This window comes from Monopterus albus, unplaced genomic scaffold (assembly GCF_001952655.1).
Source record: "Monopterus albus unplaced genomic scaffold, M_albus_1.0 scaffold39.1, whole genome shotgun sequence".
Classification (NCBI taxonomy): domain Eukaryota; kingdom Metazoa; phylum Chordata; class Actinopteri; order Synbranchiformes; family Synbranchidae; genus Monopterus; species Monopterus albus.
The window spans coordinates 1,554,067-1,671,942 of NW_018127919.1; the positions used below are offsets into that span (position 1 = coordinate 1,554,067).

Below are 117,876 nucleotides of genomic sequence, written 5' to 3' on the forward strand. Positions count from 1 at the left end.
GGGGGCGGAGCCAATCCCGGCCGGCAATCGGGCGAAGGCGGGGTACACCCTGGACAGGTCGCCAATCCTCCTGCTAAATTGATGCTACTTAAAATAGCTATGTGTTTGTTAGTGTTGTATGAAATGATATTTTTGCCATGGTATAGGACACATTAGTACAGGTGTGGCCAATCCCGGCCCCCAAGGACCACTGCTCTGCTTATTTTTCAGCTATCCCTGCCCTACCCGCTGCTGATTACCTGGATCAGGTGTGTTCAGTCAGTCAGAAGCTGGAAGATACCAATTCACTTTGTCTTTCCTCACTCCGCCTTCAAGATGGTATGGATAGTTGGAAAACCAGCAGGGCAGTGACCCTCGGGGACCAGGATTGGCCACCCCTGCATTACTACATTAGAACAGTAGTTATTTTGATGACACTTGTGCTAAGGCTTTGGTCTTGGTTTTGCCAAGTCACCCTGGTTGACACCACAGTCTTCATTTAAATTGTCTTATCATCAACCTGCGTTCCTAAATAAATTTGCTGTGAGATCTTGATAATGGTATTTGCAGCCTTCAGTCTATGACAGCCATTCAGATATGGTGCACACCTCAAAGTTTTACTCGTGCCTGCCTGTGTACAGTGAGAAAATGCATCCATTAGCTGTGTGCAGAGAAGAGTTGTGATAGAGCTGCGCTGAGGCAAGCTCGGCATGGAACAAAATAAAAGTGGCAGGACAGAGACACTGGCAAACACTTGTGACTGGGTTAAATGATTTGGTTGGAGTGCAGCAGAGGCGGGCAGACCGGCAGAACACACGCAGTAACAAGATGGCGGCGATCTGCAGCAGAGAGTATTAGTGAGTTTCGTCCAGGGAAGGAAAAGAGAGAAAGCTGTAAGTGTAACCTGCTCAGGGCACCTTGGTGCCAAGTATCACAGTAATTTGGTGCCAGTCCTTTCCTACAGGGTGGGGCAGACAAAGCAGCGACAGCACACACAGGAGCACCAATGGGGGCGCAAGAACAATAGAATGGCTGCCTCCCAGACAGAGCTGCCGTACTGCAGTAATAAGGGAACAGGATGGAGGGGAGGGGGGCACAGGAGGTAGACACACCTGTTTCTGCTGCTGGAGCAACAGCACCTACTGTAACAAGGACCAAACAGAGACAAACTGAGCTGGGTTCAGATGTGAGCACAGCCTCTCCTTCAGTGATCAGAGGGCATCACAGGACTTTGTGAGAGCATGAGCGACATCATAGCAGAGGAAGGGCTGAAAATGACAGACAAAGGAAGACATAAAGCTGACACTCACATATGCTGTACACACATAACGGACGAGGCTATTCATGCACTTAGACATAAAAATAAAGCTAAAAATAAAAATGAAAAAGGTTAGCTCCTATTGTATAAAAAAATAATAATTCACCGATGGTTCCTTTGCATTTCATTTAGTGTATTCAAGTATATTTTAACTCCATATCTTCTGTCATAGTGTTATGTTTTCTGATCAAATTTTGAACAGATTTACAAAACCTCAAACCAGTTTTTAGTAAAATGAACATAATGGCTACAGGTGGCTATATCCTGTGAGCCCACAGCAAGAAAGCACTTTACATACACTGCTTCATACATACGCTGCTTTCCCTTCATCCAGAATGACAGAAGCAATATTGTCTACCTCTAACTGTCAGCCATGCTAGTATTAATATGGCCTTCATTTCCTTCCTTTCAGATAATTTCCACCTGCCTGTACAGCAGAGTATTGTCCAAAAAACATGCATAACAAGCAAACAGTCAGTGAGAGACACAGAGAGACCTGTAGTCCTCTCAGTGGTCAGCCATTTTATAAGTTTGTATAGTTATCCTTGTGAGGACACTCGCTGACAGTGCAGTCCCTAGCCCCTAATGCCTAACCCAATTCTAACCTGAGCTCTAAAACTAAGTCTTAACCCTCAGCCAGTCCTTTGAAGGGGTGTGATAAAGTGAAAACCATACAAAATGTCATCACTTTCATGGTATAAAGTTCAAAGCGGTCCTCGAAATGCTGGCCATACACACACTGTGATGGAAGTACAGTGTGAATGCTTGAACTGCACATATGGAAATTAGCTGCTTTCATTTTCATCACCGTCATTGCTTTTTTTTTTCCAGAGCAGAGGATGACATTTCAAAACCGAACAAAAATCATATTTGCAATCACTCTGCAAATATTCAGTATGTTTCTTCTTCCTTATTGACTAGCTGGCTGTTCTCTCTCTCTCTCTTTCTCTCTTCCTGTTTTTCGCTGAACAAAGCAAACACTGACACCATGACCTACTGCCGCAGACCTGCCGCTCCAAGTAGGAAACCTCCCTGAACACATCACGTTACAGGACTGCATTTACATTTTACCACCAAATGTCTGAATGTGAAAAAGCTAATTTTTTCCACTCGGTATAAAGACAAATTACAGATTTGAAAAGTTTTGATAATGCACATTTACTGAAATGATTTTTTTCACTGACTGTCTTTAAAATGTAAATCTTAAAGGATTTGAAAGACGGCATTACAATAACACATACGGAAACTTCTACAGCTAAAGCATCTCAACGAGCATATTATGACATGGAAATGGATCGGTTGTGACGTATTTTTGACCATGACAATAATAAATTGGGTCCCACACAAAACGTGGATACAAGTGGTGACAGAAATCAGCAGCCACTTTGTACTGTACAAAGTAGTTTTTTCCCTATAGGTAAGCTACATCAGGAGGTTTAGAGATGCTAGTTTGCTATTACAAACATTTTATTGGACCACATGCTGCTGGGGTCATTCTGGGGTAAGTCTCTTACAGCTGCATCCTCACATCGTAAACTGAAACCAGTCTGAGGAGCAAAGCTCCAATCAAATGTGAAGTGCATGGCAGTATGAATGAACTGCAGATTTACAGAAGTCCCTACTCATTAAAAGTGTTTGACCACATACTGTAGTAAAATGCCTATTTATTAGCTCTCTAAATTCTTTAAGCATGTGGGGATGGTACCAAAAATGGCAGCTGTTTCTTCAGTCGTTTATCTGATATAGCTAAAAATGTCTTCAAATCAAAGCTGAAAATAGAATCAGTGCTCAAAGCTATCTGTCCTTCAACCACATAATCGCTGTATTACAACCCATCCAAACTAATGAAAGAATGAGGACAAACCATCAAACAGTATCTTTGTTCAAATGCTGCTGAAGCTCCCTGAAAAACCGAGCGTGACTTCAGAGAGGCTCCAGGAAAAGAAGACAGAAATGTGCAAAGGGAGACATACTGTAGGTGTGGATAAAGGGAGGGGTAGGCTCGAAATGAAGTTGGTACTGTGATCACATATTACCGACCAAACATAGGAACATACATGTGCTTCCAGACACATTTCAACACATTGAACAGTATAGAAGACGTGAGCTCTGACACGACAGCATGATACACTGGGCGTCAGCAGCTGAAGCCCTGAAGTGGCTTTCACAATAGCATCAGGAACCGGTACCGAATACGATGTCGCTCATTCTACCTTCAAAGAACATCCACTAAAACACGGTCTACACTATATCAGCTTTTTACTGTAATTTTGCATCCCACTACAATCCTGCGTTCATCTATACTTTAATGACTTGGCCATGGGAAGGCGGCAGCCTGCTGTACTAGTATCCTACAGTTTCCATACAACATGCACCGAGTCTCCTTATTCATCATCTTCTATTCACATGTGCTGTACAAACAAAGACACACACAGAGATAGCTTCACCGTGTATAGGAAAAGAAAGATGAGAATTTTTATGAGGTCAAACACAAGTGTACTGAGCTTTCAGTATCACGCTCTCACCAGTACTTTGTGCTGCTCTCAAGATTAGGCACGAAGAGCCCGTGGACAGCAGTGAAAATCAGGAGAGTCATTATGGATTTGTGTTTTTTCTCTCACTGTGTTTTTTTTTTTTTTTGGTCAGTGTGCTTCTACAAATGCACTGACTCTGTCTTTTACAGACTGAGTGAGGCCATTGTGTTGTTCTTCTATTTAAGCATGTGTAACATTAGTCACTGTGGGTGTAACCTTAGTCACAAATTCCTCATTCATTCATTGTACCTGCCCAAACAAATGAGGATACTGTAAATGTGACAGCGTTTTACCACATCACCCCACCTCATCTGGACATCCCCCATCCTAGTCACATGCCCTTCATACTCACATTCCTCCATCTCTCTCCCACTCCCTCCCACCCAGCGCCCCACATGCTAAACCCTTTCATATCCTGAAAGGAACCCGATGCTCTTCCTTTCTGCTCTCCTCTATCTCTGACTTTCCCCATGTGGGTGGATTAAATGAACATTCCTTGACACTGTGCCTAGCTAAAAAAGAGAAACCATCCTTTCTTCATTGCACTTAGTGTTTTTCCGCCATGTTTGTTTCTTCTTTTTTTTGTTGTTTTAGGTTAGAGAGATGTGTGAGTGCCCCTCGCAGCTCCCAAGAACCCAACCCGTGCACATCACAGCCAAACGTCACAAGTTAGGGTCTCAGGGAATGAGAGAGGTACAGATTGCTTTTTGTCTGACCTTTCCGATGCAATATACAGTAGATCATCACTTGAGCTCTGCGGCTGAGACTTGAGCAGACAATGGCAGCTTCCTCGCTCCCTGGCTTTATGCTGTGCCGTACCCCAAGTCTCAGGTTTGCAGCTAAGTCCAGTCTGTTCTCAGTTAGCTGAGATTGGCACAACTCCACCATACCTGTGTTAGTTCATCCATAATAGCTTTACACCATATAACACAATAAACATCATAATATTCTGCGCAAGTCAAATACTGATACGCACTGTAAGTCTGAAGCACATCACATAAAGACTAATGCATAGAACTGACCGCATATCATCTTATTGCAAGTGAACACACACATATTGTAGTCACAACTGAATGGCCATACACACCCAGACAGACAGCTTCTTAAGAATGGCTCTGCCTTAATGAATTTTACCCTCCCTGGCACCGATGCAGCTCATCTCAGCTTGTCTCTGGTATGACCACTGATGCTAAAATATAGTTGATTTTTCACTTGAAAATGCCAAAATCCTGCACTGGGCACATGCGCAGCAATAATAGGCAGACGACAAGGACAGCAGCACAGACTGAAAATAGGCTGCCAGTGTCTCACTCAGAAAAATAAATTGCTCCTCATCACTAAAAAAAAACCAAAGCTTCTTACCATTTACATTCTCCCTAAGAGATATCCCATCTCTAGACATGCTGGGCTTGTCAGTCCTCTGAGACTGCACCTGTCAGTCATGTTCCTCTGACTTTATGGAGCAAAAGCTCATTCGTCAGGTAGACAGAGTGAGAGTCTGACTTTCCATAAGATGAAGAGGAGGAGGAGGAAGAGAGAGGGTTGGGAGGGTGATGAGACAAGATGCGTGTAAGAAGAGAAGGAGAAGGACAACTCACCCAGCTGATCATGGTGGCCGAGGCTGCCGCAGTCTTCTCTGTATGTCTGTGCCGGTCAGCCTAGCACAGACAGAGGGGGAGAGGATGTGGCCAGACAAAATGAAAACAGAGAAATCTGAGGAAAAAGACAACTGGAGAGATAAATCAAGGAAAAGAATTAATGCTTCTAGCTCAGGCTGTGTTGAATGGATCATTCGAACCTTCACATGAGGCTGCTGTAGCAGATTGCTGCTGTCTAGCCGTCTGCTGCTCAGACATGCAAGACTGTACCATGTGCAGCCAGAGAGAGAGAGGGAGATACAGTGAGAGGGGGAGACAACAGGGAGGGCAGGTGTGAGGTTAAAGGGTTAATGTAGGTGAACAAGAAATATAGAAGTGATGGGTTTAAATAGAGTAGTAAGCAGTAAGAATAACTGGCACCATAGTCAATTTGGAAACTATTAAGTACAGAAAAATTAAACAGAAACTGAAAATCTAGACAATAAAATCAATAAAATTTTTACAGAATGCAACAGGATCTAAAATCAGTAAAACAAATGTTGTATGGATGATAAAAGGGGAGCTCAGTGTGCCTGCACTGCTCCATGCACGCTTAGTAATGCAGGAGTGCCAGGACAAATGATAGAGAGACAATAAAGAAAAAGACAGTAAGGACAGAGGAGAAGAAAATCAATGTTAGGGTAAGCTAAGGTTAGTTAAGATATGTAACAGATTACCTAAATGAAAGAAAAGCCATTTCAGTGCATCACACTAACACACATGCATCCAATGTACAATCCAATAAGGTAACACATGTACCCAGATTTTCAGCACTACCTAATGTTTTCCATATAAACCTTGGCTTTATATCAGACCTTAAAAACAAACAAATAGACGTTCTTACTATCAGACCTTTGCAGACATGGTTGAAACCTATGAGACAGAGCACCACAACAGCCACAGGAGTGAATAATAGGAAAAACCGTGTAACGCCTGTTGCTGTATCCCTCTGCCTGCTGCTACTCACCCTTCTTTCTGCATGTGACACTACTACCCACCTTTTTCTTCTCTGTGTGTCTCCTAGCTCCATCTGTCTCACATTTTCTTTCTGCTCCTGCTCGGCGCTTTAGTCTCGCTATATCACACCTCTCTGTCTGTGCCTCTGTATTCTCTTGCCCTCCTATGCCTTGCATACTTCATAGATTGCAGGCTCAAGTCCCCAGGGCAGAAAAAAAAGATTGCCCCTCTACCTGTTACATACAGCACTGAAACAGCAGTCGCAATGCGGGGAAAGAGAAATAAATAACATCCATTCATTTCCTCCCACAGCTGAAATCACTTAGACTCTAAAGGCCTGCTATAAGCAGAGGAAAGATAAGAAAAAGTAGAGGGAAAAGGAGAAAGTGGTAAAGAGAGCGAGAGCATACAGTAGCAGAGGTGAGAAAGAAAGAAGGCAAGACCAGCAATCACATTTTCATCTTACAATGCCTCTTTTCAAGCTCCTTTTGATTTAAGAAAAAAAAAATCCTTCTCCAGGCAGCAAGTCCAGTATTCTGTTCCTGTCTCTCTCTCCCTCTGTGTCTGTGAGAGTGACTGGGTATTACAGCGTGCATTTCATGGAGAAAAGGAGGGTGGGAACAAGAGAAGATTGAAAGAGAAAAGGAGGGAGCAAGGGCGAGAAAATGCACCAGTTCAGGGAGTGGTAAAGGAAATGTAACCGGAAGCCTGTTGGTGTGGTAGTCTTATATTTAATCAGTATTAGTCAGTATTAGCCACTGTATGCAGTAGAAAGGGGCTGCGAAAACCATAGGGGACAAGATGGTAGGAAAGCGAGACATATGGGGAGAAGAGGGAATTACCAGAATAGGCTTCCTCTGACAGAAAACGCACAATAGGCTGAAATCGGTGACAGCAGAAAATAGCCTGTGTGGTCTCAGAATATCTCCCTCTCTGCTCATTTACACTGATTTATATGAACATGTCTTGTTTACAGTTTCTACAGGTATTCTAAAAATCATAAACATTATCATTTCTGACTTGAAAATCATTAGAGACTTGTCCTTTTGTTGACTCTATTCCAGTCCCCGTTTTTAAAGGAAATACATCTCTGCGGGTCACAGACATCACATGCTGTGTTGTCTCAACACATCACATGCACTTCAAGGCAGTGGAGGGTCTGTCCATGTAATCTGTTTTACAAAATGCCCTTCTTTACTTCCACTTCCTTTCCAGCACCACTGACACTTTAAGTTGGCCACACACAAAACTAACATTAGAACAGTTAAACAGGACTATTTATAGAACTTTTCAATGAACACAAAAAAACCTAAACTTAGGCTCCACAAAGACGCTGGGGTGTGCGTGCTGGGGGGAGGGTTACTAGTGAGAGCTCCTGGATGCCTCCTGCTGTATACTGTAACACACTACCTCATGGCCATAAAAACAGACAGGGGTACAATTAAAAAAATACTTTTCTGCAGCAGGAACAAAATAGTATAAGGAGGGTAATTATGCACTACATTTTAAAAAACAGCAGTAGATTTATATTTTATCTACTGTAAGTGACTGCCCGTTCTCACATACTGTCGGAGCTGCCCTGTACGAAGGGCCCCTAATTCATTCTAACCCACAGAGCTCCTTACCCCCACCTCCATCAAACCCGGCAGCCTTGGGACAGAGAGCAAAGCGTTTAAGTGGAAACAGTCTTTCATCATTATACCACTCCCTGGTTTACACATCTGCACACAGCAGCACATCGCACCACAGGGATACCATATATCCCTAAGTGAACTGCATCCACTATCTCATTTTATTTATAAGATTACTTCTGACTACAACCTGCATAAGGAACATACTTATATGGCAGTACAAATAAAGATGAAGCTGCAAAAATTTATTTTCACAACTGTGTTAGTGGAAATTAGGAGCAAATACCACAACTCTGGTTTAATGTACAGCAAACTGATCACAATTATCCACATTACAGGACAACTTCTACAAAAATAATACAATCCATTAAATATCAGCTATGTTTTCTTGACACTGATTTCATTTGTGTGCCACAATCAAAGTGCCAAGGTGGGAGTTTAGAAAATGCAGTCACCAGCAGAGATCAGAGCAATGCAGCTAAAATACGTCTCACATGGTTTATGAGAAAGCTAGGACATTCTATTATATATGTCTGAAATGAAGCCACACTTTACATTGCTGTTGAGAACCAAAATGATTTCAGGGCTCTGCTGTTGTCTTGGTTTGAAGCAGTGAAATTTGTCACTAGTTGTTTTGATCACAGCAGTGTCTTTACCGCACGGCTGCACAGAGGAAATATATCGTTTTGGTTAAGTGAAACTGAACTTTGTACAAAATTGGCTGCCAAGATCCTGTTCTTCCCTCTGCGGCTGTGTGGCTTTCTTTCATTAGAGCGGCCCACAAACCTCGCTGCAGCAGCATGTTGGTGCTGGCATCTGAAGCATGTTCCCCCTCATTGTCCTCTACTCTGTGATCGTTTTAATTTAAGTGACAAATAATGTTATACTGTATGAGAGACAGAGGCATTTTTGCCATGTTCATGCCATTATGTGCAACACATTTTTTCCTGTCTTATAAAGAGAAAAAGCGAGACACTATGAAACAAAAACTGAAAATTTAAAGTCAGTAATGTAGGGTCTGGGACATAAGCAACAGATATCGAGACACTGTATTTACAATCAACTGATAAGCCCTGAGCCCAAAAATCAGTGTGGGAAAATAATCCACTAGTGTCCAGAGTGTGTGGAGTGTCCTCAGGGAAAGCTAGGAGGCTGTACAGTTATCTCCTTTGGTGTCACTCTGAACTATACAACCTACTACCTCAACCTGCGGAGCACAGGAGGAAACTGCAGAAAGGCCGATTAGCAGAGGTGGGTGCAGACGGCTCAGTGCCACCATAACAAACTTTTACAGTGTAAGTTATATCAGGATACAATCTTCTACTATATCTGGGAATATTACAGAATATTTAAGAAACATGTATAGCATCTATAGTTAAAGATGGGAACATCCACTTCATGCTAATCCAGCGAATTACATACCTAACAAATCAATTTTACACAAACATCTCATAAATTCAGTATTGCAATAAAGCCGTCTGATTCATAGATTTGCGGCACTGACCCAGTGACCTAATTAAGTCACATCGTGATATACTGTTGCCCAACGCTAGTACTTTATAGTAGACAGGGTCACTGCGTAAAGATGTGGCACATATTGTAGGCTAAGCATGGCAGAGGATATCCTGTCTCCCAGGTTTCAGGGGTAGACAGCATCAGGGCTGTCTCAGCACAAAGAAAGAGAGTTTGGTGTTGTAAATGATTTCATGGTATAACAAAACTGTGATGAAGTCTGATCCATCCCATCTTTAGGACTATGCAGTCAAAACCTGCAACACTGAGCTTTTTTTTTCTTACAGGCATAAGGCAGGTGCCGCATTTACCAGGAAGACACATACCTATAGATACGAGCTTGTGCAGCCAGTCACCACAAGTTCGGATCTACGGGTTTGTGGCAGCTGGCGTTACCCCATCAAGAGCAAATAAGGAAGACGTGCCCCAGAAAACATGGAAACAAGCGAGTCACTGCTGCCTGAACCTGTCAGGTCCATTCCTTCAGTAGACCACTCCTCTGAGGGGGCGTTCAGGCAAATGTGCCACACTAAACACCATAGTAAACTAAACACAGTATTTATCAAGAGCCAGAAGTGTTGCTAACTTTGTGTATCTACATCATACAGCATATCTGTTATTAAGTGTTTGTGGATTGAGAAATTCAGTCAATTTTAACCTTACGAAATTCTTATACGAGAGAACAGTGACAGACTAATAAAATACTGTTCCTCTCATCTATTTTTAAAAATGTTCTACAATAAATGAAACCGTTTCACTGTGGCTGTGAAACATGTTTCTTGTTTGTCTGTCTTATAGAGAAGTGCCCTGACATTAGACCTTAGTACACTGAACAGGCCAAAGCACATGAGGTGGGTATGATGTTTGTGTAACCTACTGATCACATTCTTTTGAGGTCATCATTTATTTCTGAAATGTCAGACAGAATAACATACTGTATGCAGCTTAATATCAGGACATAAAAACAAAAAAGACAGTTACAAAGGAATGATTTGAATAGAGAAAATAAATTGCTGCTGTGTGAAGCCCCATTTTAGGCTGCCTGCTTTTTTTTTTCTCAAACAAAATATCCCATTATAAATAAGACATCCCGAGACCAATCGAGAACATTTCTATTCTTAGCAAAAAGACCACGTACGACCACAATCGCCAAACAGTAATTCTACAACCAAACCAATATCTATAGGTAAACCAAACTAAGACTGAAAGAAACCGTGAAATTGCACCTGTGCAAAATACTAAATATTATGTTAGCTTAAATTTTTGAAAACGAAACCGGTAGTTTATAAATACAACCTCTGTGCAATTATCTGATAAATTATGCATTTCCATAATATCACTGTTTCTCTTCACCTTACTACTTGACATAAACTCAAAAAATATACAGTATGAACACAAAAAAAGCATGCGTTGTGAAAAAAATATGTATGTATCTAATGGTGTGGATTAGAAATTACACTGCACCAAGCTAACAGAGAGAAACTGTAAGAATTATAAATCACAAACATACCAGTAGGGCAACACGCTGGACCTGCTGGTCAGACGTCCTCTGGAATCAGATGGAGTGAGACTGGAGTCGTAAAGGCCAGTGCCTCAGCATAAATCAGGAAACCTGTAAAACGAGATAAACAAACCATCACAAACTGATTGAAGAGAACAGAGACTCTAATGTTCACAGATAAGATACCCATGTGCACACATTCCTAAAACAAACGTGGTAATCCAAACACATCCTTAAAACACATCAAATACTAAAAATTAAAAGCACGACAACAACAATTTAGTTTTTATAAAAGTAACAGTAAAAAACTGCTGAATAACAAGTAAAAGTAAAAAGATAACATCCCCTCGTTCTCTCCCCGTTACGCCCTCCTAACCCGTTGTCCAGTCCCCATTTTCCAGGGTACAAAAACCTCAAATCAAATTAAAAAAAAAAAAAAAAAAAAAAAAAAAAAAAAAAAAAAAAAAAAAAAAAAAAAAAAAAAAGGTACGGCGAGAGAGAAATGGCAAAAGGTTGAATGTGGGAAGGAAAGGGGGGTGTTTTTTTTTTTTTTTTTTTTTTTTTTTTTTTTTTTTTTTGGTGCTTCATTCGGCTTGGCTTTTCTGGATCCCAGCAGGATCCCTGGCTGCAGCTCTGTCTCTTCTTAATGCTGCCAAAATTTGGACATGTCCCTTTTTCTTAAACTTTGTTGCATAAAATCAAATCGAGAGATTTGAAAAGAGATATAACATAAAAGAGACAAGGGGAAAGGAGCAGCGAAACAAAACTAAAATGCAAGAGAAACAAAAATTCGTTAAAAAAGTCAAAATGGAAGACAGTTGTTTCTTGTCACAGTTTTTTCTCTGCAAACATATTATGTCCCAAATGCGAGCTGCAAAATGTGTCTTCTCTGCTGCTACAACACAGCAGCCGAAGCCTTTCCAAAGCTATGCCACGTAGTGAGAGAGGGAGAGAGAAAGCAGCTACTTTTTCATCTCTCCAAAATGGCTGAGGGCCGGGGGAAAGAAGCTATAAGCAGAGAGTGAGAGTGGTGCTCCCCGTCCTGCTCAGAGGAGGGCTGGGGAATTCAGCGAGCATCTCTCCCTCGTTTCCCTCTCCTCACTCATTGCCCTTCGTCCCATTGGCCGTCTTTCAGACCAGACGAATGGCGTACAGCTGTGTTGTCAGACCATAAGAAACTCTACTTGGCTCACCATACAGAGGAAGGCTACGACTGTAAACGAGTAAGGCTGATATGGCTCACTGTGTGCATCCACATGGCCACATCCTGATGCTCTGCCACTGTTGTCTGTGCTAATGTGTCGTCCTCTTGATGCTCTGTGCTATATCTATTTTTTTTGTGTGTGTCCTGAATGCTTTACAGGACAATTGACTCGTTGATCACAGGATATTTTGTAGCTGCGCATTTAAAAATATTGTATTGACCTGTCTATTATTGTGGAATTATTTTATTTATGGGTGGCTGTGGCTGTTATTTTCAGTATGACACACCAACTTTAAAATTTCTATTTACCACTTTTTCTCAGTGTGTGCCTTGATTTTTCAGCAGAAACATCCTGTTTTCTTTTACATAGTTGTATAGTCCTGAACTAAAATATACACTGACCAGCCACTTTATTAGGTACACCTGACCTGTACAAGGTCAAAGTTAAAGGTGGTGTTGTACTGGACTACATTATATTTAGAGGTGTTCCTAATATTTTGACACTCTCATAAATGTAGCTGGGGAAAAAATATAGAGACACCTCTGAATATATGTAGTCCAGTACAACACCACCTTTTACTGTGACCTAAATAGTAAACATATAATTGAATTTATACATTTATGACAATGCAGTGAAGTGCATACAATTGTACAGGTGTACCCAATAAAGCGACCATATATAGTGATTGTATATGCTGTATATATAAGCTTCCCTATCAAAATCGTGGTAAAATGTTTATCTTGAATGCTGATTTTCTTGAATGGCCTTCTCTCACAAGTGTCTTTCTTGCCGTACTTAACTTCAGCACCACTTGTGACATCACAACAGCATAGGACATAGTTCAATAGCCAGACTACTGCAGTCAATAGTACTACATCCTCATCTAGTGGAGTATCTCAAGGTTCTATCCAGGGGCCAATTCTGTTCATTGTCTCTTGAAAAGCTCAGCAGTTTCAAGATAAGACTGCATATAACCACAACATTCAAGCACATAAAAACTAGATGTCAGAACATGTACCACCGATAAGCTGACACATCACTAATTGTCAGGACTGCGTACTAATCTACATGCTATAAGATTAATTTAACAACAAAACGCAACAATAGGATAAAAGACAACTGGCAACATTCAAAAGGCTCAGGGACTTTTTTAACCTCCTCATTTAGGAAGTGATGCAACTGGATAAGATTATTTTATGTGTCATCCTGGTTTTTCCCATTTAAAAAAACCCAAGGGTGGGGAAAATTCACACCCATACACTTGATTCCATTGTTCTGTATTTACAGCAATAATCTTTCTGTTTTATAGAGTGCTGTACTTATATGACATGGGTCTCCACAAAACACTTCTCGCTTGCGGAATATTTCCATTAGAGGAATGACCCTACCAGCGAGGTAACCTACACTGAGGTATCTTTTCAGATTTTGAAGTAGGTGTTCAAACACTCTAAGTTTGTATGCGATTTAGAAAAGCTATTTGAAATTACACAAGAATCCACAGTATGTGCTATATTTTAAAAACAAGCTCCTCCATTCATACATAGAGTCATACATGTATAGTGTATATCAGCTTGTTAACAATCTGAAAAAGGACAAATGCTATGCTCAGTTATTAAGAGGCCTGGATACTAGTTTAGCCACAGCATGCCAATGGGCTGCTGTCTGCTCCATGGTCACCATTTGAATCTAAATGAACCGATTTGACTTTCAGGCTATTGCCAAGAACCCTGTCACAGTGTGGACACAGAGAAGGGCCTCTCCAAAAACAGAAGGTTGAAGAAAACAGTGACCGACATGGGCATAACCCCAAACCTCTAACAAGGTAACCCCTTAAAGCCACTCTCAGAGCCTGGGAAAGCAAAGAAGAGCAAGTGGGCTGCCAACAATGGGCAACAGTCGTTACCACATATTTTTGTACGACGACATCATGTCAATGCAGAAAATGCAGTGACAACAAAGCAAAAGATTCAGGCCCCAGTAACATAGGTTATCATTGTATGTTAATGTTATAGTTATATTTGTTTACTAGCTTCTTACACTATGTGTCCTCATTACTGTCCATGTTGCAGCCATGGTCCTATGGTAGCTGTACCCTCCTCCTTTCCCCTCTCTCAAAAGGTTTCATTCTAAATTCCTATTGAAATGACATTAGCTAATAATTTACTTAGTGATGTAATACTGTTCACATTAAATATTTATTAATGCAGTGTGACAGGTGCTACTGGCAAAGGAATGAAATCTTTACTCCCTCCATCAGTGTGGTGGCCTAAATGTTGCATCTCATGCTGCAGTATTTCTTGACATTAAACAGTCTTAAAACATTGTCATTGAGGTGTCACTGCAGCATGGATATGACGTCTTGCACAAAATTTCAGCTTGCTTGTAATTCTGTAAGGCACTCCCTACTTTCTAGTTTTATAACAACGTGTTATAAGGATGTGTGGTGTCCTTTAGACAGACACTTAAACTGTGGGAGTGTAATCTCATCATCAGACTACTGTAACATAAATAAACCCATCTAAAATTCCTTCACATTGTTGTATTATATGGTGCATTTATGACCCACATCTTTTATAGTAGTCCAGATATTTGTAGCATTCTTGAAACAGTACTACTACAACTAGCTTTGAATCTTCATAAAAATGGATGTTATTTCTATGTGAACAATAATCTATTTAGTTTAATTTTAGTATCTATTTTGATACATTTAAGCAATCAGAGTTCCTCAACAAACAATTGCAGGTTTTAGGATTCACTACTACAGCACTCTAGTCTTTAAGGCTGTGATCCCCGGTTGAGAATTGAAGGACACTGCAACAAAAATCTTCAAGATTTGTCTATCAAGGCCAGTCTCTGCTACTGAGCCACTGCTGGGCAACTAGTGCTTCCCAAAGTACAAGCATGTCCAGTTATGTTACTGTTTCAGAAATGGTTCTTGTCTACTGTTGTTCTCAGGAAGATCACTACTGTGCCCATATCTGTATGTACAAGCAAACCTTAGCACCAGGTGCTGCAGATGTCTGATTTGAACTGTTTAGATGCAGCAGTCAAAACATGAGACAGCCGCCCACAGTCCAGCCCGTCTGTTGTATTGTCTGAGGAACTTGCACAAGCAACTTAAATCAACAGTAACAATGCACCAGTGCTCAGAGCTCAAAATCAAAAAGGCTGGATGTAGGTAAAAGAAAAAAATTGTGCTAATATTCAAATAACTCTAATAATGGGGTTATAATATAGTACTCGGTTTAAATGATATTAAATCATTATTCATGATCATTAATGTATTATGATCAAAGTACTGATGTGTATGAAAAGCCATTGGAGCGTTTTGGCTGCCAAAATATTGCTGCTCACAACCAAAAGCTGATATGAGGACATTAGATGTAACCATGTGTCTGCCAGAGATCTGCTGGAAGAACAAAAAGAAAAGAAGAGCGTATTTCATCAGATGAAAGCGGACTGTGTGATTGGTACAGGTGTGCCTACAGTACGTCTCACAGGCACTGAAAATAGTCATGTAGAGTAAGGAAAATTAGCTGTAAGTGAATTTCAATGTACTCACAGTGTATCTGCATTGTATGCGCTCTCCCTGGTTGTGTCTCCTGCATGTGTTGTCTTTAGAGACATGATTAACTGAACTTGATTGAGGTGTATATTTCAGCTGTCTGTGAAGAAGGCCTTCATGTAGATTTGATCCCATTTTCAGCCCACTGCAGCAGAATGAACATGTAAAGCCTACACTGTGGAGTGCAATCAGAGAACAGGATAAAGCACCAGTGGGAGACATGAGTCAGCAGCAGTATTTATTACTGTACATTTTCATTCATGCTCATACATCTTTGCTTCTAGATGTTTCGGACCATTTTTATCTCTTTTCCCCCTTTCATCTCGCCCATCTCTTGCTGTTGCCTGTCCCTGACTGTTCCCTCCTCTCACTTCCCCATCAAATATTCTGCTCACGCACAACTGCGGCACCCTTTCTCCAGTCCTCCCCATTAATCCACACCACAGACATCTTGGCCCACTGTCTCGTCTCCCCCTCGACATGCACTCAAAACTCTCAAAGTCTGGGCCATTTCAGTAAGGAGTGCCTGAGCATTTTTCACAAGCCATGAGGCCCACTGCTGAACATGCTTTTCACTGTACAGACAGGCTAGCAGTATATCACACTCTCCCTTCCACTAAATATCACTGATCACACAACGGCATCCTAGTAAAAGCAAAGGTCATATCAGGATAAGCGTCACTCTAATCCTAACTCACCTCATACAATACACACAAAGATTCAATTTCACCACCATACCACAAGAAAAGCATCACAAACACACCGAGAGCTGCTGGCTCGGCTAAGCATGTGATATGTGTAGAAATAAGCTTTGCAAGAAAAAAACAGGGCCTACTGGCTTTAATGCAAAAAGAAAGTTTTGTTTTATATGTTTTGATCTGATTCATATTTCTAGGTGGACCACATTACACTGTGAAGCATGCAAAAGAACCACAGCTATCAACAAGTAGCATTATCCATCTCTATTGTTGTTACTCTAAATAAGCCTTACACACTAAATGTATGTAAATTAATGATATACTCAAATCATAAACTTTGCATTTTCTTAGACATCATTAGAATTTTAATACAAGCTCCTGATAGAGCATTACTAATCACGGTTGCACTGTACTGCAGTGTTTGACAACATACAGTACCATTAGGTCAGAGAGACAGTACAAAGTAAAACTATCCATCATGGGTGGCACACTGCCTCTTAGAGATGCTGGGCATATGAAGTTGAGAAAGGAGTGAGCACAATAACATAGCAGGGGTAAGACTGTAGGAAGGAGAAAAGGATCTAATTACTGTATTAATTACTTAATTTCTTTTCATCTATTGGATCCACTGGCTTGTACTAATCGCTGTAAGAATGCAGCCAAATGCTCAATATTAACATATCTTCCATGACAGGAGGAAGAGTGCGGTTGTAGGAGGGGGAGGAAGAAATGCAGAGGTTTACAGGGAAATTAAAGCAATGAATGCCATCAGACTTGCAAAGGAAGCAGCTCAGTGTGAACATCAAGGAAGAAAACTCAAGGAGTCTGCATTTTTTTCTTTCTTTGTGAAGAGCACTTGTTCTTTCCTTGATGCCTCCTTTTATCTGGTAGTGCACAGAAGCAAACTGCAGATGGAGAGAAACTGTATTTCCAGAGTATAAAAACCCTGGGTGGCTCTTGAGTTTACTTCTGCCATCTTCCTTCTCTGAAATAAGGGCTCAAGTAAAATTTTGCAGCAGTGCTTAGCCTACAGTGCCTCATCAGCCACCCTCCTCTTCTCTTACCATTTCTTTCTTTCTTTCACCCTGCACTCCTGCCATTTCAGACCCTTATTCCCCCTCCCACCTCTCTCTCTCTCTCTCATTCATTCAGTTTAATTTTGAACTCTGCACTAGTAGACAGGCAAAGAGGGTAGCTCCATGGTTACCTGGCACCAGGCCATCTCATTACACTGCCAATTGATTCTGGCTTGCCGCCATGTCCGCTGCCTACCTCCCCCACACCCCACACGATCCACCGTCTCTGCACCCCAGACTGTTTGCAGCAAAAGATTTCAGAACACACAGGAAGGAAAGAGGCAAACAGCTTTACCTACAGTACATACATTAAACTTATCCCTTATTTACCGCTGCACACAATAAAAACACAAATAAATTCGACGCTCACTCACATAAATAGTGCACAGAAAGCTTTGTTCAAGAGCAAAAACCTGCACTATATAACTACTCTTATTACCCTAGCCCCCATATGGTTCACAAGTCAATGTAGCTACAACAACAGAACTGTACAAAAAAGTTTAAAGTAAACAAACAACGTGCAAAACTTTCCAATAATAATCATTTCTACATTTCTCATCCATTTATCAAATCCATGTGAATCCAACTGAACTGAACTGTTTTTCATGGATAAAGAAATGTAGAAACCACCAGTGGCAAGACCAATTATGACAAGATGCTGTAAAAAAACATCATAAAACATAAAAATAAAAAGTATGCAAGAGAATGTGTGAAGAAACTGAAGGTACTTAAGGTTTACTCTATGTATTTCCTACGATGTATGTTAAACTGCACCTTTGTCTTTACATGTCCTTATGTCTGACATTTTATCTGATGTTAAAAAGGAAAGAGGTGGAAGACATCTTCTAGTATTACTAACATAAATTAACTATGCATGTCTGTGCATTGGGAAATGCAAGGTATCTGATTTGTCTTGTGTTTGGTATTTTGTTTTTATTTTCTCCAAAGTACCGGTGGTTATTTAATTTCAGTTGTTATTGGGTATTTACTGGCATTTTATTAGTAGAAATTAATATATTTTACCCCAGTTTCCCCACAGTGGACCTCAGTTTACTGGTTTAATAGAGGACAATATACATAACTTATCTATATGATGGGAGTCGTGTGATGGTCACTATAACCTTAGTACAGCAGCTGGAAACACTGCTCAGCTTGAACGCATTCTAGGGATGCACAAATACCGTCGCATTCATTTCATCAGCCCAGGAAATCAAGCTATTTCCTACAGAGTTCATTACATGTTCATGTTACGTGTTCATTAACACAACTGCCACAGTGAGCACAGAGAGCCACACTTGTTCTGGATGGCCAGAAGGTGCAAAAAACACATCTGGACTCAAAAGCACCTGCACCAGTATAAGCACAATGGCGTGTTAACAGGCCAAGTGACCCTGTTCCCTTAAGGTAGTTGGACACCTTCACTGGTTTAAGTTCTCACAGAAATCAACAAATTATGTTGCTTCCAACTTTTACTGTAAATGGTATCCCTTATTATACAACAGATGGGTGACAGATTAAAGTGTTTTGGTAAGGTGCTGGAACCTTAGCCTGAACAGCTTCAGTGCACCTTGGCATTGAATCTACAAGTCTCTGAACTCTACTGGAGGGATGATCACCGATCTTCCAAAAGATGTTCCCTCATGTGATACTTTAATGATCATTCAAGGTCCAACATCAACACATTGGTCCAACATCTCTAGGTTGAAATCTGGTGACTGTGGAGGCCACAGCATGTGATTCACCTTGTCTTCATACTCAAATCATCCAAGGACCCTTTGTGTCCTATGGATGGGGGCACTGTCATCCTAGAAGAGACCGCTCCTATCAGGATAAAAGTGTTTCATCACAGGATAAAGGTGATCACTCAAAACAACTTTGTATTGATTTATAGTGACCTTTCCCTCTAAAGGGGACAAGTGGAGCCAGTCCGTGTCAGCATCTGCATTCATTTTGTTTCTCAACTCCTTTGTTCGAGTTGTTCCTTTAATTTGTCACCCAAATTTTCATACTTCACACTGAGATGCACATTTCATAGGCATTTTAAGAACAAACAAGATCCTATAGGGTGTTCCTCCTGTAATATCTTAAGTGCCTGCTAAAAATAATCTTGTCTAGCTCAGAGTCTATGACGTTCAGGTATAATACCAGACTTCTTAGGCTCTGAACTACACAAGATTATCATTACACATAAAGTGTAATGCTCGTCCTGTCCTATGAGACTTTCAGTGAGCATAGGGGCAGGTTCACTGCTGAGACTTTGTTTTAGAGAGCATCTGTCTACGTGTGACTCAGCTATAGTTTGTCTCTCTTTCTGCTACTGCTGGCAGATGTTAAGGTCATGGTCACTGGGGATTTGAGGGGATCAGGAGTCAAAGGGATCATAGAGCCATTTGACAGTGTGCCTACTGGGCCATCATTATCCCCATATTCAACAGCCAGTCATTTATGTTCCAGTTAAAAGCACGCTGTTTTTGTATTTGTTTTTGTATTACTAGGAAGACATTATTCTTAAGACCTACAAAAGTTCATCTGCAGTTGAGAGAACTGTCCAACAGTGATGGATGAGTGATCTGTAATCACTCACCCATGTATTAGCTGAGGCTTTCCCAATGAAGCATCTTTAAATATGGACAACAGCATCGCTAAGCAGTACAGATTCTTATATTACTCACCGCAACATGTACGTATCCATCACATCCTCTGCTCATTCACATTACCACCAGTACTGCTGTAGCATGACCTCAGCCTCCAAGTTCTCTCCCTCTCTCACTCCCAAATCCCCATTTTGCTTTGCTAGAACAGATTTACAATGGTTTTCCTACAGCAGGAAAACTACGCAGGCACTGTGCATATCTACCTATAGATTAAGAGAATGTTGACCACATTTACTGCTCCTTTCCAAGGACTAAGTGTAGAACAATCTAATGATAGAGCAGCCATTGCAGTGTCTTCGTAGAAACTGAAATCTACAAAGCCATCAGACTGGCAAAAATTCATCATTTAGCTGCTGCCCTTGTATCACTTTGTACTGTTAACTGTACGTTGTTTTCTTTCTCAGATAACCGTTGCATGATTTCCCCCCTCAAAAGCAACGTGAACACAGATTCTCCAGTGCACTGTTGTAAAAAAAAAAAAAAAAAAAGCAGCCAAATTAGCCATACATAACAGTGTGAACATACTGTTGTATTGGTGGAGCCACAGTAGTGAGAACAGCAGGAGCAGCTGCAATGTGCACCTAATGTACTTTGTACTAGTGAGGTGACCTTGGTGAAATGGTTCCTTTTTTTCTCCCTTCAACAGTTTGGTAATTTCATGGCTCAAGGAGACATTACGTTTGTAGAAATGGATGGTGGAACTCCACTAGATAGGAATTTTAACAAATCGGGCACACTTCACTGTATTTCAGTATAAAATATGAGGCCTGTGCCTCCACTGATTTAGACCAGGTCTTATTACAAGCAAGCACATTATCCTCTACCTTCACGGTCTTAGTTGGCAAAAACTCAAACAAACCCTTCTCAAGTCACATGAATTCCTGAAGTGGTACCTTTTCTGCTTTACACTAATTCTTAATCACTGGCAAATGGCACACTATTTGATTTATATAGACAATGAACAAACATTTTAGCAAACATGGAGCCATATATGCAGTTACTGTATGAATCAAACAGGACATCATCTATCTTCTGTTCATTTTGTGGCTGCTCATGCCCCTTCAGGGGAAAGCAATTGACTTAATCTTAGTAGGTAACACCCTTCCATACATCCATCTGTCCACATACCCATTCATCTCAAAGCAGGCAGGTGCCCTGCGTTAGGGGGCACGTTATCTATAGACAGGGGGACGGGACACCCAAATTCTACTGCACTATTTGGTTTAGTGCATGTCTCAAAAACATTAGAAATATTTCTAAAATGCAGAATTTAAAAGAAATAAATCATTTCCTCTGTTCATTGTTTTTATACAAAAATTATCTTTATAATCCCATTTGACTGCCAAACCTGTTAAAGGTACAAAACTCAATACAAAAACCAACACATTTAAGAATATTTTGGCCTTTTTTCTATGTACAACCTTAAGATTTACAAAGTATCACAAATGGTTTTTAGGATTTCAGAATTTCACCACATTCACTTAAACTGTGCAAAAGGGAAAAAATTCTGACACATTGCCTTCACCAAGATCCACTAGTATCCAGGAAGAACTATTTCAGTAGCTCCTGAATAACTACTAAAGGTACTAAATCGACAGGAGGTTGTCTCTTCTGTGAGGTGGTGCTACTGTTCAAACATTAAGGAATTATAGTCCCAGCATAGCTGACAGTGTCTGTCAGTGTATGAAGACACATACAGTGCAAGATAAGATTATTATAAATATTGCAAAAGTCATCCAAGCTTTGCATCCACATATCCTAAATAATGTGATGGTTCCTGTATATTGTTGTACACATGCTATAACAAATAGGCCTAATGCATGCTTTATGCATATTCTATATATGCACATACATTTTTCTACATGCATTTAATAGATAGCAATGTTGCTAATAATCACTAAGCAATTATGACACCCTGAGGTTCATAAATAAAGAAAGTCAGATCAGAGTTTTGCCAGTGCAGGTCTCTTTCTTTGAAAACCAAAGGATGGAGATGGGCTTCCCCACTTTGGGGCCCCTTTCCTGTACATGCACACAGGTTGTTTAAGGACACAGTGAACCGGGCTACCCGATCTAGGGAAGGGGCCAGGCAGGGGGAACAGTGATGGGCTGGCCAAGTGGAAGAAACTCTCATGGAATCCTAAGAGCTCAAGCTGCTGGCCTATAATGCTAGAGGGAGGAGAGATTGAGGGAAGAGGGAGATAGGATTGGCTGAAGTTAACAGGGAGGGAGGAGCATATTCCCTAGGAGGAGAGGATAGATTCATGTATTCTGCTAGCAGTAGGGAGAAAAAGAAGAAAGATGGTGGAGGGTGGGGGATGTACAAGTGTCTTCAAATATGTTCTTATAGCAAAGTTCCATTAGAGATGAAACGCACAAAGCATCTCTGCTAGAACCCACATGTCTGGAATTTGGGACATAATATTCAAAGAAGACCAGATCTCACTCTTATCTTTTCAAACAAAGCTCCACATTCTGGATCAAAGCCAAAGCAGGTTTGGGTTGGTCCAGTTACACATGACAGCCCATTACACCTGCATTCTTGGAAGAATGGGAGCTGCCACACAGACCTTCTCCCAATGCCCTCTCCCGCCCCTTCTCCATTTTCTCTCCCCCTTTTTACCTTGTCTCCCTCTCTCCTGCATCCCTCTCCTTGTGTGAGTGTGTCTGGGTCCTGCTGGAGAGGCTTTGTCTGTGAACACTGGAGCCCGGACCAGCCCATGGGGGCCAGATCCATGAATACCCACACTGTGAGAGCCGCCCTTTTACTTCACACCACTTTCTCTACTGGAATGCCTGAGCAATGAGGTAAGAAACGCGCACACGCCATCACACACACACAGGAGGACACAGTACACGGGACAAGTGCACACACATTTTCTCACTTTCTCTGCTTTACACACATACACATAGATTCACACATACACCACACTTCACACACAAACGGAGTGAGTCATGCAGTGATGAAAAGCCAGTGTTTTGTATGTGAACCCTCTCACCCTGGACTCACATCCTGAGAGCCTTTCTCTTCCATCAGCCCCTGCCAAGCTCCCCCTCTAATTAAAGACCGCTTGGTCCAACAGCTCTGGCCCAGCCTCCCCTAGACCATACCCTATCTCACACTCATAGAAGTCCTGAGCAGAGTAGAGTCTATGTGGAATGTAAATGACTGTGGTGATTAACAGCTCCTCAGGGTTTCTAATTCCCCAACTAACGGTGTGCTTGGCCACAAAACTCATGGCAACTTTACAGCGAGGTCGGCCTAACAGACAGACTTCAGCTGACAAGAAATACTCTAAGAAAAAATCTCAAAGGACATTTGTTTGATCTGTGTGTGGTAAATACAAGTAACAATCACAGCATAGAATAATCAAATCTTACAGCACAGACCCATAAATATAATCAAAATGTAACATTTTTACATGACTTTTCTATTGATTAGACCAAAATCACATCATTTTGATGACATTGATTAGACCAAAATCACATCATTTTAATTAGTATGGGTTAACAACAACAGAAATCTAATAATAATGACACAGGGGGACGGGCTCTGCAGGTAACATGCGATGTCCTGTTGCACAGTGCTATGCACTGTCAAATTTGTCAGTTATGGAAAGATATTTTGGCAAGGTGCGAGTCATTCAGTTTGCTCCATTTGGCTGTGCGTATTGCTGCAGGACCTCAGAGGGCAAACCAGCCAACAAACCAAGCATGAGAGAAAGACATGGCAAACGATAAATGGTCTTACACTTGTATAACACTTTTCTATGCATTGCAGTACACTCAAAGCGCTTTCACATGATTTGGCCATTCACCCATTCACACTCCCAAGCACTCACACACCGGTGGCATCACCGGGAGCAACTGGGGGTTCAGTGTCTTACTCAAGGACACTCAGACATGTGGACTGGAGAAGAATGGAATCGATCAACCAACTTTTCGGTTAGGAGACGACCCGCTCTGCCTCCTGAACCACAGCCACCCCAGAAAAGGCCAAATACCGATACTGGGGCATATTTATGACACAGGATGACTTGCATAAAAGTTGCAGCAAATCATTGAGAAAACTTGTGCAACTGAGCAGCAAAAATAAAGAGCAATCCAGACAACTGTTAAAAAATAATAATAAAACAAAGCAACGCAAAACAAAAACTAACAAAAAAGTCAGATATAAAATATTTACAATCAACACCAAAATGATTCTACTGTAGCTTCTATTAGGATGTTACATCCAAGTTTTATGTGACGTCAAATGAAATGATAGTTATTACACAAAAGACAAAACCAGATGCAAAACTCAAGGAGGAACCAAATGTTCTAACCTGCAAATCCAGTGAACAGAGGATGTATGAATCCAAATCATCCCTCCACAGCTGAACCACAGGACCTTTATCCACAAATACATTGTAAATAAACACTATCCAATATATTACAGGACCCCATCAAAGGAAAGGTGTGATGCAGGTTTTACCTTCTTAATGCATAGCTGTCACACAGTGCTTCTCTAATGTCAAAGACTGTACTGAAGACTAAAATATATATATAGTATACACACTGTATATATAATTTAATACCTCCTGGACTTTGTATCAGCAGATACTCAGTATAAAAAGACTCGTATTGAGACTAGGGATTTTTTAAAAAGACCAGGACAGCCCTAGTTTAAGACAGTCTTTGTTTGACTGACAGGCCTTTGAGCCTTTCATGGTAAGTTTCAGTAGTTGCCACAGGAAGCTGCCTGCCCATGCCCATATTTGGACCGGCAAACCCAAACCAAACCAAAATCCTGGTTTGAAAACCCTTCTTCAGAAACCTGTGGGTGATGTCAGAGACACTGCATCCTTGTAGCGTCTACAGCTTGTGGTCACCTTTCACCTCTAACAAGTTACTCTTTCATTTTGGACATCAGTCAATAAAAGCAGCATCACTGAGTCATTTTAATAAACAACTAGCACAGCACTCTGGTCTGGAAAATATCAAACATAACACAGACATTACCAGACTGTTACACATGTCTGCTGTGGAGGAGAAATGGGACAGCCAATGATCTGAACCTATGACACGACAGTAATTCATCTAAAAGACTCAGACTCAACAAACAAGTGGCTATTAAGTTTTGCACCAAGCCTTACTCAAGCAAAAAGAGCAGAATTCAAGCAAGGATGTCACTTGAGCTACCGTTCCTGCATCATGAGGAATTAAATTATACAATCAGTCTTTTAGATTAATGGGAAAAGGGACTGCAACTCAACAGCTCCCTTATGTTTTGTACACTTGAACTACTATAAGTTATGTTATGATGACTGTGGTTATATTTTGTTGTGTGTTACATGTAAGGCCTATTTTATCCATCAATATAAATGAATAGGTAGACACAAGTGTGTATGTGTGTGTGTGTGTGTGTGTGTGTGTGTGTGTGAACCTATATGCAAAGTGGCCTGCTATGCTGAGGGGAATAGTTAATTTGATGGCAGCTCCTGCAGGTGATTTCCAGCTAAATAGGGAGCCAGGAAGGCATCTGTTCCAAAACGTATCTTCTGTCTCCACCCAGACACACTTGTTCATGTTGCACCTGTGATTTCTAACGTCCACTCTCTTGTGCACTGATGGTTTTGTCTTTCTGGAGTCTGTAACGGTGTGCCGCCAACATTTTCTGTTTTATTTTAAGGTGTTGATGACTGATGTACTATGTAATGTTTACTTTTGTTGTTGTTGTTGTCTTCTTGAGGATAATTGTTACCTTTCCAGTTTAATCTGTTTTGTTCGTTGTATTGGCCTTGACTACTTTTAAACCAATGCCAGCTCCATCTTATTTTGTAAATTACATTACACACAAATACCAAAGTCCTTTTATTTAGCAATTTGTCTCTGGGGCTACTTGGGATTTGGGGAATGGGCCTATTACATATTGCTGCTCAGCCACCTCAGACAGGTATGAGTACATGTGCCCAAGGTTGGATGAGCATTCAAATTGGAGCTCAGTGTTCATGTTAAATGAGTAACATGAGCTAGAGTTAACTTTATATCTTTTTATTTTGATTTGTGGTAAGTTTAGTGGTTTTTTATTTCCGGATAGAATTTTTTCTTTGGTGTGTGGGGAAATCATGGAGTTTTGTCTGAGTCATAATGTTTTTCAGTGGTTCCTTTGCTTTTGTCACAAACACTGGATACGGACATTTAAAATTTACATAACTCAACTATGGGGACAGGCCCGATTGGTTCCAAGTAGACTAATGGTCCACAAGTACACAGTGTACTGCTTCTGTTTTTGATTACAAAAATGCAAATGTAAAACCTAACATCTATTATCTGGGGTTAGATTGCAGGGGCAACATTTTCTAGCTTCTCCTTGGGGACCCCATGACATTCCCAGGCTAGATGAGGTAAATAATCTGGCATGATCTGGGTCTACCCTGGGGCCTCTTACTAGTTGATCGTGCCCAAACCACCTCAACTGGCTCCTTGACCCTGCGTCTCTACTTTGAGGTCCCCCCCAGATGTCTGAACTCCGCACACAATGGCTGAATCCAGCCACTCATTTCGACCGCTTGTATTCACAACCTCATTCTTTTGGTCACTACCCACAGCTTGTGAACACAGGTGAGAGTTGGAACACAGATTAATTAAGTGGTAAAAAAAAAAAAAGGCAGCAACACAAACTGACTTGGTGGGAAAAGTTTGCGCTATATTCAACTGATTTTCAGCAAATGTTTTCTTTTTATAAAAACATGGACTTTTACAGAATGAGTAATATGATACAGTCTGTATTTCCAGCAATTATTCAATGATGACTAGATGTTCAGTCTCTGAAAGACACTGCAATTCCATCACTAAAATGATAAAACAAATGTCCACAACAAAATGTTATAATCACAAAACAGTCACAGAATAAAGCCACAAACATAAAAGTATAAATAAATGTTACACCAGTGATATGTTTAAATCCTCATTCATACATTTCAGATACAAGCTTCTTGTTATAAACCTTGACATTAATATCATTGCTGCTTCATCTCAGATTGACCCTCTAATACCAAAATATAGATGAAAATGTTTGTCAGCTGGTTGTTTATAGGTTCATTAGTTTTTTTTTATTTTAGTTTGTAACTCAAACTACAAATTCATCTTATTCTACTAGAATATTTTCCTCTGCACTATAAAAGGAGCACAGTCAGTGTCACCATATGCTTCTTCAACTGTAGAGTAGATTAGTAATTCAAATGGATGACTTAACACTGTCCAGGTCTGTCTGTTTAACTAAAGCTTTTGTTCCAAGGCTATAATTTGGGTTGGGCGTGTTGTTCCAATACCATCTGAGACATGATTCGTAATAGTGGAAAGCCATCGTAGGAAGGCAAAAATCTTAAAGGAATTCAAGTATGTGTATTCTTACGGCACTAGGGTGTGTGGACACCACTGTGGTTTCCTGTACTATTGTGTCTGTGCCTGATGACTCAGTTGCACTTTCATTTGGGGACACAAAACACACTGGTCACTCCACCACAAAAGCCCAGACTGAATCACATCCTCAATCACACACATGTTGTGTTTCCATCACATCAGGGGACACTACACTGACTTACATTAATTTCCTGGAGACTTAATCTTAACCATAACCTCTACTTGCCTAACCCTAACACGTACCCTTAAACCAGCATTTTGTCCCCACAGTGTGAGTGTTTACTAGAATATTTTCCTCTGTGTCTAGCCCTGCGATGGATTGGCGACCTGTCCAGGGTGTACCCCACCTTCGCCCGATTGCCGGCTGGGATTGGCTCCAGCCCCCCCGTGACCCCGTTCAGGGACTAAGCGGTAGAAAATGAATGAATGAATGAAGTGTGAGTGTGTAAACCATAGACTGTATATAAAAATGGATGCAGTGTCACCACTTCCTGCCACTATTTGTTGTGTAACAATCCATCAATATGGATCGATAAAGCAAATGCCGGCAATCTGATGTCATCGTCAATGCATAACGTAAACATTGACAGATGTACCTTTATTCTGACACTCAACTAGCCACGTCCATACGCAGCTCAGTTGAAGCATTATTTCTTCAATCTGCACAACAAACACCAGGCGGTGCAGTTAGGATTCTGAGACTGGGAATTCACACTAAAAGTAGGACCACGTGTTGCACATAAGCTACTGAAGTGTCTGATCCCTTCATTTCTCACCGACAGAAAAATTACCACTTGTACACAAATCAGCGCGATAAGATTTCTGTCATTTTAGGCAGATTTTATCTTAGAAGAATTTATTTTATTTGTGCTTTAGATTTTTAGTTTAGCTCCTGTCCCGTCCACTAACATGCAACAAGCCACCAGGGGTGATCGACTTGTGGTGGCTTCACTTCTGGGGATCCTTTCTATACTGTCTATGGCATAAACAGATGTAGTCTTATACAGTGTTGAGAGCATGAAGTAACAATCCACCCAAGTCTACATCGTACCGCATCCTCATCAGCCTTTCCAGCGCACAAAGACACACACACATGCACGAGCACACCCAAACAGCAAACACACACACTACTTTGTGAGTCAGACTGGGAGGGAGGAACAGACAGTGGGTAGACAACAGCATATCTCCTCAAATCAGCTTCAGCAGAAGCTGCACCTACCAATCACAGTCCTAAAATCCTCATGACTCACTGACCCACACAGTGATGCTGTCATCAGACTCAGCCTTACCCAGGCAGCGTTTAAGATAATGCATCAAAAATCATTCGAATCATTATTAAAATTACCACATGAATCGATGTAATAAAATGACTCCTTTTGAAAATAGCCATGCACTTTAATTCACCATTTAAAGCCTGAAAAAAATTAAATTTAAGATATATAACTCATTTCAACTCAGAATAATATAAGATTAATGAATGACAACCTAATATATTAAATAGTGAAGTGAAATGTAATGGCAGTTCAGTCTGATTATTATACCACTTTTACCACTGAGGGTTTAGTTGAACTTTTTTGAAATATGTTGCTAGTTGTCTCCTTTGTCTTTTTCACATCCCCATGAGCCGAGTTGCAGAGAAATTCTTGTTAAGTCCAGTAAAACATAGTAAGAATTTCATATGTGTGGGTGCAATCACAGAAACAGCTTGAACAGAGAAAAAATGAAATAACATAATATTATTGAATCAAACCCATTTGCAAAGTACAGCACTTTTCAAAAACTGAAGGTTATTATAACCAACAAATTTGTAAAACAAGCAGAATGGCATTACTGCAAAGTGAGAGTACAGAACATTTTTATTAATTATGCATACACTGCGCCTCAATAAATTTTAAGACATTATGGAGGAAAGGCTCCATTGTAAATTCTTATACTTCAACTCATGCAGAATGCCCAAAGAACTGTGAAATATGAAGCCAATACTTTGGAAACAGTTAAACATGACAAATCTCTTCCTTTCCTTAATAAATCCAGTGCTGTACAAGCCTCTAAGATCGCTTCCATTCAACCTAAACCAAAAATTTGTTCACCTGGGTTGCAACCAACCAGCACACTGAACAGATTGTTGAGAAGTTAAGGAAATTTATCATTTAGTGTATAAGTGGCTTGTTTTGTTCTGAACAGAAAAAGGAAATGAAAACATGATTCAGCTCTGAAACAAACATTCCAATGAATGTGACATCCAACAGCCTGAGATATTGTTTTTTTAAATAGAATATAAGGCACTTAAGCTGTGAACCATAACCATCATTTTATATTAAAACCTTCAAAGCTTTCAGAGGGAACACATCTCCGCCACATCTGTGTGAAACTATTGTTTTACACCAGTAAAATGAAATGTTATACAATGTTAAATCTGCATATTGTTGAGGATCTGAATTGAAATAACAACTATGCCATATATGTGCAATACGTGTGCCAGGAGGCAACAGGGAATTTTTATAAAAGACATGTTTCTCAAAGTTAAAAAAATCCATTAAATACTTCTGTGATCTGCATCCACATCAAAAACTAATTACTGTTTGCTTGTTTTGACCAACAATGAACTTCCCACAAAGGTTATAGGACATCTGTTTACAAGTTTTGGAATATCAGTAGGTCCTAAAATATATCTTTTTAAATGATAACTTAAAACACTGAATAGCTTTAGTAATTCTTTATTTCCTGATTAATGTGCATATTTCTCAGGCAGTCACAAAAGCTCCAGCATCATTTGCATTGTCTATAAAATAAAGTATTTTCTGTGTATTGTTGATGAGTTATTACATTTATGAGCTTGTCTGCCCACAGACAGAAAGACAGATGCTGAATCCAGAATGTAATATCATGCATCACATTAATGAAACAAACTTTTATCCATCTGTTTTTTGTTATTTTTTTGTTATTGTTTGACACTATTACCAACCAGTATGAAGCAAAGACAAATTGCTCACAGACAACCAACAACTACACCACAAGGTAAAACCTAGAGACATCCACCACCCACTTAAACCCAGGGAGAGGGCTGTCCCCTCATTCACTCATTTCAGGAATAACGGCACTGAGGAAACAATGACATGCACAGTAACAAGCTCTTCTGCAGGCTGGTCACTGCTGTCCAGCATGTATCTGTAGCTGTTAGTGCTGCCACGCTGTGTCACGTAAGATAACAACGTTATTTCCACTGTGACTGACTTGACAGACACAGAGTGACAAATTGCATCCCGAGTTGATTCTTTAGGAAACGACAGAGTTTGGACTGCACTACAGTATACAACTAAGCACTATGTGAAGTAGTGAGTGTGTTTCTAATGAAATACATGGAGGTTTGTATAGCAGGAAGTCAGCAAAACTCTACTCATCCTGTCCTCGGTAAAAGGCACTGATAGCTGTTACGCTGCTCTAGAATGAATGAATAGCTGCTATCCATATTTATTATGCCTGACAACTGTATGGTTTTGTTTCAGATCAAGGTGCATTAAGGGGCAATCCAAAGATGAAAATCAAAAGAGACAGAAATTAGAAAGTGAATGATAAAAGGTCTGGTATTCAGAAAGAGACTAAAAGTCCCCTCTTCTTTAACAGTGAACAGAAGAATACATGATTTTAAGGCAATGGCGTCAGCCATCCCATTAGCCTATTGTTGTCAGGAGTAATGGTGCGATCAGGAGATGGTGGGTTAGATGCTGCCCATTATAAGGCTAATATGTTGTATAGAAGCCACAATGGAACATCTGTGGGTACCAAATTCAAAATGTGCAATTCACCATGAATACCGTTATCACATCTAATAAGTAGAAATCATATAGCTAATAACAGCTGTTAATCACAGCTTTACATGGTCTCCATTATGTGCTGTTAGTATTATTAGATTGTAATCTCCTCATATACAAAACACTGAGTTGTGAAATGTGCAGAAGCACAGCAAAGAAGACCCCTTTAAATTAATATTCACTGTATGTACTGTTACTATTTTTTTTACTACTGCTCCTTTCTTTGCTGCAGTACTCTGTGATTGGCTGATTGAAAGTGTTAAATCACGTCAATACTGTGTGGATAAGGAGCGTTATTGGCTGGTGCATCAACCCCACTCCACCCATGCCAACCACCCAGCTCCCTAAGCTGTGGCGCAGATGAATGAGCAAGCAGGTTTGTGCATCAGGCGGCGCTGTACTGCTGAAGATGAGGGGGAGGAAGCACTGGAGGCCACCTCAGGTAACATAGTACCAGCAGGGGGACAGTGGAGTAACCGGGTGCTCTTCACTACCCTTTCTATATTTCCAGTGACAGGGGGGTGAGTGTAGAGGTGTAGGAAAGGACTAATCCACCTGTGTTTTGATTTTGCTGTTTTAACCCAGAGTGAACACACTTATCAAGTTAAATCGAGTTGTGAGTAGCAACAAAATGGTAAAACTAGGTCATATGAGGATAAAGTATTATACGGAAAAAATATCAAAAGCTGTTCATTTGGGCTTACATGAAAACCTATTTGCCTTATGATGATCATCAACTAGAGGTCATACCACTCCTTAACAGGACAAGCAATGTGTTAATTTTAAACTATAATCCACATTTTGAGATCAGTCAAAGCCACAGTCTCTCTTAGCACTTCCTGATGATCCTGACAGCTCCGAGCTCACTTCAGGCAGCACATCAAAGCTCAACAGTATTAGTAAAGCTGGCTCACATTGCACACAGGACTCACAATGACACTGTGGTAAAAAAAAAAAAAAAAAATCAGGTCACACAGTGCTGTGAGTCACTACTTGAGCTCTTCTGCCATGCAGTGACATATATAGCACCAGCATCACACAGACAAAGCAAAAATGCACAGACACACACACAGACTCTCACATTGTGTCGTACTAAGGTGTGGTGCCCATCAACAGTCTGTCAATTTGTCACATCACACCAAACCTGGCAGACAGTGAAACAGAGAGTGAAGATTTTGATGTTGGTGCTCATATTGTACTGTGCAGCGGGTGTGACGTCAACCAACCCCAGTAAGTGAGGCCCAGTAAAGACGCAACTTACCAGTGGGAACGTGATTGGTGATTTCCATCCAGACCAGCAGTTCATACACCCACCTAAGGAAAAGAACAAGAACGATGAATAGATCTTATGTAGAGCAAGTAGCTGTCCAGGTCATCAAAGTTTGGCTAACACTAATGCTATAACATCTGACCTGCTATACTTGAGCACTGATATGGTGACTAACATTCTGATCGGAGCAGGAGTAGCTGTTTGGCAGATTGAGGTCAGGATTTGGCTTGGAGTGTTATGTAACCTGGTATATAGGCCAGAATTATAGCATTGTATATGAGATTTCAGTTTAAATGGGAGTCATGGTGGTGAAAGGCAGGCTGATGCAGACTGCGGCAGCGTGTGCTCATAACAGACAGACATGCCCTAGAGAGTAGTCTCTAAGTGGGTTTTTTTTCCCTTCTTTCATTTCTCTTCATCCCCATCAGCTTGTTCTCCCCTTTTCTCGCCCACGCTCTTGTATTGTTTCTTACATTTTGTTTTCTCAATTTCCCTGATGTTGCCATTGCAACATTTTGATGCTTTTACTTCCTCGTTTAGTCTCACTATGACAAACTGGCAGACAACTCGTCAGACAAACAGAAAGGCCAAGCTGACAGACACACAGACAGACAGATAAACAGTCGCTGTTCATCTCTGTATAAAGGATCTCATTAGGGTCTTGTCAATCTGTCATTGCCACTTCAGTTTTTTTTTCTTTTGCTCTAGAAGGGTGGGATATCCGCATTGGTTGCTATGGCACCAGACAGCTCCTCGTTTCCTCAGACAACGGCTAACTGTGATTGTGTGTCTGTGTGCGTGCGTGCATGCGTGTGTGTGTGTGCATCCACATATCTAATTGTGTGCACAAGCAACGCACATATGTACAATGCCCCTTGTGTTTAATGTGATGAGGTGAAGCAAAGTGATAATCACCAGTGTCTGGTTTACTGTGCCTTCACTGCAATCAATGATAAAATCCACTTAAGATTCATAATCCATGACAGGTAAGCAGCTGCAACTTAGCACCATGCTATGTTTTAAATAGGTCTTCCACTTGATGATTTACTTGATTTATTCATGAGATGTGAATGAGGTTACAGCTGGTATGCAGCTATTTGAGAAGACTGAATTTCTATTCGCCCTAGACTTCCATGTCTCTGCCTCGCCTCTGCTCTTTTTGTCTATACTTTGTAAAACGTAACTTGCAAAACCACACCTTAGGGAATCACCCTTGCTGACCTGCCCTTTCTCCTGTGTATGCGCTCCAGCAGAGGGCAGTGTCTGCTTGACAGAAGGCTTCAAACACTGACAGCTTAATGTCTCAGAAAACACTCTGACCTTGCCTCTGATTAAAAATCCATGCATTGTTATTTTCCACCCATAGTCAATCTCAACATCAGCACATCAACACATTAGCAAATGCTGCATATTGACTAACCAGAGAAACTAATGAGTAAGAGTAGAAGGGACTCCTGGTGCCAGAGACAAGTCTATTAAAGATGGCTGAAATTCTGAAGTTCACAAAATAGTATCTTCACCTACAAAAAAATGAAATGATTCAGCAAGAGCCAACATTACACTGACTTGTTAGAAGCTTTCAAACAAAGATTGGCTTGAAACTGTCAAAACTGCAAGACCTTGCCGCTCTGACAGCTGGGGTGGGAAAGAAAGGAAGCACTTGAGTACTTGTCTGTGTGTCTGTCTGTTCATGTTTGCGTGTGTGTGTAATATGTGAGGAGGCCATGGTGCTGGTTGAAAGAGGTGTGTTTTTTTTTTCCACCCTAAGGGGCCTCATGCTGGGGTAGGGCTAGGCGGAGCTTCAGGGAGGCACAGTGCGGGGCAGGCTGTTTCAGCTGAACTCAGTGCACTTGTAACAGCACTTGGGGCGGGAGGTCACTGAGTCCAGCATTCCTCTAGATCGCTGTCTGTTTACACGACTGCCGCTGGGCCAGGGGGAGGTAGCAGCTCTGCATAACTACACCATCAGATAACAGTTATTGCTTGCCTATGTTCATTATCTACAAGGGAGATAAGAATCTTTTATTCAGTGTTTCAAATGTTGAAAACTGTTCAGGCTTTTTTACTTCACTTAACCCCTTCATTCTTACTGTACATTATCCTAACATAACTAAAGAAACAGGATTTTTGCCTCCATATATATCCAATCAACCTTTTGTTTATCAAATAAATGGGCATAGTGACATACTGTAACTGATCAGCACCTTTGTTTTATATGCACAAAGATGCTGAAGAAAAACATAGCAGACAGTATCTTTAATGCACAATTTGTATGGTATGTATGTCTTTCTGGTATTGTGCTTATTTTTCTAAAGATGAAAATGTATCGATATTCTAAGTTGCTGCTCAAATATCATTTATTATATTGACATACTAACATATAAATCCATAATCCACCTTTGTCATAGTGATATAATTCAGATATTAAACTATGCATATTATCTCTGCATGAGCTTATGTGTGTGTTCTGCACCATTACAGCCTTCGCAGAGCAGCCAAAGTCAAAAGCATCCCTTAGCAGGACCCAGGGGGCCAGGCCAGTGCTGGAATTACCCAGGGTGAGATGGAATAAACTGATAAATGGTCTTATACTTGTATAGCGCCTTTCTATGCTTTTACAGCACACTCAAAATGCTTTCACACATTATTCGGCCATTCACCCATTCGCACTCCCAAGCACTCACACACCGGTGACATCACCGGGAGCAACTGGGGGTTCAGTGTCTTGCTCAAGGACACCTCGACATGTTGACTGGACAAGCCGGGAATCGAACCGCTAATCCTCCGGTTAGGAAACGACCCGCTCTAGCTCCTGAGCCACAGCCGCCCCCAAGCTTATAAATAACTTATCGGGTTATTTACAAATGCCTGAACATCTTGGACTTGGCTGGCCTGCAATGCTGCTGGCCCCTCTGCTGGGCTAATCTAGGATGAACTTTGACTGTACCTCCTCTGTGCTGCTGCTTTCACATCCCAGAGCCTAGAAGCCAGCTGCTCAGCTCCAGGGTAGCACAACAGAGATGGGGAGTGACACCCAAGCCCCGGAGAGACAGTGCTCTCACTGTACTGTGGACAAGGGAGGGGGTTATGGCTGTCAAAGGCTCCACTGTTTGACAGGCCAGCATGGTTTCACATGCAGCACATGATTCTCTCTGCAGGTTTGAACTATAGCCCAGCCTGACCTAAACTGTCTGGGAGGATGTAGCTGTGGGCTCCCTGTGCAGGTTAAAGTGTAACCATGTCCGTGTTTTCTCAGGACAGCGTGTTTATCTAGAGGACCAACACGGAGGCCCTTTTGTTTAACTAAGTAGCAGGGCTCGCCCTAAAAGTAAAGCTCTCTGAAACACACAGGAACCAGGTGGCCCTCCTCTGTTCCATTCACTGCTAGTTATTTACAGCGTACATGAGCATGCGTGTGCTCGAGTGTTTGTTTACACATGTGGGGAAAAGCAGATACTGTCAGTTTACTATGGATGCTAGAGTAGCAGTAGTAAACAGAGGATTTGTCTACATTATTGTATTCTCAGGGAAATCAAGGAAAGTGACTATTATTAGGACAATTGTTGTGAAACGGTTCACCCTCTAGCTTCATGCCTACCTGATTCACTTATCAGTGAAAGATGTCTATGACATTTATATATATTATATAAATATATAATATAAATGCTACAGTACACATTAAAGATCATGTTGTTAAATAGTGGCATAAAGCAGTTGGAAAATGACTTCCTGTGCCTTGCACTGTATAGATATAAATTAAAGTATACAGTAGTGGATAACTGGATCAATTAGTCATAGACTTGGTGACAAGGCTAGTAACAGTCAAAAATCTACCTGATGCCTATACCCAATAACCCATATGTGTGGGATTTTTTTTAAAAACCCTCAAATATCAAAATCAGCATCGGCTTTAAAAGAATTGTTTTTGTTGGCCTCTGCCAAAAATATCACTGCTGACAAAACCTGTCAATGGCTTGTTAGCTACAGTTCCCAGTACAAGTGGGTGCACTTTATCTGTTCATTCCCCTGCCAGGTATCAGCATGATAACAGCTGTCAAACACACACAGCACACCACTCTAGAGGCAGAGGGGAGGAGCAGCAGTTCTGCTATTCCCTAAAGTGCTTCTCATCCTTTTAATTATAAAAACAATACATTCAAAAATAGTATGATTTTTGACTGCAAAGGGTGATAGCAAAATAGGATTTCAGCAGGTTATTGTAAAGGTATGATGATTATGGCTTTTGCTGTATAAAAAAACAACCTGTTTCCTCTTTTGCGCAATTTCTCTGCTTACAATAACAAGTAAATCCATCTTACCCTAGCTAAAGCTACATGAATCATTTTTTGGCTGCATTGCTAAATGTGCTCACTGCATTATCAGCCCTCCACCAACACTTTATGATGAAATTTCAAAGATGGGTGTTGGTTGCTCAACTAAGTGCCTCGTAGCAACTGGACACCTTTATTCACCAATATTCAGTCATGCATAAGAACCCTAGAGCAATGGTTAGGTCTACTTCTAAAGGCCTTACTGATTCACGTGGTAACCAAAGACGCTATAGAAATACCCCTTTTATACCAACGCATGTCCCTAGAAAATGCTTTTGTTTGCCATTGGTGTAATGACGTTAACAGTGGTTACCTGAACTCTCTCTGTCACCCTGCAGTTGACCTTGGTTTCATGCAGGTCTGACATTTCTCAGCTTCTTTATGCTTGAGTGGACGCAGGTTACTATAGCCACTTTTCCACTACAGGAATTTAATGAGCCGTAACCTGCAGCTTTCCATAACATGAACCTGTAGGGCAAAGGCGGTCAGGTCTGTTGGGCTTTTCCACTGTATTTTACAAACAGGGAAGGAAGGGGTACATACATTTTCATTTTTAGCTGTTCATATTTTTATAATGACTTGTACAATTTTTGTGTTATTTATGTAAATAATGTGTCTTTGCCGAGAGCTGCCGGAAGAAATTTCGTTGTGCTATGCATAATGACAATAAAGATTCTTGACTTGACTTGACTGCATGTCAATGAAAAGGCGACAGCAGGACAGAGTCACTTTTATGCATGTGTGTGGGATTTCTCTGTCTTCACTCATTTTAAATGTCACTACAGCCAGTTTGATAGCACTGACATGTACCCTATTCAGGAATAAATGGTATAGATAAGCATGGATGGATGTTTATTAATCGTTTTCAGCCATTAAAAAAAAGCTCTGTTAAGTTACTTCTAATACAGAACAAGCCTTTTACTGTTGTGGCTTCTTCATACTAAAAGCTTCCTACTACAAACCAGTAGAATGCGTTTGTTGTGAAGACGCTGCAGGGCATACAAAGTGTCTGTCACAAAGTTAGCCCAGTTTTATTAGCAGTACAGGTAAACTACTTCACCTTGCTGTGCAGCATTGAAAAAAAAAAAATACTCCCACCAAGCCAATGCAGCTCTAGTGATGACAGCCATTCACGGCATGGCTCAATGCTGGCCAGGCCACCCCAGGACAATTGCAGAGATTGGAGTTTCTGCTGGTAGTGATAACCAGAAATTAAGTTGATGCAAGTCTCAAGACCCGTGTTGAGTAAACCTGCATCACACACACTGACTACTGTATCTATGTGATGTTCCCATATACTTTTTGGACAGAGAGAACCATCATAACAATACTATAACTATTCTCTTATGCAGTTTACTCCAATTCATATTGAGCTTCATTTGAAGACCAACCATCTTTTTTTTTAAACAAATTAGTAATTTGAGAGCAAACAAGGTAATATACTGTACATGGGGGTTCTTCAAGGTTAAGAGAAACTTCAGAAATGTGCACTTTTTTTGCCTTCACAGAAAACGCACACTCAGCAAGGATGTTACACATACTGGAAGTAGAAATGATGCCTTTTCTTAGGCCCAAGGGTCTGTATTTGCACTCGTGGTGCTGATTCAGCCCACAATGCAGAGGCTTGCTAAGAGGAATGATTAGCAGGATAGAAATGAGGATGTAGGACACTGCTGGCAGTAAAATAGAAGAACTGCAGCATTGAATTAAGTAATTGATGTGGCTACTTTAAGCCACCCAGTCCCACAGTAATGAAACTGTTTTGACATCAAAGATTGTACAGTTTTATGGATAAATTCTGCACTTAGTTCCCCAAATATTCAAATGCAGTTATGTAAACCACTTATTGTAGTAAGAATTTTATTCAACAAGTCCAAAACAAACATATCCTGAGCTTTGTTGTCCCAAGCGTGGTTGCACAAAGACATCATATCTCATCCTTTTAAGACAGACACACGCCACCATCACCACATCATAACAAATACCAATATGTGGTTTGGCCCAGCCACTGTCACACAACTCAGCTCATCATTAATGTGCAGACTGCAAACATCTTTTGATCTATACAAGCAAACTTTATTGGCAAATGTAATAATCCACCAGAGCCAGTAATGGATGAGCAGAAAGTCAGTGGAGTTGTTGTTTGAATGTAAATCAGATGATGCATGATGTGTCTGTTGGTGCTGGACAGTCTCACTTATTGATTACTTCAAACAGTGTAATGAGCCTCATTGCCTTTGTCTTCCAGTGATTAATTGTAATTTACTGTAATTACAGTGCAGGCAAATGTCTAATTCTGGCATGTAAATATCATACATTCTGTTATCTTTACTTTTACCTTAATTAAGGGACTCTGTTTCAGTTACCACAACAGGTAAGGTTAGTGTTATTCCCAAAACTAGTGAAAAGCAAAAGAAAAAGTGAAATTACAATACAAAAATATGAATGATCACAGTATGTCCACCAGAGTAGAATGACCAACAATATGTCATGTTCAGTAGATATCTTGCTCATTATCGCTGTCAGCATCTGGCTCTGAAAATCTGGCATTAGTAGAGCTTTATATCAGGATATGCCTTCAGAACACCAAAATCATCAAAAACCATTCATCTCTGCTGTTGCTGCTGTTTTTTTTAAACCTACAATAAGATTTTTCATAGGAAAAATGTAACAAACGACTCCCTGTAGTGGGGGAAAGTTAGTATTACTGATCACACTGTCAATCAAAAGCCAGATCTAAAGCTCACTGCTTTGTGTTAGTAACTTCCATCTAGCCTGTGTAGTCTCAACCTCCAAAACAGACACATAGCTACAGTAGTTAAAAGAATTCCACATGTATCAAGCTGAAGAGACTTGCTCCCACCCAGAAGGGGGCAGAAAAACAAAGCTAAAATGTCAGTGAATCTTAGAATTGCATTCAACACCAGCAAGAATGAGGACAAATGAGATGTCCATGTTGCTGTGTTGTTGGCAGTTGTTTGCTACTACAGAAAAAGCAATGATTTAAATGATTAAAAATAGTGAAGGCTTCTCTGTTTAATCCACATAAATTAGAATCTTTAGCTGCATTTTGAATGCACAAGAACAACTAAAAATGTTTCTTAACCAAACCTTTTTACTGACCGATGAATTATTGCTGAGACAGTTCACTTACGAAGCATGTTTTCTAAAACTGCATGATTACTTTGCCAAGATTAGTACAGCCATACTCTAACCGTAATTCTGAACCCTAACATTAACTAATTATAACCTGAACCTACACATAATCAACTAATTGGCTGAGCTACACCACAGGATGTCAGAGAATGTTGTGAGGGTTAAGCTGCTTCTCATGTCTCTGTCTCCAACTGCCTGTCCCAGTAAGAGTAAACCTATCTGCTGTATCTATGTCTAGCTCCTATTTCACTCTCTATGTAAATGTAACTTTACAGGCTTTCCTTTCATTTTTATACCAGTGACTGACCAACTCGCTGATCCAAGTACAACTAGCTCTTGAAATAAATACACATTTTTGAACAGGCATCGTGAATATGTACAGTATATATCAAAACAGTACTGGACAAAATATTGGCATAACTTAATATTTGGCTGCAACCTAAATTTTATGTATCGCATGTCAGTCTGGTTGTATACTGGCTTTACATAAATGGAAGTTCGTCCCAGACACAGGCCCCGGCTCCCTACTGTGAGACTCACACCTTGCTGGAGTTCAGGATGGCAAAGGTTCAGGTTGCTGTATATAAGAGACTCTTGCCACTCAACAGCTTCATCATGTACGTTACCTGAGGAGGATCCAAAAGCCAACATGTCAATATGTTCTGAGGGCTATAATTTTAGAAGCCCTCTAGCACTCTTTAATCCCCTCATGGTATGTTGTTTATTTTGGTCTGGTTTTCTGGTCAATATCCAGATTTCTTAGAAGCAACCACTAAGTTACTGGCTTTGACACAGTGAGGGCCTACAAAGAGGAAAAGGATCTGGCTGGTGTGGCGCAACAGGTTAGTATAGCAGCCATATAAGCAGGTAAAAGCCACTCACTAGGCATATCTGCCAAGGCAATCTAGGTCTGCTTTCTCTACATAATGGCCTGCCATTTTCTCTGTGAGAAGCTGTTTTGTTTGCATTCCTGGAAAGGCAGCTAAACACAGTACAAAATCACAACAACACCCACCCCCCTTTTTATTTTTGGGATCCAAATGTCAACGTGACCGTCAGAAAAACAAAATTTGTCCGCACTTTATGTCCAAGTAGTGAGAACAGAAAAGGGCACTAGTTTTCTCTGACAAAGGGCAGAGATGGAGGTCACCAAAGATCATTCTAAGAAGACCAAAATAAAGATTTCATTACACTTCACACAGGCTTCAAAACTGTCCTCTGACTGATTTCATCAGTCAGCTATTAAGTGGAGGAGTTTTGACTTTCTTACACACTTGGAGAGTTATTTACTACCTTGATGACAGAATATACTGATCATATTAAACACATAATTAGAAACATTACTGCCAGGACATCATCATATATTAGGCTACTTATTCACTGTATCAAATTACTAGGTTATATTTTGTTCAGGACTCAGCAAGGACTTCGACTGATCTCAGCTCTCATATAGACTCAGCATTTATAAGTTCATATGTGGGCTCATGTGGGCTAAGGCACTTACTACACTTTCCTCTACTCAACCTATGGCAGTTAACAGTAACAACTACTGTACATGCTGAAATATGACAAGGGGAGGAGAGTGAAACATCAGAGCCACAAGTTGTTGACAGTGGCAAAGAGAAACAGAACAGACAGAAAAGGAAAAACAGGAAAAGATAAATGAGATACAGATAAAAGAACAGGTGAGAAGAGTTGAAAGGGCACAGAGAAAGGAGACAAAGAGGCAAGCAGCATGGTCATATTTTACAGCAGACAGCAAGGGTGTGGACTGGCAGGTACACTGGGAGCTAGTTTATTAGGGTCGTCCATGTTTCCCCAAAGGTCCGTCTGACCTAAATAAAAAAATAAGCAGGTTCAGGCCAGTTATCTCCATCAATGAGACTCAAAGACATGGCCCATATGTAACCAAAGACTGTGTGACACCTGCAAAGTGCCATGTTTCAGGAATATGCAAATACAAAAATCACCGCACAATGAACAAGGAGTGTTCCTCTGAAGTACTGAATCTATGACTTCTCTTCAGCTGTTTATTTATAGCTAGAATTTTCTTAAGATATTTGAGGTACACGTATTTCACACAGTGATTTTTTTATTTTATTTTTCACAATTGAGAAAAATCATGGCTCAGTAAAATCATATAAAATGTACGGGTAACAACTTTAAGAAGATTTGATCGGGCTGGTAGCATACAGTCAGCCTGTCTACCTGCCGGACATTTCCTGCACTTCTGTAACGGACTGTCAGAGCCGCTGGGATTCAAACATGCAGATCAGGGAATGAGATGAAAGCAGCTATGAGCATCATAACAAAGCTGTTGCTCAGTATAGTTTTCGATGTTGCCTAACAGCATGACAGCAACGTGAACACAAACATGCTCTGTTAAGGAAGAAGGTCATTTTTATTTAGTTATTTCTGGTATATTCAATCAGCCAAGCTGAGCTTTTCACTGCTGTTTTCACTCACTAATGCTTTGCTCTTGCTCTAAACCATTTAGTGAAATGGTGCACGCTCAGTGCCATGATACTGTTTTTTCAGCCTCATGTCAGTTACTACAGGGAAAATGTTTTTCTGTCACATCCTTGCACCCACTGTTTAGCTTTGGCCTATGTCTGTGACTTCAGTCCTTTCATTTTCCAAGTAAAATGAATTTGGCCTGATTTCCTGACTGCAATAATCCAACCTCACTCAAAAATTTTAATATTTCTGTAATGAAAACCTTGTTCATCCTTAGAAATACATTTATCCCTTTTGAGCAGAATATACACCGCACCAATAAACAGTTATTCCTTTAATAACAACCAAAAAACAAGAACTAGTCTTAATGAAACTGTAATAGTCCACAATACAAACATACATTAGAGATGAATACTGAAAATGGATGCATGTATCTCAAACACTTCTGGTCTTAAGAGTGTAAAGCTGAGTGACATGGAAAAAAATAACTTTACAAATACTGTAAGTCTCTAGATATTTATTTCTCTAGATATTTATCCTGAGTGTGTTTTTCCATCAATGTGGAACATTTCTCCTCAAAGAATATATAATTATTACCAAATAGAACAGCACTAGACTTACAACCATCAAATTTGGTACTAATAATGAATCAGCCTCAGCCTCTGCAATGAGACCTTCAAGCGAGGCTGTTGTCATTTTCCAGAGGTCAGCAGCTAAGAATGTGAAGCATGCAGAGCCTGAAACATGCCTTTCTTCCCAACAACCCCCAGCACTTCTTTGTGATTAATTTTTACTTCTATTTCTCTACAGTAACTCCATTTTTGTTTGATGGCCCAAGTTTTACTCTTTGAGTCAGGTGTAGGGATCAATGCTGATATGACTTGTGGCCAAAAAGATTTTGTTGAATGGCACCATTTTCATATCGGTGCTTACATTGTTACCACAAAAATACAGTTCAATACCATGATATATAATTTTGATCTATATGATGTGTTTTTAACTAATTGTGACCCAGGGACCACCATTCTGACCAAGTAGTAACTTGAGGACTGCTGTTGTGGGGTGGATAGACCGGCTGGGCACCATTTTAATCCTGAAAGTCACCTGGGCTTTTCTAAATTTTATATATTTGCATGGATTTGATTATTTACAAACAAGTAGCAATATAAGACTAAATCAGAACGGGACGGTAAGTAAAGTCAAAATTAAAACTGCAAATACCAATTTGTAAATCATCTGCCCTGTTTCACACTGAAGCCAAACCAGTAGCATATTATTTTTGATGCGATACCTCATCAATTTTATTCTTTGTTCCAAATAAACACTCACTTCAATTCTGATGCCTGCAACAGATTCCAGAAAAAGTTGGGACAGTAAAGTGTTTAGTACAATGTGATGTTGCCGTTCCTTTTCACTACACTTAAAAGATGTGTAGGGACTGAGGACACCAAGTGAGTAAAGTGTGCCAGGTGTCATTTTGTCTTAATTCTTCCTGCAAACAAGTCTTAAGGTGCACGACAGTCCTGGGTCTTTGTTCACACAATTTGCGTTTCAAAATGTGCCACACATTCTCTAATGGGGACAGGTCGGGGCTGCAGCCAGGCCCATCCAGCACTCTCACCCTCTTCCTCCACAGCCAGGCCTTGGTAATGTGCACTATGAGGTCATGCATTGTCTTGGTGAAATATGCATGGGCGTCCCTGGAAAAGATGTCATAATGAAGGCAGCACATGTCGCTCCTAAATCTCTGTGTATGTTTCAGCATTAATGGCGCCATCACAGAAGTGTAAGTTACCTTTGACAAGGGCACTGACACGACCCCAGACCAAGACAGAGCCTGGCTTCGGAACTTGTTACTGGTAACAGTCTGGATGGTCGCCTTTGGTCTTGAGCACACGGCGTCCATTCCTTCCAAGAAAGACCTGAAATACTGGTTTGTGTGACCACAGTACAAGTTTCCACTGTGTGATGGTCCATCCCAGATGCCTCTGAGCCCAGAGCAGTCAACTGAGCTTCTGGACACTGTTGACATAGAGCCTCCTTTTGGCACAGTACGGTTTACAGCAGCATTTATGGATGTAACTACATATTGTAGTGCCTGACACAGGTGAGCCAAAGTCATCCTGAGCCCCAGTGACGATTCTTGATGCAGTGCCGTCTGAGGGATCGGAGAGCACAGTCATCCAGCTTAGGTTTGCGTCTTTGCCCTTTACTCACTGAAACCCCTCCAGATTCCTTGAATCTTTTAATTACGTTACGCACCATAAAGGATGACATATTCAAATCCCTTCCTACCTTTCTCTGAGGAACATTGTTTTCAAACATTTCAATGATGTACCAAATCATGATGCATTCACCTGTTGACATCATCTGTTTCAAATGGAATCATCATTTCATTGTTTTACCTCATTACTATCCCTGTTGTGTGTTGTGAAAAGGAATGGCAACCTCACATCGTAGTAAACACTTTACTGTCCTAACGTTTTTTGGAATGTGTTGCAGCATCAGAATTGAAATGAGTGTTTATTTTGAACCAAAAATAAAGGTGATGAGGTACCACATCAAATAATGTGCTGCTGTGTTGTTTTCATTGTGATACAGGACACAGATGATTCACAAATCATTATTTTCAGTTTTAGTTTTACATAAAACCCACCTTTTTCAGATTTGGGGTTGTATGCAGCAGTTAACTACTTAGTATTTGCCTGCTGCAAAACCCCAAATATTAAGTTAGCTAAAGACCCAGATATTTTCCCCTCAGAGGTTTGTGAAGATAACACATCAACCAAAAAAAGAGCAACACTCAGCATGACACATCTCCAAATAAATGCTGCTGTTGCTCCATGTCTGCCAGATGTGTAACCAGGCTACCGTTGGCTTATATGTTCCCCATTTAAGGTGAATAAAATATCAGGGTTGCATCTCTGTCACCTTGTTTTGGGTTCTTCTGTCCACTAGTGGCTAAACATAGATTAATGCAACTTTATTTTACTTACTCTTCAACTTATTCCTGGGTGACTAATGCAATCCATATGATAAATAGAAGGCTATTATGGCTGGTGGCTCCTAATTCCGAGGTATTGGACACTTTGAATGTTGTCTAGCTGTAATGTACAGTCAGATGACAGGTTATTAGGAACACCTAGCTAAAACATTCCTGAAAATTGAACTATTTCAGAAAGGTGTTGATTCAACTGTTATGATTATTTTGGAGTCTGTAGTTTGTGCTGTTGGTGAACTGCACTACAGGTGTTTCATATTTTGCCTAGCCACAAAACAGCACTGAAACGAACATACCAGAAATATGAACTATGGTATTTTTGCTGCAAATACAGAACATGTTTACAAACTGCATCACTCTCTGCCTCTGCAGAAAGAGAGTTAATCTACCATCGACACTCCAGGCTGAATGGGTTGTTTACAGTATAATGCTATTATAACTAGACTAAGGGTATTGTAGAATATCACTTTACAGGTAGCCTGCTATTATTTTCACCTGCAGGAGTAAATAAATGTCTGCTCAGGAGTGAAGACATCACAGTGTCCTATTGTTTCCTGTGTGTGGAAGTGTGCATGTTTTTATTTCTGGACCTGTGATGGCTCTGAACAAATGAACAAGGCATAACCCCGAGAGAATCAGAGCAGCTGAGTTTAACCCAAAGATGAACCACAGACCAGATAACACATCTTGAAATTCAACAAAACAACACATGCTGCAACATGCGCGCGTATGCACATGCAAAGGTATAAAAAAAAATGTAAAACTGTATTAGTGCTACAGTACTGCATAGTTTACTGAAGCATACAAAAGTAGTACAAGGTAAAAACTTTCATCCTGCTTGAAATCACCCAACTTTGAGTAACTTCAGTTGTTTGTGAGTAACTCACCCTTTTCCATAGAAGTCTGCTTGTTGTCAGTACTTCATTCCAGCTAGGCAAGTTTGCTCCTTGGATATTTTTCTTCTCAAGATGGAGGCAGAAACTCTCGAAACAATTCCTTTCCTCTGAGTTTTTGTTATTTGAGCCTACCAGGTCCACTTCTGCTTCTCTTCTGCTGATTGCTGCATGAGTTGCTAACATGACAGCACTGATAAACAGACTAGTGAGAGCTGAAACGTACAGGTGCACACTGACTCCTAGCAAACACAAAGAGAGAGAGAGACATAGACAGCTCAGAGGAGCACAGTATAAAGCGGCTCCTTTGCCTGTGGTTCCCCTTGTTCGGGACTCCAAACTTACTCCTCCTCCTCCCTGCACCACCCCTCCTCTCTCCAAGACAGAAAAAAAAGACAACTCCGAAGTGCTGCTTCTTGAACTTCTTCCTGAGAACAGTTGGAAGCACAGTACAGAAGCTTTATCTTTGCATAATTTACGAATGTTAAGCGTAGCACAAGTGCAAATAGTTTTTATATCCACAGAAAGATGAATGTCACATTCTGAACCAATTTGAAAATGACTAAAGCATTTCTGTTACGTTAATATGAAGAAATAAGCAACTCAGAACAAGACCTCACAAAATTCCTTACAAAAAGGTAACATCTGAGAGTGTTGTTTTGCATGTCTATCTTTAGAATATGCAACAGTAAAGATGTTTCCTCATTGCACAAAATCTTGTTTGCCAGTTCTTGTTTATGATCCTAACCTACATCTCTGAATTATCACAGAGATGTAATGAAATGCTAAATTTACAGTACTTTTATGCAAATAAAGCATGTCATAGCTGTCACATAAGATGCCCTGATACACAGGGGCCACATTATAAAGGATATCTATTATTTCAACTGATCCTCATTAAAAATTTGCATTGATAACTTGTGTTATGTCAAAGCAGGCAAGAATGAGGAAGGGGTGCTGATGGAGGCTTTTGGAAGCATTGCTCTGTGGTTCCCTTATGCTGTTTGAAGTCAGCTTTTGCCCATGCTACATCTCACTTGGATAATTTATGAAATGCCAAGTACTGTTACAAGGGCAAAAGCACAACTAAAATGTTTTCCAATGTTTAAAAAGTCAGTCCTTTATACCACTTCTATAGCTGATTTTTTTTAAAGTCCAGCCAGAGTCAAACAGTTGAGCCCTGAACAGTTTTATTAGGTACAGACCAACTTAGGAGATGCATCTGTCCATGTTCTTGTACTCTGAAGTTTAGTCCATCTTGAGATTTAGCTTCACTAACTTGTGACTGCTGTGTCAAACCCCATCAATCATCAGGATGACTCTGCTGTTCAAATTAAATTCATTTGAACCATTTTCAGATGCATCTTTTGATGATTTATTAAGTAGAACTGTCACCTTTTACCAAAAAAAGTTAAATGACTTAAGATCTTTTCACATATGAACTCTGGACACTGTCTGCACAATCAGGTCTGGACATCAGCCAGAGTTACCCTGTCCCCTCAGATGTTTGTATTCTTCCAGTTTCGCACCAGTCACATGATCGAATGTCATCAACAGAGACAACACAATCCTTTTGCTTACACACAGTGAAAGAAATAACAAAATGACAAAATGGGTAACCTACAGGCAACTAATTCAACCATCCACCTCCGCCTGCTATTACTGAATTGAAGACCTGTCAATAGGGTAGACCTGATTTTAGATAAATATTATCTTGACTCCACTGATCTACTAGCAAGGCAGATATAACTTTAACAAAAATGAACTGACTGTACTCAACCTTAGCTTCCTACATAAAGTGCAACATTCACACAAATTCACGAGAACGTTGATATAAACTGTCACATGGCTAAATCTCCTTGAAGAAAGCACACCAAAGTCACATCCTGCAGCAGTCTCCTGATCCTGAGTTATTACCATACACAGAAAGAATCTTGTCTGTCAGCTTGGTTTTGACATTAACTAGTTTTATGCCAAGCAAGGGCAGACCTCTGACTTACAAAGGTAACCGAGGTGTATAGAATGAAAACGCAGATTTTTTTTCAAGCTCAGATCAAACCCCAGGTAGTGTACACTGTAGGTAAGCCATGTGGATGATCTGGTCTGATAGCTACAAGTGCAAAGGCACCTTAAAAAGTATGTCTAATTTTTTGTGAGGTCCATCCAGTTAACCCATATAAATCACAGTGATAAGTTCTTATTCCAACATTTAAAATATAACATAAGTAGGCATAGCAGACAGGGTCAAGTCTACAGAGTAATGGGTCTGATGTATGCATGTGTCATGTCTCATCATAGTTTATTAAATCGATTGAACAAGATTGTTTCTTGCTGAAAAGGGGAAAGATTTTTAAAATTTGGCTTTTTTTTTCTTCCAAGATTAATGTCTGTATAGTGTAAAGAGATTCTTTGTCATTCAGCCAGATTCCAAGATCTTCATTCTCATTGACTCTCCATTTCAATTTGTTCAAGTATTGCGACCCAAGCTGTCTTGTACTGTACATATTTTCTTAGATATGGTTTTTACTGGTAAAAGGATAACTGAAGCTTAAGAAATGCAGTTTGAAGGTCTGCAGTAGCTTGGTTTAATGAATGGGCAAATGTATACATAACTGTTTCATCTGTTTACAAATGTATTTTTGCTGGCTACAAGTTGACTCCAACATTATTTATAAAAATAGAAAACAACACAGGTGCCAAACTGGAAGCCCAGCAGACTTGTTTGACAACCACTTGAAATACCTCTTACTGGCATGACTGCTGCGCCATGTGTCTGAAGACCTTCAGCAGGTCCAATGAGGGGACTCGAGCCAAAATTGTTTTCATCTGGGACAGGAAGAATAATGGTTCAACATCTTAATTTCAGACGTTCTCCAAAGTTGATACTATGGGTTTAAACTGTCATTTCAAAGCCATTAAATAAGAGATAACAATGCTGACAATGATGACTGGCCAAAAGATTATGCTTGTGTCCTCATTAACAAATTGCAGCTACCTAAATATGGCATGGTAAAACACTGATATCATTTTATTGACTTAAGGAAGCTAGTTAAACAAAAATTAGATGAACATTTAATACCCATTTGTGTAACTAGACTTTTTTTAAAGAGATTTTACTCTAACAGATCAAATTAATACATGTGTAATGTGACAGAGCAAGAAGACTGAATGTTAACTGGTTCGTATCACAATTACCCTTATGAGAGAATAGGTCAGTATTATGTTTAAAGCTCACTGCATAGCCCACAAGTGGCCAAAATATAATAAAAGATAAATGCAGGTTTAATTAATAATGCCAAACATGTGCTTGGTCCCATGCCAGAACACAGAAAAAGTTGCTGTACTGTCTATATCATACTGCACAGAAGCTGCATGGCTAGGAGATCCATGCTCCTCTACTAGCTTTTTTCTGCAACCAAAGATCAAAAACTGACAAACAAGCTAGAATTAGAAAAATAAAATAAATCATACATGTGGGGTTTTATCTGAAGTAGTAATATGGGTGGTAAATACAGCTCTTGGTTGATCTCTGACACAAAGCTCAATTCACACTATATTTTGAGCTTTCAAACATCACACTGTTGCTGCAAGACTCAGAAGGTAGAAAAAAGTGCACAAGTGGAAACGAGAAAGACCTTTTATCCTAGCTCACAACACTGAAAATGATGCCTTACAAACAACAGCTTCAATTACTTGTCACAGAGTTGGTTATTTAGTTACTGCCACCAAGGCTGAGGCAATGTTATCACTGGCCTTTGTTTGTTGGTTCACAGTGAAGCTCACAAGTAATAAATAGATTCTGATTAAATGCTTAGGAGAGGTAGTGTACAGCCCACAGAACAATCCATTAGATTCTGGTGCTGATCTATACCACGATCTATACCATAATCTGGACATTTTCTTAAAGGATTCTTCGCCATTGTGAGATGGGACCAATTTCAATATGTTTGCTTCAAACTCCATACACAGTACCTAGAATATCTGGACAAAAATTGCACAATAACATTCACATAAGATCTACCACACACTAAAATCTGATCTGGATCCAAGTCATATTCCTCAGGACTCACAGAAAACACACTCGACTGAGAAAACAAACATTGCTACAGACCAACAACTAAGATCAAACTGTAGCTGAAACTCGGACTTAGCTTAAATCTGTAAACACCATATTATCTTCAAAAGTTACTGAGCTAAATCCTAAACAAAACCATTACACCATTACTGAAATATTGTTTTTCTTGAGTAGCTTTCAAACAAATATTATCAGTGTGATTCCAAATGCTAGGGGTAGTTTTTCGTAGTCGAGGAATCACATGAGAGTCAAACTATCATGGGAATACTGCTTTGGTTTACACACTGAGTGCTGCAAACTTTTAAGTGTGACAGAGTGGCTGCATTTCATAAAAATGTGGATAAAAGGCAAACAGTAAACAATAGGCTGCAGTACTGCAGAAGACAGATTAGTAAAGTGATTTTTGAAGCAAATATTTTTAAATGTAAAGTTTCTTATGGTCAAGCTAAAATATTAAAAACAACTGAACTACTCAAAGAGACATTTCTGATTACCATTTATTCCATTTCTAGTCATACTAGATAAATGGATCCTGCTGACCACTGCCACTTGTCAACAAGGTGTTGCATGTAATCATATTTTCAAAAAACAGAATTAGAGACAAGAACCAATCTCAACCAAAGTGTTCAATTATGTGCAATTCACTGAACACCTGGCTGCCGGGATGCTTTGAAGTCACTGCCCTCGGACTCCTGCATGAATGAACTGTAAATTAGCGTAACCAGTAGGTACCAAGCAAACTTACTGCATCACCTACGTGGTTCTTTATGGAACGTATATACATATTTTGCAAGACATGTTTCTGTATCTGCTGTTTCAGTGAGATTATACAAAGGAAACCATGTTGGAGGATTGACCTCTTCGCTTTGAATTTATTTTTAAGCAACATAATTATTAGAATAATCACTTTGATGCTTTTGTTTTTACAGATACACTGCACCTACCACATGGTTCGTTTTCACACCAAGCAAAAGAATCCTACTACACTACATCCTCGGAGAAGTCTCAGACATCGCCCCTTATCAGGTTGGATGAGGGAGCACACATCTTCAATGCAATACAAACACTCCATTCTATCAAAACATCAATTTAAAGTCAAATCACTACTGGTCTCATCAGATAAAGAACCACAAGTAAAGAAGAACCACATGAACCGAGCAACAGATAACCCACATTTTAAAAAGTTACAAAACCACTGGCCCAGTCCAGATGTGCCTGGCTGTAGCTTACTATGAAGGACTACTGGTATTGGTCATCAAACAGCACCATCTAGTGTTTGTCTCACATCTGTGTGCAGCTAGTGCGAGTGTGTTTTGTATGTAGGTGTAAGACATCTTGCTCCAGAGGCACTCGGTCCCAAGAGGCCTAAAGGTGATAGGGGAACATTTATTCTTTCATTTATAGTAAATATAAGGCCTAAAATATGTGGCAATGACTTCCACTGCAGACCTATCCAAGGACCCTGCTCAACAAATGACCAGTTTTAATAACTTGTAGCATAAAAGACACCACCATTTCCTAGAATAGTGGAGGACCATGTTAGATTGAGTAGATAAATCTGGTGGATCACATATTAATGTTTTAGTTATTGCCGTTTTCGATATCGCTGTCTTGCAACATTTCGGTTCACATAAAGTCCCTTTATAGTAATCTCTGAATGTATTATTGCATGATTTCTGATTGCATTTTGTCTTTTTAAATCAAGCAACTAACAGGAGTATAAGAGATTCAGCTTGTTGCAAGACAAGGTGTGGTGATTTGTTGCTATTATTCTGAAAAGCACACCAACTGTAAATTCAAAATAGGAATATTATAATCACAGTAAAACATGATCAAATTATTATAACATAATGAATGTAGCTGTATTCACAGCATCATTTCTTTTTAAGGTTTAAATCCACATTTGTACAATATAAGTGGTCATCAGCTGTATGGGAATATTCAGAGCATTAAGATAATTGCCTATATACATAGATGAGCCACTACTAAAAATCTATTATTTATTAGTAGGAGTATCAAAAGCATCGTTAGCTTTAAATTATCTTACTTCACGTTGTCTTGAACTAAATTTGAGCATTTTGGATAAGAAGGAAACATGATTCTTGACCATTAAACCTATGAACCCTAAGGATGCTCTCAAAAATTCAAAGTAGCCTTTGTGTCAAATTGTTAAACATTTGTCCGCTCACTATACTGAAACTAAAGGACACAGTCAGCAGTATTAGCAAAGATACTTCTAATAACGTGCTGTATGAAACTGATGTTAGCTTGGCATATGCCATTTCAGTCTCAATATGTAAACAAAACAATACAAAAGTCTCACCTGAGTTAGGGGCAGAAGGTACGGCTGGGCAGACAACTTCTAGCGGGACTGGGTGAGCTCAAATCTGTTGTTTGTCCCTTTATCACAAAGGTTTACTTTTCTTATTGCCTAATATTCATATCCCATCTCTATATTCCAAAGAAGGTTTTTTTTTTAAGCAGCAGTGATGCCACCTTCTGAGTCAAAGGTGCTTAGAGGTTATTAAAAAAAAAAGTAAACAAGTTCTATGACAGAAAGGCCAAATTCACAGGAAAAAAACAAGAAATTAAACCAGTCAAACTTCTAACACTCAGACCTACACAAATAAAAAAGAGAATTGTTTGCTGCTGAACTAACAGACCTTTACCAGGTCACACGTTTTCACTTTGCAGCAGAAAAAGCACAGGTGTATCTAATAACGTTAATTCAAGCTGCCTCTCTCTTAGTTGAGGGCCTGGTAAATGAGCCATCATTAATGCAAGTCACTGTGCTGTGCAATACATCTGTCGTTTATCGTCTATTGTCCCTGATTCTTCTTCCCACTATACATGGTACAGGCTCATAGTTTTAGACCACAATCTTACTTTATTAAGTTTTGAGAGAATCAATAGATTTTCTGAGTCATACAACAAATAATTGGCATAGGCAGTTAAGGGCTTAAATCATTTGACATTAACAAAACAAATATTTAAAAAAATAAAATAAAAAATTAAATGCACCAGGTGAAAAGCATTGTGGCTATCAGGCTTACAGAGTGTGAGGCTCATGATAAAAAAGCAAACATTTAAGTCCCAGACAAAATCAACAACAGTCAATATTTCATTCTATTAATTTCACTCTTTCATCATATTAACTTGGTCAGCCCTGTGACAGACTGTCGACCCCTCCTCTCGCCCAATGTGAGCTGGGATTGGCTCCAGCCCCCCCATGACCCTGTTCAGGATGAGCAGTATAGATAATGGATGGATGGATGTTTCCTTGGTTGTTCCTTCGGTGATAATCAAAATTGCACTGCCTCCATGTAATAACTGTGGACCATGGCCTTACAGGAAGATTAAATGATTCATGTGGGCACAAGACCTGGAAGAATCGCTTTATGATATGACATTTACAGGAATAAAACAGGTATAATAAACCACCCACCTCAGCACCAGAAACAATGAAGATCAGTTCTCCTCTGTCTGATTGTCAACATTTCTTTTGTGCTTTTTAAGGAGGGTCAAAGCTACAAGTTAAATAATTTCTGACAAAAATAATTCTGTGATACGAGTCTTTCTCATCTAACTCTTGTCACAGTGTGTGAGAAGGCAGCAGAACACATTCTTCACTGCCCTGTCTGAGGAGGAGCCGTAGACAGAGCTTACTGACACACTTTCACATGGCATAAAACCTCATTCATCATCAAGAAGTACCCAGCTTTCTCCTTAGTGCCTCCACATTTGAGACTAGAAAGTGGAATGCTGAGGGAAAAGCGACAAACTGGCACCCAATCTATAGCTCAGTTTTGCTGTGATCTCCACCCAGACTGTGTATTCGCATTCCTGAGCAGTGTGTCTGAATACATTTGCGTCAATGAATTTTTATTTATTTATTGCGAGATGTCTTTTACAGGAGACATTTATAGCAGTGTGTGGATTAAAAATAAATATTTTTTCAGCTGTTTGGGGCCAACAAAGGATAAGAGAGTCGAACAGCACATCCTTCAGTCTTGCATTAGCATTTCCCTCCAGTTGAAGCTGTGATTAGGTCCATGTGTCAGAGGCAAGATGGGTGGGTCAACCAGCTGCCACACCCCGGTCTCTCCCAGTTCTTCACAAGCACAGAAACCCAAGTAAGGAATCTGCACAGAGGAGACAGATGTGCATGTTAGCACAGACAAAAAGAGATGAGGACAGGAGAGGATAGAAATGTAACTTAAAACCAAACTAACTAAAGCAACAAATTGACCTTTCGGACAACTTGGACAAAGTCCTTGGAGTTTTGGGGCCTGAGACCTTGTATCTGGCGAGTGCAGGCCTCCAGGGAGGAAGCATGGGCCACAATCAGGACCGTGTTTCCTGTGTGAAGGAGGTAGACAGAAAACCACATTCCAGAGCTACCATTAGCTTACCGTGCTGTTTTTGGACAGTGTAGTTGATAATACGCAGCTTGAAGTGTTCTGGTTTTTTGACACATTTACAGCATACAAACACTGGGTCAACATCCAAATTAAAACATTTTGATTCAGAAGATTATTAAGACAAGAGCTTAATTAAAACAACATTTTCTATATAACTGTGTCACCCTATTCAAGGTTTTCTGGTATGAGGGGTAGAATCACATATATTTTCTTAGTGTAGGTCGAGAAAAACAGCACCGTGTATGTTTAGTTTTGATTTTATTGACTTATGCTCAGTGTACAGTAGCCACCAGAGATTATATTTCAAACTGTTAATAAGAAGCATAAATGTAATCATCTGGAAAACAGAGTAGCCATTGTAGCCAGTCATTTTTTGGTAATTAAGAAAGCTGGATTTTAATTGGAAAGCCTGGATACATGTTTCACTTTACCCAAGTTGTTGCACTCAGCCAGGATCTCTCGGGTCACCTGGAAGCTCCTGCTGATGTAGGTGTCATAAGACTCTGACACCGCCAGCTTACTTATGGGAATATGAGGTCTAGGGATAAAACAATAGGTAGAGAAGCTTAGAGTAAACTGCGGGAGATAAAAGCAGGTAGATTCTGTAGTGTTGCTGTGTACCTGTATGTTGTGTCTACACTCAGGTTAGCAGCAGCAAGCTCAGCTGGGGGGATCCAGGTGGGCAAACACGTGCCTGAAACCCACTTGGTCCACTCAAACAATCCAGGCTCCACGCGGATTTTTGTCTTTCCATCCTGCTGGAGACCTGACACAGAATGAATCACAGAAAGCTGTCAGAGAGGAAGCTACTGTACATGTACTCTGTCATGCTATTTTTGCTTGCTCTGTTTCATCTTTTATAGAAAACCTATAAATACATTTTTACATGAAATGTTAGATGTGCAATAAAAGCAATAAGAGTAATTGTGTTGGCCCCATGCACCACAACTCAGTGAGCAGCCTTGGAAGTTTAAAGGACTTGACAAAGAAAATCAAAAAGAAATTTAACCTCCTAATGTCTCTAGGTGCCACAGACATTTTGTTGTAATGTCTTAAAGCTTTAAATAACAAGAGAAATCCAGTTGAAATGTGAGCCAAACTGAAAGTTTCAGATCTAAAAACCAATACCAAAAATGCAACATTATCAGGCAGGAGTAACTATTTAAATCTACATATTGTGCACTTAACTTGTCTGTGATTGGTCACAGTATTGACGAGGCAACGAAGATGACATCCTACCTTGCAGAATGTGCTGAGCAGTCTGGATGCAGCGAAGAGAAGGAGAGCAGTAAACGAAGTCTATTGTTGCAAAACTTTCCAACAGGGCTTCGCCTAAGATGGGGCATATAAACACACAGAGCCATTCTATTGTCAGGCAATTTCATTGTTCTATACAGTAAAATATATTATGTTGGGAAACACAGTCTCTACTGACATCTTTGACACATACCTACAAGACGAGCCTGGGTGGAGCCAAACACAGTAATTGGACAATCTTTATCATAGTCCCGGTGACCTCCACTTCTAGCTGGCAGGCTGGATGGCATGTTGAGGTTAGAGCGAACGTATCGGCCTATGAAAAGACCAATGAGAACCTTACAGAAGCAGGAAACACTAAAGACAAAAGTGCTTTATGTAAGCCCACAGTATGAAAATGGGTCATTTATAGTCTCCCCTTCATGCTAACCTTTGGAGTCAAAACACTGAGTGGTCCAGTTTTTCCCAAACACAACATCCATCCTCTCCCCATGGCGACACACAAAAAGTCTCATCTTAGACAGGGAGGACTGACCAGTTGGCCTTGACACCTGAGATAAAGACGCATTAAATTGTGAAACTTTAAAGCCACGTAGCAAACAGCGCTAGTCTCGAGCTCCGCTTGTGCTGGAAGCCTACACAGTAATGACTGTTATTAACACACTCATGTTGGGAAGCACAACATTAATGCTAGACAACAGTGAGGTTCATGATGTTCTCTTTACCCCAGCATTCGGTTTTTATGCAAGCCAAGTAATACAAGAATACTGTACCTGCATAGGAGGACAGAGGCCAGTGAGGCTGGAAGGATCCATGAGAGTGTCAAGTAGAGTGTTATTCAGCTGTCCGTCAAATAATAACCCACCCACTGTGCTGCCAGAGTTAGATGGAGAGGCACAGTTGTGGATGGAGTGAGACCTGAGGATCAGACAAACACAGAGAGCTTATTCATAGACCACTTTAAGTGCGATACAGTTTATCCACAGGGCTTACAGTGCAGAAAAAGAAACAAACAGGGGGCTCAAGTTAAAGAATCAATCAGCTCCTACAGACAGACAGTATATACAGTGGCATATAACATATGACCTAGCAGATAAACAGGAAAAGCAAAAACGGAGCACAGTTAAGTGAATGAAAAGTGTGTTTTACAAGTCTTGAAAACATCAACAGAATAAGAAGAATGAATGGAAGGAGGAAGGCATTTCTATAGTTTTGCACCACCTACTGACAAAGCGCTATGACAGTGAAACATAACTTGTTCAAGCAGCTGTGTGTGGCAATGTGGGCGACGGAGCCCAGTCAGTCAGTAAGCACGCCAAGAAGATGATTCATTTTTCTTTTCTTTCTCTTTAATCTTTCCTTTCAGCCAAGAAACCTCCCATTATTTGTCTATATTTGTGCTGACCTGCTAAAAACTGCAGCCTGGAGGGATTTGTGAATTGTTACACCCAGTGATAGTTTTATGAAGTAGTTGCAAAGACGGCCTTGGTGGCTTTGACAGGACAAGCAGTCATAATCTGTCTGACATGTATGTGTAATTAATCAAATCCAATCCCAGTATGGCTCCTTATGTGTCATGGAATCTGATGGATTTCTGAGTTTGCACTACTAACCCATGGACAACCCAGGTGTCAGACTCATCAGCCTGGCTGACGTAGTTCTCAGGCAGCAGGCGCGACAGCCCCGTGCCCAGCGAGGTGCCATACACCCAGCCCTCACTGGCACTGCTCTGTTCCACCGGAGACATGAAGATAAAGTCTCCTGTCACCAGCTCAAGCTCATCGTCATTCCGAGGCATATACGGGTACATGACTTGCAGTGTCTACAGGGGGTAGATGGTTACAACCATTACACAGTGGTAATTAGAATTATACTTGATTTTTTTCACTTGATGTTAAAAAATGCTAAGTGGCACAGTTATCATAAAGAAAGGGGAACAGACTTGTTAAGAGGAGGTACTAATTTTGAAGAAAGCAGATCTACCTCATGATTTGCAAACCGAATATCCCGGGAGTAGAGCACAGCCAGCCAGTCACAGCCCAAAGACACATCTATGTTTCTGGCTAACTTCTCCAAAACCGGAAGGTGACTGGTTTGGAAGTGGTACGCCAAAGTGACATGAAGCTGTTTCTTATGGGGCTCGACATGAACATCTGGAAAAAGAAGAGGAAATGTTTAAACTAGATGTACAGTATATACTCTATATGTATAGTCATGACAATGACTGCAAAGCTGTACACTGATAATGCAGCATCTGCTCAGCAGTTAGTCCACAAATCAGTTCACTCAAACCTGCTTTAGCTGCTGCTTCGCTGGCAAAATCTGAGGCGAAACTCTTCAGCACCTCCGCCACCTCCTCCTCCACAAAGAGGCCAATAAAGGTTGAGGAGGTGTAGAGCTCCAATGGCAGGGGCGCAGGTATGCGACCCTTCCACTTGGTCACGGTGCTCTGGAGAGCGTCGGTCAGAGCCTCCACCTTCTCATCAGCACACTGAGCACAGTGGAGACAGCAAGAGAAAAGACTTAGCATTATTAGATATCACACATATAATTACATTTGTATACCACACTTATACTGCATAAACACTCAGTGGACACTTTATTAGGTGCATCTGTAAAATCTAACATAAAATACAACACCGCCACTAACTACAACCTCAGTGATGAACATGTAGTTAAATTAATAGCTGCTCGTCACGACCACCATGAGACAACTAGAATAACAGTAGACCAAAAGTTAAGGGATCCCCAGTGTTATTAGGATTCATTAAATGTAAACTATAAATATCTGAACACATTTTTGTGCCAATTCATCAAATTGGTGTTGAAATAGTTCAGTGGATCATCTTCTCTCTCTTCACTCTTCTTCTGGGAACCATGACTGCTTTTACAAAGATTTGTTGGGATATTTCATTCTGGATCACAGCAGTGGACTGACCGAGTGACCAAAGCTGCCATGCTTAGAGGCACTAAAAATAAAACAAAAACTGAAAAAAAAAACATTTAATCATGTAACAGGAAGCATGTTCAAAACGTATGACAACAGATACCAAACACAGACAAAGCACACCAACAAACAGGAACTTGGGTCACAAGTTGGAACTAACCGAATCTGAAAGGACAAGGAATTTGAGGGACATAAAGAGACAGTGTTAGGTTAACAAATCCTTGCAAACCAAATACTGGGATTGCAAAGCTTTCTTTTCTTAAAGAAACAGGCTCCTAAACTTGGGAGAACTAACAACAAATGAATACTATATTATTCACTGCATTATGAAGATCTTAACTAAGATGAGATGAAATGTACGGTGCATAGACTAATAACAGCACTGACAATATAAGCACACGCACAGAAAAAGGCTGACACTGACCATGAAAAACTGACAGAGGGTGATGTGAGGGAAGATGTTGTGTGCCTTATTCTTGCCACAGGACAGGCGGGACTGCTGCCAGAAGTGCGAGAGCTGCTGGAGCAGAGGTCCGCTGGGTCGCAGATATAACACATACTCTCTGGGTAGAGGGTCATCGAGGAAAGGGTCATCCACATGGGAGAAGAGCCTGCAGCCAAGAAGGTACAAGGTGATGTGTGATGAAAAGTCGGAGAAAAGCAGGAGAGAAAATGTCCAGCAGGGGGCAGTACTGCTGTAGTAACAGCACAGTGACTCAACAATAAGGAGTTAGGTCCGTAGATGTTTGATTTACCAGTTTCTGTTTGCATTCCAGCTGTGCACTGATAAGTGTAAAAGAGTATGTGAGGAAATGTGTTGCTCTCACCAGTCACACGCTGCCTGGACGTTTTTGCCTCCTGTCGAAACCAGAGCTTTCAGGCTGCGAAGAGAAAGAGAAAGGGAGATCAAAGCACAGTCGCAAAATCAATAGTTTCTCTTCCGGACCGGGTTTATTAGGAGACTGCTGCACTTCCACGTGACAATGAACAAAGGCCAAACATCCCAAGGGAGCAGTAAACTGACAGCGAGCACACAATAATTCACGGCAGGAGTTCATTATTCAAACCAGAGGCTCATGAAACCACATCAATACTTATTGGAAACGGCCATATTCATTCATATTCATTAAGCAATTTGGATCTATAATCAGTAAAGTGTGTTCACACGCTCAGCAGATGCAAACACATTAAAATGAAACAAGGCAGTATCTATGTCCCCGGACATGATGTATCTGTGTCATTTCAAAGACTCCAACTTCTTAAGACATTCTGAAACAAGAGAGAGCTGATTACATGATGGCTCTCAAGTGCTCAAAATCTAATTAGTGTCTTTTTATAAAACCTCTGGCATTGCAGGCCGCCTCTGAAGGGATTCACTGATTCGAGGAGCTTTCTTTGGCTTTAGAGGACTGACACAGCATCTTGATGTGAGTGTAACACCATCTCCAACCTTCATTTAGTCAATCAACACATTAGTGACGTGCTTATCGACCGCACTGTCTGGCATGCTTAGCACAAACTGTCCACTTAATATTCTGAGTGTACTGTGGATATAACAGAACCTACTTTATGGGTGTAACTCGGGTTTATTCATCTTAAATTTTCTCTGTGGTATAACCCAGTCATTACAGGAACACCTTGGCATGTGTTGCCTCTGTGGTCACAAGTTTCATCTTTTGATATATCTTATCGTGGTGTAAACAATTTGGTCCCTAATGAATAATGTGAGAGCTGAGATGTCTTGGTTACATGGTTAGTTTCACTGTTAAACAACAGGACATGTAGATAAAGTAACAGCAATATTTAACCTTTAAAACTTATTAACAAGCCCCACAGTCACCCTCTCTATCAGTTCTTTGTGTATGTGAAATAAAGCACAGCTCAAAGTCACATTCACGCCATCAGAGAACCAAAAACAAAACCTTCACACTGCTGCCTTTATCTAAAAGCGTAGCTGTGCTGTCCCCCAAAGACAGCACTGCCTGTCCCTGCTCTGAATGATCATTCTAATGAACAGAAAATAACAATCTACAACTGATGCTTGAAGTAAAATGAACAAGCAGGATGTGGTTTCCTGTGCTATCATAGAGCCAGAGTCTAACTTAATTTACAGCACGATAAAGACGTGTTGTTGCGTCCCTGTGTTGCGCTGACTGTGTTCTTCTTGTGTTCAGATTCAATGAGCTATTTTTAAACGTGTCCCACTGAAAGGGCCCTAAAACGCCCCCAAGCCCTGGGGCTGAGTGCCGAACAGGGTGGGACCGCCAGAGCAACAGCATCATAACAGATGGCTTACACAGATCTATACAAAACACGCACACAAATATATGCAGGCCAGACTTAAGCTTAATATCAGCTTCAAGTCTCTTATTCATTCAAATGGACTACAACTGTTAGATGACATTTACCCTTACTCAAAGATTCCACGTGGTGCTGTGTGGAGGAGGAAAAGAAGGGGATTTTCCCGCAGAAGGCATGATGAGATTACATGTAGATGTGACTGAGACATCACAAAACACAATCCAGGCTTGAACACCAGATTGCTTCTTTCTTATCTCAGTGTATTTATGAGATTGAATCCTTGTGACATGAAATTTAATCTCTTTAGGTGGCTGAAAAGACTAAAATCCCTGCTTCCAGTATAATTCCTAATACAGCAGGAGATACAGCATGGTTGTAAGATTACAAAATGAAACAACAACAATGTGGCCAACTCTGAAATCCATGATGAAGGATAACGATGGCTACAGTATACCGACTGTAAGGAGTTCTGTGTTGTTTCTCACTACTTGTTCCATTAATTCAGCACACAGCTATAAAATTTTGATAAGTCAACAGAGTTTATTTTGGCTAACAGGAAACATATTCTTCCTGCTAACCTCCACAGAAAGTAGACAGGTCGACACATGATGAACCAGGAGAAAGTCCTACTGTGCTTTCACTCTTTCACTAAGTACTGTGTGCGTCATCTGGCTTGTACAGCGTTGACACTGAAGGTATGCTCATTTGAAAATTTGGACCCTTTGCATAATGCAGCCCCAGCGGGCCCCTTCTCTGCTTCTACAACCTGTTCTCAAGTGTTCTCGCATGTACAAATGAGTGAATACAGCTAAGCGCATGAAAATAATGGCTATTCCAGATGATAAAAAGCCTCTTCATACAATATTTAAACCTGATCAGAATATCTGTGGTCTTGCATGTGTTTCATTCTGCACTGTCTGAAACCCTGAAACATGTCATCCCTTCTCAACACTTTTACAGTTTGACACTTTCACTTGTGATTCTAGTGACAGACCTGCTGCTGGACCACTCTCTGTTTCCGACACTGAAGACAATACTGCAACTAAAAATCATTTTTACATTGTTCAGTGCTCTGTTGAATATTTTCCCAGTTAACCCATGTATAATGTGGTGGTTAAATGTCAGAAAATAGAGAAAATACCAATCATACCTATTTCTCAAACCCCAAAGTGACACCGATAATTTGCTTCTTTTGTCTGACCCACAATCCAAACTCAAGTATATTCAATTTAACATCAAGAAAACCAGGAGGCGGCCGACATCAGTACTGCTGTAGACACTGAAATCAATCTGTCACCCTGTGTGTTCTGCCAACAATAACGATGTTCTAACAATGTAAATACTATAAAAATATTTTAAACAAAGAGTAACTTTTCATTCCAGGCTTCTCGAGGACCCCTTCTGGGTGAGGCCCTGTGTATTTAGTTCTGCTACTTTTCCTCACTGAATATAAATAATCATGCATTCAGATTACAAAGTTCTGATTCGTTTGTATTTCTCTAGGCAAAAGAATGCAAGACAGAGAACAGGAGAGGCACGGCAGGAAGATGCCGAGGGAGCGGGTCACGAGGCCAGGCAACAGGAGAGGGAGTGGCGCCAAGCAGAGCCAGCACAGACGGCATGGTTTCAAAGGCGCGTTCTCTCTCTCTTATGGGCCAGCTGGTCCATGTTTTGACCAGAAAGACAGCATGGCCCTCACCATAGCCCTGTGCATCACATCTGCTCTTTGGTCCTTTTGTATGATTGCATCTAACCCAAAGGCCTCTCCTTTGCTCTTAGTAACAACTGAGCAAGTTATTTATAAACTGCACTTCCTGTTCACAGTTAGATGAAGATAAAAAGATTAGAGTGCATGGGAGAGAACTCACTCTGGATTAGGTATGGCTTCAAACAAGCTTGCATAAAAGACATTGACCATTATTATAAGATGAGAGCTTTTACTTTATTTGTACCAGCAACTCTGCTGCAGGCGATATTGGAAACAGCCTTTCATTTCACCCACATGTGTTCAGTTCCTGTTTCGACATTTAACCCTACTACAGATAAAACGTTCTGGCTGCCTGCTGTTTAAACAGCAGAGTTTTGGGCTTTTCAGACATGTAAACATTCTTAGAACTGTGTATTTTAGCGAACCTTTTCGCTAAACCTGGAAATCTTCCAAGCTACTAGGAAAAGTTATGGAGTTTTATCAAGCAATCTGCAACTTTTTCTAAGTACCCCATAAGTTAGAACACTTCAGATTCCTAAAAACAATGTTATTTTATAAAAAAAACTATGTTATTGTCATATCAACTGTTTTACATGCTTGAAAGAATAAATCAAATCAAATCAAACCTACCCACATAAATGTCACATATTAGCCAAGAAATCAAAAGAAATCATAAATTAAAGCCAAACACAACAGGCATCAAGAACTGAACTTGAACCTGCCTTAACACACACACACAGATGTCCACACATGCCCCAACACTCCCAGCTACAAGCTCCCAAGGGCGAATCAACATTTCCTGTTTACAAGCTGATGGCGAGCACACATCACTAACCACTTATTGCACTAACAGTGCTGAGAGCACTACGCTGCCCAACACCAGACTGCACCCTAAGGAGAGCTCCGTCAGCAGGGGAAATGTGATTTCCTGTGTCCAGTCTAGCTAGCTATGCTCAGAACTGGTGTGCCCATGCTGAGCCACACACCAGACATTATGGCCTCTTCATCAACCTTATCACCAGATGACCCAGTAGATGACCCAGTATGGGTGAATTATATCAGAAAAAGACAGCTTGAATCCAGACTTTCATTGTGGTTTACAACAGATCTGTTCAGTTTGTATTACGCACTGGTCTGCAATTTTTAAAAGAAGGTTTTTTGATTCCAAATTGAAATGTGCTAATTTATATGTGATTTGAGATGCTGAATTCAAATATGACCTTTAAAACAATCTGATCAACTGTAGCTTTAAGATATTTAGCCATTTACCTTCTTAATTAAAACAAATGACAACAAAGGGCTTGATGTTTTGAATTATGCTAAATTTCAGTACCCATTTCAGTACCCCTCAGGAGGTAGCACTAAAATCAATCTCCTGGTGCTCAAGGGGGAGGGCGTGGGTGCTTGCAAGGCTGTCGCCCATGATTGGTTACATGTCAGCATCATCATGGTACAACTGCTGGGATTATAAGCATGGTGTGTGAACATAAGCCCCATTTCCTGGTACAGGCTCAACTCGAATCAACTTGTCTTATTTTTGTTCCCATCAGTCAAAGGCTGGGGATGGTACCTGGTACCTGGCACTATTTTTGGTATCACCCTACTACAGGAACTCATCTCCGAAGCAGGCTGAGGTCAGTGGAAACCAAAAGCGGAGCTTGTAACGAGTGGTATACATTCTGTTACAGGTTGGTAAGTCCCTACAATGGAAAAGGCCTAAAAATGAGTGACTGGCGGTAACTGTTTGAGTGTTTTGGGGCCACAACAATATTTTTACGGTCAGCAAAGTCACGAACAAGGCCAGGTCTTAGTGTGGTATTGTCAAAGCTTTTCTTTCAAGCTGACAAGGCGACACTGGTCCATGCATAGTCCAGGCTGGACTACTGTAACTCCTTACTATCAGGATGTCCCAATAATTCCCTAAAAAGCCTCCAGTTAATCCAAAATGCTGCAGCCAGAGTACTGACAGGAACTAGCAAGAGAGATCATATCTTTCCCATATTAGCTTCTCTCCACTGGCTCCCTGTAAAATTCAGAATAGAATTTAAAATCCTTCTCCTAACATACAAAGCCCTTAATGACAAGGCTCCATCGTATCTTAAAGACCTCGTAGAGCCTTATCATCCTAACAGAGCACTTCACTCTCAGAGTGCAGGTTTACTTGTGGTTCCTAGAGTACACAGAAGCAGAATGGGCGGCAGAGCCTTTAGCTATCAAGCTCCTCTCCTATGGAACCAACTCCCAGTCTCAGTTCGGGAGGCGGACACCCTCTCTACCTTTAAGATTAGACTTAAGACGTTCCTTTTTGATAAAGCTTATAGTTAGGGCTGGATCAGGTGACCCTGAGCCTTCCCTTAGTTATGCTGCTATAGGCCTAGGCTGCTGGGGGGCCCCATGATGCTCTGAGTTTCTTTCCCCTCCCCTCCCCTCCTCCTCTCCTCCCCTCCCCTCCCCTCCCCTCCCCTCTCCCTATGCTTCTATATGCCACCATTACACATTACTAACTTTGTGTCTCCTCTCTCCCGTAGTGTGTCCTCTCTCTCTCCCTGTACCTTTCTGCAGGTTGCCCTGGCCCTGGAGCTCTATGTCTCTGACGAGCAGTCACCAGTCACATCGACCTGACCAGTGTTTGATTGTTGTGTCTTGTTGCTTTTCTTCTTGTGTCTCCCCTCTATCCACTCACCCCAACCGGTCGAGGCAGAAGGCCGCGCACCAAGAGCCGGGGTCTGTCGGAGGTTTCTTCCGTTAACGGGAGTTTTTCCTCCCCACTGTCGCCAAGTGCTTGCTCAAGGGGGATTTGTTGGGTTTTCCCTATGTAATAATATTGATAACAGTAAGGTCTAGACCTTACTTTGTAAAGTGTCCTGAGATGACTTTTGTTGTGATTTGGCGCTATACAAATAAAATTTGATTTGACATTTCACTAGAACATCTGTAATAAAGCCAGCTGTGTACAGCCCGTGTCTGGAACTGCTTCTTTTCCTCTCACTTCATTTCTAAACAGAGATGAGAAGTACACGAGATCAGACAGAGCAAGCCAGAGAATGACACCAGGAAATAAACTATGTGCGCCTTTTTGCGAGTAAAGGACGTAAATGTTCTTCATTGGGTTTTTGTGTCCATCAAGTAAATCAGTTCGGACAAATGACAAACTTAAAGTGAAGCACAATGTTTTAACATGAGCGTTATTTTTAGATTTGCCCGACATCAGCAAAACAAATCAGTGTGCGCAAAGCAAATGTTTGAGGCACAGCACCACAATTATGATGCAAAGCACTCCTCAAACATATCAGACAAACCCAACCACCCTAAGGTCATGAGTTACAACCACAGTTGTCACTAGGCATGCTGATGACTTACGCACCCAAATCAAGACCCTCTCATTTTACTTAAACCCGGGAATTTGATTTCTAGGTCACACACATTGAATGAAAAGTGATCTGTCTAAAAAGTGCAAATCTCCAGCATAAAGTGTGTAAGCTTTCATACTTAATCAGCATACCAAACGTATTCCTATCTGCAAGAGGCATGTAAATGCTCTGCTTAAGACGCCCTCAAACCACCGTCTCGACAACACAGAGCTCAGTAAAGGTCACAAGCCACTTCCGGAAATGGGCAACTTCCTCTCGGTCGACTTGAATGCAAGCTCTGAGTTTGTTCTTAAAAGCTGCATGCGCACGCACCAAAATGTCACATGTATGCATACTTTATGCATTGTAACTTCCAGTGTTATGTGGAGCCCCTCACATACGGAAAGCTACAGTGGTTTCTCAGAATGCCTGTCCGCATGTTAGATAACAATAAGATTTAATATGTACAGTAGATTCTATGGTTAGGACTTATGAAACTACTGTGCGTAGGAGAACATACAGTCAGCCTGCACACCGATTTCCTCTTTAACACACAAAAGGCTTCACAGAGCGACAGGGTGAAAAAAGTTTGAACTTGCTGTTTATGGTGTCATCTCAGCTAGAGGTGTTACAGCTCAATAACCACAGTGGCTTCGGTGCCTTGATTCAAGAAGCACAATGGAACCCATCCAATAAAAACACACAAAGGTATAAAGACAATTTCATATTATTAAATGAGCACCCTAAATACAAAACTAAAGCTACTCTTCAGATTTTGTCACACTTTATTCCACAGTGAACAACAGAGTCAGTGTGCAACATACTGTGCTTTTAGTTTTCTAAAAATGTCTCAATAAAAAAAATCCACAATGACAGTTGCAGCTGAAATGTCATTGCTTTAGCCAGTGAAGCTTTGCACACATGGTTGTGTTGTCCAGTGTCGTTATGCTGAGTCTGTCCCACAGGACGTCAACACAGGGTCAGTCTAGAGCTGAAATGATTTGTCAGTTAATCCATTACTTGAAATTTTAATCTGCCAAACATTTGCTTGATGCAGCTTCTGAAATGTGGGGATTGACTGCTTTTCTCCATTTAATGCCACTGTTGAACTGTCGGTTGGACAAGACAATCAATTTTAAGGTGTCCCCTAGGTTACCTGGAAACTGTAATGGGCATTTCTACTATTTATTGACATTGTATAGATTTAAAGGTTAATCAAATAATTGAAAATAATCATTAATTGTGGTTTTAGATGGGACATTGTGATGGACTCCTTTTACCTGTACTAATCAGTCAAACATCACTCATGTGTCTGCATGCTTCCCCCATTAACTGTTGACTGTTTTTAACACTTCAAATGCCACTCCAGGATAAGTCACTTCTCTGTGCCACCACTCTACAAAAAAATATACAAATCAACTGGCAATGACTGCAGGTACAAGTAGGGGCCATAATCTTGTTATAAAAACAAGCTTTCATATTCTTTAAAAAAAAAAAAAAGCAGGATTGCTGGAAAATAATAAGGCACCAGATGCGCTTCAGGCTCCAAATCTGGCACAGGTTCCTTCACCAAAGTATGAGAGCTGAATTTTCCATGTAGCAGCGTCACTGTGAGAACATCTGTGACTGGTCTACAGTATCACAGGACACTTATGAGAAACTTTTCTTTTGGTTTAATGTATCTGTTTTTGTTTTGTTAGAAAAAAAAGACTTTAAAATCTTTAAGGTTCCTTGTCTGTCACTGCATTTGTTGTTCTGGTACATTTTGGTTATTAACTTCCTGTTTCCCTTGCTCACAAATGCCACATTATTCCTCACTAAACAAAACTGGTAACACACAAATCTGCGTCATGCATCAGATTCAAATGTTTTTATAATTCAGCCAGGTTTTATTTACGCAGGTGCTCTGGGGTAGGTGTGTCCTGCAAGCATGGCTGACACAAAACAGCCGCAGACACGCAGTCTGCTTATTTTAGTGCAATTTAGGTTCTCGTAATTCTTATAACCTCTTCGCAGCTCATTTGTCTAAAATCTGGTGGTTAATTTCTGCCATCTGCTTCCTTAAAAGTGATCAGTCAACCAGCACAGGGTGATCCATGTTGTTTCCAAGTTTCAAATGTGTGATTCAAGTATGCCCAGTTACTCTGGCCACAAACCTGACATTTAAACTGCACACACATCACTGTGTGTGTCCTCTATGGGCCAGTACTGATATACTTCACACAAGGAAACAAGAACTGTTTAGGGGCTTTCCTCTTATTATGCAGCAGAAAAGGACAGAATGGGAATTATTCAGAAAGGTAATGTACAACAAAAAGTAAATATTTAAGCATCATCACAATGATACAAGGAAGCACGACATGAGTATTCTTCAAGAAACATCAGAGAATGTATGACTCATAGTCTGAAGGAAAAAGATTATGAGTCAGTAAATAGATATGGTTGCAAACAAACCGAAACAAAAGATAAACAATGCTTTACTCTAGAAGTCTTTAATTCCCAAATAACTTCCCGGGATGCTTATTGGAAGGCACCATGTCATTTGGTACTAATTTTACAGAAAACTGAGAGATAACTGATAAAATTGTTACTTTAGTTATATTTTGTTTAGTTTGCGTTTTTAAGAGGATACATTAAACTACAACTAGCAATTACTGCTATTATCGAATCATCTCTCAATTAATTACTCAATCTTTTTTTTTCTATTAAACTGTAAATAAAACTTACAGAAAAGACTTTCTGTTTGGACTTGGGCTGTGGGTGTTGGTGGGGACACTGACTCATGGACTAGGTGTTTCTAAACTCCTGGCTACAGCACTGGTTAGACCAGGTCATGACGCAGGGAGGAAGTTGAGTTTCCAGGGACACTCAAAATGCAATAAGTATTGAATAACAAATGACATGATACTTCTTTCATCAGAATCTAGTTGCTACTTTCCTTTCATAAGCTGTTAACTGCCCTCCGCCCTATTAAATGTTATAAGAAGCCAACCAAAACTGATCTAACTCTGCATTTGTCCCATCCCTGCACTCTACCGCTACCAAAACCATAGTGAAAGACTGCTTCAAAGTGAAGAGCTGCAAACGAGAGCGATAAGATGATGAAACTTTGTGTCTTTCTCGCATTCTCAGCCGGATCAGTTTCCAAATCTGCTTCTTACCATCGGATACAATCAGCACAAAGACAAAGTCCATGTCCGTCCAGCTCCTATCTGATTACAGTCGATTCCTGAATGAATCAGCAGAAAATCCCCCCCAATTAAAATAGTGAGGCTGCTTCAGTGTGTGTGTGTGTGTGTGTGCATGCTCCCCATTGACTGAAAAAGGACCCTCAAGCACAATGAAGCCCTTGTTCCCTCATGTTATGAATGATAACTGAATTTCCTTCATCCTCACCCACCAACATCTAGGGAGAGGCCTGATTTTGATATCTTCCTGCAGTGTGTCTGGGTATCTTAAGAGTAAAATGTGACAGTCTGCACAGGCAGAGATGTTGATGATCACAGCCCAAAAGTGACAAGTCAAAAGCGTTGGAGTATTGTAACTGTTTAGCAAAACTGACTTTGAATAGTTTGTTGTTTGCCAACTGCCATAAAGCACCAAGACAAAGAACACGAATAAGAACACATGGCTGCAATGTTAAAAAAAACAAACACTGGATGTCACAATTTTACAGTCGTTATTGTGACATTACTACATTTTACTCGGTGGACCAACGTAACTATCTTCATGTGAGACTGGGCTGCACAACTGGACTAACTACTGTGCAATAAACTCAGAAAGCATTCACACCAACTAAGGTAACAAAGTAAAACACTCAGGGTGATGTCTATAAACATCATGCACCCTCACCTGTGTTGGGTCCATTCGTAGGTATAAATGTTATATTACATAGCTATCTGTGTTCTAACTCAGACCAGACAGGCTTGAAGGTAATGATGCAAAATGATTCTACCACATTATAATTTTATAGCTTCGCCTAAATTGACTTGTATTAGTCTATCATCCATAATAGATGTGAGTCTGCAAACATAACCAAAGCCAGTCACTCATTTTGTCTGTAGTAGTTCATTAGGCAGGAAGAAAGAGCTGCAGTCTGATGAAAGCCTGGATGACCTTTGCCAGTTCTGCAGAGGATACAAAGGCTTAATTTTGGAGATACTGTATCTGTCTGGTTAAAAGAAAAGTGCCTGTTCGACACTTTTGGACACTCAGAAAACTGTCAAACCTCGCTGTTAAATTTTAGCCCCTTGTTTTACATGGGGAGACAGTTTTATATCCTACAACTCAAATACTAAAACAAGTAAAAGACCTGGAAGCTAATCACAGTGCTCTGAGATTACTGCCGCTGCTGACAAACATGAACTTTTTCAGAGCTCTTCTATTACGTGGGACACAATCTTGAAGCCTGCTGCACATACGGAAAGGCTTTTGTGTGAGATGAGGCTGTTCAAATTATCAGGCTTAATATATACTGTGGCAATCACTGACAACACAAACAATAAAAAGGGCCATTATGATTATAGATTATGTGATTAGATAGAGCGTGTGCAGTGAAGAGGCTGAGATGTAAAAACTGAGCCATGCAGAACTTAAATGAAAATTTGATCTTGATTCAGTATCTATGGAGACACAAACCTTATCAAAGGCTTATCAGGTATAAAAGGTTTCAAGCTGGTGTTATAAAATAACTCATTACTACAGTGTTTTGACTCAAAAGATAAGGCACTATTTACATTGTCATGTCCATGAAGTTACTCACCCATTCACTCACAGTGTAGCACTTCTGTATCTAACCTTTTTTATAATGATATCTGGTTTAAACAAAGAAATAATTCAATAACTAACTGTTAAATTGAGACGTTATGTTTAAGCCCTGGAACAGTACTGTAGGTATAGTGAGACAATGGCATCGACACATTGTTATTATTTTAATGCAGCAGCATCATCCACAATACTGCTTGTTTCCTGGCAACTTCTCAACTATAGGATAAACAAGAGGAAAGAGCTAAGAGCACACAGGTATGGTGAAAAGATCGGGTTTTCAGTGAAAACCGGGGAGCTTACTTAGACAAAAGCGAACACCAAATACACGTTAGAACGAATTAGTTAACTGATTAGCTGATTCACATAAAATGACCTTAAAACTATTTTGGTTATTAAATATTTCTTTAAGCTAGGAAGGTAGCTGAATACGTTCTCATTTTGGACTGTTGGTCAGACAAAGGCATTTGGAGGTGCCACTTTTGGAAATTGAAGCATGCATTTTTCACTGTTTTCTGACATTTCCTGGGCCAAATGTCTAATTGTAAAAATAATCAGCAGGTTAAATTGTAACAAAAATAGCGGTTAGTTGCAGCCCTAGTGCACAAACAAGTACTGTACATACACATTTCAAGTACTTGTGTTTGGTTTGAGTACTTCCAGAGGACAATTTGGGAGTTTTCCACCTACGCTGCCTTTACTAACAGTCACTGTTACTAGTAACACTGCAAGATTAACATTTTAAAAATATATTACATATGCTATACTGTAGGTTTAACAATACAACTATAAAAAGCAGACAAAATTAGCTCAGAATGATGTTCAATAATACATCACTGATAGGGGCTATTCTGGATGCATAAGGAGGACACAGCTTTGTTAGAATTAAGGATCTTCATCCACCAATTTAGTGTTACATAAGAAAACTGGCCCATGTAACAGCTAAATGTTCACAGCATACAAACTAACATTCATTTAATTTCATTTCTAGACAATGGCACAAAAACAAACTACATGCAATATGGCTGTGGATTCAAGACCAAACTACACTTTAAAAGGGGTCCTTTGACATGACCTCATAAACTGTCTATAGCATGCACAGCAGAGCAGAAATTAACCGTCTCCTTTGAGCTGCTGAGATGCTTGAGATCAGCTGCCCATGTTGTTACTGAAACAGACAGATAAAAGAAACTTTGGCAATGAGTGTGAATTTAGCGTATGCTGCCGGAAATCCTGATTAGTTATGACAGTGTGTGAGCAGTGGTGGAAGAATGTACTCAGATGTTTTACTTAAGTAGCAACACAACAGTGTAACAATACTCACTTACAAGTAAAAGTCCTACATTCACAATGTTACTTAAGTAAAAGTACAAAAATATTAGCATCAAAATATACTTCAAGTATTACAAGTAAGAATACTCATTATGGCACATTTTACATTCAAACTATTGTATTATTGTTACTGATGCACAATTTTGTTTATCACATTTAATGTTGCAGCTGGTGGGGGGGGGGCTGGTTTTAACTGGCCTATATGCATTTAATTTAATGACTGCTGGGTATAGATCAATGAAGTATTATAATTATACAGTATTTTTTGTATTAATCTGGTTCTGAAAAGTAACTGAAGGTACAAAATAAATGTAATGTTAGTAAAGTAAAAAGTGCAATATTTGCCTCTAAAATGTAGTGAAGTAAAGTGCAGATACCTCAAAACCGTACTTAAGAACAGTACTTGAGTAAATGTACTTGGCTACTTCCCAGCACAGTGTATGAGTGTGCACGTCTTGGGACAGCACAGCTGTGTACTCACGCCCTGGTCCTTGGGAAGCCCATGGAGAGCAGCACATCCAGAGCAGACCCGTGTTTGACGGTGCCTAGCCGGTTCTGGCGCTGCCTCCGCGGGGTCACTTTGGCATACAGGTCCTCTTTGGCTGCCATAACTCACTGCTCCATCGGTATGTCAGGTCCTCGGCTCCTCTGGTGTATGTTCATTTACTTATAACAATGTAATGGAAAGAAGTATGAAAGCAGCAGACTATTCAAGCCAGGAAGACTTGTGTTAAGCGGAAGCGCACAGAAAACACCAAACTCTACGAGAAGGCGAGCATTTTTTGAGGCTTAAAAACGTTCTGAGCTGGATCAAGCTGCCTCCTGACGGCTCGTACATTAAGTCAAAACCATCGGCAAGGGGGTCAGCCATGGGAAGTCACTTCTGCTCTCTCAGCCGTGCCCCCGATTCACAGTTCCCGACAGAGGTGATCATGTCTGGTTCCTGTTCGCCCCTCGCATCCGGTTCGCTGAATGAAAAATCAGATGCGACGATGCGAGCTTCCTACGCGATGTCTTATTTGTGAATGGATCCTGAGTGAGCGGAGGTCCAGCCTGTAAAATGTTAAAAACTCCAACAACGCGACCCCTTTAGTTAAAGGGACAGTGCACCGTTTATAAGGGCAGGAAACCAGCGTGGTTTGCGTCTCATATAAGGAAACTGTCTGCTTGTACTATGGACATTACTCTGACTGTTGCACTCTTATGTTACTCTTATGTAAACCCATAGCTTAAATAATAAAAATGTTAGTCCTTATGCTTATGAATAGTCAATCAACAGCCAGTCCTAAGCCATGCTTAGGATGACAATTCATTTGGACTCTTAAAAGGTTGCAAATGCATGTGTGTATTTAAAACGTGATTGTTAGAACTTCCAAAACTAAAATTCAATGTTATCAACAGTGGTTCTCAACTTTAAACTTCCAGAATTAAAACTAACATGAATGTGTGTTTATGGTTAGCTTCACAGTGCAGTAGATGTAGTTAACATGTAAGATGATTTAATGCATATAAGTGTTGTGTTACATTCCTTTTTAAGTAGTCTGTAAGTTACACTGTGTGGCCACAAAGGGATGTTAGGAACATACAGCATGTGACAAGTGGCTTCATTGAAAATCTACGATACATTTGTCTTTTATTTACACCCAAGGTGCTGCTGCAGACAGTATGTGCATATCCATAAGCTTCACTGATTTTAACAGATTATTAGTGTAGGAATGGCTTATTAACAAATTTGTGCACTTGCATTTTAATGACATCAGGAGTATAGTGCTCAGAACAGAGGCATAAGGAGGCTATTCACTGGAGTACTCAACTCAAGTGTCCAAAAATACATAAATGTGTGACAAAGTAAAGCAAAAACCTGGATAAATGAGTGGTCTTTTTCAGCATGGCAATGTCCCCATCCACAGGGCTTGAGGGGTCACTGAATGGTTTTGATGAGTATAAACATGATGTGAATAACATGCTGTAGCCTTCACAGTCACCAGATCTCAAATCTGTTGTACACCTATTAGAGATTTTGGACTCTGTTAGACAGTGCTCTCCACCAGTATCATCAAAACATTAAATGAGGTAATATCTTTTGGAACAATGGTGTTCATCCCTCCAGTAAAGGCTCGATGCCGAGGAGCATTGAAGCTAGTCTGGTGGTACATGGTGGCCCAACACCTTACTAAGACTGTTGATGTTGGTTTTTCCTTTCATTTGTCACCCGTCTGTGGGCTACTTTCGGTTTGTTGTTGGATTTTGACACCTTCAAAAAACAAACATAAGTAGCACAAATAAAACATTTCACTGTTTATCCAAAGCTTAAAGATAGGGTTGGTGATCCTGGAAAACCCAGTAAGAGGAAGCTTGATTTTGAAAGTAGACAGCCATAGAAATCCCACTCTTTCATTCCAACTTCTCTCCAAAACACAACACACACTGCCTGACTACTACTGATTTCAGAAAAATCACAAATGCCTCTCAAACAAAACTGATAATTACCTGGCCAGCAGAGACACGGCCACCATGATCTCACTTTTCAGCCCCTTTTGTTCTCTCTGTTGTTGCTATCGCTCAAAAGACACCCCAAACCATAGTTTGGGGCCTCTGGTTCATGGCTAAACTGCTTTAGCCCTGGCTTGTAGCCGGTAACAAGCCTTAGAAGGGAGAAATGGAGAGGTAGGTCAGCTAATGCCATTCAAAACGGGCTTTCTTCTGTCTCAGTAACATGAACACTGCATATGGCCTTTGATGCCCAGTTAACTGTACTACAATCCTATCTATACACTTAGGCCTGACTACTGTCTGGCAGCATGTAAAAGCAAGTCTTTTCTGTGAGGCGGTCTTCTCGCTCTCATACTGCGCACACAGGTAGTAACGTCTGGCACCAATATCATCATTTCCTATAAGGCTATACATTATAAAGGGGAAGGCCTGGCCTGTAACAATAGTCTTTGTTTGCAAATGACAGCTCTTTGCTCGTGCACCGAGCGCATGGGCAGAGAGTGCACAAACTAGGAAGTATGTTGACAAGCAGGTAGGCCATCCACTGGTTGTACTTGGTATGATTACAATTACTAATAAGATGTTTTTCAGCCCTGCTGCTCCCACAGATGACTGATTTTCTTTATCATTAGTGCATTTGATGTATCCATTGCCATCGGGATGAAAAGACAAATTCAAGAAATGTAACAAAAAATACTTATGGAAGGAATCACCAACCCTACCTTTAATATTAACTTGCAATGAAAAGAGGCCAAGTTCTCACTGCGTCACATTTACAGCAAATCCAGAAAGCTTAAAGGTGCTCTTGAAGATTAAAAAGGTTTTTTTTAAACATCATGATAAATACAAAACAACATATTCAGGAACTCAAAGGCAGAGCAAGGAGTAAAAATGTTTTAAAAGCCTTTATAAAGTCACACATACAGTTCAAAAGCCAACTGGTTTTGACCTCAGCAGGTGTTGATTCAGCAATTTCTTGTCAGAATTGACACCTAACACTAAACACAATTTAACAGCACAATCTTTATTAACCAGTATACAAAGCTACAATCTTTAGCTGATTGCTTGCTCCAATTTAGAGCTGATTAATGTAGAAAACTTAGGGAAACCCTATTTACTGTAAGTATTGTACTTGATAGATTACATAATCACATATGCATTCGTGTCTGATCTTATCAAATCGCTTACACAAACAAATGACCTGAGAACTTATGTCAAGGATAAAGATGAAACAAAATAAACAAATGTCATTTCAGCATCTGGAGTTAGAGGGCAGAACTAATAGTAGGACCATCATGTCAGCACATGGGACATGGGTAAAATTAATAAGGCTACACATAATTCTTTAAATAATTACCTCCATGTTTGTAAACACAAAAGCATTAACTGTTTGCTTCAGCTACAAACTAGATTCATCATTAACTGTCAGCTTACACTCTTGAAGATCAATGCATTCATTAAAAACCTATATAGTGCAGAGGTTTTAATGTCTCAGACAACACAGCCTAAAAATGCACAATTAGTTCAACAATATTTTTATCAATGTACAAAATGTTAGGGTCAAACAGTCCACACACAATAGCAATGCACAAAGTTACTGTGGAATTTCTAGTCTAAATACAAGGAAGCCCAGTGATAACTGTGATTAACTGATTGTTAAAAAGCTGTAAATGTTTTTATTTACAAGAATCAAAAACCTTAATAAACAACAGAAAAAAAATCTGAATTACAACAGTATATTGTTTGTTTAAAAAAAAAAAAAAAAAAAAATCATAGTGTGTATGTGATTTATGTGTATCTAAGCAAGCAGCTATCGATGTAGATACACAGATACTGTAGGAAATTCCATCTGTTTTACTGGGAGTATCTGTGCGGCCTTTGACTTGATGTGTTAACATTCAGATGAATTATTTGAATAATAATTAAAAAAAAAACTGTTCTGTTATTAGCAGACACAGCCACTGGGTAGCACACAAACACTCCAAAGAGGTGGAAAAACTGAGTAGTCACAGCACATTTAATAAACACATAAAAGTGTGAATCTATCTGCAGTAAAATATCAGAAAGAGATCGCTAAAATCTTCAGAAACAAGCTGAATTTTTAAACCACAGGTATACTGACTTCTGCTTGCACACTACACCACAAATGACGACTTCTGTTTGAATTCCCCCTGAAAAGCAAACATAACTTTTTTACACCAGTTTTAAAAACTTTTTTAAAGAAAAAACTGTTCTTAAAATAATCATATCAATCACCACCTGCTATTTAAACCTTTTAGAATAGCAACCATACTTTAAGTTGAAGCAGACAGGTCCATACTTACATCATCAAGATCACGATGCAATGTTGGGGGCTGGTAGACTACATTAGGCTTTGACTTGCTGCAGGGAGATTTGGGAAGAAGAAAAAAAAACAAAACAATATAGTTTCAGACGTGTCTATGCATGTCATCTGAATAAAACGTGCACATCACAATGTTTAGAGTAGAATACCAGTTTATGGATTATCTGATAAACTCCTTAGAAAGTACAAAAAAAAAACACCCCCTCTTACCTTTGACCTCTCGCTGTAAAGGGAAGAAAGGAAACAATGTCAGTACTATATGACACATATCAACATATCAGTATGCCACAAGAACCTTATACTTTAGCCTGCTGTTTCCGTTTTACCTGGATTAGTATTGAGAACATGCTTTATGTTTGCTGGGTGTAGTTTATGGTAGGGACGGTCTGGACATAACCCTACCACTTTTCTGATTACCTAAAATTGTCCCCACCCCTATTTTGATATTAATAGCATGTCTGTACAATTTCCAATCGGCTCTACAAAGACTTAACTTGCTTTGTCTACATATGCAGCAACATGGCTGCTGGAGTGCATTTCAAATGAAAACAGTGCAGTGCTCAGTCAGAGGAGAGAGCTCATTGGAGCAGCTGTCTGTTGCAGATGCTGTGATCATAACATTATGGTAGCACTATCAAATATATCACACAGATTGTTCAGTGACATGAAAGACCTGTTCAGTTGTCCTGGGCATAGTCTACACACCAGTCCTACTAACATTAATACTACACAAACAAAAATAGGCATTAGCATTATAGTGGGTGTACTTAAAAGTAACTTAGCTAACATTAATAGATAGCTTTAGCTAACAAACAAAATGTGGTGACAGGATGTGCTTTAGGGTGATTCTGATATGTTACTCATGAAAGTCACTTCCCGTTTAGGGGTCGCCACAGCGAATCGTCACACTGATGACTCATATGTTGACATTTGGCATGTGTTTTACGTTGGATGCCCTTCCTGACGCAACCCTGACTCAAACCCGGGGCGCAGTGGCGAGAGTGCTGCGCCTTAACCACTCGTCTACCAGGGACGGCTTACTGATATGTTACTCATGACTTGGGTAATATTAACTGATTTGGTTTGTTTTATGTTGGCATTATACCTGCTACCCAAACAAGAGCGAGCAATAGACAGGAAGAGAGCTACGTTTTGATTCCAAGGGAAATTCAGGTATCCAGTAGCAACAGCAATAACTGCCAAAATCACAGCACACCAAAATAAAGAAATGTATAAACGCCTAAGACCAAAATACAAAAAAAATCATAAAAAAATATGACAAGCCTAGTTTCTCCCATTCCATGAATAGGTGTATCACTTAGTAGTTGTCAGTACAGGTATCAGGGAGAGACACGTGAGCTTTAATGTGACCTCACTGAGTATATCCTCCTGATGCAATTGTTAAAAATCACACATTTTTAAATGTGCGAGACCAAAACTAGTCAGATATTGTTGTCAGAGCTAAATATACTATTCAATATTAAAATACATACTTGATATTTCCTTAGAAATTTTGTTTTGAATGCATCTGCCATTAGCAGAGCCCTGAAATAATAAAATTTCTGTTTTGTTTTTAGTTAGCTAATTATGGAAACTTTGTTTTATTTATACACATACTCGCGTGCTGGCTGTATAATTTAAATAGTTTGCTAATTTGAACTTTTATTGAAAAATTTGTTATATTCTGTCATTATTCGGTATTTTCCATTTTTGGTACACTAAAGAGTGTCAACATTTTTTGACTGGTTATTAAAGGACTTTTTTTTTTTTATCCAATAAACTCTGTGTGGATAATCTGTAAGCGACAACATCTACGTCCTTTGATTACCTCCTTTAAAGGGGGAAAAAAATCCTAGTTTGCTACTGACTTATGTTGCAAGCAGCCTCTCTAGCTATCTGTTTCTTTACTCTTGCTTGTGTCTTGACTATGTGCTGCTTAAGATGAAACCAATTTTTTTTCAGTTCAATTTGAACTAGTCTGACCAACAAGCTGACTATTTAGAAGTCCAAGGTTTCTGGAAATGCCAACACTGGACATTATAATATTGATGACCACAGTAAATACCTATGATATTATTACAATGTGAAAGAAAAAAAGAGAAGCACGGTGGCGCCTGTTGCCTCACAGCAAGAAGGTTCCGGGTTCGGGCCCCACCCGGGACCTTTCTGTGCGGAGTTTCTTGCGTGGGTTCTTTCCGGCTTCCTCCCACAGTCCAAAGACATGCAGCTTAGGTTGATTGGTGTCTCTAAAATTGCCCATAGGAGTGCGTGTGTGTGTGTGTGTGTGTGTGTGTGTGTGTGTGTGTGTGTGTGGGACCCTGCCTGTGAAATCGTGTGAAGACACCAGCTACTGCATGTCTCCCCTTCACACCAAAATGCATATTGTTGGCAGATGTGCATCCCTCAGCTCAATCATGTTGCCCATAATGGCTGGTGAGTGAGAGGAAGGTGTTAGAAAAAAAAACTCACGGGAAATGTATCCTTTCTTGCAGAGATACCAAATGACAAATCCCAGTACAGCCAATAGCAGCAGAAGCAGTATTACCCCAATAACAATTCCTGCAATGTTTAAGTCACCTTGAAAGAAAAAACAATCAATCAATTACATTCTGAACTTCATTAGTTAACTTTCTGGTGTAGTCAAGCTGAAGATTTTTACACTAAAACAGTTCGAGCACCCATATGATTAAAAGATAACTGAAAATGAAGGTTTAATCTTTATGATGAACTCTGGTGGTATACTCCTTTGATGCAGCCAAAGCGGTTTGTTGCCCTTTAAGTTTTGGAATGCCAGCCACTATAAATTGGTTGAAAGATTACCACCTCTTGAATATGTAACCTTATCTGGCATACATTGGAAATTAAAAATAAAGAGCACTTACGAACTTCCATTTGCATGGGTTTACAGCTCTGAGCAGGACCAGCATCATTGACAGCTGAGCAGTAGTACTGACCCGAGTCACCCTTGGCTACACTGGGAAACTCCTGAAGAGACAGACAGCACATCCATTTAATTTTAAAGGCTACAGGGACTGTAGCAGTCATAGCATTTAAGTATGACAGTAGAAGTAAGATGGAGCAAAGTATTCAGATGTAGCTGACCAGGTTGCCATTTTGTGGATTTAGCTTGTAGGTGGCATTCTTGAAGCCAGAAACCTTGCTGGGATCAGAGGGCAGAAGGACGCCATCTTTGTACCAGCTATAGGTGGGAGGAGGTGAGCCATCAGGATCATTGCAGGACAGGAGGACGTACGTGCCCGTAGTCACTGTGCTGGGGACTTTACACGCGGGTGGAGATGGAGCCACTGTGGGGTATAATGTAAAATTTTCAGCCAATCGGCTCATGTACAATACAACACAGCTGCTAGTACAGCACATAAACTGACGACTAGCTTTACATCAGATTTTCTGTACATTTATGGTAGTAGTATCAATCTAGTTGGATTATAAATCAAAAGATGCATTTTCAGAATGTGATTTAAAAGGGTCCTTACCCAGAACAGTCACCTTCACAGTGGCTTCCCCAAACTTGCCATTTCCAGACACCTCACAGCTATACAATCCATTGTCTTGACGGGTAATTTTGGACATCCTCAGATTACTCTCATACATTGTCACTCGGCCAGCATATGATGCTGTGGAAGTGTTGTAGCATTACATAACTTAGCAAAAGCATTCACAGAGCAGGCACATAATTGTTCTTAGATATTTCAATGTTTGCAAACTCTCTGAATCTGCATCAAAAAACAATGACAGGCAATCGTGTGACCCTCAAGCAACTTTCTGACATTTAAAATTTGTTACTGCATCACCTTTTGCAGGATCACATGTAGCTGATATGCACGTCAACTAAATTTACAGTACAGTCTTTTACAGTAGTTTGAGATATTCTGATAAGTAACAGCAAGGAATACAGATAAGAAGATTAAGAACAAAACTTCTGTGGTAGAGATAAAAAAAAAAAAAAAAGAAATAGCTGGCATTTGTTAACATGATACAACCAAGAAAGTCTTTCAACTTACTTGTTGGTGTCCCATCAAAAACCACATATGTCTGGGAACCTTTTATGTCGTGAAATTTCCACTCAAGTCTGGCAGAGGCACCAAAGTCGGGTGAATAACTGCATTTCAGGTCAGTCCCTGAAACAACAAATAATAAAGTTCATAATAAATCCAAAAATAACACACCATCTCACAGTGTAGGTTTTCACTTTGTTATTGTCACACTTGAAGAGTAAGAAACAAGAATTGATGAATAATACCACTTTAAGAGTGTGCGAATAATCCTTCTTGAATTCTCTTAGCCCATCACAGATTAAAAATAAATAAATTCACAGATATAGTTTGCTCCTGTGATAAAACGTCAAGTATGAAATGTACAAAAAATAAATAATACAACATAATAAAATCAACTGCTGCTGAGCCTATTTACATGTTTTTTGCATCCCTCTAATCCTTAACTGGTTTAAGGATTCGAGCTGCTCCGATCAATCAGCGGACATAGGAAGTGGCTGGTTTTCAGCATGTTCAGCCTTGACCAGCAACCGGCCGATTCCTAATTTTGTATCACCCAGATTTAGAGGCACAACAGTCCACATTGCAAATGCGATGGCACAGACCAAAAACATAGTGTGTGCAGCGAATAGCATCATGCATGCACCTCGAGCGAGGCTCACGCTCATGTCTGCACCAGGCACGCGTTCACTCATACATTGGAAGCACTTGGTGTACAAACAGCACACAGAGGAGGCTACAGAAACATCTTGGAAAAGGGAAACTATGTCCAAATCTCCGTCAAACAGCACACAGTGAGGGAATTACTGGCTACACATGAAATGCCTGTGTATGTACTGTGTATCTAACCCGTGGTGAAACACAGCAAATACAAACTACACACACTTCGAAAAAGTGTGCGCTCAGTTATAACAGATATTCTTCTGTTTCAGCTACTTGTTGCACCTGTTTATATTTGGAGAAGTACAAATTCTGCTCTTCCTTTTTAGTTAAAGGTTTGTTAAAAAAAGAGTGAGGGGAAAGGTGGAAAATGTAAAACTTTAATACAATGTTTTATTTTTAATAAAAAAATTGAATTGTTACAGAAAGTTACAAAAAAAATTCTGTGTATGCTGTCAATTACAGTTCGAAACTGGCCCAGAAACTTGCAATCAGTCACCTCTATTTAAGATGCTCCATATAAATTCTATATTTAAATTAATATATATTTTCAGGACTCACCCTCGTTCTCCTTCACCCGCACATCTGGAGTGGAGGTGGTGACATCAAAGCCACTCACACCTAGACACAGACAGTAAAATAAAACATAATTACACTTATAACCTCTAGAGTCCTGAGCTTTGGAAACCCAAGCTGTGCGGTCCTCATATGAGGACGCAGGGACTCTAGAGGTTAATACATCCATGATTAAAATACGGATCTTACTAGTCTGTATAATGCACATAGCACACAACCATAACCCATCACAATTTTAATAGCGCTGCAGCTAAATTTTCACTTCCATTAAATACAGCTATTACTTTAAGTCTTGATGAATGTGATTAAGTCAGTTGCTGCCTAGTCTTGTCTCTAGGTGCAGCATCAGTACCCATCCAAGTAGCTAGAACAGTCATGTTGTAGTTATAGGGTTAGAAGGCTGTATTTTTAATCTCCTTCACTTGAGGATAAGACTGGGTTAGAGACAAGATGAAAGTATGAAAGTACTCTGTGTTGTAATATTTAAAAGGTTGAACACAAAAAGCTGCAGTAGACATGAAGACTGGTAGAACTGAGGCTGGGATGCTTCAGTTTGGATGGAGATTAGCGCCAGTTCTACAATTTTTTCATCAAAGAATAACATATAAGGTCAGTGCTCTGACTGGTCTGTGTGCAAAGGTTATGTATGTTATTCAGCTATATGGAAGATGATTGATAGGAGAAAGAGAAAGTACTCAGCCATCAAAATGCCAAACAGTGATCCAGTGTCTGACTATTTTCAGTATTGTGTCCGTTTATAAAACAGGTCTGAGGCAATCAGTTGATTAATGAGTTAATAAAATAATCAGTGGTTAATAAATGTTTTGACCAAGCAATTAATTTTTATGCAAAAATTCACTGGCTCCAGGTCCTAAGTGAATATTTATTGGACTGCTTCATCTTCTGTTATAATAAAGGGAATATTTCAGTATTGTTCTGTTGGTTGGAGAAAACTGCCAAGTCAATTTGGCCTTTGAGAAAGTTTTTATTACATTCTGAAATTGTAAGGACTAAATGGTTAAACGAGAAAATAAGGGACAGATGAACAATAATAAAATCATTAGTTGCAGCCCTTCAAGCGACATCTTATAACACAATCTAAGTGTAAGGGGCTTCATTAGTGTTAAAAGACCAGCACCTCTATGACCAGTATGACCAAAGGTCATCATCCCTACCACAGTAGCTCACAAAATCAAATCCTGATAAAGATCATTGAAATAGCACTTCAGACTTAAGGACACACCTGTTTTCAAATACTGAGAGTACACTCATACGCCTACAGGGTGTGGACAATATACAACAAGTGGCTCATTCCTGTCTGCTGAGCCAGAAAACTTCCGGTGAAACTATCAACAGTCTGGATGAAATTCCAAGCAAAGCAGTGCTACTACCACAGAAACATAGGTAATGAAATCATTAATGCATGTAGTTCCAAGTCTCAGTCAATACCATATATGAACCTACTGAACCACTTTACATCACATTACATCACAAGTGTTGGGAGTTTAACTACCACCATGTTGTATGACATGACAAAGAGAGGCTCAACTGTGGGGAACAGCATCAGGAGTAAAATCATCATCAACTATCATTGATAGTAGACATTACTCGGGTTACTACAAAATGAAAACAAAAAATATGGCAAGGTATTAAATTTATGTGCATACCAATATAATGCTTAAGTTGATCACTTAAAATTACAATGTATATTATTGTACATACTTTAATGACTAAAGCCTTCCGTGAGCCTTGCTGGTGTTTCTCAGCTCTAGTTCTGATTTTGCAGGAAGACAGGCCTCCAGTGTAAAATGATACCAGAGCACTACACGACTTTCTCGTTTGAATAATTTGCAGGTTTCAGGGTTGGGAAGATGACTGTCCTTTTACTGAAATTACATGAGGAACTCTACACAAAGCCAAATTTGTCTGTTCAGTGCGAAATGTTAGAAGAGGCCTGCCAATAAGATGGATGGCCCAGGGACCCATTCATACAGTAGGCCGTGCTGCAGAAGCACTGATGAGCCAAACAGTAACCATCCTGTATAACACAGTCAGCTTACACCTTACTATAATATTCCTACGTATATGTGACGAGAACTGTGGAAGTACTGATACATGTTGTATTAGTGGAATATCCTTCTAACAATAATGGTTAAATTATAAGGGTTATAAACAGTATTTATCTTATTTTTTTGTAAATGAGGACAAACTAATAAACTCTTTTTGGCATACACACAATAAATATTTGCGGTTCTTTGTTTGCGCCTCCCCTTAGGGTTTAAGGTCGCAAATATCTGCTTTATCTTAATCACCAACCTCCTGAAGTCGCACAAGCTAAACAGAAACAGAACAGGGGAATGTTTTAGGTTTCCAGGACCAGGCCCTAGTTCATTTTAGAGACAATTGCCGTAACAGTAAATCATCTGAGGTACAAAATATGCCCAACTACTATTTTTGTTGAAGATTTATCCGTTAATCGTCGTCAGCGGTAGCCTAATGTCAAAATCACTCACCTGTCGAAGTGAAAATGAACAAAGCCACCGAAACCACCAAAGTAACAAACATGTCGGCTAGTTTGGTCCTTGTTTGGTACACGACGGTGTCGGTCTTCAACAATACCCCTGGAAAAATGATAAGAAACGCACAATTTATTTCCCTCGTGTCGAATAAACAGTCAGTCTTATATTTTCCAACTCTTACTTATCTGTATCGACGTTACCACCAGTAACAAAAAGCGACGCCTCTCACCTGAGAAGTCGGCGCAGGTAACAACAAACTGGGTAACTTCCGGTTACAGGATCCCTTGTCAGGTACGCGTGTGACGACAGAGTGGAAAAACCTGTTTGACTACAACGAATTTACAAGAAAAGTACATTTACACGAGGACAAACCTTCTGTGAGCGGTGACTGCTAGTGTAATCATCCGGGATACATAGCTATTTACTCTGGCCTTTGTATTGCTCTCACTTTTATCAGCACTTTCAGCAAAATATTTGCTAAGGCGAGTCAGATTTGAATTTTGGTAACCTCATGTACGCATGCGCAAAAGGCCATTGGGAGGTGGGCTCTAACTGTGAGGGTCGGTCAGTTTTCCCCTCAAACGTCTTTTACATTAGACTATGGGGAGCAAATGGAATGACAATGGAGTCAGGCTGTCTTTTTTATGCAGGCTTTAGTCCCCCCTTACACTGCACAACCTCTGAGAGCCGCCTCTTGTTGAACACCTACTATGGGTAACTGCACCAGTCCTCACCCTCTGGTCGTGTAACTGCTCATATGTGATATGTCCGTTATGTATACAGTCACAGCAATCCCCCTGGCTGCCCCAGCACGCCACAATACATTATACATATAGGCCTATTCAACAGGCCATGTGAGCTACAGCAACAGATATTTACACTTCTGCTGTAAAACTATTATACAGCAACCAGAAGTCAAAATTGTGGCATTCTTGTGTTAAGAGTTTCAAGTTCAAATTCCTTATACAAGACTGGGGGGAAAGCAGAATCTTACAATAATAAATGTACTTGAAACAGCAATACACAAATACACTGTAGTACATTTCATATCAGAGTCCAATAAACTTGGTTTGAATGGATTTGCAATCTGTTACATGCCTGTGAGACAAACATGTTGCTGCACAGTCTGTCTACTGCACGAGTAGGTCAGCTGTGTTACATCACCTCCTCGTGTCCTTTCACCATCTGTGAGGTCCTCGCTTCAATAGTACTTCTCAATTTATAAGTTATGTCTTTGTACACAAACAGTACAATTGTCTGCATGAAATGTAACTGGTGAATGAAGTAAATCTGATGCATTTTGGGTGTTCAGTATTTAAGTGTATTTTAATATGATCACAAAGTAATCAACATACAATGAAATGTGTATAGATATATGTATTTAAATATATTCTACACCTATTTTCTGTGCATGTATATTGCAAATATTGTCATAATACAACCTTTATAGTAAAAACATTATCACCTAACTATGATAATACAAGATAACACACAGGTACTGATTGTCTCAAAATGAAGAAGTAATACATTATTGCATGTGTTACAAAGGTGCTCCTGAATGCAGAATGGATAGACATGATTAAGCAACATGATGACTCACGTATGTGAGAACTTGTTCAACTTGTATGTGGAATTAGCCACAAGGGACTTTAACCTGACACCTTGTGCACATTTATAGTAATTATTCTTCTCACTGTTCATCAAGACAAAATTGTATCATCCATCTTTTATGGTGTAAAATGACATTATATGGCCAAAGATATGTGGACACTCAGAGATATACTTTTGGGCACTTTTTTCAACTGTGTGATTTGGCATAGGACCATTTTTTTACTTAAGTGAACCGTTAATGTTACAATACATGATGCTATCTTGGGCAACAGACTAAACCTAACTTTGTGGAAGCAGTTTTTAGAAAGGCCTTTTCCCCTATTAATATGATAAGGACCTGTAGCCCATACAGAAATGGGTTCCCCACTTTGGTGAACAATGTAATTGGCCAGCACAGAACTCTGAATCCAAATACCTTAGATAAACTGAACACTGAGTAGTCAGGCCTAATCACCACTTCAGGATTTGACTATTGCTCTTATGGCTGAATGGAAGCAAATGTCTGCAGCTTCCCAAAGGATCTGAGGCTGCTGCAGCAACATATTAATGCCCAAGGTTTTGATGCAATATTCAGGCATTCATGTATTTACATCCACACACTTTTGGCAGTAGGATTGGAATTATGGGTGCCAGTAATATTGCCAAAATACACTGACATGGATTTGAAATAAAAATACCTTAACAGGAAGCACACTCTTTAACCACTCATGATCAGTTTTGGTTACATTACAAGTTATTCCAAAAACAAGAGCATGTGTCAGGACCTCCATGAGACAGTTAGTGAGCCAAACATTTGCTCTGCACACAGTCGTATTGTATTAATTAGTTTTTCAGGACAGTTCTCAATAATGAGGTCAGTGATCCAGTATTGTATGAACGCGCATACATGTTTTAGCGAGGGTGTGCAGTTAAATGAAGGTTTAGAAGCTCCCTGCTGTTCATCCATGATCTCCCCCCTCAAATAAGATTTGCACGTCTTTAAACCTTTGTACCACTTCATGGCTGTAATCCCTGAAATCATTCCCTTCTTCTTGTAGTAGACCCTGACTTGACCCAGTGCTGCCCTCTACAGGAGATCAACAGCACCTTCAGTATAATAGTAATACATGCATGCTGGACATCATGCTGAAACATATTGGGTTTATAGTTATATGATCTGGCATTTTCATTTGACAGTTTTGTCCAAAGCAACACATGCAGACCAACTGTAGAGAAGTCATCAAGAAAAAGTGCCATAACACCTCAGTTTCATGTTGGTTGACGCCTTTAGGTTTCAGTTTATTGTCATTATACAGTACAGACTGAAGTACATCAGTGCTTTTCAGTGCATTTAAATGATTGTGCTTTGGCTACACACCACCTATTTAACTGTACACATGTGTAAAAATCCTTTACATTATTACAGAAAACACTGCACCAAAAACACATATTCAGTGTAAATCTATAAACAGGACCATAAATGTGGAACTGACTTATTGTAGCCCTCAGAGAAGTTCGAGAGAGTATAACACTGCCCCACCTGTTAAACTAAGGTGTGAAGACAAGATTCATGACCTTGTCCCCCACTCCCACTCCCACCCAACACCCAGTTTTTCTGGAGTATAATTTTTTTTACTGGGGCAATTAGAAGGCCACCTGCATGTCATAGTCTTCTTTCTCTTTGGAATAGGACCATGCAACATCCCCCAAACTAGGTTTGACAGAAGGTCAGCCTTTCCAGGGTCAAGGGTTAGTGGCAGGGTTTAGTTTCAAGGAAGTTTACCAAAAAATTATTTTTGATGCGTGTAACACTTTAAAGATTGATGGATTCAAGCAATAAAAACAAATTAAAGTTAGAATAAAAATAAATACTAATTCAATAAATAGGGTAATTCTAATTTGGGAAACATGGCTGTTTCACCCCACATATAAGGAAGTTCAACCTAATAGTTTCATTATTGGTAAGGCTTAAAACAGAATTAATATAACATTTGGAATAAAAGCAGGTGTTTCTCCCCATAGATAAGATTTAGGAATGTTTAGCCAACAGTTTTTCAGTGCATGTAACTCTCTAAATTTTGATAGGTGTACAGATTAAACCAGAATGAATTTATTCTTTTTTCTGAATTTCTGTAATTAAACAAATTAGATACTTTAGAAACCGTCTTTTTAACTAACATAATTTAAATCATACTACATCCTTTTTCTCTTCAGAAACAGCGCATTAACATACATTCAGACTTTAACTTAGTGTCACATCCCCAAAGTAGTGAGATTAAAGCCATCGGATAATGTAAAATATATTCCACAAAAACCATCAAGGCTGCAGGCTCATTCTCCCCAACTTCCCTCACATCTCACATGCGGCATACGGTCACAAAACATTCAAAATAGCAAAAGTAATTCAAGTAGGCAGCATAAGATCAGTAAATCCTCCAGTGGTCCCCCCTTCCCACACAGGAGTGTTACAAAAGACTGCCACACAGCCCTATACGCTGTCCTTCAGCGGTGGTTGTTGGGTAAAGCTGCCATTTGGAGAATAGGAGCACCTGAGATCCTAGCTATCTTTTGTCAGCGTATTTTAATCCATAAACCCAATGCCATGCCCCAGTTCTTTGTAGTGGGGAGAGGACAAAAGTTGAGAAAAACACAGGGTGTGAGGCTCCCATTGTCTCGGGTATGTCCCTGCATGATGGCACAGCACGTGAAAAGGAGGACCAGGGCATGGCACTGGCCTTATGGAGAAAAATATGCTGACAAAATGCAGCCAGGATATCAGGTGCTCCTATTCTCCAAATGGCAGCTTTACCCAACAACCACCGCTGAAGGACAGTGTATAAGTGTGCATGGAAGTCTTTTGTATCTTGCTTCTGTGTGGGAAGAGGGGACCACTGGAGGATTCACCAATCTTACACTGCCTACTGGAAATACTCTCACTGGTTGTGACTGCATACCACATGTGTGATGTGAGGGAGGCTGGAAAGGGACAACGGTGATTAGATTTGTTGGACCTACATGTTATATTGGATTTAACCTGTTTTCACTACCTACCAGACAATGTGGCAAGTCTTTTGTTAAAAACACTGCATGCCTGTTAATGCACTGTTTCTGAAGAGAAAAAGCATGTGATAGGATTTAAACTATGTTAGTTAAAAAGAGGGTTTCTAAAATATCCAATTTGTTTAATTACAGAAATTCAGAAAAAAGAATAAATTCATTCTGGTTTAATCTGTACACCTATCAATTTAGAGAGTTACATGCACCGAAAAACTGTTGGCTAAACATTCCTAAATCTTATCTATGGGGAGAAACACCTGCTTTTATTCTAAATTTTAGGTTAATTCTGTTTTAAGTCTTACCAATAATAAAACTTCCTTATATGTGGGGTGGAAGAGCTCTATTTCCCTGTACTTAAGATACTTATTTATTTGATTACAACAATTCTGAAAATAGAATTAATTAATTCAGTTTTAACCCAGACAGCTATGAAAAATCGATTAGCTAAACTTCCTTGAAACTAACCCTTAAACTCTGCAAAGGCTGACCCTCTGACAAACCTAGTCTGGGGGATGTTGCACGGTCCTACTCAGGATAGAAAGACGACTTAATAACATGCAGGTGACCTTCTAATTTCCCCAGTAAAACAACAAAACTAAGAAAAAACTGGGTGTTTGGGGTGGTGGGGGGAAGGGGGCAAGATGGGTGGGGGGGCGATGTCATAAATCTTGTCTTCACACCCTAGTTTGACAAGTGGGGAAATGTTATACTCATTCGATATATTATGACAACAATCCTCAGCTGAACATAGATCAGGCACAAGTGAAAGGCAAAATAAAAGCTGAATTTGTGTTTTGGGTTTCCTTGTCACCATCATCAAGGGACTTTATACATCCCCTCCTTAGAAAAGAATACAATGGAGACGTTATTGGTCATGCATACATACAGAGTGTAACATTGCATCACTGTTCATCTGGGACATTTTTAATTGCGAGATTATACCAAAAGCAGCTTTCATCTCTTTTTAAAGGCTGTCCTCTTTGCTGTCCTCAGTGATAGTTTTTCCTGTCTTGTTATTAAGACTGGAGGCTAAAGCTCAATATCTTTCATTACAATGATTACAATCAGTAAACGTATTGGATATTAGGATATTAAATATTATGGAATATAGTTTCCATTTTAGGACTAGTTCACATTCATGCTTTTTAGTCATCACCCTAAAACAAATTAATCTCTTGTACTGTACATTTCAACAACGTATTATATGTGAGAGTACAGCAGAGTATAAATTGTATACAGTAGTACGTGTGCTTGGTATTGAGTGCATGATGCAGAGTATGCAGCCCTGTGATGTACAAAATATTCTGTAAAGGTACGTACATTGATTTCAACTTATTGCACTTTATGCATACACATAACTTGTCCAGTATCAGTAACCAGGTGATTGCAGAGTGGACGAGTGCAGCAGTTTTGGGCACCTTGTTCACGGTCAGTGAATTTCCAGCAGCATGGGAAGTGTCATCAAGGTCAGCAGTAGGCCACTGCAGTTTTGTAATAGGACACTCCATGCTGAGCAGGGGAGGAGGAGCCCTGCAATAAGAAAATATAATCCATGTTTAGAAGGAGGAGCATTTTGTTTGGCAGTGCTTTTTTGTTTAAGTGTAAAATAACAGGATGTGTTTAGCTGTGGTAAACAAGCAGCTCACTTTTCTCAACCAATGAGGTCTTGGACGCTGAGCCGTCCTGTTTGATGTTGCAGGTGAAGTTAAACTTGCCACTGGGCAGATTTTTATACAGCAGGCGACAGATGTTGCCTGGAAAGATGCGAACCTTGGCGCGGTTCTTGAAGGGAGCGTGCTGCTCCTCGTCTGGGTTGGTGGTATCAAGCAGTCTTTCTCTTTGCGTGTACTTGCAAAATACTTCTGGTGACTCAGCAGGGACAGCATATTTGCAATCCATTCTGAGATGATGTTCATCAATAGAGCAGTAGGTCAACTGAATCACTTTCTGGGTTGATGCAAAGCCTGTGGAAAGTTAAACACACAGGGGTGATCAAATAATTAACAAATCCATTGAAGACACAAATTTATAAACGTTCAGTGTAGTCATTGGTGCAAGAAACCCACTCAGATGAGAAAAACATTCACAATGGGGGATTTTCCCCAATAATGCCACGTTATTATTGGGCTAATATTAAAATCTGTCACCTATTAAAATTATGTAAATCATACATGATCTTACCAAAGAGTAAAATTGTGGTAAAGAAGAACATTCTCACAACTTTCCTGGGAAAAAAAAAACAAAACAAAAACTGAGTCAGATCAAAGTCACACCAGGTAATTACTGAACACCAAAACTAAATGCTTTCATAGTTTTACATTATAGAAGTTCCAAACAAACAAAGTTGACTGAAAAGAGCAGTGTCAGACTTCAGTGAGAGCGTTTATTCAATCCCACAGAGGTTACTCTAGAAAAGACACTGTATTACAGTACTGAACAACTAAGTACAATGTCCTGTAGCCTCACTGTTTACACTGCAAAGAGATGAACTGCAGACTTCACTGGTCAGCTGCCAACACTCATGCAATTTTGTGCTTTAACCTGTCTAGAGAACATACATTTGCCTACTTGTACTCAATATATTAAGAAAATACATAAAGCTGTTCAGCTATACTTTGCCTCCTTGATGCAAACCTGTCCTTGCCTTCATTCAGATATTTGCTTTAGTGCTGACTCCAATGTTGAACCAAACGTTTCACTCAGAATACAAGGGAGAACAAAGACCATTCATTATAGCACAGTTCAATATTTCACCTCGTCTCAGATTCTTCATATAACAGTATAAGATTCATTCTCACCTTGTCTGATGCAGTTTGGGCTTCCCTCAGTGCTCTGCAGTGTGATACCAGGGGTAGATACAGTAGAGGTCGCTTATAGAAGGAACAGAGGAGAGAGGGAGGGAGTGGGACAGAGTGAGAGGAAGGGGGAGACAGGAGGTGGGACAAAATGCTGCTCCAGTGGGCTTTGGGGACATTTCTCAAAAATACATAAGGTATTTTCCCCTTCAGATTTTTACCCTATGTTTCACCAAAGAACAGAAGACTACATGTCATTGCACAGATCTCTGGCCTCATATTGTAAGACTGAGTTCAGGCTGAAAGAGAAGGGGATTGATTAGCTGGGACACCACAGCAGCTGTTTTACCTTATACAGTGTTTAAGTACTTTACGTGTCAGCAGTTTATCAGCTACATTCATTAATATACATTTGTCATTATCACTAAATCTGGTGATGTTTTTTTTTTTTTTTTTTTTTACTAATCACTTGATCTATAAAATTTCAGAAAATACTGGAAAATGTGCAAAGGGATGTTGTCTTCAGGTGTCTTGTTTTGTCTGACCAACAGGGCAAAGTATAAAGATTCTCATCTTAAAATTATCAATAAATAAATAAGCAAAACTATCTTAGTGTAGAAGCGCTGAAATCAGAGAATATGTCAGTCTGAGAAATTACTGAAACAATTTGTCATCAAAGTAGTTGCCATTTAATTCTTTGTTGACTGACTAAATAGTTAACTGGAATAAATGACTAATCATTGCAGCTCTAAACCAAAGCTCTGGATACACTGAAACTTGTTGGAAGGAGACATGAGACAAATTTCATGGTACATTCCATAGTTGAGATATTTACAGTAACTCAGTACCACAAATGTCAGCCTCATGGTGGTTCTAGATGAAAAAACATTTTAAAAATTCTGCTGTAGCACCATCATTTGGTAACTTACAAAAACAAGATTTTTTTTTTATTGATATGATGCAACACACCAGCACAATTCAGTTTCAATACCAGAGAAATTCCATCACACCCTCAGCAGTACCACACACACATGTACGGTATTACTCATTTCTTTAAAGAGAACTAGTGGCCAGCCTAGAAATGCCAGTGATGAGCAAAAGAAGTTACCAGCTAGTGGGTTACAAGGTTTAGGCCTATGATTGATTAGATCTATCAATAGTTTCAGTAAGGATGTTGACAACCACCAGAATCCTGGTAGTCAGTTTCAAAGTTGTATATAATGTAACATAAAATGTTAATCTAAATATGAATGTCTATGTGAAATGATATAACATTGGCTTATGTCACATCAAAACATTAAGAACAACTTGAATTTCATCTTGTTGAATCAACTAGCGTTTGATCCTTTTCACACTGCTCATTCATTTTGTGAAGGTCCTTCCTAGACAGTTTCTGAACAAGTGCCATACTGAAGCAGTCTCCCAGGACACTGACAGGAGTGTTGCAGAGGTCTCGGAAAGACATAAACCACAGCAAACAATAAAGGAAGAGAATATTTATACTTTATATGTACTTTATGCCATATAAAGACTACACATTTTCACAGATTTGTCTCTTTTCCCTTTTGACTATGAAAAACAGAAGAAGCAGGTGCAGTGATCCCCCCTGTTCCTCAGCAGGATGCTGCTGCTGCTGCTGCTGCTGCTGATACACTGCAGATGAAACACAGAGCCATCACCTATTCTTCTTCATTGACATACTGTATACCATGGGTACTATGCTATTGTACTAACATTATATTATGAAACTATACTGATGAAGTCACTACCTTTTAAATCCCTGGACTTCTAGTACTTTCCCTTAAGGTCCATCTAAAACTGTTCTATATAAGAAAGAAATCTTAATCTGTGTCTATGTGTTTATGTTTTACAGCAGTATCCCCTCTACCCTTTGTGAATCTCAACATATAATGTGGTGTGTTCTGTCACCTGTACCCTTAGACACCATATAGGCTACATTCGTATGTTGAGATTTGTTATATTTACATCCTAAAATTCTGAAAACAATAGACAGGTCCACAGCATGTGACAAAATTGGAATTTTTAAATTTAAACGGAAAAAAGAAAAAATTAAAAAACATGTACGGCCCAGAAAGCTTAGTCATGACTCTGGTCGAGTATCTTAACATGCTGGATTTTTGCTTGTATTGTTTTAGCCATAGTTTAACACATACAGTACACTGCAACTGCTCTATTTTTCCATGTATATCTGCTCATTATTTCACTACAGTGCATTCATTTACAGTGACTAGGAACACTGGTAAAGCATCAATAAATTACTGTTTACATGATAGGTAACATAATGTTTTCCTATTTCTTCATATTCATTAACAGACTTAAAATCAACTGCAGGGAAAACCTGTAATTATGTAATAGTAGAAAGGTTTTTACTTACATGTTGAACTCACCTCTAATCGGTCATAACAATACCAAATATGTAGCCTACTGTGTTCCTACGTGCACCGCATTGGAAACGTTTATATTGAATAGTGGTGCACGAGCTGTATGAATGAACGTATGTAAAAAATTGATTTTTACCTTATATTTTATTTGTCCCACTGACCCAAAACACACTGTGAAGACACTGTTTACCTGATACGACAGATACAACAATTAAATCAATTAAACCCCAAATTCTAAGAAATCATAAATTATAAATTGTTAAAAATCTAATTGTTTATTTTGTGTAAAAACAAGACACATAGTGCTATCTTTAGCTAACTTTGGCTGCGCTCCTTATTTATTTCCAGCTGGGGACATTGCCACTGCATAATGGTTCCCCCCCCATGAGGCAAATCATGCCAAGTACTCCACAACAACACAGTTGGAGAAATGAATGCAAATATCATGTTGCATGACTGATATTAAATAAAACTAATTTAATCAATATCAATTATAAAGTGCCAGGAAAATGTTAGTTGTATTATGGCAACAATTTGTCATTGTTTTTCATTTTTCATTCATTAATACTGACAAGCATCACATTTTGACTCTGGTAAGGTGGTACCAGGGGTGGCCATTCAGATTTTTGGGGTGGCCTATGCCAACCCTGACCATTCCTTGGATTCACCCATGCTTAAGGCTCTTTAGGCCTGAGAGGAAATTCTGAATTAAGTGATAATTTTCTGTAGGTTGTTATAGTATAGTCATTTGATTCATTGGATAAAAAACAAAGATTATTACAGCTAGTGTGATTCAGTTCTTTTTATTGGCCCTGTACTTACTAAAATTTAGCAGGGATGCAACTAAACTGCTTCTTCCTGTCTGTGTAAAGTTCAAGTCAGCGCAATGGGTTTTGTGATTGGTGATGCCACTTTCTGTGTCTTATGAGTCACTGAACCCTGTTTGTGTTGTCAAAACCAGCAGTTGCTATGACTGAAGTGCGCATTTTCTGCCAAATTTGTGGTAATCGCAGGGCTGAGAAGAGCTGAGCTCAGCGCTACTTTCTCTGTTACATTAAACAGCTTTTCACAGTACAGTAACGAAACATTCACGGAAGAACGATTAAGAATTTGAAACTGGTGCACAGGCGTTTCGTTACATATCCTTGCCTAACCGGTCTTTTTTAACATAAGGATTTCAAAATAAAAGATGTATAGTGTTTAAGTTTAATATGATTGCCGTAAAGCTGATATTAGCTGCGCAGGTCAAATATCGTGAGGGCTGGTTTGACCACGCAAACGCGAATGACTGCTGGATTGACCGCAGTGCTCCAGGAGCCTTGCTCAGGATAAGGACAAAATATCAGGTCAGACCGCCTGTTTCATCTTCAGAATTGAAAAATAAAGCTTAACCTAGCTGTGCATAGAAAATTCACATTTTTAAATGTGCTCTGCATATGTCAGACAGATATCTGCATGGCCGTCCGGCTGTTTCACCTGCAATACTGACATTATGTGCGCATATAGTGAAGGGAACTAGGTATTCTGCTGCAGTGACAGGACACTGCATTGGGCGTAGTCGCTGCAGACAGAGCAGTACATTCTTGGTTGCTATTAATTCGCTAGTATATACATCTACCAAACAAAGGCTATTGTGTAGTTTGTGTTTATAGCTTGTTAACGTTGTGTCTCTATGGATTATAAGTGTCCCGTGCTTTTCTGCTGTAATCACTGATGGTTTTCTGGGGATGGATGATTTTTCACGATGTCCCATGTTGAACATTGCCAGGCAATAACGTGGTGTGAAGGTTGTTGAACTGACCGGACTGATACCAGTATCCATGGAGCTGCAGCTGTTCGCCACGGCCTGTCTTCTCTTCTGCAGGATAGTGTTAACACATCAGACTCACAGTAGGCTATGTGTTGTTTTCTTTTTCTTTTTCTGTGTTCTTGTCAATGTTATAATGATGGCAAAAAAGAGCTGTGATTTGTGGTTATATATTTACAAAGAGTGAATATCATTATAAAACATAAGGTTTAACACAAGAAGCAAAAGAAAAAATAGATCTGTTTGAGATATGTTCAGATTGTCCAGTCATCCCAAACTGCCAAATATTTAATAATGCTGCAGCAGTGGCACCACAGAGATCAGTAGAGTTTCATAAGTGTTATGTAACGGAAATGTAGGTAGTTTTACAAGTAAAGTTACTCACGTTATTATGCCTCCACTTTATTAGGCTAAATTATACCTACTGTACCTGTAGCCTATACTGAACTCAGTGGGAGATGGGAAGGGGTTGAAACCATTGGTTAAAATTAAGGAAATAAAAGCAAAGGCCTAAAATAATAATATGCTGTATATAAAATAAAAACCATTTTAGTTCTATCTTTAATTTTTTTTAATAATGAAACACTTTATTCCCAAATGCCCCATATTTATTTCATAATAGCATTTTCCCAAATTGCACATTGTATTTCAGAATAAAATTAAAATCAAAACATCGTGTAAATATGACCTTTCCTATTATCTGTTCATGACGGTGGTGTCACTGCATCTGTTTCAGTGAATTCATTGTCATCGTATCTGTTTACCCCACGTGGGCCTCAGATGTTTCCATGTCTAACTTACCTGGAACGAAATGTCAGGGTGGACTGTGAGTTCCCACCCACCTATGAGGTCCCCGGCCCTTACTGTGAGTATCGGCAGGACAGCCGGCTGGTGGGCAGCACCTACCCCAACGCTGTCATTTACGTATCCATTGAGGACCGCAGGAGGAGCAACGTCAGCCTGGTCACTCCCACTCTGTGCCGCCTCACCTGGGCCCCAATGGCCGATGAGAAGCCTTACACCTACACCTGCAGGGTGTACCAGGGCAGCATGTGGAAGGAGAACAGCATGGCCGTGCATCACAGTCAGTAGAGTTTACTGTTCTTCAGCTTCCTATTTGTATCCCCCAAACACTACTAAAACCTCACCTAAACTCACCTCTTCCTTTGTTGCAGGGATCCTGCCAATCTGCTGTGCGGTTAGTGTGATGTTCAAATCTGTGCCCTGGCTTTTGTCGCTGGTGATATCACTTCCTGTGGCTGTGGGTCTTTTGAGTCCATGAACTCCCACTTTCAAAGGGTAACAATTGAGTGGACAATTGTATATGATTTGTGTGGTTGGTGGCTGACTCAGTTTTATTTTTATTACTTTTTTTTACCAGCAAGTACAGTAGAAGCCAAAAGAACTCACTAAACAAATAAGACTGAATAAAATGAATATCACATGGAGCATTGGATTACTGCTTAAAAATGTACCTTTGAGATATGAAAGACTATGTAATAGACCTCATTGTCACCACAGTACTTTGAACGCCACTGTCTGACTGTGATTTTAAAAGGGGGAAGAAATAATGATGATATCAAATGAAAGATGGTGCAAACAAATGTAGTATTCATTTTCTAAGATAAAGTCAATTTTAGAAAATAGCACATTACAGGCAGTTTTTAAAGAACTGTCCAGATCAGGTCTCCGTTGTAAATAAGATTCACAGGGACCTATCATTTCTTTAATGGCCAAATCAAAAGAGAAAGAAATTAGAAACATGCATGCTTCTTATCGATTTAGATCACATCTTACTGCTGTTCTGAATACAAAGAAAATCCAGTGAAAAAGAGCCCTTTCACTGGATTGACTGTGTTACGGATTCATTAAAGAGTGAAAACATTGCAGATGTTTGTGTTTCAGTTCCCCCATATTTTAGTTTGGATTTCATGACAGCCTCACCTGTTTGCTCAATATAGTACTGTATATAACCTAGACTCGTATTCAGGTGGATGATATTGTTTTTTAATAATAGTAAAGAATAGCTGCTCGAACATTATCTTTCCTGCCAGCAATACTAATCTCCGACACCCTCAGTATGTTTAAATAAATGTATCTGTACACTGGATCTCCCATGTGAGGTTCATCTGGTCATAAAAGAAATAAATATCACAGTGCAGTATCAGAGCTTTCCCCCTTGCACATCAATAAGACAAATATTTAACATGACTGGGATGATTATTCTTTATGTGAAGACATTTGGGAAAAACTCTGTCAGTACACCATGGTTCACTCAGTGCTTTGCTAGTCTGCACACTACAGCCTAAAACAACTTGTAAACGTGTGTTTTTGCAGCGGGGAAGTGTTTGCAAAGTCTTTTTAATGATGTGGATAAGGTAGAGGTTATAGCTCAGTAGCTTGCAGCTGAATGAATAACTACTACATAATAACTGATGGCCACGCAATGCCAAGATACTATATGGCAACAATAAGAGATGGTGGAAGTGTAATGTTGTGCACACAGCAAATATTCAATAGTGCAGTGTAAAAATGAGCCATTGTTCTCTTAGTGTACAAGTATGTTTGGGTTAATGTACACAGTATGTGTGTTGTGTGAAAGTTTTTTCAGAGCTGCTTTCATTTAGCCTTAGTATAGATTCTCTTTATGCTGCTTACTGAATTAGACATTTGTGCTATTTTTATTTACTTCGATGTCACATTTTGAACACATTTTGCAGTCCAGTTTCCTTTTATGTTGCCATCTTTTTGATGCTTGGCTGCTCAGTATTATTTATGAAGCTGTATTTTTAAAAAAGATGTTTTTATATTTTTCAAACAGACAAGTCAGTTCATTTAATTTAATCTACTCCAAAAGGTGTACTAAATGCTATATTAAAATTATAGTCACTAATAAAGGGTATGTACAATGAAAGTTTCCTGTTTTCTCTGTATACTGTACATCATTATTTCTATAAAATACATTCACGATGCTGTTTGAACTCCACCCCCCCCCTCCTTCCTTTCCACACAAAGTGTACCACTAGATGTCACCAAAGCTTGCTGTGTTTGCCAGGTTTGTGGCGGTGCTTCTAGTTTTTGTCCTGCAGAGGGAGCTCTTGCTTTGCACTAACATTTGACAGCTTTCTAAAAACATACAATATAGTCACAATAAAATCTCATCACGATTTACTGGGGCATTTAAGCTGATCACAGCCATCAGTAATGTTATAGTTACACCTGAGCAGTGATAGTAAGTAACTAAGTACATACATGTACTTTTTTGACTATTTACATTTTCTGTTACCACATTTGGTAAAATTTAAACAATCGAGTAGCTTCCAAATGTAAAATTTAAATTTTTTTATTTAATAACTGTATTTGTTACTAGGTTGTTGTGGAAAAAATCTTGTTTGACGTGCTAAAATGAGCAAAGTAAAGAGGTTTAGGACAGAGCTGTCTTTTGTATTATTTATTTGTGCAGAAAGGAGCAGTCTACATTCAGAGTGGTCTGGTCATATATATACATGGCTCTCACATGCAAATTTCAGAGAGGATTAGATAAAAAGTACCTATTCTGATTACACACACACACACACACACACACACACACACACACATTGAAAGAAGTCCTTGTCCTGAGATAGTACTCAGAATTAAGGAGTGCATACTTTTTTCAAGGACAGATTGTGCTATCGTTTTGCTGAGCAGACAGTTCAGATATTCTGTTTAAGGCATATATGAGCAAAACAAAAATTTCCATTACACTTACTTTATAAAAAGGTCAACCTATCAAATGGGGTGTATTGTCACTGGTTACTTAATATTTTAAAAATGTTAAATTAGCTCCACATTGACTTACACATTAATGCATTTGTAATAATTTTGATGATTATAAATGGTAAGGGTAACATTTTGAAAAAGCAGTGAAAATATTTGTGTGTGAAAATCACATAGGCTCTTGGTACAAACAAATATTTTTGATTTTAAGTCTTTCCTTCCAGCCCTTATAAATAACCTCTAAGTATATTTTATGGCCGTGTACACCAACCAAAAACTCTTCCAAGACAGACTGCATGCCTTTTCTGCAGTTTGTTAATGAACGGAACATTAGTTGTAAAGTGCATTAGGTATAAATTATAGTAACACAGACTAGTTCTTATTTTATACACTTTAAAGGCATGTTTCACTAGTTTCCTTGTACATTGTTCATTGTTAAACAAAAAAGGAGTTACAGAAATGGTGCATTAGATTTAACCTGGCGTGTGCATGTCTCATGAAAATATTTGGCTGGATTATATAAAGTACTTTTAGAGTTTGAACCAAAAAGAACTAAAGGTCTGGATATCTTGGAATTCACCAAGCACCAGTGGGCTGTTAATTGCTAATTACCCATACTAAAACTAGTTTTTTGTGGCCTAATATTAAACACAACAAGGTTAAGTTTTACCTTAAAACTGTTGCAGAAGTGCACTGTCTCAAGTTTTGCAAAACTACTTGTCTATTATATTTAACATTGCAAATAATACACATTAGCAATCAGAAACACATAGTAACATAGAATAAGTTTAAAAAAAGAGGGTAGCACAATGGTACAGTGGTTAGCGTTGTTGCCTCACAACAAGAAGATTTTGGGTTTGAGCCTTTCTGTACAGTTTGCATGTTCTCCCTGTGCCTGTGTGGATTCTCTCCAGGTACTCCTCCTTCCTCCCACAGTCCAGACATGAAGCTTAGGTTGACTGGTGACTCTAAATTGCCCATAGGAGTAAGTGTGGGTGTGTGTGGTTGTTTGTCTACATGTCAGCCCTGTGATAGACTGGCGCCCTGTCGAGGGTGGACCCCGCCTTTCGCTCAGTGTCAGCTGGGATTGACTCCAGCCCCCGCATAAGCCTGCACAGGAATAAGTGGTATAGATAATGGAAGTTTAAAAAGACTATACCATAATCATATCGAACAACCAGAGTAATATCTTAGAAAGCATTAACCCAGTTATTTAAATTGGTGTCTTATGAGCTCCCAAACTTTATGCAGGTGTAGTATTAAACTGCCCTCTTATCAACCATCTTCTTTATCTTAGAAGCTACTTCACTGCTTGTGGCTAAGAACCAAATTAAACATATTTATGAGCATTTCTGGAGCAGTTTATTAAAGGGAAAGCACCCAAATATGTCATGATTCTATCACCTTGGCCTGAGATGAGCTCTAACCCTGAGTCACAGGTAACCAGAATTACTTGCAACCATATGACCAACCTGATTTCTTCTGTTTCCTGTTCAAGCATCATGTGAGCCCTGACCAGCAGGCTGCTGTGAGGTTAATCTCATCACTGAATTAATCTTCATTCTGGTCTCCCTCTGAGAGATGTAGAAATGCAATGCAGCTCCGATGCTGGGTGTGCATGTGCATATTGTGTTTTATATTAGCAAAGCTCTAGTGGCTCAAACTACCTAATTTCCTGGCTTTGTGCCTGGGCCACACAGATAAATTAGACCAGCCCCAGGGGTGCAGCCCCTCCTGGCCACCGCCCTGCTGTGTTGACTTAGGTCCACCTCATTTATACAAGCATGGCAGGAATAATTGCCATCAGCTCTGAGGTGCATTAAACAAACACTCATCATTCACTCATGTAGGTGTTCAGAAGTTCAACTGCTTTATCTGTGAGTGAATAGGAGCATCAACCAGGAGCAGAGTGAGAAACCTTTAATCCAAAACTGTGTCAGGTAATGTTTGTGGAACAAATCATAAACTCTCTATAAGATAAATGTTTGTAATTTGTTGAATGAGCAAACCGTGACACATTTGTGATCAATTACAGCCATACAGCCACAAACTAAAATCACTGTACCAAACGTTTCAGCGTTTTACCCTGGAGTAGGCACGGGGTTGATCATGTCATTCAGAGTAATATAAAATCACCAATTTTACAAGCATACAGCTATCACTTTATGCAATGCACAACACTAAACAAACAGCAGATGTAATGCATTTATGAATATGTTATGTTCACTAAAATAAATACAATTCTGGAAGCATAAGCATTATCAAGTATTATCAGAAATAAATGGAACTTGACTCCAGCCCAGTGGCCCCCTGATGTGCACAGTGATATAAAATCAGAATAAAACCAAAATCACACGTAAAAAAAAACAGAAGACAAAAATGTTCACAAATATATACAAGTTAAAAGAGCTACTAAATGTACATCATTATGTTTTTGCACAGTTGTGTTTACTGCATCCTGTGATAGCCTTAAACATAGACTAACTGTATACAGGTGTGATTGACCAAGGGAAGAAACTGTCTCTGTGTCTAGATGTTTTGGTGTACAGTGACCTGTATTGCCGTCTAGAGGGGGAGATGTTCAAACTGACTATGTCCAGGATGTGAGGGGACTGCAGAAATCTTCTCTGCACTCCTTTTGACCTGAGAAGTGTACAAGTACCTCATGGAGACCAGGCTGGCACTGATGATTTTTTTCTGCAGACTTAACTGTCCGCTGGAGTCTGTACCTGTCCCGTTTGGTTGCTGAGCCAAACCAGACAGTGATGGAAGTGCAGAGAATCGACTGGCTGATGGTATGTTACTGTTAGAAACAAGTGATGGTTGGAGAAAAAGAGTGCAATGCATTTTTCCTTATGACATGAAAACCTTTGAGATGTGCTGCTGTGTGAACTGAAACTAGAAAAGATTTTTCCTTGACAAAAAACAAAATAACTGACATGAATACCAATGGTGTGTTATTATCTGAAAGCGTATGACGTTCTTATTGAGTCGGCTATTAAACTGATTAACAAAGTTGGAGATACTGTACATGAGATTGCTTCTGTAGCTGCTTCTGTGATGTGGCCTGTTTTCACACAGGAAATGAACCTGCACTCACTGACAGCATGTTTGTCACTTCTGACAGAACCCAAAGTGTGAACAAATGTTGACACTGAAATAACCCACTTTTTGCATCCTGATATTTGTTTTTTATTAAGACATACTTGAACACTTCCTATACTCTAGACCAATGAAGTAAGCTTTAGGCTTAAAGGAATATGTTTACATTTTATGCCTTGAAAATCCTATCAGTTTTTTGGAATTAATTTTGAACCTGTAGGTTGTTATGGGGTGCATCCTGTTCATGTTCTAAATGCTCAACCTAGTCAACAGCAACATTTTATAGTGTAGATGTTCTGTGATTTTAGCCTTGAACATTTTAAGATGCCTTAAATGTCTCATTATTTTCTGCTTTAGGGCTTTGTTTAGGAGGGCTGTGTAACCTTCTCAAGTTGCATCATTAGCGTTAAGTGTGATGGTTTAGTACTTTTTGGTTGCAACACCAGAGACAATGCAACTTTGGTGAAGTGAAAGCAGATTTTTAATGGAAGAACTGCAGAAAAGCAACTTAAACAGGAGGACTTCTCTGGTAACTAAGTAGATAGAGATGAGTATTTTACAGAAGAGAGCACCAATCGCTATCAGGGAAGCTGATATTAGCAGGTGATGCCGAGGACACAGGTGAGTAATCAATCTCAAGTAAGTTAGCATTAGTTAATGTTAGCAGAAAAATCAGGGGACAAGTGTAACAGGGGATGACAATAGCAGGTCATATATATACCGTATATATATATATATATATATATATATATATATATATATATATATATATATATATATATATATATACTAAATTAAAGACTCATACAAAAAGTCTTTCATTTCAAACAAACTTTTATTTAAAATTATTTACTGTGCTGTTACATGGTATTTACTATAAACTAATGTCTGTAATCCCCAAGCAAAACAAACATGAGAAATGGAAGGACAGACGATGCATCTCTCTAAACAGGCCCAACTAAAACTGGCTTTAACAATAATCAAATACAAAAAGGAAAATATGTACAAAACCATGTATTTAAAAAAATGAAGACATTTTGATAAATTACTCACTGAGAAAAATGGCAGGAAAAATCCCTTCAACACTTCAGATGTAAAATATTGTGAGGTATATATGAGTGTTCAAATATTTATTGATATAGTTTGGAATGAGAATGTGTAAACAACAATTTATAACAATAATACATAAAGTATCATATTTCAGTACAATCCTTACAAGACATTTAAAACTTTAATATGTACAAATAATCTGCGAGATCATGTAGGCACAGTGAATTGGTTCTTTGAAATGTGTTAAGGAGAGTAGACAACTCTTTGGTGCATAAACACTGTAGCTGCTGGGAACCAGATGTCTAAAAGTCAGCCTCTCCGTCTGCACCTGCTCGCCCTGCATCACAAAGCTTCAGTCGTATGAAAGTCACCAAATTCTGCAAAAAAAAATCCCTTTTCTGAAAATGATAAAAGCTGCTTAGATTTCATCATGATCACCATGTTTTTCCAAGTTATGCAAAGAGGTTTTGAAAGGTGTGTAGAATTTCCTGAAGCCACAGAGGTTTGAGCGACTGTATAGTTGCTGGTGGCAAATTCAGAGGTTTGGAGGAGTTGCCAAACACTCGCATTTTCCAAATTACTCTTAATTATTGCATGAAAACAACTAATGGTACAGTCAGCATTCACAAAGCAGGCTTCTCTACATTAACTGACAGTGATATGGGCTTTCAGTGGACTGGTTTTAGAAGGCAACATTTTAAATATATGTGTAGCTTTATTATTTGATATTAGTTTAATGTAAAAATAAAAACAATAATAATATAATGCAACTCAAATACAGTATATACAGAGCATTGCAAACACCACAGGCACACTTATTTAAGCATATAAAGCAAGAATCCAACAGACACAATCAAAAGAAAAGCATAAATAAATATTTTCAAACAGTATCTAATTGATGAGTTAATTCCAGTAAAGGTTGCAGCTCCTCTCTAAATCTAATTGTGAGTAATCTAAATCTAACATTTGTGTCTACAAATGTTTAAGTTGTGTAATCATTTGCTGTTAGGAGCTAGATGCTAAAAGATCTTATTGAATGTATTCCTTAAAAGCTAAAACTTGTCACTAACTAGACCATACAGAACACTGTGTTTGGCAGACTTTGTTTTTGGTCCAGGAGAATATAGCATTGATACATATATACATATATACATATATACATATATATATATATATATAGTATTCCTTCAAAGATATCAGTGCCGTTTTCAAACCATACGATACAATTTTAACCCTATAAAACCATTTGTATCATATTTGATACGTGAGGTTTCTGTACAAAAAAAAAAAAAAAAAAAAAATTGCCAAAAATGCCTAATGTATCAAATGTGATACAAAAATAAATAAATAAATATGGCACATTTAGTACTTGGCCAAAAAACACAGCCTAATGTGCTAACATTTCTACACGCTCACCACATGTTCCAGCACTGGCTCTTTTACTTATTTTATCAGGCACTCTGATCTTCTGCTCTGTCGTATGTAATGTGCTGTACTATATACTGCAATATGCAACGAATCAGCAAAAATACACAAATATATACATATTTTAAATTTTTTGACAGGCAGGCTAGTTCACAAGTGTAGACTTGTCTCTCATTCAGTTTGTCTGATTGATCTGTCCTTCAACTGTTTACTCTTGGAATGTAAAGTAACAACATGCACTGTTAGACATGGACTTCAACTCAAGACAAATAACTTTGCATTGAGTGTTTTCTGGACAGTGATGGCAGTGGCCTCTTTGGAGTGACATTTTCCAGTCTCTGCATGAAGGTAAGCAGTGATGTGATGCTGAGAAAGCCTGTGAGTAAGAATGGAAAAATCATTCTGAGGACATTTTATTAGACATCTCTTAATAAATGTACATATACTGCCAGACTGATTGTCAGTCTCACCTGTTTGTGATCACCAGTGCATCCTAGCCTGACACCCAGCTGTGTGTGTTGGTCTTCACTCTCTGAGAAAACCCATGAGGCCCAGCTGTGGGGTCAAAGTTAAAGTCCAGTGCCCCGCCATCCATGAGGGTGTCATGGAGGACAGACTCCATGTCACATTCAAGCCTTTCAATGGACATGTTGTCCAGGTCACTGGGCAGCCGCTCCTGATGACGACCATGTGGGTGCACCAAGTTAAGTTCCCTGTAGCCGTTGCTGCTGCTGTAGCTTGCCAAGATGTCATTAGTGTGTGCTGGGTGTCCCCGGGGCAGCTGCGTGCGTGTCCTGAGGTTAGTCATCTGACGAGTGGCCCCTGAAAGGCTAGTCATACCACTTAGTGGGATCATATTACAGCTATTCAAGTCTTTTGAGGTTGAAGGACCCTGGTTATGTGCAGCTTGTGGAGTTACATGAGGAATTGGATGTCTCTGAGGAGAATTCATCATTTTCATTCCATTATGACCTCCAACATGGCTCTGACTGCTATAAATGGGCATTAGGCAACCTCCCCTCCCAACCTGAGTCACGAGTGTATCCCTAGAGGGCATCATGTCCCTGCTGGCGTCTGCATCTGCAGTCAGCAGCTCTTTGAGGAGGCCAGCAGGGTAGATATACTGCTTCTCATAAGCCCCAGAGGTCAGCTTGGTCTCTGGCAGAGTCTGCATGGGAGAAGAGGAGAGAGAGTTCATCCTCACCTGGCCATACGCACACTTATGGTAGGCTTGCTGTGGGTGTGGGCTCAAGCCAGAAGAGCTGTAGGGGCTACTCTGAAGCATGGTAGAATTTGAGGAGTCAGAACCAAGCTGGGGGTTTTTAGGTGACAGCAGGTTCAGGTTATCCAGCAGACTCTCCATGACATTCTCAGAGCCATGTTGGCCCATGGATCCAGCCACCTCGGACAGACTGGGCAGGGTGGAGGTTATCTTGGCCACCACCGCTCCAGGATACATCATGTGGCCATCAGATTCCCCCAGGTCATCCTGTTCAGAAGGAAAAGGCGAATGGTGGCCACTCAGAGTGCTGGCGTCAGAGCTGGTCCGGGTCCTAAAGGAGCTCCAGGCTTCACAGTCCTCCTTACCTTGCTCGTTTGGGCTTCCCAGCCAGGTAGAGTACTGGGAGCCAGGGCTGCCTGCTCCTGCCTCAACCCCTTCTTGTAAAGCCACCTGGGTAAAGGAAAACATAAAACCCTGCATGTTGCTATAAAATATACCAGTGTATTATTGACACACAATAAAAATTTAGCAGAATTGTGAGAAAACTATCCAGAAAATGGCAAGTACAGTGTTAATAAAAGGAAGCGTACCTTTTTCTTTGTGGCCTTTCCTCTGAGCTTGGCAAACTTGTTGTTGTTGTCCATGGAGGCAGCTCTGCGTCGTGGTGACTTTCCATTCTTTCCCCCATCTGGGTTCAGCATCCACCAGGAGCTTTTTCCTGTTCCCTCATTCTGTATGCGCACAAAGCGGCTGTGCAAGGACAGGTTGTGTCTGATGGAGTTCTGGATTGGAAAAGAGTGAATCATTTGTGTGTTACATGTGGATGTCACACTTTCTGTGTGTGTGTGTGTGTGTGTGTGTGTGTGTGTAGGCTAAAATGCCAAAATAACTCCACAACAGACTTTATCTTTCAAAGATGATTTTTTTATGATACTGGGCCAATGATTGGTCAATAGTTTCTTCACATATAACCTTCAAATGCTCTAGTAGACCTATAAAGTGATGTGAAAGTCACATTAGGTAAATAAATAGTCACATTCTCCTGCAAAACAAGCAACTCTGTTATCCCTGGTTGCTTTTCAATGGGAATTAATTTAGAAGGTGTTTTGTCTTGCAGGGGAAATTCTCGTCATTTTTCATACAGGCTGAAGATGAGGCTGGTAGTTGTGTGTGATGTCAAAGCCAACAGATGAACAGGAAGTATGCATACGTCCATATCCTCGGCTAACAATATTATGTCTACCAAGCTTTTTCCACTCCCTCCTCTCACCCTCCTGCAAAGCACGCAGGTCGCTTTGGCACGAGAGAGTGAGGGATGGAAGGGAATTGTCTTGTAATTTATTTCACATTAAATATTCGGTGCCCCTGCAAGACAAATGTCAGAGCAGCCAGGGCACTGCATTTGACGACAACCAAAAAACAAGATATCAGACTGATTCAATGCATAACAAAAGAACTGAAGAGAGTTTTTTTTTCTCCAAACACAAGCAGCTATAATTAAAGGAAAAAAATTTTAACACAAAAAGTACCAAAGGCAATATCATGCAACAGTCTCCGTCTCTTTGTGTTTCAAATTATGACTTTTTAATCACAATTTTTTTATGAACTTCTACTGCAGTGGGTTTGATTAACATCTTTTAAATTTTAAGTTATGTCTTTTATCACAATTTAATAGTTTGCAACTGTGCTTTGAAAAGTCATATATTAGTGTTTATTAGGTTGGTCGTCCAATTGCCTCCTCACAGTATGCAATAATTATATGTTTCCTGTGATATCCATCAAGTTTTATCTGCACAGGCCTATCCCACCCTTCCACCAGGAGAAACACTGTTCCACCAAACTGGAAAAACAACACAGATAAAAACAAGGAAAGGTCATTTCAGTAGACATGTTACAGAAAAAAAAAAAGATCAGGATCATCACAGCGTGTCTCAAACCCAAGGTTTTAGTTTGACAGTTATGCTACTGAAAGAGCAGATTCAGACTGTATGTCTTTGGGTTTAACCAACATGCTCCCTTTTTTGTATGCGTCCACATTTGTCCTTGTGCTAACATGTATACTTGGAACCTCACTGAGTCTGCTTTCTCTAATGCAGTAATTCACTCAGGAAGAAAAACAAAGATGGTTGAGAACCAGAGAAATGACCACACAGAACACAGACGCACTGTACAGCCTGGCCTCTCTGGACAAAATCTGCCTAATGTGCAACTCACTGCTGCGTTGAAATGCCAAAAAGCAGCACAAGATGTGCAGGGAATTTCCCTTCAATACCCATGTGAACCCAAAAGCAGCTCCCTGCAGTTAGTGAAGCCAGATGTCCCCAACCACAGGATTCAACAGGGATATACAGTATGTACAAAGCATGAAGATAAAGAGACTCACATTCAAAACAATAGGTGGATTGTGTGTGTCTGTGAAATGATGGTCTTGGACTGGGGTTAGGCTTTTGGTAAATGCATTCAGTGTTAATTAGCAATGAGAGTATGACTCATATTCAGCCATTTTAATATGAGAGAACTGCATGATATTGTATTATTACAACTATTAATTTAAATTATTTTATTTACTTATTTAGCATTTAACAAGCACCTATGGTCAAACAGCTATTGCATAGTGAGAATGGTTTTATAAAGTACATAAAAAATAAACCACTTTAGGTAACTGCATAACAATACCAGATTTGCAATTTAAATAATTATAAAAACAGGACAAACTTAAAATGGTTTTGGGTATAATTTTGGATGAAGGTAGTGGACCACAGCAACTTCAACCTTCAACAGTGGCTGATCCTCAGAGTTGAGGCTGTGCACAAAGGAAGGGCTTTACTAAAAAAGAAAGTAAGCAGAGGTTACAGAGTTCACAGTGAGCACGGAGAGAGTGACAGAGTGAGATGTTTTTGCCGGCAGAGCTGGGGTCAGCAAGTTCATTGTGTGCTGAACACGAGTTCCTCAGCCAGCGCTGATGGAGACATGCACACAGGTTGGAAGGAGCAGGAACAGAGAGAGAAGAAGCATCAAACGTGAAGTGCTGGGTCAGAGCTTCTGTATTCTAATTCACAAAAGACAACCCACCCTCCACCCCCCAATCTGCACTCCTCCCTTCTCTTCCAATGACGTTTATATACAGCTTCCTGTGTCAGAGGACATCCTGCACATGCAGGGTAGAGGACAGTGAGGTGTAGTGAATCCACACTGCATGGCCACAAAATGCAATGCTTAATATGACGTGTGGTTATTCATTTCATGACCTTTTCCCCCTTTTTTTCTTTTTGACATATCAATCTGTAACCAAAGACAGGAAATGAGTCATAAGTGGACTGAGACCTGAGCTCTGTGCTGAATAGACTCAATCTGTAAACCAGTTCTTATTCCACTAACCAAACAACATGTCTTACTCACATATGGCTGAAATCACTGGTTATATGCAAATGTCTACAGTCTATGATTAGCGCCCACAATAGATGATGGACTGCATGACTGGGCCCCAGGAAGGGGCATTCTCCACTCGGCCTGGGATAATCCTCGTCTGAGACACACCTTTCCTCAGCCCAAAAAGAACAAAAGACATCCCCTGGCTCCCTAATTCAGAAGGTGCCCCACTGACACATTATTTGTTTGAAAGCCCAGCCCAAATGGCCTGGTTTTATTGTTGTTGTTACTAAATTACACTTTTAACCAACCAGTAATAAAATATATGCACCTTTAGCTGCATGACAGCTCATCTGAATGTGGGGCATCAAGACATTTATTGATGTTTATTGGTGACCTGGCAAGTTATGGAGGGCTGTAAGTGACATACATGTTTAAGAGAGAATAACTGATCCAACATAAGCATGTAAAGAGCTAAAATGCATTACATTTAATATCTCATTACAAGGTACTGTAATATAATGTCTTTGCTCAAGCCTCAATGTCTTTGCTTTTTTCCACTGTTGACTTGAGGACAAAGTATCTTGCATTGTATTATGTTTGTGTGCAGGAGTGGGGTCATGTCAAATGCTGTTATGGGTAAATTTGATTTAGATTATAGGGAATCCTTCACCATCTTTCAACTCTTCAAATGTATAGTATTTGATCTCTAAATGATCTGTGATAAATCTCATCAAGACAAACTTTTGCAGCATGAAATGACTCCTGCTACTGGACTTCAAAACATTTGAACTGACACAGCTGCTGCTTCTTGTGTAGCGAAGCATGAGGCTTACAGTAACGGTCGCAGGATAAGTAAACAAACAAGGCCCCGTTTTTGAGGGGCAGGTGTAGCCACAGTGAAAGTGGCTTCACTTACAATTGGTCCAAACATGCTACATGCAGCAGTAGACACAACCACAGACAGGACAGAGCATCTCCCAGAGGACCAAGTGCTGCAGAGCAGCTGCTACTCAAATCAGTAACTTGGTTTTATATCATTAATGAGGTCTGATATTTAGCTGTTGATGAAAAGACTGGAGGGGAAACCACTTACTTTATATGTGAATTTACATGCAGTGGCTTCATCCAGCTACAGTGAGACCATGTCAATATTTGGAGAACAAACAAGAGTTTTTGCTCTTACAAATAAAAATTTCAAATGCTAAGCAAGAAAACACACCTTTGCTCACTACAGTACACTCAATGGTTTTGCTGCTACTGGTTCTTGTGTAACCAGTCGATTATGGTGGTGAATAAATGGATTAATAAAGCATTCTGAATCTGAATGTTAGCTAATGTTGGCAAACTTTGGATAATGCTGTGCTACTGACATAACTATATCATTTAGCTGACATTATAAACTTTCTATGCTTGTGTTACGGCTATATTATGTTCTAGCATGTCACAAATTAACATTTCATTGGTTTTATCAAAGAAGCAGATCAATAATTAAACTGTTGATTTCATCTGTGACACACACAGTCTCACAACTAAAGAAGTCATTCAACATGTTTAGCAATATCTGTTGTGCAGAAATGTCTGCCTTAAGGTTTGCTAACATTAGCTAAAATTAGCTACTATTAGCCACTGGTAACACCAGACAAGGTAGGGTAGCAAACCCCCCCGAAGTGTATAATGCTGTTTATTATTGCCCAGGAATTCATCTGCTCAACAGTTATAAAAGTGACCTAGTTTTGCTTTGAGCTATATACTGTATTCTTATATGTCATTTATTTTGAAATGATTTTGATTTGGTTCAGTCCAATGTTTGTTTTTTTTAACAAAAGTTCTAAAGAATGAGGAAACATGAAACAATTGTACACAAATTAAAATCACACTGACAGCGAAATAAGGAAGTATAATCTCTTTCTCTGGCAGTAACCACAAAGCTGCACATCTCTGCAACAAACCTCTTGACGAGTTTGTTGACTATCTCTACGTGTTGGCTGGGTCCTCGTCATGTAGGAAATAAATGTAAACGTCAGAGCACAGAGCGGTTTAGGGCGTGTGTGTAATCAGTATCATGTAAATGTTTTTGTCTGAAAGCATGTATATGTTCAGCATGTTCCACTAGTATACAGCACATCAGACAAAACTCTTTACACATGTAAAACATAAACTGAAACATCTAATAAGTACATGATACCAGCTGCTATAAAAATTACAAAGATCATCTAATTTGTAGAAAATAATTTGTGAAAGAGGCAAATAATTTGATAAGCTTGTACTGACACTGCCTGCCCCAGTGTGGATGGTCAATATACTAGCTTTTATCTCCTACTGTATGATGGATTTTTCTGGACACAGGGTGCAAAAATAAGTTTGTAGATGGCTGACAATTAATCAGAACTGTTTTTTTTTTTTTAAACTTCTGTCAAATACTACTGCAGAGCAGATAAGAGAGCACAGCACTTACAGAGATTACAGGAAAAGGACAAGCCACTTCCTGACAGTATCTTCCTGTGCGCCCCCCCCCCCTTTTTCCTCCTGCCCTTGAAGAGCAAAAATGGAAGTGCAAACAGAGTTAAAAAGAAGCGCGGGACCTGAGCTTTCTGTTATAGGGCCCTAAAAGGCAAGCGCTGCCTTTTTAGAGCCCTGCAGCTCAGTGTGGAGACCATGTCGCCTCTTCATGGTTCCAGACACAAAACAGGTTACTTTATTAGCACTAAGCATCAAACTGAGTGACCTTCTTCTGCAGTGGTTACAAAGTGAAAGGAATGGAAAGCTCTGTATTAAGAGTTCAGCTTTAGATAAACAGGGTGGAGGCAAATGAGAATAACAGACATAGTTAAACATCCTCACATGATGTGCTATTGATTTAGAAAAAAAAAACAAAAAAAAACAAACAAAACACAATCCTATTTAAATGTACTCAGAGATAACAAGGTGACTTGATCTTAATCTTTCTCAGTTTGATCTTTAGCGTCACATAAAGAGGACAACTTGTTTTTGTTTTACAGGACTGAAAACTAATCTCAATCACTTTTGATCCTGTTTCTCTTTTTTCACACCGTATTCCTCTGCCTCCCTTGGCACCCATGCACTTTATAGTTTGTATAATTAAGGAAGGCAAATTCTTTTTGTAATTATCATCTAGAGGGAGATTATTATCCCACACAGGCTGGAGGACAGTGCAGAAACCCACATGCAACAGGTTCAACAAACAGCATAAATAGCAGACTGTACACAGGCCTCAGGCCACTGTCAACCAGTCAGCTGACTGCCTGACTTCTTCTCTCAAGCCACAGTCACTAAGCTTAGAAAGCCCCTGCCCCAAGCCTCCCTATCTTTGTGGAGTTACTTTCAGTGGGGCTCTAAGTTCAGGGCAGGACTCCCTGTTTAACCTTGTGATCCAAAGACAAATAGCTGGCAGTTATTTAGTTTCTTCATCTTACCTCTGTTAGTAGCTGTTGTCTCTTTTCAGGCCTCTGTTCCCACAGTGAGTTCATAAACCAACAATTATACACCTCTTAAAGAATTATACATTTTAGATTACATAATTAAACCTGTTTTCCTTTGTACTCTTATTGTATGGACTACTCCGAGTAGTCTACAGTCATGCTACCAGCTCTGCTATACTTACAAGAACAATGATGTGTTGAGCTAAACACTAACATAAGCATGCAAACATGCTCACTAAAGCAATGCTAATATGACAGGTATAATGTTTACCATGTTCAGCACCTTAGTTTGCTGTAATAGCATGCTAACTACTGCTAATAAGCACTACACAGAGACTACAGCTAGGGCTGACTGCAGTTATTTTGCATGGATGTAATGGATACCCGACTCAAAGATGGTGTCCATCAGTTTAATAGAAAAAGTGGACCTGAGCCTTCTCGTGTGGTGGTCAGTGTTGTAGTCGAGTCACTAAATCTCAAGTCCAAGTCAAATCTTGATTCCCCAGTGTTAGAGTCCAAGTCTTGGCTAAATGACCAAAGAATAAACCCAGTCAAGTCCAGTTACCTGTGTCCGAGTCTTCAATGTCTACATTAAACACAACTGACAGTCTCCATTTTAAAAGGAGTTTACTTACCGTGTGACACAATAGTCAAACATGAAAATTATTTATAGAAAGGAGTAGTGTACGTTTCGATGGAAGTGTGCTGGCTAAAGCACGGTGCAGGCAAACAGATTTTAATATCAATATCTTAGGCCAAACTATTATGGTCTAAAACAAAAAAAGTCTGAGTCCCCGTTTCCAACTTCTGAGTCCAAATGCAGTCAACGCTCAAGTCTGAGTCAAAGTCCCAGTCATCAGTGGTCAAGTCTGAATCAAGTCAGACTCGGTCATATTTACCTTTAATCTACAGAATAAGTGTATACCCTATATTTATACAACATAATTCTTAATTGGTCAAATTACTTGACACACTGCAGGCAATTGGACCAAAGTCGATGCTGGTACAACTGAAGCCACTGGAGAGCAAATTATAATTCATAACTTTACTCACATGAGCATTACCTTAGATTTCCACGTAACTTGCACTCAGCCTGGGCTGCAGGACAATTTGCAGCTGTCACTTGATATGAGGGGTGCTGTTTAAATGGACAGAGAGTAAGCTTTTCCACTGAGCAGCCCAGCTCATCCTGAATAAATACTCTAAGTGTTGTCTGTCACTAGTTTCCACAGTGGTCATATGCAAACATCAGGCTTCAGGCAGCACAATCAACAGGCCACTGATTTGTAGTTTGGGGCCTTTTTGACACCTGTGTTAGATGACATAGTGAGATCACCTGTCTCACAACAGGCAGCCATTGCACACATTACTGTAGGCTGCCACCAAAATTATACATCCATCCATTAAGCACCAGTGTTTAAATACCTAAAGTACCTTATATTTGTGTAGCACTACAAACCAGTGACTTTTATACACTTCATAACCTTTAAAAGGTTCGAGAAGCTTTCTTCTAAATCAACTATCTTAAAATGAACACCTCAGAACTTCTGTAATACAAACACTGGTAGTTAAGCTCAGGAGTGCCACTTCCTGTTCCATTATTCAGGTCACAGTTCACTGAGAAAAACAGTGGCAACACCAGTAAGATGGTATGCTGCACACTGCCACTCATAGCAATATCTCAGGGGGACAAGTCCTCACAGTTGGCAGGGGCCCCTCTCTTGTGGCATGATTACTGAGCTGCCGCACAAGTTTTGGAGGGAAGACCAAAAAAATCTTCATAACACGAGAGAGACAGGAAGCTCTAGTGGCAGCAGCATTGCCGCCGTCCTGCCCTCCACCCACCTTCAGTTTTCTAGGTGGAGCTGTATAATCACTGAGGTTCAAATGCCCTCCACCCACCATGAGGTCTCTGGCCTCTCTCTATCTGTCATTACAATCAGGGACGCTCATGAATGTGGATTCTAAAGTCAATACAAAGCCCACTATATGACACAAAACTTAACAAATCAGACTGATAATTTGTTATAGCGTGGTGGGGACGTATAAATGAAACAACTTCACTTAGAATTAAATATACAAACATGAGCCATACATGGTCTTTCCTATGGATAACTCCTGTTAACTCCTGTTTTTCCAGGTCTGACCCTCATGCTTTACAGGGCGGGGATGTTAACACATGGCACTGTTTTCCATCCACTCGGCAGGAAATGCATCACAGTTCATTGTGGGGGAGACTGTTGTGGGTTTTTTTTTAACAGGAAAGTGTAAAAATAGCTATTAGCTGGTAGTTCCAAGGCCCGGTGAGCATGCCAACATTTAGGAATGCAGAGGCTGAAGTAGAGTGTTATTGTGTTTATTTGATATTGATATTAAAGATAAACAGGCTGTTGTTTTTGACAAAAAAAAAAGATAGGCTATTTTATAGGGTAGCCTCATGGAGGAAAAAGACAGCTGAGTACTGGGATAAAACTTATCCAACATTCAAAAGAAGGATTTTCATTGTTGAACATTATGTACTAAAACTCATTTAAAATGCTGAAGCAGCACTGAACAAGCCACTTAATCCCATGTAGGCATAATGAGAACTGCATTAAACTTTACATTAAGTAGATACTCTTGATATTACTTTTGCAGTAAATCAGGCATCAGCTATTATTGTTCCAAAGCTGCACTGAACACATTTTGAGAATAAGAAGTGTATTTCTAGGTGGTTTGATTTTGATGCTCAAACAAGAAGATCGATATATGATCTATCAAAAATTACTCTATAGAAATATTTGAGGCCATTAACAGTTCAAAAGGTAATTCCCAGATTGACAGAAGGTCACAGAAGCCAGAAAATTATCCAAGTTCACAGACATGCAGATTGTACTTCAGACTGATTCAGTCACCAGCAACCTGCAGAAAATCTGAGAACATGCAAATCTGAATAACCAAATGTCAGCCCTTATATGGTAACTACAATAACGTCTGTAAGTGAAGCCCTGAGCAATTCTAGACTGGGTGTTCAAACTGAGCTAATTTTCAACCAATGTAAAATACGCGTGTTATTCAAGGAGATGTACGAATTGGTCCTATAGATCTTTGTGCCATCAGTCAAGTTGGTCGTATAACTGGAAGCCTGTTATTGTCTAAACTCACTGAACTTCTCTTGAACAAACACTCTCCACAAAAGGCCTGAGAGAGGGCACAAAAGGATGTGATAGGATAAAGAGCAGCAATCCCTTTCTCCAAAATGTAGCATCCGCTGAGGAAACTCTAGAAGACAGGACCACAAAGATATGAGTGCACGACTCAGGAATGGAGGATGTTTGATGTTGTTTCCAGCATCCCCTTCTCCCAGCCCCTTCCCCTCCGACACACTCCCCAACACTGATTGAGCTGTTTGTGTTGCCTCCTGTTATTGTCGCGGGAACCCTGAGCAGTTTGCTGCCAGGGACGCCGTGTGGTATACTATGTCTGCATTCACACCAGCCCAGGTACATAAGGTATATACCTGGC

General features: G+C 39.8%; 3 protein-coding genes and 2 long non-coding RNA genes across 10 annotated transcripts in view; 1 reads left to right on the top strand and 4 right to left on the bottom strand.

The window, feature by feature from the left end:
• Positions 1-5,433: 5,433 nt before the first annotated feature.
• On the bottom strand, positions 5,434-53,356 carry LOC109959531 (uncharacterized). 4 transcript variants are annotated; one of them, XR_002274852.1, is made up of 5 exons: positions 49,334-49,392; positions 46,586-46,833; positions 32,745-32,797; positions 11,079-11,180; positions 5,434-5,489 (listed from the first exon to the last, which is right to left on the bottom strand). It is a non-coding gene; the product is annotated as an uncharacterized LOC109959531 (long non-coding RNA). The 4 variants fall into 4 exon arrangements; XR_002274849.1 differs by lacking the exons at positions 46,586-46,833; positions 49,334-49,392 and adding an exon at positions 52,990-53,356; XR_002274850.1 differs by lacking the exons at positions 5,434-5,489; positions 46,586-46,833; positions 49,334-49,392 and adding exons at positions 9,558-10,477; positions 52,990-53,356.
• Positions 11,726-14,806, top strand: LOC109959530 (uncharacterized). Its single transcript, XR_002274848.1, has 3 exons — positions 11,726-12,292; positions 13,584-13,669; positions 13,986-14,806. It is a non-coding gene; the product is annotated as an uncharacterized LOC109959530 (long non-coding RNA).
• Positions 53,357-53,588: 232 nt separating the features above from the next.
• On the bottom strand, positions 53,589-73,807 carry ubash3ba (ubiquitin associated and SH3 domain containing Ba). Its single transcript, XM_020599068.1, has 14 exons — positions 73,228-73,807; positions 60,119-60,172; positions 59,716-59,902; positions 58,637-58,835; positions 58,328-58,497; positions 57,958-58,166; positions 57,118-57,262; positions 56,775-56,895; positions 56,538-56,660; positions 56,327-56,419; positions 55,709-55,853; positions 55,519-55,625; positions 54,916-55,025; positions 53,589-54,808 (listed from the first exon to the last, which is right to left on the bottom strand). Exons 1-14 carry the CDS (start codon positions 73,353-73,355, stop codon positions 54,671-54,673), a joined length of 1,929 nt encoding a protein of 642 aa, XP_020454724.1. The 5' UTR covers positions 73,356-73,807; the 3' UTR covers positions 53,589-54,670.
• Positions 73,808-77,052: 3,245 nt separating this feature from the next.
• Positions 77,053-85,847, bottom strand: f11r.1 (F11 receptor, tandem duplicate 1). Of its 2 annotated transcripts, none has more exons than XM_020598709.1 (11): positions 85,581-85,847; positions 85,346-85,453; positions 82,818-82,877; positions 81,606-81,722; positions 81,078-81,218; positions 80,686-80,888; positions 80,466-80,568; positions 80,053-80,160; positions 77,794-77,806; positions 77,564-77,621; positions 77,053-77,410 (listed from the first exon to the last, which is right to left on the bottom strand). In XM_020598709.1, exons 2-11 carry the CDS (start codon positions 85,395-85,397, stop codon positions 77,375-77,377), a joined length of 891 nt encoding a protein of 296 aa, XP_020454365.1. In that variant the 5' UTR covers positions 85,398-85,453; positions 85,581-85,847; the 3' UTR covers positions 77,053-77,374. The 2 variants fall into 2 exon arrangements, with proteins under 2 accessions (XP_020454365.1, XP_020454364.1); XM_020598708.1 differs by having other exon boundaries at positions 85,533-85,847.
• Positions 85,848-106,280: 20,433 nt separating this feature from the next.
• The window catches only part of LOC109959485 (forkhead box protein O1-A-like), a 15,079-nt gene continuing 3,483 nt past the window's right edge, over positions 106,281-117,876 (bottom strand). The window contains exons 2-4 of one of the 2 annotated variants that reach the window (XM_020598900.1): positions 108,151-108,342; positions 106,809-108,010; positions 106,281-106,714 (exon numbers count right to left, since the gene is read on the bottom strand). In XM_020598900.1, coding sequence (XP_020454556.1) covers positions 106,832-108,010; positions 108,151-108,342 — 1,371 coding nt within the window. In that variant the 3' untranslated portion in view covers positions 106,281-106,714; positions 106,809-106,831. Of the gene's footprint in view, positions 106,741-106,808; positions 108,011-108,150; positions 108,343-117,876 lie in introns of both variants that reach the window. The other variant, XM_020598901.1, reaches the window with a different exon arrangement.

Coding starts and splice junctions, on each gene's coding strand:
- ubash3ba (XM_020599068.1), bottom strand. CDS start 73,355: ATGGCAGCCAAAGAGGACCTGTATGCCAAAGTGACCCCGCGGAGGCAG. Junction 58,167..58,327: donor TTCGGTTTGCAAATCATGAG/GTAGATCTGCTT, acceptor TACCCCCTGTAG/ACACTGCAAGTCATGTACCC. Junction 55,854..56,326: donor TGCTCAGCACATTCTGCAAG/GTAGGATGTCAT, acceptor ATTCTGTGTCAG/GTCTCCAGCAGGATGGAAAG.
- f11r.1 (XM_020598709.1), bottom strand. CDS start 85,397: ATGTTTGTTACTTTGGTGGTTTCGGTGGCTTTGTTCATTTTCACTTCG. Junction 81,723..82,817: donor GCGGGTGAAGGAGAACGAGG/GTGAGTCCTGAA, acceptor TTGTTGTTTCAG/GGACTGACCTGAAATGCAGT. Junction 80,161..80,465: donor ACCCATGCAAATGGAAGTTC/GTAAGTGCTCTT, acceptor TTTTCTTTCAAG/GTGACTTAAACATTGCAGGA.